Source organism: Gambusia affinis, linkage group LG14 (assembly GCF_019740435.1).
Source record: "Gambusia affinis linkage group LG14, SWU_Gaff_1.0, whole genome shotgun sequence".
Taxonomy (NCBI): Eukaryota; Metazoa; Chordata; class Actinopteri; order Cyprinodontiformes; family Poeciliidae; genus Gambusia; species Gambusia affinis.
In genome coordinates, this window is record NC_057881.1 from 24,238,671 (window position 1) to 24,349,011 (window position 110,341).

Below are 110,341 nucleotides of genomic sequence, written 5' to 3' on the forward strand. Positions count from 1 at the left end.
ATCTCCATCTCCTGCCTCATGCTTCCATCGCATTCCACTGAAAAACCTGGAGGACTGCCAACAGTCTTGCTGTGGCACTGTGTGAATGTGGCAAGTGCATTTTAGTCATGCGTGAGAAAGTGTGTATGTGCAGGTGCCAAATGAGTCTCGCTAGTGTGTTTAGTGATTCTGAAGGCGCGCTGGTTTCATTCTGCCGCTTCTTTGCAAAAGTAAATTTAATTGAAGGTTGAAATCACAGAGAAGAACGTGGGTGTGTGTGTGTGTGTGTGTGTGTGTGCGTGTATATGTGTGTGGCCTTGTTTTTGAGCCATAGCAAGGATCATTTTCCTAACACATATTAAACTGTAGGGACCAACTGCTCCTTGTGGGGATGCAAGCTTGCTGGGGAAATGCTGTTTAAGGGTTAGGATTAGAAATGAATTGAAGTCAATGGAAAGTCCCTACAAAAATAGAGAAACAAACGTGTATGTGTATTTGTATATACAGGTTGGAGAGGACGACTTTCTTCAGTTTTACCCACAATGGTGAAAACTTTATGAATGTGGGAACTGTTCCCTGGTTCTCACGTTTTGCAATTCTACTGCTCTACTAGTTAAACGGTTTAGAGTTTCATTGTGAATAAAGTTGTGGTTAAGGTTAAGGTTAAGAATAGACTAGTAATGTTTAGGGTTAGGGAAAATGTCTAGGCTAGGCAAAAATGCAGTTACTAAACTCAATTGAAGTCAATTCAACGTCCTCAGTTGGATAGACGTATCTGGATGTGGTGTGTGTGTGTGTGTGTGTGTCTGGACAAATGGATGAATGGGTGCCCAGGTTCTCTGCTTTATAGGGGTGTTGTTGTCAGTCTGGGTGTCAATAAGTGAGAGTAAATGTGTTGAAAAGAGAAAGAATACGAGGAATAGAAGCAGTGGAGGGTGTTGTCTTAAAAGCGACAACAGCACATAGCAGAAAAAGGCATTTTCAACCAGTTTATTAATCCTTTAAGGCAATGTTCCCTTTTCAGAAATGCAAATTGAATCAATCTGAGTCTGACTTTTAAGACTTTCAAGTGGGATTTAATTAGAAGCTGAGGCGCACAGTTTTAATGAGAGAGGGGGTGGAGAGAAGGAGAGGCAGAGAAGGAGAGAAAGGGGAAGAATGGAGGGAGGGATGGGAGAACGTGTTTTAATGCGATTCCTACAGGAAGGGGTGAAGGACACGCAGATCCAGCGCTGACGGGTTTTCTTCACAGAAGATGTTCTGTCGTTCCATCTGTCCATCTGTCCTTGGTGTCCTTCACCTTTGACTCAGCTGTTTATGCCCAGGGAAGGTTGGAGCTCAGAGTCTGCTTTGTGACTCTAAACAACACCCAGTCCACCGAAAGCATACACACACACAATCACACACCGCCAAGAGCCGTGGAATCATCACACTTCCACTTCCGGAATACTGATGCAATCTCCCCGTCTGAGTCCTTTGTCTTTCGGTGTTGCTGTTATTTGCTCTGATATTTTTCTCTCTTTTTTTCATTTTTCCTCCTCTCTCACTGAGATTTCTTACCCTCCCTATCATCTTCCCATCATTTTCCAGGCCTTAAGCTGACTGAGCCTCCCAAAGCCGTCAGGTCTGATTGTCTGATCCTGAAGCGTCGGGTCCACCGGCTCAAATGAAAAATCTGAATTCCCCTCAGCCTCCCGTTTGATTCTCTTTCATTCAGCTTTCCTCTGCCTCCCACTTTTTCTCTCTTCCCACCTCTGTTGTCACACTGTATCTCGCTTTCTCCAAACACAGTCACACATGCTCCTGTAGTGATATTTGTGGCCTTTCCTGCACCTGCCAATCTCACTCCATTCCTGGTTTTTAGGTTTTTAAACATGTCATGATGCACACTTGTGTGTTTGGTTCTCAGTTGGCTTCTTTCTCATTTTTGGTGGGTTTTTTTCCCCCTCGGTTTGTAAATCATTTAACAGTTTGGTTCCTCTGTGTTTTTATCTCTTTAAAAGTCACCTTCACTCAGGTCTCTGCTCAGTATTCTCTCTCAGTTCTGTTCTGCATTCCCTGGTTTCCATGCCACTAAGCAATCCTTCACCAGAGATACGTTGAGAGCCTCCAGAGCCACTTGGCTTCTTGGTTTTATCATCCAGTGGTGAATTCTTCTCTTGTCTCCTCGTCTGGGTCTCTTCAGGTCTGATTCTTAGTGTTTTTGATCATTAAATTCCACCGTGCTCCTCCTGATGTCAGTCCTGTGTGTAGGTTTATCTCAACCACACATTTTGACAATATGAAGTGTTAGCTGCAAATTTACCGGTAGCCTACGTGTTTTCTGCTCATTAGTTGTGTGGAAGACCTGATGTGCAGGTTTTGGTAAGACGTACGTCTGGGAGGTCTCAGGCTAATTCAAAAAGCAACTCTTCATTCGACCCAATTATTCCTTTCTGCTTCTGTCCAGTTATGGTTTTCCTCTCGCCCTCATAGAGTCATCAGGGCCAACAGGGAAACGCAAACATTTCTTTAATCACTGATACTCTCCAGGTCATTCATCACGGGCAAACGTCAACGATTGGGTAAAATTTTTACCAAAATCCTAACTCTTTAAAATTCAGATTCAGATCCTGTAAAGATAACCAGAGAAGCTGGATCTGGATTCTGTTACACCTCTAAGTATTCTCTTGGATCATCTAACAGTTAAGTTGCTAAAAACAAGGAGTTGACTCATATTTATTATCTATCAGCTGCAGTAGAGTTGTGGTGTTCAACTCTAATGATAAAAAAAAATACATTAGAGGGCCAAACAAATGGATATGGTACTTCATGGATGTCATGATGGGACCCAAATATGTATATTTGAACTTTAATTCAGAAATAATCATAAATGGTTAACTAAACTAATTTATATAGTGCTTATAGTCGTAGTTATACAGACCACTCAAAGTGCTTTCACTAAAGCCACTTTTGCTCTCCTACATAAAAAACTTCCTTGGTAAATTGGGGTTGAGTGCCTTGCCCAGGGGCAGGAGGAAGCTGGAATTAAACCTTCAACATTGTGATAGTAGGACGACAATCCGCTGAGAATAATCGGGGGACTTTTGCATGCTGGAGCAGAGAACTTAGATCATAGCATTCAAATGTTGAATTAAAAGCATGAACTAATTAATTTTAACCAAAATGTACTGAGTTTAGTTCTTGTGCATGATAAAACTGGAAACAGAACAAGAATCAAAAGCAGCACAGCAAGTTCAAATCCAAATGCTATTTATTTATGGAAGCAAGTTGGCTGAAAGTGTGGACTGTGAAGAAGTGGCCCTGTCAAAGTCCATTCTTAAATTCAAAAGCAGTGTTACCACAATCCATGTTTGGTGAGTTCTGTGGATTTTCCATTTCAAAATGAAATGACATAAAAAATAAAAAGACAATTTTTCTGTTTGGTTTTACAATTAAATTATAAAAACAACAACTCCAAAAAAAAAACACCAAAAGGTTACATTTAATTTTTTCTTCATTTGATAGATTATAACCATCAGAAAAAAATCTATCTATCTATCTATCTATCTATCTATCTATCTATCTATCTATCTATCTATCTATCTATCTATCTATCTATCTATCTATCTATCTATCTATCTATCTATCTATCTATCTATCTATCTATCTATCTATCTATCTATCTATCTATCTATCTATCTATCTATCTATCTATCTATCTATCTATCTATCTATCTATCTATCTATCTATCTATCTATCTATCTATCTATCTATCTATCTATCTATCTTTCTATCTGTCTGTCTGTCTGTCTGTCTGTCTGTCTAAATATCTATAGATATCTATCTGTAGATATATCTCTAGATAGATAGATATATCTATAGATCTATCTAGATCGATAGATATAAATTGTCCATAAGCTCTTGGAGTCTGAGGTCTAAGGACTACAGGAGGAACTAGATGAAGCTCTTCCCCTTTGGTTGAAGGTAAACCTCGGAGGTTCAGTCTTGGCTGGAGTTGAGTCATTGTTCTTGCCCTCACCATAGAGCTCAGAGTGGTTTCTGCCCCGCAGCTCAAAGGCATCAAAGACCATTCACTCACCAGGCAACGCACCCTGTTGTCATCTGCTGTCAGAATAAGTTGAATCCGTTCACACCTGAAAGCAAACAAGTTAAAAAGGATAGCTAATAATGACATGATTTGCCTCTAACACACTTGTTTTCTCTACTTCAACAGAAAACCGGCACATTAATTATTGTGGCCAATCAAAAATACTTTAACTCATATTGTTAAACAGAATAATTTGAATTACTTGGAATACTAAAGGAATTCCGTTCACTGTAAGGTCTGTCCACTCTCAGTGAGGTCTGTTGACTCCCTCTAAATAAAACAAACATGTCCATGATGAGACTTTGGCCGATTCTGAAGTATTCAGTGAGCTGCAGCCAGAGCTCAGGCTGTGAGTTCTGGTTCCACCTAGAGTTACCAAATGGTGCATTCACAACTGTAAACCTTCTCTTTTCTCTAAGCTGTACTATTGTGCATCTAAGTTGGTGTTTTGTTCACCCTTATGAATGTCTTTGTAACAGAGGTAATTGATGGGCCCTCAGGACACAAAAACCATCAGTGCTACATTTTCTATGTTTGAGTCATCAGTGGCCAGTTTTAAAGCCAGAGTGGTTGATGCTCTTGGACAGGACGAGTCTCTCCTCATAGACCGTCACCATAATCAATTGTAGACTTTGGAGGAACAAGAGGTAACTTCGCTGTATTTTTCAAAAGCTTAATGCTGCAAACTGATTTCACCTTAATGCTTCATGAAACAACATAGATTCTCTAGAACAAGATTTAATGGTTTCAGTCGACAAGGGGACACTGGACCATCTAGAGGCGGTTGTTCTTACAGCAAATGTAAAGTTTGAGCTATTGTTGACTTTATGGTGTTTTCTTTGTAACTTTGTGATTTTGTGTTTCAGATATAAAACACAAAACTGTCGTTCACAAAACAGTTAAAAGTTTTGCTGAAGCAGCTGCATCGCCTGATGAATACATTTTAACACATAAGCACAGTTTTGGAAATTTCAGAGATCATAATAATGTTGATGAAGGCAGCATGTCTTCCGAGTCTTTATGAAGGTCAGAGGTCAAGAAATACAGAATTCAGAAAGTTTGCAACTTTTGTCATAAGAGACGGTGAAGTTTCAGAAAGACCAGGAGTTTTTAAAGAGACAGAGGCCCAATTGCAAGGTGATATATTTCTTTTAAATACTATTTGATATATTCAGCCTTATTATAACAACTGAAGGTAACATATTTGCTATAAAATGACTCTCTGTGTCTGGAAAACACATAATATTGCTATCCTAATAGAAATGTAAACATGAAACTGTATGTTATTGATATTTTTAGAATTATATTTGGTTGTTACATGCACCAGAAACGTGATCTCATCAAAGAATTTAATCTAAAAAAAAAAAAAAAGCTTCAGAAGGCATTGCTCCAGGAACAAGATGTTTATTAGGTGGTTGGTGGGAATTTGTGCTTGGCTCAGGGGGTGGAGTGTAAGGTGTCAGTGTGGTGGATGAGCTGGTAATGTGTGAGCCACAGGGTGATGGAATGTGTGAGGTACAACCCATCCCCGTCATTAATAACCCAGACAGTTCCGGCAGCACCTCAGAGGCTCCCACACAGAACCCTTAGAGGAGCCACCAGGGGCCCCGAAACTGGACTGGGACCTGACCACATGCATGGCCACACGTTGGCCAAAATACTGATCAATCAGCCAATCAAGTTTACTTGTATCGCACAGTTCAGCAACAAATCAGTTCAAAGTGCTTTACATCATAAAAACATGATGTCACAAAACGTCATACAGTCACCAACCAGAGAACAGACAAGACATTTTGCTAAATCTCATCACCAAAAATCTTCAATACACATCAACTATGTTGGTCAATGTTCCATTTGTTATGTTCAAAAGCAGGTGGGACCTCAGCCTTCATTCAAAAGAACTCAGTGTTTCAACTGTTATGCAGTTTTCTGGAAGTTTGTTCCAGATTAGAGGAGCATGCTGTGTCTCTTCTGTATGTATATGAACTAGATATATACACACTGTAGATAACATATTTAATAGATGTGTCGGCATCAACAGCAACTAAATCAAATCTCTGGTTCAGGTTTTATTGTAAATCAAATGTTAAATCTTTTTTAAATGTTTTTTTTTGTTGTTTTTTTTCTTGTTGTTTCTCCTGCTCTGGTTCAGTCTGATGGGTCTGTGTGTTCTGGCTGATGGGCAGCCAGCCTGCCTCTGTCTGGGCCTTGGCCATGCTGAACATGTCATCTGGACAACAACATTTGCCCTCTTGGCCACCCGCAGCGTTTGGAAGCCCGAGTCTCGTTTGCATGCGCGGAGGTGGCTCGGTCTCGCCATCACCCAAGGTCACCTGAGACTGAAGGCGGTCCGAGCGGGGCCGCCGCGAGCCGCCAGAGGAGGTTCCACGGTATCGGACAAGCTGGCCCGCTTCTATTAGCATTCACAACCTCCTCGTGTATCGCTAAATTTTTCAGTAACCTCCAGCTGCTTGAAGTTGGAGCAAATCACCAGAGGTTTGCCATGTGCCAATCCCCCCTTCCAGACCCCAGCCCGCCCCACCCTCCGTCTCCTTCCCCTCTGGAGTGCCGTCTTATCCAGGCCTCTTCACTTATTCATGTGTTTATTTATTATTTCATCGGCCGCGTCTGAGCCGAAGAGAGGAGGCATCTAGTTGTGAGAACAGTCATTAATTCATTAAAGCCTCTCTGCCTCTTTTCCTCTCTCCCCTCCAATCCATCTCTCGCTTTATCTCCCCCTCTCCATCTGAGAGGATGCACAAACCACCGGCTTTCATTCCTCCGCTGCCCTCTCTCTCTCTCTCTCTCTCTCTCTGTCTCTCTCTCTCTCTCTCTCTTTCTCTCTGTCTCTCCCAACCTCCACACCCATCTCCTTCTGCCTCCCTTTTGTGTTTGCCATCAACCCATTTCTTCCACTGTTTTCATTCACCCTTCACCTTCTGATACGTGTGAAGAATTAGCAATGTTCAGACAATGACTCTGGAGAAGAAGGAGCTGTCGAACCACATTTTTAAAAAGTCAGGTTTTGGTCCAATTGTTGATCTGTGGGAGCGAGAAATCCTCCTTCCACTTTTCCCAGGGATTTATTTGTTTTTCTTTGCAATCTCTTACCTTTTCTTTCTAAACAAGGAATCTCACGTCTCGGATGCCTAAATCATGGAGGTTTGATCAGACCTGAATGTCCATAGAGAATTTGATTCAGTAAAAATTTTACAGTTTAGAGTTTTGACAAATGGAATATGTGAAAATATCTGATTGATAAAAAAGAAAGAGCTTTTTGTCTACCAGGTTTACAGGTTTTATTTTTGTTTTGGGTCAGGAGATGCGAGTTAGAAACTTACATATTGATGATTCGTGTAGTAAACTGTATTTACTGGTACATATATTTTCCATTGAAGTGTAGAAATAAAGTTTAAAAGTTTAATTAAAGTTTAATTACTCCATTAGTACAGTAAATATATATATTTAAAGGTGTGAAGTGATGTGGAATAACTATCCTCAGTCCATCTGTCCAGAACAAATGTGGATCAGATTTGTCTGTTGGGGAACAGAATGAACAGAACATGCAGCTGCAGCGGACAGACACTGGATGTGCTCACAACTAATCATTTAACTGGGATCATAGATTTATAGAAATAAAAGGTTTCATTACACACAGCGAGCCTAAGAAAGTTCAGACAGGACAAGTAAGAGTGTGAGAGTGTGTTTAAAACCTCTGTAACACCTGCAGCTGTAAACGGTGTTTGCTGAAAGTAAAACTTAAAATGTTAAAAGCAACATTAAGTCATTGGTGCATCACATCCCATCCAAACACTTCTGGACATTCATCAGCTGATTTCAATTCTCAGCTGTTTTATGACTTTAGTTGCGTTTCCGTGGACCTTATAATTATGAAATTTGACATCTTGAAAATAAATTTACCGTTTAAAAAAACCAACTCATTTATCAATTAAGTTTTGGTGCTAGGTTTTTTTGGGGGGGTGTATTAAAATTGTTTTGTTTTGCAAAACTGCAATGGAAACTTTTTTCCTATCACACAAGTCACATGATCAACAACCAGATGTTGCTGATGGTGCAAACCACGAAGAAGAAGAAGACAGGTTTGAGGCTGATGGTGCAGCATGTTATGAAGTGACATATTGTGTGAACAAACTTGTTTGCATGTGATTTTAATTACATTTCTTATTTAATGGAGACACTGAAATTGGGAAATTGTGTTTTTTTTGACATCAGTAAAAATATTGACAACATTTTGAGTACATTTGTAACAGAAACACACCTGGTGATGAGCACTGGGGCATTGAGTGCTGCTTTTTTATTTTCCATATGCAACAGATCATACACTTAGTTGCGAGTTGTGTTGTTTGAAGGTGATATTTGTTTCTGTTTAATATATTAAATGTGTTGCCACGGTTACAGACTAATACAAACAAAGTCCCTTTGACCAACAGTGCTGTTCAGGTCTGTGTGCTAATGTTTGAAAAATGATGAGTTTGAGTTGAAAGCTGGACGACGACACTCAGTAAAAACTGAATTAAAAGAGAAAGCTACACGAGCCACAGGAAAGACTCAGTCTGCTGGTTTTGCTCAGGCACAAACTTGATGTGCTGTTTAATAACCGAAATGGATGATATTTACTCTGAAGCCGTTTGTACAATTGGAATGAATTGACTTTATATTTCTGTACGTAGTCTCCTTTTTGCAAAGGGCCTCGAGGCGACATTTCTTGTGAATTGGAGTCACATAAATAAACTCCAGTGAAACTGAATTAAGTCCTCGGTCATCTTTGATCCCGATCTCAGCCCCGACTCCCTCGGGCCCTCGGGCATGAAGGGCCCCTGGTTCCCAGTCCTCCAGCCGCGATGCTGACAGACGGGATGGAAGGCTCCGGGCGCCACCGAGGACCAGACAAGTCCGTGATTTACGGGCAGTGCTGCCGGGGTTGCCAGGCGACGTCTCGCTGCGGTCCCCGGCCACTATAATCGCAGCTCCATGTTCGGCTCCAAGCAGTCTGCTCCATCTCAGATCAAGTCCTTCCCTCCCCTCCCCTGCCGACCTCAGCTGTGCGGCGCTCTCTCCTCCTCCAGCCGCTCACCACTGAGACATTGTACAGCGCGGATCGTAACAATAGAAGCTGCGTGATGACGGCTACTTGTTTGAGGTAAAGACATGTAGATGCACATGCAAGCACACAGAGAGAAGCATACATTCACTCTTCCATGTGCACAGACACCCAGACATGCATGGAAAAGACGAAACAAAGAGCTAGAGCAGCACAATGGCTCTGTGTTGTTGGCGCTTCGCTGCGGTGTGGATTTACTGGCTTCTATAGCTGCTGATCCGTCCCCCTTATAGAGGAAGAGCATTGTGCTGGATGTCTGGAGCAGCAGCTCCAGCTCTCTGTCTGAACCTCAGCACCTCCACCTCTCCTCTATAATCTGCGGAGAGCTCTGAGAGAGACATGGAGCCTCGCTGGCTGGCTCTGCTCATTCCTGAGTGCTGGCTGAGAGCGAGGTCATCTGTCCGGAGGAGCGAGTCTCCAGGGCAGCAGAGGCCGAGGGACGCAAAGGAGCTATTTGTGGAGCGAGACAGGATGAGGAGATCCGTCTGCCCGCTTCCTGTAGTATCCCCATTGATCTCTCACAATCACATCTGTCTATAGCATCTCACACAGTACATGTTATTTCTTTACATGTGAGGATTTGCAATTCCTTTTCAGCCTGACCTTCAAATGAATTCACTACAAAGTCGAGATATTTGAAATTCAACTCAAAAATACTTTATTGATCTCAAAGAGAAAGCAAAGGGGCAGCATTATGTGTCTTACATGGTGCCACTTTATAGCATTATCAAGTAACTATGCTAACATCAGTTGTTCTAAAAATTCTACATATGTCAAATATGTCTTAAAAAGAATTGGACTTTGTTATTTAATGCCTTGAAATTGAGGAAGTCATCAAAACATTATAACGTGATGTGATAGTCGATTTTACATGATTGAATGTTGTAACTTGTTTAGTTAAAGAGTTATTGTAGGTGGTGATAGATGTGGGCAGAATACATTATAGCAGTGTGTATTGCATCAAATTTGAAGAAGCCTCTGACTGAAGACACAGTTTTTTGGACTGACAGACAGACAGATCAGAGCTAGAACAGAATTAGCAGATGTGCTATTCTACCAATTGTATGCTAATTGCTTCTGGCTAGTCTGAAGGAGCTGAGTGGGGGGAGGGAGAGGTCGTGAGACAGAAGCTTGGAAACTGCAGCTCAGAGGAGGAGCTTCATCTCCTCCTCTGAGGAGGAGATGAAGCCATTTTGCACAGCTGGATGGTTGCCATGGAGATTAAAAGATTTCTCAAACATGCATGAAAGAATCACAACAAAACTCCAGGTATAATTTTGATGAGGGAATAACCTTATAGCATGATGTAAAGCTCAAAAGTATTGACTGTACATAATACTGCCCCTTTAAGAAAGCAAAGGTTTGACCCTGAATGAAACACCCGCCGGTAGCCGACAGGCACATTTACAGAAAGTTTTGGGGGTTGTTAGTAAAATGGAAGGCAAATGGAATAAGAAACTGTCATGAAAGAAACTGCAAAAGTAAAGAAAGAGCGACACCGAGCTGACTGGCCTTGTGTGTGTGAGGCTGTGAGAGAAAAGCTGAAGATCTCTTTACAGTTTTGATTGTCTTTGTCACCAGAGTCTGTTATTGAGTTTATAAGGACAGTAGTCATTAGACCCACATTTTTTTAAGTTCTGCTGAAACCCTCAACTTACCCCTTCGCCCAGTACCTCACCATCAATCATCTTTTATTTTTTGCTCACACATTGTTAAAGAGTTGGAAGCTCAAAGTGTAGAGGTAATGACTTACACATGTCCCTATTAAGAATCTGGCACACAGCAGGGAACTTTCCCACTTGTACATAATTGATATTAATCTCTGCTCTTTGGAGTCGCTCTGGAGAACAAATGAAGGAGACTTGTACACTGTGGCACACGGATTTCCTCATTGGAAACAAACCAATAGGAACATATGGACCGGTCAGACCTCTGATTTATGATAACAATGATTATTAAGAGTTTTATATGAGAGAAAGAGAATCTCAAACTTTATTCTGTATTTAACAGGGAGCCAGTGAAGGGAAGTCAAACTCCTTCCACCTCTTCTATAAAAGTCCAGTTCTACCACTGGATCTACCGTCATAACGCTGAATGAATTCATGTTGCTGATTCAGTATGTAACTGAACCACGTAACTGAATCACTTATTACTGGAGAAACAGAGGGAGTGCAGAAGTGCAACTCTTTAGTCGCTAAAGGTCTGGCTGTAGAAAGTTAAGAGAAGTTTCCTCTGACATGGGTGCGAGTTGATAACGACCAGATTTTTCTGTTTTTATTAGCTCACTGTTTCCGTCAGACTTAGAGGTTTTCATCATTCCATTCTGTTTCATGGTCTGGCCTTGAAGATAGATGCACTGCTGGGAGCCCCGCTGTTTCTCACCATGCTGATTGGACTCATGCAACGAAGCCATGGCTGCTCAGTGGCCCACTGGCATCCAAGAATTATGTCTCCAAACTCAAACACGCACATTAAACCACCCACACTTGCTTCTTTACCCCGCTGACAAGCAGAAAAGTATCCAAATGAGGGACAGGGAGGAAGCCATTCAAATCCGCGTGTTGGTGTGGATCTGAGGGAGCGTATGTCCGGGGTGGTTGTTAAATATAAAACGCGTGTTTGTGTGCAAGTCAACGAAGCAACGCTTAATTTATTTATTTTCAGATTTGACCATAAAATTTTTAGGGGAAGTTTGGAAATTTGATCAGTGATGTAACGAGAGGTAAACCAACCTAATTAGCCTAGCGACGTTTTCTGGCTGATGTAAATGTTAATTATGTATACTCTGTGTTGAACATGTGAGGGAGTACAACACTGATGTAAGTTTCATGAAATAAATATCTTTTTTTTTTTCTTTTTTTTTTTTTTAAAAGGGAAATAAATGAAGGAAGGAATTAGAGGAGGATTGAAAACATCTCTTTTATGGAATATGTTTTACTGCTGACAGAAGTACAGTACAGAAGCTAAACCACATAATGGTGCAAAGCTATATCTTGCCTTCCTTGATAATTAGTCTGCTTGATATTATTGTTTTTCTTTTTTAATTTTTATCTTAGACAATTTTTGCTCATTTGCAGCAACCTTTTCAACGGGCAGTATGTTGTTTTCCAGCCACATACTGTCAATTTATTGCACAATAAATTAATTATGTTACCTTCAGTTGTTATAAAAATGCTGTACATGTCAAATAAGACTTAAAAGAAAGCCGACTTCCTAATTTAATGCCTTCAAAATTGGGCCTCTGTCTCTTTAAAAACTCCTTGTTCTTTCTGAAACTCCACCTTCAGGAAGTCATGACAACATGGCTCCTCTATTTGTACCAGCATTGCTCAGAAAAGTAGCTCTTATAATGAGCTCAGCAGAGTTACAGTTCCATCAGGTGTTGCTAAATGCTCCTGGCTAGTCTGAAGGAGTTTCAGGGGAGAGCTGCTCTGTTAGAAGAAGAGGAGCTGCATCTTGAAGGCAGGCCTAGGTACACCCAGACGTTTGAACAGCTAGAATGGTTGCCATGGAGATTAAAGGATTTCTCAAATATGCACAAAAGAATCGAGGTAAACTCCAGGTTCATGTTTGTAGAGGGAATAACATTATAACATGATGGAAAATAAAAAAAACCTTGAGTTTACAGAACACTGGCCCTTTGAATAAACGCAACATTTTCTGCAAAAACTCAGAAGGATCAAGTCTCCCTGATTGGAACAACAGAATCCAGCGTGGCTTTGCTTCCCCTAAAGTCCACATTCATCTCCTCTGTGAAGATGAGCTGCCTGATTCCACAGAACGTCACAAACCTCTTTAAACACTGCTTCTTTCCTAGTTGTGTGCGGTGGCTTGTAAAGATATTTATTCTTCTTGAACTTGTCAACATTTTTTACATTCCACTGTAATAATTGGATTATTTTATTTCATTAGGTTTTATTGGCTCTTCTGTCCTTTATTGGAGAGAGGTCAGGCAGGACAGAGGGTAAGGGGAGAAGAGGAAGACATGCGCTAAAGGTCATCAGGGCTGGATTTGAAGCTGTGATGGTCACATCCAAAACCAAGGCCTCTATATGTGGGTTGTGCTTCACCGCGTTGCCACCACAGCACACATTAATGTTGGATTTTGTTTGGGTTTTAGACAGTAAACCAAACCAAAGTGGCACATGCTAATAAAGAAGGGTGTTTGCAAATCGAATAAAACAAAAAAACAACAAAAATGTAAAATTACGTCTTAACCTAAGTCTATCCCTAATAATGACTGACTTTTTAATTTTGTTAATTAAAGTGAAAGATTCACACTGGTTCTTTGTTCTAAGGAGCTTCACAGCTCCAATCTGTACATAAAGTATGCATTAGTTAGCAGCAGACTTTCCACCCACCACCCACTCCCACTGGCAGTTTTCATTTTGCCACCTTTTTGTCTATAAGTACCTTGGCTCACATCTCTGTGTGCTTCACCAAGGCTAGTGGCTGGAAGGCCAATCAGAGCTCACAACCCGGCTAATCTGCAGTTAACCTTTCAGCTCCTGGGAGATGCAGCTTCCACATCGTCTGCACATGACTGTTGCTGGATTTTGGGCCGCAGCCAGGATGCCCCCGTTTTGCACTCTGGTTCACCCGCCAAATGCTGGCTCTATTCTGAGTCACAAAGACATTTGCATGCCAGTCATGTTCCAAAGGGGGCCACTGGCACTTTAAGAGTGTGGGAAAGGGGGCATTCCTCCAGCGAAGCGGCTCGTTTTCACACATTCCTCAGAAGGGCACATTGAGCTCATTATCACAGCTAACTACAATAGCGCTTTGTGCAGGATGCAAAGTTTGGAAAGGTGCCAGATATCCTCGGGTGCACGCAGAGATGCACATGTGTGCATCTTTTTATGGTCCACTCTGTAAACGGAAACATAATGGACAAAATATATTATTATTATTATTATTATTATTATTATTATTATTATTATTATTATTATTATTATTATTATTATTATTATTATTATTATTATTATTATTATTATTGACCTTTGACCCAGGGCAGGTGATTGCACACAAAATAACTCTGATTAAAATAGCATCGCTGTTGGACAATGCATGAGGCTGGACAGTGACAGACTGCTGTGTTACCATAGATCCTTCCTCCTCTATACTCATCACTGCTCCCAACACTGATTACAGTAAATGTTTACATCCCAGCTAATATTTGCACAGTTTTTGTTTTTTTTTATTCTTGCAGTTGTCTCTTGCTGCTTTCTGTGCACAAATATACACATATTGTACATGATTTAAATGTAAATATCCCTACTCAGTTGATGATTTCTGGGGATCTAAATATGCAATTTTTTTTTTACAACTGTACAGTATGATTTCACCATCTTACTGTGCAGTTTCTTAGGTTGCATTCACACAGAGGAGGGTAGAGTACCCAAACATTACACTCACACTATTCTTACTCAAGTTAGAATAGCACTACCTGCAATTCGTTGCCGATGGCAACGGGTTTTACTCATGTAAAAGTGAAAAGTATCCATCCAAGAATTTACTCATGTAAGAGTAAAAACATATTTAGTGAAAAGTCAAGCACTGAGTATCTCATCAAAGGATCAATCATTTTAAAATTTTAAAATTACATCAGATGGAGCACAATTAAAGTTATGTGGAAATTTTGGTTATTTAAGGACCAAATGATGATAATTAATGCAAGTAACAAAAATATAACAAAATCAGGCAAAATAACATTTTAACAAGTCAGTTTTTTCATATTTATAAAACTTATGAAACTTCAACAAAAACTGAAGGTGTGTGTCTGTGTCTGGGGAATTTTTGGTTAAATCATTTTTGTTCTTCATTCAGTGGGTAGAAAATTCAGAAATACTGAATTATGAAATACTTCATAATAAAATTACTCAAATAAAGGTAAAAAGTGAAGCTTAATGAAAACACTTCTAAAAGTAATTTTTTTCTTCAAAATGTTACCCAAGTAACAGTAACTAAGTAAATGTAACTAGTTACTACCCAACTCTGAATTCACACCAGCCATGTTTAGTTGGGTTCATTTAGGGTGACGATGTTAAAATTCAGTATGCTGCATAAAAACAGGCATGTGGAACAACATGCTGGGCTGGTTTCTGTGTAGTGTGTGTGTTTATGTGTGTGTGGGTGCGTGTGTGTGTGGGCGTGTGTGTGGACATAAAGCCAGAACACACGACAATCTCACTATTGGAATCTTTAGCCAGAGTGTAAAAATACTTCTCTAACAGTCACTTCCGTGAAAAAATTAGGTGCCTGCCCACAGGAACTTGCTATTTCATGTGATTCATCCACTGGTCATCTTCCTCATCCAAGCCCAGTCCATACCCAGGCTCCTGATACTGCAGCCTCCCTCCCACAAGCAGCTCCGGGAGGCCAGTCCAGGACTTCCAAGTCTCGACAAACACATTCCTTTCCAGCCACCAGACTCTCCACCCTGTGGGCAGAAGGCTTCAACCCATCCTGGGTTCTTCCTTTCTAGTTCTGCTAACTCTACTGAATGAGGCTGAAAGGTGCAGCAGATCTGCCGTGACTCACACAAACAGCTGGTAGGGACACAAGGCATTCGTGTGGCAGACCAGCAGAGTATAACTGTGAAGTGGTTATAAGAAAAATGAATGAAAGTTCTGTAGTTGGAACTACAGGGTGTGTCTCTACCAGTTTGGTACAGAGAGAGAAATTATTCCTCATTCTTTATAAAACTGCTCAAGCTCAGTTGGGAATGGACGGAGATCATCTGTGAACCTTAGTTTTCAGGTTTTGTCACAAATTCTCAGTTTCATTTAGGTCTAGACTTTGACTGGACCACTCTGGAACTTTCCAAACATTGTATCTCTGGCAGGATATTTCTCCAAACTTCTCCTTCCAGTCATGTCTGTCCACAGCTTCCATCTGTCAGATACACCAGCTTCAAGACTCCATTTTTGGAGCTGAAATTGGATCTGGAATTTGTCTGTGAGTCTGGACCAATAACAAAAGACTTTATCATTCTTATTGATTCAATTTCAGTTTTACCCAGTGTGTACAGGAGCCGTCTCAAGTCAAAGAAATCTCCGGACCTGTTTCTGACTTGTTGGCTGATGTTCACATTGCAGAGAATAAAAAGCTGTTTTCCTGTCTTGTTTGATGTTGCGGTGCACATCGCTGGGTTTAACACTGAGAACCTTTGCCCACCATGATCTCACTGACAGCTGGCCTCTCTTCTTCCACATTCTCTGGCTCTGGATTTAATTTTAACATCTGTGCTGATCTAAGTGTTGAAGGGTAGGCTGATCTTTTTCACTCAATATGTTCTGACATTCTGGACTTCCCTGATGCCAAGGCAAGACAAACCACCCAATCAGCCTGGGTTGAATAAATCCACTTACTTGCTCTCTCAGTCGGGACTGCTGCTGCACAGAGAGAGCCTGAAAGAAGGACAAAGTTAGCGAAGCTTATCCACAGTGAAGGCTACTGAATCTGCTGTCTTATCCTACAGGAACTCCATTAACAGTCACAAACTTTGAGTTCTTTTTAATATTTTTAACTCTATTTATCTGAGAGACACTGTCTCTACACAGGCTTCCCATAAATGCTGCAACACCTTGTTGAAATGCTTTGCTGAGAAAGTCTCAGCTCTGAGTTGGTCTCTGTCTCGGCCTGCGTTGGAGCAGCCTGTACTCTCTGATTGCTCTGCGGTTTTTCCATCAGCTTGAGCTTTTGTCTTTTTCAGTTTTAAAGGAAACCATTTTTTTTATTTGAGACCTTCTAGTTCCCAGCGTGACATCCTCCCCTCACATCTTTTCAAAGAGATTCTTCACATCCCCAGCTTCAGCATTTTACACATTTTAAACACTTCCTTGTTATCTGGCTGCGTACCAACTGCATTCAAGCGTGCTGTGGTGCAGCCGATCATCAAAAAGACGAATCTTGATTTTAATGTTCCTTCTAACTACAGGCCTGTTTCCAAATGACCATTTCTGTCCAAGATTTTTGGAAAGGCCTGTTTTTAATCAGCAGCATTAAATGCTCATGGTGTTGGTGAAGAGTTTCACTCTGGTTTTAAATCTCGTCATAGCACAAAGACAGGACTTTCAAGAGTTTTTAATGATCTTTTCTGAACTGCTGGCTCCGGACGCTCGGTTGTTGTAGTTCTTTGCGACCTAACCGCTGCTTTTGATGCCGTCCATGAAGATTGGAGCTCACTGCTGGTCTCTAGGGCTCAGTCTTATCGTGCTTTAAAATTTCAACTGGCTGTCAGGACTTCTTCCTCTTCCTCCTCTTCCTCCTCCTCCTCACTGCACCTATTCATTGTGGAGAACCTTAAGGGTTGCATTTTGGGTCCTATTTTGTTTATTTCATTCTTCTGTTGGTTTATTTCCATTGCTTTGCAGTAAGGAGCAGTATTCAGCATTTTCCAGTCACACAGTACAATCAACTGTTACTTTCAGTTGTTAGAAAAATGCTGTGAACTTTTATTAAAAGAAATTTGACATTGCAGTTTGTCTCCTTGAAAAGGGTCCCTGTCTCTTTAAGACGTTCCTTCTCTTTCTAACTCTTTGCCTTCAGCACATCATCACAACAGTGTTCCTCCATGACGCTGTTTGCAACATTTCTTAGGGGTGTTGCACTGAATAGCAATTGTCATGACAAGCTCAGCAGAGACAGAGTGCCACCAGGTGCTAATGGATGCTACTGCTAGTCTGCAGGAGTGGGGGAGGGGACTGCAACTGCAAGGAGGAGCTTTGTGGAAAAAGATGGAGCTTTGTGGTTGCCATGGGAGATTCAAGGAGTCCTCAAACATGTATGAGAGAATCAAAGTTTTACTCCACAAATGCTTTAGATGAAAGAATATGGTTATAGTATGACTTGAAAAAAAGACAACGTTACATAATACCCACATTTAAGGACATCCTGTCTGCCGCATCTCTTCCCCCTACAGCAGCATAAAGACAAATAAACTGAAAAACAGTTAGCAATGCTAATGGAGCTACACACTAAGTAAAATGTCTCCTCTTCTGTTTAGTCTCATGTTTATTGACTGTTTGCAAAAACAATAAGACAAGTTGCACTGTTCATACAGCTGTACTGCTAAAAACACTGTGCAACGACAATAAATCTAATCCATCCTAATCTAGAAGGATAACACTATCCATAGGATTACTCTACAATGCTGCCTTTTTTCTTTTTTTTTATTTGTTTGCTCCTGTGAAAGGTAGCCATCAGCAACGAATTGCAGAAACTTCAGAGGAAAGTGAGACTGAAAGGAGATAAAGAGTGAACAGGCCTTTGAGTAACAGCTCATCTCTTATTTGGCATCACTTCAAGTGTAACCCTTTTACCACGTCTAGACGAGACAGCTTTCAAAAGCCAGGGTAGGATACTCATATTTTTTTTAACCAAAGTATATAAAAAAGATATTTTACTGGAACAGTAGATGACAGACATCTCTTTTAGTTTTCCGACCGCAAACACTTTGCTTTTCTTCGACGCTGCAGATGAGTTTGTCAGATGCCTCTGTCCACCTCGCTGTCTGCGTCTAACACCCGCTCCTTTCTCCTCTAGGCTGTTTGAAGCTGGAAAAGTGTCACACCATCTCACTGCGTTTGATAAATCCACGGGATGTTTCTCTTCCCGGGCCAGGATTTCAAGAGGAAGGGTGCTTTCTTTTTACTGCCTCGTTGTCACTGCGCTGAAATGCTTTCTGGAAAATGTACAGAAGCCGAAAGCTTCTTACCTGGCTCAGAGAAAAGGAGGAGAATGTTTTCTGTCTCCGGTAGGTTTGAAAAACTACAGCAGGTGACTCTGTTCAGGAAGGTCCAAATGTTCCAATGAAAACAGTCCAACACAAAACCAGGCAGGTTTTAACATTTAAGAACTTCACTTTGTGTTATTTTTGTGTTGTCTTTGACTAATATATCAACTGGTTTGATAGATAGAATGAATGAATAGATATAGATGAATGAATAGATAGATAGATGGGTAGATGAAGATAGATGAATGAATGAATGAATAGATAGATAGATAGATAGATAGATAGATAGATAGATATAGATAGATAGATAGATAGATAGATAGATAGATAGATAGATAGATAGATAGATAGATAGATAGATAGATAGATAGATAGATGGATAGATAGATAGATAGATAGATAGATAGATAGATAGATAGATAGATAGATAGATAGATAGATAGATAGATAGATAGATAGATAGATAGATAGATAGATAGATAGATAGATAGATAGATAGATAGATAGATAGATAGATAGATAGATAGATAGATAGATAGATAGATAGATAGATAGATAGATAGATAGATAGATAGATAGATAGATAGATAGATAGATAGATAGATAGATAGATAGATAGATAGATAGATAGATAGATAGATAGATAGATAGATAGATAGATAGATAGATAGATAGATAGATAGATAGATAGATAGATGATGGTTGGTATAAACGGCATAAGACATTTTATTCTGTAAAAACTATCATCCTTCTCTTGGTTTTAGATTTCCTGCTGCTTGTTTTTGTCCTTATTTTATCCTGGCCAACCTTTTTTTTGTGTGACATGTCCTACAACTGCTGTGTGACTGGCCAGGAATTTGAAGAGGAAACAGTGATTATACTAAATTAAGCTGCAGTGGGAGGTCTGTTGAGGACTTCCCAGAAGTCTAGGGTTGAGTTGAGTGTGAAGAATGAAATTCATTCTTGCCACCAAGGGTAAAAGAACAAGTTTTTCAGTATTTACAGAACAAGTTTACTGTTGACAGGAAGCGTAAGGAGGAAGAGGAGGAGCTGGAGAGGATCCTGCAGCTGTCTCTCACTGAGAAGTGATGCTGCAGGTCCACACTTAATTTATTCCGTTTTAATTTTTAAACCCAAGACATTAATTTATTATTGCAAGATATTTTATTTATTTTTCCACACTTAGGAGTAATCCAACATACTGTACAGTACGTATTTACTGGTCTTCAGTGTTCTTTATTTTTTTAAAGGTTTGGTAAAATGCAGGTCAGACTCATTAAAAACAGTTAAATCGCCTTCATGTCCTGTTTACAATAAAATCTACTCACCTTTCAGAAATCCATGAAGCTGTAAGGATATTAGAGGTCCATCATGACTTTTCTAAATATTTGACACAGTAGACCACCGCTTGATCTCTAACTGCAACTGATTTCGTGACATGACAAACATCAGAAAATTAGGCCAAACTGAGAAATGAGCTCAAAGATAGCAGCAAGTGAACGAAATCATCAGAGAAAGAAAAGAATCAGGCTGTTTTGAAGCTCAAGAAGAAAACGTGGAGGGACCTTTAGAACGTTGCTGAGAAAATAAACCAGTTTAACTACTCAACTTAAGCAACTGTGGTGAGAGAGTTCCTTCATAACAACGTGACAAACTGAGTCATACAAAAAACAAAAAACAGCTACTGCGAGTCATCGTTACATGAAACACTATAATCATATTTTGGTGAGGCCTGGCCCAAGTGTAGACAGGAAAATGGAGCACTGATGTAGTGAAAATACAATTCATGAAAATTGGATAAAATAAAAAGGATTGTATGGCAAACAACAGACAAAGCAGCGCAGTAGACTTCACAAGAGAAAGGTGGAGTCTGGTGAGCAGGTGAGGAAACCAACAGAAAACTGACTGGGAGGGTTGATGAGTGAAAATGTAAACCAGGTTTGACTAATCAGTGGAACTGACAGCAGTTATGGAAGAACTTCAGTCAGAAACTTAGGAAACTAAACAAGATTTAACGAAACTGAAGGAACACAAGAAATCCAAACCAAATACACAAAGATTAAATCACAAGAGCAAGAAACACAAAGACATGACCTCAGTACTGAACATGCTTAATGACAATAACACAAGAAAAATTTATCAAGATTCAAACCAAGTGAGAACCAAAACCCAAAGACACAGAGTTCATGGCAGACAAGTAAAATCCTGGGATTGGAAGAGGATGACTGTACATTACTACTGACATCAAACATCAAGAGGAAGTTCCACAGATTAAGAACATCAACAAATAATTCAGAGCTAACTAAATGACCATCACAACAAAATGTTCTTCCAGAGGCTTCTTTTCAACCAGAGTTGCCGTTTAGATAATGTATTTCTCCAAGCTACAGGGGTTCCTCTACAGCTCATCGTCTGGGATCCTCTAATGATGGGGTGTGACTTTGGCTTCAGAGGATTTTCTGAAATGGGTGCCATCTCTCTGCGGTGCTCCACAGAGGAACTGATGGTGGGAAGAGAGGGGGGACGTGTCCCCAGTCGGAACCGGCCATTGGCTGACAAAGGAGGATGAGAAAGAGAAGAAGAAGGAAAGTGGGAGGTGTAGTGAAGATGGTGACTGCATAGGAATGGCTCATTCTCTCTACTGCCCAGCAGCTCTGGCAAATCACCAACGTTATGGTGCTAATTGATTCTCTCTGTGCCATTAGTCTCTCAGACAAAGACGCGCCAATGAGGGGGTTGCTGTTGTTCAGGGGTTGGCACGGTGCCCAGCCCCACAGTATCACCATTTCAACACACAGATACATGCAGACTGCAGTCTTCTCACAGGTGCGCACACGTTTCATTGTTCATACGAATGCAAAGTGGAATTTGTAAAACATCAGCCATCAAGGTCTTTTGAGACTCGAACATTGCTCAGTTCAGACCATCCAAACGAGGATGACGTCGAGCACAAACACACTGAACGGAGAGCTCTGCTCAGACAAATCAGAGGAATACAAATGTTGGCTGATCAGGATTGATATTCTCTGTTTATACGTGACGTTATTCTGGCTGTGCTGTTTTACCGAGGCTGCGGTGTTCGCAGACACACACACTCACACCAACTCGCACACTTGAATATGAAAAGAGAATCCCCAGACAAAGAGCGGGGCATGTCTTTATCTCATTAAAGTTAACGAGAGGCTGCTGTGTTCAGCCTGCAGACCAGTGCTAATGTGATCCCGAGGCCTGCGATGTGGGCATCGGGCCTCAGAGCCATCACTAAGAACGCCACCGCCATCCGAACACTCATCACCAGACCGACGGCTGCTGCTGCAATCATCACAGCCATGATGCTAATTCAGCGGCCATTACAGAAGCGTTCCCCATCGGCTTGTCACCGATTCCTCCTTGCTGCCGACACGTGAATCCAAAATACTATACCATCACCATGGCAATTGTCTTTTGTCATCCTCTGTGCTGGTGTTTCCTGTCGCCATGGTCACTGTAACCATCGCTTTACCAAACAGAGAATGAGAGAGATGGGAGACGAGCAGGTGCAACCAAACAGACGCACACGCCCAAAATCGACTGAATGTCAATTAGCCAAATGACAGATAAGCTGTCGTCTACAATGGCTTCTCAAAGTAAGTTATGAGCCAATTAAAGAACATATAGCAGACAATCTGAGATCACTCAGATCAGCATGCCTGGAGGTGCTTCAAGCGGCTGCTTAGCTTCTCCTCATCTCTTGCTGAATTGAGCTCTCAGTGTCTGCAACAGGAGGGCTGCAGAGTGATGGCATCCTTCTGTCATTCCAGCAGAGTCAAAGCAGCCCTGGCTGACTTCATTCCTCCTGCTTCTCCAGACCCGCTAAGACTTGGTTGCTCATTTAGAGACTGTAATTAATTGGAGCCCATGCCGCAACCCCAACCCCCCCAGACCTCCCCACCCCCTTCTATTTTTGTTTGGCTGTTGACCGACGTGTGGTCCTCTCATGCACGCATCTTCAGGTCGACGTGGCTCCCTAATTAAGACTCCAGAGGATGGCTAATTGCTGCTCCATGCCTCTCGGCGGAGCAAGGGAGCCTTCTCCCGGTGCTGGCTGGAAAGAGCGCCTGCACACCGAATTAAAAGAGGGGGGCGGAGGGTGAGGGGGGGGGGGGCTTATAAAAGTTTGCGGTAAAACTATTAAACACCAAGCAACTTTTCCTTGTGAGGAGCTGCCACTTCATTTAATGGGCCTCATTAAAAGTATACATCACAGAGATCCAAACCACTTGTTTCAACTTCACACGACAATGGGATAATGGTTCCTCCTTCATGATGTCTAACACTGGACCTAAATGTAGAGCAGACCTATTCCTTCTGCAGAACATGAGGGATTGCAGTGTTCTTAAAGGGAAGGATCCATGTCATTTGTCTTTTTGACAAGGGGCAGAGAGGAAGGAACAGACTGACTGAGCAACACCGTGTTGTTTATGAGAGCAGGTAAACGGAAACGTCTTTAGCTGATCGAAAATAGATTCAACATCCAGCTGAAATATTGGTTTAGTGGCATTCATTAAAAGTTTGAATGAGATTTCCTTTCATCACACGAGATAAAGCACATATGTTGTTGTTTATTGGGTGACTCGATCTGAATTACGGTCATCCGGTTACTGTTAGCATCTATCAATAAGCCTGTAGGTACATCAGTTTATTATATTTACACAGGCTCCTCAATAAAGTAGAAAGTTAAAAGGCATTTGAAAATATCTATTGAGAGGTTCCCTCCCAGCAGCATGTTGGAGTCAATGTTCAGGCATCCATCTTGTCATGTTGTTCAGCATCCCACAGTCAAGTTTAATTCTATAGAATATTTTCAGCAACAGGGCAGATCAAAGTGATTTGTATCATAAAGACTTCAGGCTGTAATTAGTTATGAAACAAAAAATAAACATTGCATTTTGTCAAATGCCATCATCAAAATCATCAAGAATATTCATCATTACATATACATAAAATATATTAATCAGTGCTCCAAATTGTAACTCTAAGCAGCTGGATTTTCAGTCGAGATTTAAAGGAACTCAGTGTTTCAGCTGGTTTGCACTTTTATAGAAGTTCGTTCCAGATTTGTGGTGCCTAGAAGCTGAATGTTGCTTCTCCATGTTTGGTTCTGGTTCTGGTTCTGATGCAGAGCAGAACCAGAACCAGAACCAGAACCAGAACCAGAACCAGAACCAGAACCAGAACCAGAACCAGAACCAGAACCAGAACCAGAAAACCTTTAGTGTAGTGCAGATCTTTAGTGTATTTTAGTGCTAAGCTGTTCAGTGACTTACATAAATCTATAAGGTTTTACCATTTACCCAGAAAGATTATATTTTTTTATATTAATGTCTGTAATTTAAGGCATTTAAGGCTCTCAAATAAATTTGACACAACACATTATAGTATCATGTATGTTTAGTTACAGTCACATCACAGAACAAGGTAACAAAATGCATGTTTATCAGAATCAACATCTATCCACACTACATCTTTCACCTCTTCAAGATAGATGACAGAAATAATGGGTCTAGGAGGAAACCCCAGAAATCCTTCTCCCCAGTGACACACTCTGTATGCAGTTCTGGATGTGCTCTGGCTCATGCAACGTAAATGTTTAATGGAGGCACCCTGGGGGGGCGTCCTCATCAGGGCCCGTATTCACAAAACCCTAAGACTAAAAGTGTTTGTAGGAGAATTCTGGAATTCTTAAATTTCCTGTTTCCAGGTCTTAGTTTGTACCGCGTTGCTCTCCTCGTCAGCCATTAAAATGGCTGTTGCAGTATTATAAAAGTTTTGCCTGGTCATTAAAGACACACATGCATACATGTTATAGCAACACCAACTGAGCTGAAGCCTCCTCTGGAGTCTGTGGTATTTGTCTGGGTTTCCCACAGTCCAGCAACAGGTGCAGGTTGTAAACTGTCTGAGTTCTGGTGTGAATGCTTGTTTGTACGGGAAAATAGCTGACTTTAAAAAAAACAACAACAAAAAAAAAACAATAATGAAGCCTTTAAATTGTCTTCTAAAATCACCTTCATAAAATATGTGGAATAGAAAACATATGAGTATATAAAAGTATTACATTTGCAGATCAACGTCATACATACCTGAAATGAATTTTCTTTCACATCTCATTAACATCACTTTTTGTCTCATCCGGGTTAATGGCCAATTCTCTGAAAGACACTTTATGACATCACTTTTCCCACTGTTGCCCTCTGCCTTTCAAATGACCTCCACAGAGTGTGTTCATGCAGCCTCCAGAAAGATATTAGTTTGTCAGGAAGCTATAGTTTCTGCCGAGGAAACGCAGTAACTTAAGCGATATAATTAAGGCATGAGCACCACAAAGACTACAACCGCAGTAGCCACTTCTGTAGATACCCTTGAAACATTCCTTCACTTCAAACAAAACTTCTGCTTCTCAGTAGGAAAAAAAAAAACTGACTCTGAAAGAAGAAAGAGATGGTAAGAGGAAAAAAACAAAAACAAATCAGGAAGAAGTTGGAAATGAGTGCAATTCATGCATAACTTCAAACAGTCTATCTTCAAAGTTGCATAACATTAAAACCCAAGCCCACTCTGAGTTCTCAACATCAAATAGCAGGCAGCATCGAGGGGACACTGCAGAGCCTGCTGAGCCGTGGCCCCACTCAGAGGCGCAGCGTGCACCCACCCTCCTCTTCATCCTCCTGCTTTGTCGTCCTTTCCTCTCCTCCTCAGGGTATTTGTTGTGGCAGAGCAACAGAGCATTGTGGGTAAGAGGAGGACCAGGTGGTAACACACATAATGACCCAAGAGCAAGTCAACCGAACACTGAAGTTCTTTGAATCCTTTTCAAACTATGGGGATATATTTTTCAATATATATATGGAGAGCCTCTAAAGCAGACGGTATGGGAGGCATTTTTTTTTTTTTTTATCTTTATATGCACCTCATCTACATGCTCACCTAAAGTTCAGATGAGTTGAAGGTCACGGTATGCAAACGTTTCGCTGAAGATCAGCCTTGGCTGCAGGTGTGCAGAGCCGCTGAGCAGACCTGGAGTCTCACCTGCTGGGAGGAAATGAACAGAGAGAGAAACACACAGAGAGGGAGAGAAAAGGTGGAGTAGAAGGGGGAAGGCCCCCAAAGCACACAGATGCTAACAGTAGCTCCATTTCCATTACAAATGTGCTCAAATCTTTGTCTATATTCTGCTAGTGTGAAAAAAACAGGATTTCACAATTGTGATATTTCCATTCAATTAAAATCACACATGAATAAGCTAGTTCACGTCATCAGTCAATAAAAATCATGACAGTGACAGTTACATGTTATATATTCATAAATCAGCCATGGTATTAGAGGCCATCATGCATTAGCCAATCAGAGGAGTCGTCGGCATCTTTTTCACGTGCTGGAGCAACAAGCCCCGCCTACTTAGAAGCAGCGTGTTGGGTAAATTGTTGTTCGGTGATTTTACAGAAGAGTTATGGATTCAGCATGTTGGAATGACACATTTGAACTTTTTTTATGATCTGTGTTGCTGTGAGAGTTCTGAAACAATCATCCTGCTACCACTTCCTGTCGTCTTCTTCATCATTTCCACCAGAAGTATCATCCGGTTGTTGATCATGTGACTCGTGTGCCCAAAAAAAAGGATTTCAGTTGCAGTTTTGCGAAATACATCTATTTTGGTATGGCTTTAAAATAAAACCCAAGTGCAAAAACTTTACCTGAAAAACTTTAATCTTTTCTAAATTGCCTTGTTGCCTTTAAGTAAATTTCTTTTCATAATTTCAATTTGTGTAATTTTGTGGTTAATGGAAATGTGTCTCATGTGTCGGGATTGCTGCAAAGCCACTGCTATGAGCCTTAGATTGATTAGATAGAAATGACTGTATTACGACTTGTTTTGAAAGATAATCTAATCTGTAAATGTGAGTTTGATTTGCATTGATTTGACTCAACAGGATGTGACTTAGACTTGTTTGTATGGCAAAGTGGCTTGAAATGACATTGGTTGCAACTTGATGACATATAAATAATGTCTCCCTCCATTGGTGCATCATCTCCCACTTATGAGATGGGGTCAGGGTGGTAACAGGTCATTCCTTCCAGCTCATTCAGGAGAATCCCGAGGCATTCCCAGGCCAGGAGGGACGTAAAGCTCTGGGTCTGCAGCAGAGCGTCCTCACTGTGGGATGTGCCAAGAGTATCTCCAAAGGAGACTTCATCCTGGTAACATCTGATAAATTCTGAACACCAAGGATAAAAATCTTCAAAATCAACCCTGTAATTAACAGCAGGCCAGTGGAAAGAGTCCAGCACTGGAGCAACGTTCCTTCTTCCTGTTAGCGCTCACTGTAGCATTCTGACCTATAGCTACAGGAAATACAGGGGATCTGACTTCCTTGTGGGTTGGCATTTGTAAAGTTGGCTAAATATTTAGTTTACAACTAAATGTATACAAAAGTCTCCAAATTAGATTTTTATTTTGCTGAACTAAATATTTAATTTTCAAACTAAGCATTTATCTTATCACAAAATCTTTAAGTCCAGGCTAAATATTGAGCTGAAATGCAAATTGACTTGCCGATAAGTGAAAGAGGAATATCAAAATGAAAGCTGAGTTATGTTCACCTCCATATAACAAATATTTAGTTAAATATTTAGTTCCGAAACTAAACATTTATCTCATGAATTAAATAATATAATATGGTGAAAATATGACTTTGAAAAATGAACCCCAGCATTTCTTCTCTATGACAAACTAAATAAACCAAATGTTTGCTGTTAATTCTTCACTGTGTAACTTTACAAACGGCGCCTCAGCCTTTTGACAGGAAACAGGACTTTACCACAGGAAGCAATATTGGCACCTGAAATGATCTACGATACTCAGTGAGGTTTGTAAACTTGAGCCATAAAGTGTGGTTAATAAATGCAGGTAAATCAATCTAAAATATTGATCATGAAGTGGCATCAGTATCGGATACATACTGACATAATAAATCAATATTTTAATGTCAGATTCTGTCTGAGGGTTTTATTTTTGTATTGTAGGTTCTTAACTCTACCATAGAACATGTTGCTTTGATTTGCTCTTCAATGACTATTTTTGTTTGCACTTTTCAGAAAATAATGCGCACAAATTTGCTATATAATGTAATATGCTGCTAACATATTTTGCAGACACCTATAAATTTTTTTTAAATTATGTTCTATATTTTAACAAAGCAATTCAAAAGAAAAATTTAAAAAACACCTAAATGTCAGAAGTGTGATTATTTATTATACTTAGATAACAAATACTGGTATTAGAGATCCTGGCCCTTTATTCACTTTGTATTGTCTTAATACCAAAACCTGCAGCATGGCACACCTCTGATAATCCCAGGTATCTGATATTTTACCAACGGGGAGATTACTTTTTTATGCTGCTTTGTTTTAGTAAGATGAAATAATCTGTCTGAACTCAACATCTTTGGACAGTATCAGGAAACAGATCATTATCATCAGCTGCAAAGAGTCCTTCCACACAGAGCAGCAGTACAGAAGAGAAAAAAAATATGGCTACCTTTAACTTGGCTTTTCCCCTTCTTTGTCACTTTCAAACACTCGTGACAAATTCTGCAAATATCCTGATAAACACGCACAAAATCCCGCCCACGACATTAAACCGATAAAGCTCTTCAGAAGCACACCTTCCCACCCACATATGTTGACACATGTTCACGAACAACTGGTAATGTTCCATCAAAGCTTATGGCGGCCATTAAAAACGCAGAGACACGCGCTCGTAGTTAACACCCACACACTCTTGAATGGCGGCGTGCCTTTCCATCACCGGAATCGCTGCTGATAATCATGTACCTTACTCAATTACACTTGGCTAATTGTTGAGAAGCCACATCACCATAGCGAGGGACATGAAGGCGAGTCGCACAGCCTCTGTAGATCCGGCTGGTCCTCTGATATTCCTCTGATTAAACAGTTTTGCATAAAGTCATCAGGTGAAGGAAGGTATAGAAACCAGCGACAGAGACTGTTGATTCCGTCTTTTTTCATTCAAAGAGCCACACAAACACTTATCCAGCACCGACACATACTTTGCCTGAAGGATTTTAATTTGAGATGCAGACTCCAGTGTCACAGTGAATGATATTAAAAGTTGCATCATGAATAAATCAGGAGACACAGGACTCACTTCAACAATGTGACAGATAAGAGGAACAGCGCACAGGAGGAGATGGAGGGAAATGGAAGACAGAGGAAGAGGCTCAGGATGATGGAGGAAACGGCAATAAATAAAGACACTTGCATTCTAACAACACAGCCAGCAGGACTGGCTTTACCCAACAGGACTGGATTTGCTTTACTGCTAAACCTACAACGTTCCGTCATCTGTCATCCCATCACAAAAAAGAAATGTTTTCTGTGTTAAGAAATACTGGACATGTTCATAATTACACCTTCAGTTCATCGCAGTCACTCAGTCGGAACATTGACGAAAAAAATTGACAATTTGTCAATTTGTCATGTAGTTATGGAACAGCACAGGAAGGGATGTCAGAGCAGGAGAGTACTACCAGCAGGAATTTTTAGGAGGCTGTCAAGAAAGCAAATAAAGGGAAACACAGATGATTAAGTGATGTTTTGACTAAAGTGCAGCCAACATGGAAGACCTTGAAGGCTTCACTGCACACCGGCAGCGCTTCATGTCGCTGTTTGTTCTTAGCTTTACCTGCACCAGAAATCCACAGCTCAAAGCAAAAAGACCAAACCAGCATCTACGATCTGTTCACCACTGAAGCAAAACAATATGACTAGTGGATGAGTTTTTATTACAAACGTGCACAAAGCGTTGTCTATATTCTGCTAATACTGAAAAAACACAATTTCGCAAATGCAGCATCTCCATTAATCTCTGGCGAGCAGAAACATTAAATACATTCGACCAAATTGGACCAAACTGTGACTGGTTTAGAGGATCTCCATTCTTGATGGATTTTTCTGGTCTGCAGAGGTCAGGATCTCAAGGTCAAGGTATCTTTAATATTCTCAGGGCAGCATTAGAATTGCAGCCAGAAGAAGAAAAAAGCAATCACAGTATAAACATAAAATCATAACTACTGACAGACACACACAACACATGTGGGCACAGGATGAGTAGCCATTGTTACGGCTATGGCTACTGGGGATCCAGATAAACAAACAAACTGAGCAAGAAGTATGCAAAATGAATTCTTAAATCTGTTGTTTTTGCAGCTTTTTGAAACCACTCTGTCTTCTGAAGGTAAAAGAGAAAACTCTGTAAACAGGAGCCGCTTTGTTCCAACTAAAATTGCCCGAGCTTCCTTGATGGATTTGCTTTTGTGGCGAGTGTAGTCGTTGCTTAGGGGGGCATTGGCAAGTTAGTGGCAAAGACTGACTGACTTTTGTTTGGGTTGTTTGAGTATTAATAACCCATACCTGCAAGAAATAGAAAAAGAACAGATTCAGTAAAACAGACATTCTGATAAAACTACTGTCCATGTTAAAATGTCTTAATTCCCAATAGAATGGTGGACATTGGTGATCTTTCTTGCATGCACCGCCTGAATGATTGTTGTAAATTGTGACATCCAGATATTTATATTCTTCCATTTCAGCTGTTTAGTGTAAAGACGTCTCTGGGCATCACATGATGACTTGTCTGATGCAGTTAGGAAAATAATTTATGAGACACCATAAACATTTCTGCTGGGGATTGACTGAAAGTCCTGCAATCAAAGTGGAAGACACTGAGCTTAGTAGCTTTCTTTGGACATTCCAATAGTCTCAAGCAATAAACTGTGTTCCACCTGAGGCCTTGAAATAGGCCAATTAGCTGTGTCTCCTAAATGTGTTTCTGAACCTATCAAACCTACCAAAGCCATGACGCCGTCCTCTGGGCATTCTCTTTTTGTTTAAAGAAGCAGTAATCATTCTACCTGTGAATTTCTGATATGGAAAACATCAATAAATAAATCTGTGACACAATTCTTTCTGTCATCATTTTGGTGATTTTTCATTTTTCATTTTCCTTTATTTAACCAGGTAAACCCCGTTGAGATCTCGATCTCATTTTCAAGAGGGACCTGGGCAAAAAAAATTTGCAACACAAAACAACCTGGTTACAAAAAAAAACAAGTAATACACAGACACAAGTGTAAAACCATAAAAACAATTTAAAAACAATGACACTTCAGAGATGTCAACTGAGCTAAAACAGGAGAAGTTCGGTTTGATTATACCTGAATAATGTTTTATGACAGCAATCTTGACCACACTGCTGTAGGATGTATGACCCCAGAAGGAATGCTAGATTTTCCATAAGGGGTCTGAATGTCCACCCGTGTGACAGACCCACCAAGAAGGACTCATATGGGGTCAGAAGACAAATGTAGTGAACGAAAGCCATGATTAGAAGTGCAGGTGGGAGGCTGCGCACCGTGTGTGGCTCTTAGCAGCCAAGAGGAAGGTCCTCTGTGTCAACTGGTGTCTGATGTGTGCATACGTGGGCATGAATATGCATTTGTATATGTGCGTCTGCGTTGCAGTTACCTCAAAGGAGGAGCCGGTGGTGCTGTTGGCAGGTTAATCCAGCCCCGCGGCTAAGCATCAAACTTTCAGATCAGACGATCAATAATTCAGACTGCGGCTTGTCAAGATCTATCACAGACCACAGGCTGAGAGGCAGGCTGCGGCACGGCAACAGGCGCCAAGGTGATTTACAGCTTCATACAATTTGTGCACATACAAAGAAAATATCAGACTACCTTCATAACTGTTTTAAAAAACATTGCCCTGAACCCCAGATGGGGATATGAAACCATAAACAACCAGGAGACACAAAAATGCATAGAACTGTGGAAACAAGATGTGCCTCTGCCGCATTTCATGAAGATGACTTCAGTGAAAGTGTTTTAAAGAATCTGACGGGAAGTCTCAAACTCTTTTGTTTCCCTAAACCTCCAAATCTAAAGTAGTTCTTAGCAACAGACATACATAAGAACCACCGGCTAGTCCTTGAAGCGTTCACCATCATATTAATGTAGCCGTGGCGAAGCTTGAAATCCTCTGCAAATCACAGGAACATGGCAACAAACATGTCTGTTTAGTCTGCATTGTGGGGGAGTGAGCTGGTAGGGGGTTGGAGAAATTGAGGGATATTTCTGTGTGTGGGTGTATAATGGCTATCAGAGGTGACTTTCAGTGGGATCAACTCAAAACACACAAGCACACAAACAGCCCCCACCGCCAGCACCCCCACAGTCACAGACACAGTGCATTAACTCATAACTACAGCCAGTGATCGCGCAGCAACAGCCGAATAACTGATAACCTGAAAGCGCTGACACTCAATCTAAGTGAGACCTGGCAGGGAAGCCAACCTGGACTTCTGTGTGTGAACTGAAAGCTGCACAGTGACTGTGGCAATCTGCATAAGTAAACTAAAATGGTTGCACAACCAATCAGCTGTAGAAGTGTCCTGGCAGGTTCACTATGTGGAATGGACCACTTAATGCTTCTTCATGTTTGTGTAGCAGTGGAGGAGGATCTGCAGTGAAGGCCACTAAACCTTAAGTGTGACTGATTGGCTTTTAGCTGGAGTGGAGAGATGATGGAGGTTTCTGACATCTGTGCCAGGAACCTGTCCTGTAAATGTAAAACGTTTATGATGAGATTCACTTGTTTCAAAGCAAAATAAATAAATAAATAACACTGAGTCATTTTCACTTTCTAACCACCAGTTTAGAGAATTAATGTTAAATAATCCCACCAGTGAAAAACTTTCCCGGATGTTACCCTGTTATGGTGTAGATGTTCTTTTTTCAAAGCTATATTTTCACCATCTTATTCATACATTTATTTATGTTACTGCTCCAAATAACCGAAGTTAGCTTTACCAAACAAGTGAGAGTAGCTCAGTATAGCCACATAAAATAGATTTTCGTACACAAACACAAAACTACAATACAATGTTTTCTAAAAAGTACTTACCCGGTGAAAGTCATTGTTGGCCCCGCCCTCTAGCTCGCTTCCAGCCAGTAAATATCCCACAATGCAACTGTACGTCAAAAATTTACTGCTAATTCACAAGCTTAATAAACAATTAGCTTGTAAACTAACTATTTAACTCAGACTTAAACATTTAGTTTTGAACTACATACTAGATTGTAGCAGATGCTACAACTTTCCCCCAAGATCTTCATTTGCGCTGCTTCCTACAGGATGAAGGTTCTCAAGAAAAAGGGCAGATTTTTATTTCATACAGTAAGTCATTAAATTATTAGACAACAAAATGTACCATAAATTACTGAGATCAAGCTTCTCTGTTATCTATCTATCTATCTATCTATCTATCTATCTATCTATCTATCTATCTATCTATCTATCTATCTATCTATCTATCTATCTATCTATCTATCTATCTATCTATCTATCTATCTATCTATCTATCTATCTATCTATCTATCTATCTATCTATCTATCTATCTATCTATCTATCTATCTATCTATCTATCTATCTATCTATCTATCTATCTTGTGTCCAATGTTACCATCACCGTGGATATTTCTGTTAGTGGCTCCTCTTTGTTGACGTCCTCAAATTTTCTCGCAGTAACTCTTCCTCTTCCTGTTGAACTACATCACTAGTGACAATGATAGAGGATGTGATTCTTTATGAATGTGGGTTATTGGTATCCAGCTTGGTGTACTGTATGTTATGTTGCTGTAAGGTGTTTTCAACTCTTCTTCTTTGTGCCCTTTTTGAACTTTTGGTACATTGTACATACTGCATCTTATACATTAAACCCTTTTCAAATCTTTCCTTGTGTGTTGCTTCAGATCAGATCTGCTGCAGCTGATCTGAAGAAGCCTCTGACTGAAAAGGATGCCTTTGGATTGTCGGTCATGTTTTTATGATGTGAGCCATTTTTCTTTGCACTGTAAGCTGTGGAGGCTCCTGAACACAGCCAGGCTTTCCTGTCAGCATGTTCAACACTGACTGTGATGCTGCTGCCCCAGCAGACGGTGGCAGAAGACATTTCACTCTCCACTGCAGACTCATAGCAGATAAGCTTCATCTTACTGCAAACTCTGAGGGCGCAAGTTTTCTCCAGAAGGTGTGGTGTAGTGAGGTAGTGAGGTGTATGCACCACAGAAGTTTGACTTCAGCTGAATGTCCTCCCGTTTTCCTCCCTCCCATCATCCTCCTACTACTTCTTGTCATCTTCTTCTTGTTTTTACCAGTAGAAACATCCAGCTGTTGATCGCATGATGTAAAAAGGAGCAGTAAAATGCAGTTTTGCGAGATACATGTATTTTGATACGACTGGAAAAATGCCTCTTCCTACTGCTAAATCTTTTTCTCGAAAAGCACAAGTTTTTTTTTTTTTTATTGGTGTCTTTCCATTAAAAAAAAAATAAAATCACGTCTGTAATTTCAATTTGCACAATTTCTTGGTTAATGGAAACGCAGCTGGTGATGTCTCCGATCCAGTCCGCTGTTCGTGTGGAAATGGAGAACCTTACACACATTCACCAATGTGGAAGAGAACAATCACCTTTTCATTTTCAGAAGGAACACGACTTTCCCCTGTCCTGCCGAGATTAGAAAGGATCTTTCAGAGGATGTGTGTGGAGCCGTGCAGCGTCAGTGTGATGCTTAGTGTTAGGCTGAATGGCAGGTAGATTGCATCGATCAAAAAGGAATCATCCCCCCCAGGACCCCTCCCCTCTCCAACTCTCTTCTCTCAATTCTTTGCTGCCATCATGTCTGAGTGTTACCATCAAGCTCTGGCCAGCATGAAACAGAAGAGATGATGTTGGGCTGCGTGATAGACATCTCATTCCACTTTCCTATGCTGTTGAGTGCTGCAGTTTGAGGGGGATGGAGGTCAGAGACCTGGACACAGCTTCAGTGATTCAGACAACTGCTCAGCTCCACACACCCAGAGGCAGGAGCTTCACTCCTCTTTTCACCTTAATTAATTTCCTGATGGTTCGCTCTTCCCCTCTCCCTGCAGATCCAGTCGGTCTGCTCCTCTTTGTTCTGTGGATAGGGCTTAAAAAAATAAAAATCCTGGAATGAAATCATTACATATTGCTGCACGTTTAATAAAAACGGTCTGTGAAAAGTGCAAGCAGCACAACACATAAAACCTCCAGAAGCAATGACCTCACTGAGGCTCCTCTGTGTTCGAACTACAGGAGCAAATGTAAAATATCTGTGACCCTGCAGAATTAGAAATGAAAAAAAAAAACACAGAAAGACTCAACAGCAGAGAGTCAATTGATTTGCAAGATATTTCTATAAGTCGATATCAAAACCTAAAGTTCTCTAATCATTTTAATCAGATAAATGTGTGGATGAGCCAAACCTTTCTCCACGTCCATGCAGGATGGGAGGAGGAATTAGGAACGGAGAAAAGGGATGATATCTGGAAGGAGAATATTAACAAGTGTTCTGCCAATTCTAGACACTGTCTTGTTTAAAATCATTCACAGGCTTCGTTAGGTGAAGTTACATAAAAGTTTCCCTAACACATCCCCACCTTATGACAAATACCATACTGAAGAAGCCACACTTCTCCATTCTTATTCTTTGTGTAAAAAATTAACCCCATTTTGGTCTGGCATAATCAAAATTTTATCAAATATGCTTCATACAGAGTTGCAGCTGGACCCACTTCTGATTGTACTTGGAGTTTCTGTTCAGCTTTTTCAATTTAATGAATACCACCAACAATTAGTATCGTATGCCTTTATCATAGGAAAAAAGCGAGTGTTGATGTTCTGCAAAACATCAGAGGTTCCATCGGTTAAATTTTGCCTGGAGGAACTGGTGAGGCTCTCTCATCTGGAAAGAATAAATCAAAAAGAGGACAAATTTATATTGCTGATGTTTCAATTTTCATGTCTGATTCCTCAATAAAATTGTTTGACAACAAAACTTTCTCCAGATGAACAGAAACAAAAATGAAGTTTTTATCTTTGAACCCAAAGAGGAACGACAGAGTCAACACTCAGTTTTACAGATAGAAACTAGAGATCAGATGAATTCTGACCTGAACCTTCAGAGACACATAAAGACAGTTACAAAGCTGGCCTTCTATCACTTGAAGAACATTTCTAGAATTAATGTCCCATCAAGATCTAGAGAAACTCATCCATGATGTGTTTATCTTTGGTCGCATTGTTTACTGCAACGTCTTTACAGGTCTGTCTAAAAAATCAATCCTTCAGCTGCAGCTGATCCAGAACGCTGCAGGTCTGAGGTCTTCTGGTTCTGCTCTGCATCAGAACCAGAACCAAACATGGACAAGCAGCTTTCAGCTCCAACACACCACAAATCTGGAACAAACTTCTATAAAAGTAAAAAACAGACAAAACACCGAGTTCCTTTAAATCTAGACTATAAATTAAGTAAGTAAGTAAAGTTTATTTATAAAGTGCTTTTCATAGACATAAAATCACAAAGCGCTGTACAATAGAAAACCTTAAAAACCATACAAAACATAAAACCAACATAAGAAACACAATAAAATCAAGAGATGAAAGCCTGGGAGAATAAAAATGTTTTAAGTTGCTTTTTAAAAACTTCCACAGAGTCAGCAACACGGAGCTGAAAGGGCCAGCTGTTCCATAGCCTCGGGGCCACCGACTGAAAGGCCCGGTCCCCTTCAGGTTTAACAGTGTCCGTGGAACAACCAGGAGATTTAGAGTTTGAGAACGAAGAGCAAGAGCAGCAGAATATTTAGTAACAAGCTGACAAAGATAATCAGGAGCCTGGCCATGTAATGCTCTGAATGTCAGCACAAGAACTTTCAATTGGGAGCCAGTGAGTATAGAACAGGAGTGATCTGACAGAATTTCCTGGATTTGGAGAGAAGTCTGTCTGTATTGACTGCAAATGTGAAATTGAGGATTAATCCAGGCAGTTAAAAAGGGCGTTGCAGCAGACCAGACCAGATGACACGAAACAATGAATGATTTTCTCTAAGTCAACTCTGGAAACCATTTGTCTAATCTTAGAAATGTTTCTTAAATTAAAGAAACAGGAACGGCAAACAGCCTTAATGTGTTTGCCGTTCATGATGAATCAAAGTGATATCTAGATTTGTTACCTTTGATTTCACTAGCAGGCAGAAGGATGAATCTGGCTGATATCTTGATGAAAGTGACTGGGAGCAATAAGAAGAGTTTCTGTCTTGCTGCTGTTTAGAACCAGAATGTTGCTGGTTCTGCACACCAGTTTAGAGTTGCTATAGAACCATAATAACTGAAACATTGATGATATATTTGATATCAAACAATGGCATTTGATTAAAACATCATGTTTACTGGTTTTCTCAATTCTTGACTGCATGGTGTCTTTAATAACTTTGTATTTTTTGTGTTTTAATGATTTAAAACACTTTGAATTTTGCTGCTGAAATGTGCTATACTAATAGACTTGACTGATTTTAGTTTTGTTTTTTGTTTTTTCTTGCAGCTTTTCTGCACCACACTTGTTCTTTTGTGGTTTTCCCGTTGCCACAGACTTCTCTCCAACTCCGTTCAGCTCAAATGACAAAATCTAAAAACTCAAAGGAGGATGAAGGTGCGGCCCAAGGAGCGCTGAAAGATTTATTTGGATTGTCCTACAGGAAAATTAACTAATGGGTTGTGGTGGTGGGCAGAAATTATTTATAATATACTGTTCTTGCTGAGTTGTGACAGCCTCAGGCCGGCCCATAGATGCACGCCACCCAGATAGCCGGTCTAGCTCTGCTTCCTCCAGTGTGACAAACTCCATCTGTTACACTGCATTTGATTAGACCGCAAAACCCGACACTTTTTTTAGTTCCTACCAGCCGGATTACTGTTATTGATTAGTCAGGAGAATGAAGTCTCTCTTCTGTTTGCCAGTCGTCTGTCTATTGAGTTCGGTTGAGGCGGACTAACAAGCTGCCTCTCTCTACAGCCAGAACGTCGGTCCTGGCCCCGGAGTGCTTTGAGCACTTCCTGTGGCTCCACTTTAATCACTGACATCATAACGGGTTACTTTGGTGCTGAAGGGGTCTGGCCTGAGACCCTGGACTCCATGACCCGGGTCTGACCTCGCCTGGCGTCTGCCGGACTGTCAGCCTAAGATGACCTCGCCTCTCTGTCTCAGACGGTGGACAGTGGACTCATTCTTTGCCTTCATCCTTTAGCCTTGCAGCAGACCCGGGCCCTGGATGACCTTTAGGGCCCGGGGACGTGCTGTGGGTTGAGGCCCCGCCTGAAAAGGCTCCGACTCTGGAGCAGAAACAGGTTGTGCTAGAGAACAAGCTGCAGGACATGGTGACTTCTGAAGCACTCTGGGATCCCTCCAATCATTCCCACCTGCTCACATTAAACCTCAGTGGTTTCTAACAGTGTCTACAAATAAAGTAAGGAGTTGGGATGATTCAAAGAGTTCTGGCCACAGTGTTTGGGGAACTGGAATCTTATGGTCAAGTTTTTGGATTTACGGAAGAGGAGAGACTCCCTAGGTGAGGTGATGGATGCTGGTCTGGAATGAAGGCAGAGATATTGGCTCATCAGTGCTGAGAAAAGAGTCAGTGTGAAAAAGAATAAGAGGAAGAGAGATTTCTAACTGGTTGGTTTTCCATCTGCAGAGTGAAAGAGGCAGTAGGATGGAGACAAATGAAAGACGTCGCTGAATGGAGGGATTGGACCTGGATGAGGGCAAACAGAAACACGGATTCACGAATAATCAATTCATCCTGGTTAATTGATTCAGCCCTAAACTGATTAGAATAAATGATTGTTAAAGCAGATCAGCTACACACACATTTCCATACATTTTGTGTTCAGTGTATTTCCATCTGCTTCCAACTTCCACGTATTTCTGTAAAGTTAAAGGAAAAACCTCCTTCTGCACACGTTACAAAAGCATGGCTAAAGAAAAAGACTGCAGAGCCAGAACTCTGCTCTGAGGTCAGTTAAATAAGACATTTTTAGAAAACTAACATATGATGACCCCCGTGCTCTGCAAGCTTAGAGGTGTACCTTTAAAGACGGGGACAGCATAACACCTCAAGCACTCTGTTCTGTTTAGTCCTCAATGCCAAAACATCTTTTCAACACTGAAGAACGAAAAAAAAAAAGAAATAGCAATTATATATAGCAATAGCAAAAATAGCTCCCTCCTTTTAATCCAGTTTAATGCAGGCCTGGAAGAAATTATAGAAGCTCTACGTTTGAGTGTCAAGCTAAAGTTCAAACAGCAAAAGAAACACAATCTAGCAGATAGTTTTTGCAATCTGTTGCAGAGTCAATAAAAACCACAGGACATGTTTCAGGTTGAATCGTGTGGAAATGAACAAACATGAGATGCACTCACCTACAAACAACTAAAATTGATATAAGTTCCCATTTCGGCAAAATCTTTCTCTTGATCTTTCTCCTCATAGTGATGTGCAAATAAAATAAAGATCATCCACTGATTAGATTCCAATCACATCTGGAGGAAGAGTCAAAGGAAAGACCGATAGTTTCTGCGCAACGAGGCAGAAACGCATACAGTTAAAAAATAAAAAACGTAAGAACACATGGAAACTAGAAAATTCCTGAAGAAATTTAACTGGGGCCTGCCAAAGTGTGCCCGTCGGTTTGGACCCAGCGTTCTGATGCTAAGAATTTGCATCAATGCTAAAGAAAGCTGCAATGTAATCAATAGCATGTGGAGAATCACAAGAATGTTAAGTAAGCTGGACATGCAATATTCAGTATGATAAAGCAAGTGTATTAGCTAAAATGAGCAAATATGCTAATGTAAGCATGAATACTTTCAGTAGCATGTGGGGTATCATTAGAATGTTTACTGTCATTTACTTACTCCATTAAGTATACTAAACATGGCTAATAATTCTGAAAAATAGAAAATAGCTTATTTAAGCTAAAATGCTAATGCTAATGAACTGCCTTGCTGCGCAAGGCAGTTCCCTAACCTCGGATAAACAGATAATGCAGAATGATATCATTATGTCCAGAGGGGCATATTGAGGCTTTTATTTTGAAATTTGCAGTAAGCTTCATATTAAATGCCCACACTAATCCAATGTGTAAGAGTGCTTTGGATAAACCAATCACGTCAAGCAAAAATGAGCAATTACATTATGTAAAAATTCCCAAGGCTTTTATTTTGAAATTTTTAAGCTTCATTTGAAAGGGTCAAAGTCATCCCATGTGTAACAGTCATTGGATTAAATCAGTCATATAACGCTCAAAAAAGCAATGACCTGATGTAAAAATTTTCAAGGGCTTTTATTTTGAAATTTTCAGTAAGCTTCATTTCAAAGGGCCAAACTCATCCCATGTGTAACAGTGACAGGGTTAAATGAGTTATATACAGCCCATAGCAGCAAGTTGTTCTAAAGGCCAGCTCAGTCCTCCTCTGTTTTAACTGAACTAGTAGTTCGAACTACAGTGATGCGTATTTGTAGTCCTTAGCAGCTCTCCCTGCTCTGGGTTCCGCCCAGCTGGTGAGACATCCAACAATCTCTGTTTGAGCCAGCCAGTTTGACTAAAAAGCATTGAAAAACTGTTTCCGTTGGGAACCGTATACATATTGGAAAACCGTTTGAAGCATATGAGAGGCGGCTATTTGTCGCTCACATAGTCCCGCCATTCATATCTCTACCTCACTCACAGTATTAACAGCGATGAGATAAAAAAGTGTGTGCCAAGGTCTGAAATTTATCAGAAATACATGGAAGTGAATCAGTGAGATCCGTCTGCTACCCTGGCGCATGACTTTGCTCTGAAGCACCTGGAGAGAAAACTGTAAGCGCTAGATAATTTTTGAAAACATTTGACCGGAGCAGGCACGCAGATCAATGTCATGACCAAGTTTGATACCAATCATGCAATATTTGTGAGCGTGAGGGAGTTAAAAATGATTTGGGGTCAAAATGTCGCCTGACTCACTCTAGCGGAGCGGCTTTCACACTCTGATTTTCCAAAATCAAAACTTTGGGTCGCTTAGAAAGAAGTTGTGGACAAACCATAATACATATTGACGTGCTGTCTTCACTTTAAAAGAGATCACGGACGATCTACAAAATGAAGTTTGAATGGCGTTTCTACATAAAGTTATGATTTACACAGAAAATCCTCAAAAATAGGGTATTTTCAGGATTTACTGGTTGCCTCTTTACTAATGACGAGACTTGCACCTGGTGAGCTGTTAGTGAGTTTTGGGGTCGTTTTTTGCTTTTTACGTTGCCATGGTAACTCCAAATCCCACCAAAAGTAATAGCTCCAATGCCGGGTTCGAGCCGCACGTTTTGATACCACTTTTGTGGATGGGCTCGCAGCGGTACGAGCCGCATTAACGGTCACGGAAGAAAAATAAATAATTATAATACTTAAAGAGACATTCTATTGGGTGTAGAACAATAGGTGAGTGACTGACTTGCTTCGCAAGTCAGTCACTGCTCTCCTTATGCATTGCTATGGGCAGGCCCCAATAAAGACTTTTAGGACAAAAACTAAAAAAAAAAACCCAGTAAATAAAAAAGATGAGTAAAATAAATAAATGGGTAAAAATAATATTCATACGATGTCATTTGTTGGAACTAAACTGAAAAAGTAAAGGTCAACTCAATTATAAAAATGGAGGAAAATTTCTCCTTTCTGTAATTCATCCATCTTAAACAAACAAAATGATTTATTTAAGGGACCGTTTATATATTTCTGCTTTTATTATGTCAGTTTGGGTTCTATCTGTTGATTTTAAAGACATACAGCTGCTGACTGCGCCATCCTCCACTGCTCCTTACAGCTTTACATTCTACCTTCAGCTGAGTCCAGCATGTTCTCCTGATGAACTCCGCTTTTCTTCATTTGTCTTGTTTTCTCTGACTGTTGTCAGTAACGCTCTTATAAGACCCAGTGGTGAGAAAAGCAAGTGGGGTTTTTTTGTTGTTGTTTGTTTTTTCCTTCTTTTTTTTCCAATTTCGTTCTTTCCACACCGAAGTAACAAATCGACGGATGGATGAATTAGCATTCAGCATCAAATCTCACACAGAGTGTACTGAGCTCAAGCCGCATATTGTTGAGGGGATAATTGCTGCCTTGCGGAGGTTTGAAGTTGCTTGCTGACTGACTCAACGACATTGATACATACACATACATGAACGGCAATTACTATCAAACACATAAAGACACATAAAGAATGACTGACACTGATAATTAACACACATGCGGCACATGCACTCGGCTTTCTTGTGCTTCTGAAAGGAGCCGCAGTCAGAATAATCCATCTCCATCATGTCAACACAGAGCGCTGTCACACTCGCTAATTACTCTTTAAGATAATCGGCCTGTGTGGCTGGAGATGCAGCTCCCCGTCTTTGGCTCCCGTATTCTCGAGGAAGGAGAGTTTTAATCGGAGGCGAGATCAGAGCTACTGGGAGCAGGATGGGAGGCGGATGGAAATGAGAAGGAATTTGGGCATCTTAGCAAACTCTTAATTATGTTTTCTATCCTCTGCTGGTGGCGGGCGTAAATGGAGGTCCCCGGGGAGCCTCTGATCCACTTTCTGATCTGCACAATTCACAGCCGTGCTGCTGATCAAAAAGATGGAGCGGCCTAGATGCTTCAAACACATGGGACTTTTTTTTTTTTTTTTTTTTTCCCAACGTGGGACTCAGAGCTTGTCATTGAGCGGAAGTTTGAATTGTCAAAATTCACGCTTAAAAAGAAAAAAAAAAAAAAAAACAAGCTCTCTTTAAAGACGGTGGGGGGGAAAAAAAAGAAAAGAAAGAATTCACAGAGAGACTGCGGGTCTTCAAATGCTCCATGAATTGATAATGAGCATCCAAGCAACGTGCTGAAGGCGTTTGTCCCACATATGAGGCGGAATTCATGGGAGATGACCTCCACCCACATCCTTGCTGTTCTAATATGGCAGGCGAAGCTTTGATGTTTGTCACCAGTTGAATCCCCGGGGAGGTTCTGCTGTAATAAACCGCAGCAGCCAGCGCGCTGACACACACTCACCAGCAGGAAGTCAGCAGCTCTCTGAGCGGCCTGGACACAGACGGACACTGGCTGCGCTTCCACTGGTGTTGAAAAAAAAAACCACAACAATTGCGATGTTTCCATGAAATAAGAAGTTAATCACACATGGCTAAGTTTGTTCATGTAATAAGTCATTAAAAATTTTGAGAGCAGGTTGCTGTGATGGCTCAGGGGTTAAGCACAGCCCACATAAAGAGACCTCAGTCCTCGGCGCTGAGGTTGCAGGTTCCATTCCTGGTCTGGTGACAATTGCCGCATGTCTTCTCTCTAACTCATTACCCTACTTTCCTGTCAAATACAGGCCACTAGAGTAAAAAAAAATGAAACAAAATAATAAATCTCATTTAGATGAGATATATTCATTATTTATCAGTCAATCAGCGTCTAATTCATGCATTGGAGCAACAAGCCCCGCCTACTTGGAAGTGGCTCCATGCAGCTGCGTCTCTGGTGGAGCCGGCTGCACACGGAAAGAAATAAATCATCATCTTCCTACCAGTGCCGGTCGTCTTCCTCATCATTTCAGCCAATAGTAACATCCGGTTGTTGATCACGTGACTAGTGTGATGCGAATAAAGACTTTCAGTTACAGTTTTGTGAAATACATCTATTTCAAACCACTTCAACCCAGGGAGCAAACTTTTAATTAAAAAAAAAAATGCTTTTTTTAAAAAAATTGGCATGTTTCCATTGATCAAAATTATTTTAACAATTTTTAATGTGTGCAATTTTATGGCTAATGGAATCGCAGCTAGTGGATCAGGACACATGACTTCCCACCCATCTGTTGTCTTTAAATATCATGAAGCAACATAAACTTCTGAACTCTATTAGTTGAACTGATTTTATTTAGGGGAAAAGATAAAAGAGACTTAATTTAAAATCCTGACTACTATTTGAACATTTCTATTTCATCCATTCCTCTGCACCTGCTTGTTGTTACAAAGTCATGGGAAAGACGCTCTGGACAAACCGCCAGTCTATTGCAGAGTCACAAAGTTTTATTTTCAAACAAAATGTAAAACCATGTACAGCTATTATTAGAAATGAACACTAGACCATTACCAGACTATCATTTTTCAATTATAGGAGTTTGTTTCAGACCGAAAATATAACAGACAGATATGAAGATAATAAAAAATAAATAAAATGAGGATCTATTTTTTTTAAAAATTAATTCTGTTTTATTTGTATTTTAATATATTATGGGCTTAAACTTATCATTTTTCATCACACTTGCACACTATTTTGTGATAATCTGAAATAAAAGAAAACTCTCATAATATCCAGAAAAGGTTTCAGGATGTCACATGACAGAACTCTGACTTTAATTGTAAAGATTCTCTTGATTATTTTGTAATATACTAACCAATATTAAAGCCATGGTGGATTGGTAGAGTGTTGATATTATTATTATTATTTTATTTTTTTTTTGCCTGAATGTGTACATACTGCTGAGTAAGAGGCAGAGTCGTTCTTTTCGTTTCTCCCAGTAATTTCTGCAGTTCATGCAGACATAACACACGACACAAAGCTCACATATCAGCCGACATCACAAACCGCCACATCCTGTGAAATATGCGTCCGTCTCTGAACTAGCACAGGAACATGAGAGATTAGGGAGGAAAAGTGCATTAATATACCCTGGTTGTAAATATATACAAGGAGGGAGAGAGGCTGAGGGGGTGGAGGGTGTGCAGGTTTTTAAGTTGCTGTCACCCGCCTGTCACTGTGTCTGTCAGAACAAATCCATCAAGCCTCTGACATGCCAGGCTTCCCATTTGCATGAAGTACAGCAGCAGCCGTCCTTATTATGCATTCCGTCTCACACTAACTTACCTCTCCCTTGCAGATCAACTAACTAGCATATTTTAAAGAATGGAAAATGCTGGAGATGATGGAGAGCTGTTTCTGCCTCTTTTAGTGTGTGTGTGAGTGGGTGTGTGGGTGTGGATGGGCGTGTGCGTGTGTGTGTGTGTGTGTGGGCTTGTGTGTGTGTGTGCGTGTGCATGTGTGTGTCAGGATGGAGGGGTGGTGCCATGTGCTGTCATCCTCTAGTGGGCTATCTATGGAGGATTTTTCTTTACTGTCTCTGTAGGTTCACTCTCAGGAACAACGGTGGGGCACAATAGGACCCTAGAACCCTGTGAGTGTGTGTGGGCGGGCATGTTGTGTGTGTGTGTGTGTGTGTTGTCTTGTATCTGATGCAGTGTAAGGACCATTTTTCTGACATATCCTATCTTGCCAGGACTGACTGCTCCAGAAGAAGAATGGATGTTTTTGGGTCATGGGTTAGATTTAGAACTCAGTATGAACTGAGTTCAGGTCAGGTTTGGGGTAAAGGTCAGGGTTAGGCTATAGAAATGAATGAAAAATGAATTGAAGTCAATGCAAAGTCCATGTGAAGACAGAAACAGATCTACTATAGGTGTGTGTGTGGGGGGGTGGGGTGTGCATGTGTGTGTGTGTGCGTGGGTGGGTGTGCGTGCGTGTGTGTGTGTGTGTGTGTGGGTGTGTGTGTGTGTGTGTGTTCGTGTACGGTATGGCGGTGCAGATGCAGATGCAGTCATTCCCCCAGTGAGGAGGCCTCCACTGGGACAGGCACAGCTGTGACACAGTATCGGGTTGCTAACGAGGCTTATAACACAGGCGATGGACTGGAAACACACCAAACATCAGCATACACACCCACACACACACGCACACACACACATCTGAACATGCAAAAAGAAGTGAGAGTACACCAAAAAAAAATTGATATGAGTTGATATAGCCAACTATATCAATTCAGATTGATATAGTTCCATGTTTTCTTAAAGTCTTTTTTAAAGTAATTTTGGTGATTTGCATGATTATAATTCTTTTGTTTCAAATGTATTTTCTATCACTTTTACTGACATATATGGAGGAAATTGTTGGTATCCATTTGTTATGACCAAAAGCAACAGAACTGTGACAGAAATAACTTGAAACTGACAAAACTAATAATGAATAAATAAATGAAAAGACAGTATTTCTTTTGATTTCTGGTTCAACAGAATCATTTTAAAAGGAAACTGATCAAACAGCCCTGGTACTGCCAGACGTGACTTAATATTTTGTTGCTCAACCTTTTAGACAAACACTGCAATAAAAATAATTTCTGTAACTGTCAATGACATTTCTGCTCCTGTCCACAGGTATTTTTGGCCCAAACTTTGTGGGTAAGCTGCTCCAGTTGCCTCCAGATTCTCCTCTTCATTCCTGTCACTCTGTTCATTTCTGTCCATGTTTCCTTGCTTGTGAGTTTATTCATTTTTATTGAATATTCAAACTTTCCTTTCTCCAACTCCGCCTACATTTTGGGTTCAACCGCTACACTCACACGACATTTCCATCATAATTTTGAATCTTTTATTGAACATTAATAGGTTCAAATTTTGGATTAAATTTTATTTGTTTAGTTTTGCTTTTGGAAGGACATTAAGTTCTTGGGTTTGATGTATCAGAATATACTAAAATGATCTTATTATTTGTTCACTGGTGTACAGAAATACACAACTGATTTCACTCTGTCATATTTTAGAGTTTAACAGAGTCCCTTACTGTGATTCAAAAATTTAGCAGCAATATCATTTTGATTGCAGGTATTATAGATATGCTCATTTTATTGAGATGTGCAGATATTTTCTCTTGTCTTATCATATATTGTGTATTCTCTACCATACTTTTGTCACTCCAGCTTTTCAACCAGTCTGAGCTCAGACTGGAATTTTCCAGTTTTTCTTTTCTCTTGTCAAGTTCTTGTTGTAGGTTTGTTGCTGTGTTTGGGATCGTTGGGTTGTTGACAGACAGCCTCACTTTTCACTGCTGTTTACTTTGGTAAGCAGAGGTTACGTGATCAACTAAACGTAACCTCTGCAGCAACTCCAAGTAATCATCATGTTTCACTGTTAACTATGGACATTGTTTCAGAATTTGTGGATTCAGGTAAAACTTTGTTCAACTGCTGTTTTGTTTTCAGAGATAAAAGAAAGCCACATTTTTTTCTATTTGTACTGTCAAATGTTTACATTTCTGGTTGTGAGATGCAGAGGCAATTGTTTCTGATCATTTCACTGGTTTTAAAGTGGATTTTTACAGTTTATAGTTTTTCACTATAAAATGATGAACTCAAAGTTATTTAGAAACATTAAGGCCTCCTAGATTGACGGAGCAGTGAGAACACACGGTGCCAAAACTCCTGATTTATAGAAGAGGACATGCTGGAAGAGGGATCAGCTAATGATGGGCACAGAGAGCTGATGGAGAGAAAAATGAGCAAAAGTTTTCTTATTGTAGATGCAATAATATTATAGATGCATAAATAAATAAATAAATAAATAAATAAATAAATAAATAAATAAATAAATAAATAAAGATAACAGGTGGGTAAAGACATGTAGGTGTTTCCATGGTTACTAAAGGACTTGCAAAGCGCCAGACCGCAGAGTCCACTGAACAGCAGATGGTTCCGTTTCTTCATGAGGAATCAAAGATCCACCATCTACACTATAAGGAATAAGTCACCACTGTGAATTGTGTTGATTTAATCTACAAATGCAAATTTGTAGACTTTAAATAACAGAAACACAACACTGAGTTCAGATTAATGGAGTGTAACTTTCAGATGTAAGGCAAGCTGCTAGACGCCCTTTCTTTCCTTTACTAAAGTTTGGTGGGTTGAATTCTAACTTAACTCACCATTGTAACAATCTCTCCAAATACAGTTTTAATTTTAAAAAACAAAGAAACTGCTTTTTTAAATTCAAAGTTTTCCACATCAAAGAATAAAAAATGTAAAGTCTTGAAATGATTTAAATATTGCATCGAATGTACAGAGAAACTCACAGTCATTTTTAAAACCGTTACTAACGACAACGTCACCTAACCTCACTTGGAGGAATCCAACCTGGCCTGTGAACGGTGTCTGGGTGAATAACTGAGACACGAGAGGAATCTGTATTCATTTATGTTTTATTTGACGGTCACCAGATGAGCAGATACACAATTTTAGAAAAAAAACAAAAAACAAAACATATTTGCAAAAACAAACAAAAAAATAGAATACAATTTTGTAAATATAGATTATGTACAGGATGAAATGCAGTCAAACTGAAATGCATTCTGTGTCTGTCAACAAGAAGACAAAGCAGTGAGGGGTCTTTCTTTAGAACCAGCTTCACAAACAATAAATAGAAACTGTATATATAATGTATGCTGCACTCAGCCACGCATGGAAAACACCAGGGCCGGGAACTTCTCAACAATTTCCCCCTTAATCAGTTCTTGTACGTCACTTCTACACACACACGCACACCCACACGCACACACACACACACACACACACTCATGCCCTTGAGAAGCTTGACTTGATACACAGGTGTACACGGGCAGGAGAACAAATACAGCTGGTTTACAACAATGGCCAATTTTAACACATACTAAAAGAAGAAGTAGAAGAAAAGAAAAGTGTATGGAAATACCAGTCATTGTCCCTGATCAGGAGGGAGAAGTGGTTGCCTGGTCGAAGCTCACTGGAGCCGGTTGAGCAGCACTTGACATTTGGCCTGATTACAACAGGCAGTTTTATAGATAGAAAACCTCTTAAAGCTAAACAGATCTGGTCTAACGCTGTTCACTTTATCCTCCCTGTTCTGTGTCTCACTGTCGATCTATTGTTCCCTTCTCCCATGGTGTTGTTCTCTCTGTCCTCAGAAGGTCGGAAGCCCAAAAGCCCCCCCACCCCTTTGGCCCCTTCTCAAACTGCAAACATTGTAAATGAAATGCTGGAGAGCGCTCCAATCCACACGACATCGGACAGACAACTGCACAATCATTGAACGAGCACGAGAAAAGACAACAGCAACATAAAGACGTGGCCTGGATGGAGTGGGGATGATCGTACGGAAGACGGCTGAAAGACGTGAAGGACACTAGAAACAGACACTTTACCTTGTGGCCCGATGCGGCTTCTTAAAAAAATCACCTTCCTTGTGCTTGGCAGGGGGAAGAATTATGACTTTGGGCAAATGAGCGACTACATCCACTTCCATAAATCATCCATCTTGTTTGGCGGTTAATTACTCTTGTTTACCCTCCGAGTAACCTCAGGATTGGGTGGTGCGATATGAGGGAGTCTGGGTACAGGAGATAGCACAAAATAGTAATCGGCTGATGCTGCTCATCAGCGAGGAATTCTCTGGAGTAAAAACACATAGAGGGCTTTAACCTGGCTGTTACTGACTGAGTTGAGGGCAGCGTCCCAGCTGACTCATGGCCACTTGCTAAGCTGCTCTGGAGTGGGCCAGTGAATGTACCAAGCTGAGGAAAGCCAGCACTGGACAATCATGTAGTTCCTCAGGATTTACAGCAAGCTCTGATCATTGCTTATTACATTGTACGAAAGCTACATAAATCTGTAAAATGGAGAGAAAGAGGCACAAAGGGAATATTTGCATTTCTCTTCTCATATCATCTCCTCTCCATAACGGCCTCCCCACCACTACCACCACCTCTTTTAACACCTTCCCCCATTTCCAATCCCTATCCCTATTTAGTGTTGAGTGACTTTTATCATCGCTTTCACCAAAACACATTAAGCCCGTGTGTCCGGAGCTGAAAAGGGAGGGGAGGAGGTTGAAAAAACAGAGGAGCACATTAGATTAGCAATCATGATGCATCAATCTGGCATTACTTTGGAGATTAAAGAAAGGACGTTGCATTTCAATGGAGAGGCGCTGATGGTTGTGTGATGGATGATTGTCCTCCACTCTGGAACAGAGCAGGAACCACCACTGTTCACCAGGGAGAGGACAAATCCCCCTTTCTCTCTGTTTCACCTCCCTTCCCTTGTGCCTCAGTCTTTCAAAAAAATATCAGCCTTATTCTTAAACCTGGCAGCCACAAAGCTCCACCCCCTGCCCTTTACTTTCCAATCTATGAGCACCTGGGCACTGAGGAAATGTATGCAGCTGTTTGATCATGTTCTTATGTCAGGAACAACAAATTCTTTGTAGGTGGAGATAATACTAAGTGGATTGCATACATTAAAAATGAACATACAACATGACTTTGTCTGGTGTTAGAGTTACTGCATCTGTATGAAAAGATGGCTGTAAAGTGCTTGAGAGCCAAGGACAAACAGGATGATTAGGAGGAGAAGAGAGAGAAAAAAACTGTAGGGCATAAACTGGGAAAGGGTCAGATTTTACCACTGGGCTCATTGGAAGCAAGTTCTACATGGAGACAGAATGCTTCATAAACAGGGAGGAAGAGGGAGGAAAAAAAATAGTGTGAGAGTCCCCAGGAAATAAAATGACAATATGCCTGAAAAAAAACAACAAAAAAACAGAATCACAGCTAATCAGTCCAAGGGCACAGCTGACCCAGAGCCCTGCCCAGCGGGTGACTTTTATGGTCTATTCAAACGCCTCAGCTCCGAGTTCACCCAGGCACCCAACTCTGGTGGCTATGAGCTGGTGGAGGACAAGAAAAAGCCCCTAAAGTCATGCCCATCCCCATGCCCACCCCTTGAGAAAGAGAACCATCAAAGTTGAAGTCCACATTATCTGTGTCCATAAAATCACTAAGCAGGATCGGGTCCACATTACAGTCTAGGCTGTTGGGGGCATTTTCCATTTCCAATTGGGCAGCCATTCTGTTGTGCGAGCTGTGCAGTTGTCCCTGATATGCCGAATTCCCTGGTTGGTGATTGTGGTTGTTGTGATAATAGGCTTGCCAGGATTCAGCCATGGCCTGATGGTGAGCTCTGGGGTAGGTCTGGTGTCGGGGGTGAGGGGCAGAAGCAAGACGACAGGGGTCCTGAGGAACATCCAGGATGCCTGCAGGGTTTGGGGGCAGAGAAGGAGATGTTGGGAGGTGGGGGCGTGGTCCATAGTGGTTAGAGTTCTTAAGACTGTAGGGCTGCAGGACGTCAGTGCTCACCCGAGGAGACAGAGCCTGATGGTGAGGCCCACTATGCATTGGGTTATGAGGGTTTGGGGGTGTGTGGTTGTGCAGGTGACTTTGACTAGAATGAGGGTTGTGGTCGTGGTTGGAATTCACTTTGCTTCTGTGACCATGCTCATGACTCTGACCATACTCATGGGCAATGTGGGGCTTGTGACTGTGGCTGTAGTCAAGGCTGGCTTGGTGTTTATGACCCTGATTGTGGTTTTGATGGTGAGCTGTGTTCTGGTCATGGACTGAGCCGTGGCCGTTACGTAGACTGGGGTTGTGAGCATGCTCTTGGCTGTTGCTATGGTTTTGATTGTGACTGGGATTCTGATTGCGGTTGTGCTGGCTGTGAACACTAGTCCCCTGTGTCAACAGTGCATGCGTTTCACGTCCCTGACCCAGCACAGTGTCTTTGTTGCAGTAAGGACCTCCCGTAAGAAGACTTTGCAAAGCATTGTTCTCTGAATAGCTCCTTATTGGGTGCTGGAAGTTAACTGGCTTGTTCTCCTGAATAGTCTCCATTGGAGTGTGGTGCCGTAACATACACATGGAAGACTGCCCATAAATTGGTCCACAATAGGATCCTTCAGGTTTTGGCCCAGGCACAAAGGGATAACCATTGCACTTGATTTGCTGTTGCTGGGAGTAGCTTCTCTCATCTAGACTAATAGCTCCAGTCAGGTCAGTCAGCTGAGGCAGTTCCACATTGGGGCAGTGGCTCCCAGTGCCCAACGCTGGTGAGCGGGTGCTTGTTGGACTAGGGTATATCCGAGGGGAAGCTGAGCAAGATAGTCCACCCTCCTCAGGTTCATCAGCTTCCTCTTCTGCAAGGATTGGGGAGAGGCAGCCACTCAGCGTAGAGGCAGAAGATGAGGTGCGGGAATGCAGGTCTGTCCAAGTGTCATACTCTTCACCACTGATCATGACGCCCCCTTTCCCCGCTGGACTGCCATGCTCTGGGGAGCTCTGTATTATTGGACCAGCTCCCTGAACTTGTCCCCGTCCCAGGCCTATAGCCCCTGCTCTTTTTCGACTCGTGCGACCTTTTGTCTTCAAGTGGCGTGTCCCGTTGTCTATGGACGATGCTCGTCGCCTGGGTCCCTTACCCATTTTCCCTCCTTCTGGGTTTAGCATCCACCACGAGCTCTTTCCCGTCCCTTCATTTTGCACTCGGATGAAACGACTGTGCAGTGATAGGTTGTGTCTGATTGAATTCTGCAACGACAGAAAAAAATGGACAGACAGTGAGACCAAGGAAATAAGGGACAGAAGGTGAGATAAATAGGATTGCCTAAGGAAATATTTATAGCTAAATAATCAGTTCTTGAGACCACAGTCATTTCAATTATGGCTGAGCTATCACGCCTTCGTGGCAAGTGAGACAAAAGATGGATAAAGAAAAACTAGGAGATAGTGGGGAGAGCCGAGAGGGCAGCGAGTGTGAAGGACCAATCGATACCTCCCTTGACCAACCTCTCCTCTCTACACACGCTCACTGAGTCATAATATGGACATGGGTGTAGCCTCCACATCAAACTATCACCAAGGTTACAGAAATGAATCACATGAGGCAACCCAATCACAGACAGCCCATATCGATTGCAAGGCTTCCAAATATGAAAACCTCAGATTCAGCCAGAGCTGAGGAGGGAGGGATGAAGAGAGGGGGTGTGATTTGGCACGAGAGATTGCGGACGAGCATCAGAATGAAAGGAAGAAACAGAAACACAGAGGGTCAGAAGAAGAAAGATAGGAGGCAAACAGGGTAAGTGACATGCTCATTTAACCTCCTTTTTAAATTCACGGCACAATTACCACGACCTTAGGCAACTACAGTGGACTGCATTTTGATAATGAAGTCTCTCTGTGAGGCAGAATGGAGGGGGGCGGCTGTGGATGATGGGAGGCTGAAGAATAGGCCTCTTTAGAACCATGTTTAAGAGTCTGAATGATGGCTGTAAAGCTAATCCCTAGCTCTGCAGCAGCATTTGAAGGCAATGCCAACCTGGAGCGAGTTGATGAGATCTAAGCTTGCCTAAAGGAGAGCTTACTAGGCTTACACATTATCTGTGTTGGCCAAGTTAGTTTAAATGCTGCTTGTTCATCCAGATTTTTCCCTCTTGTGTCATTATTCACACTCTCTCCAGTTTCTACCCCTACACCTCCATTGCCTTTCCTCTCTTTGCTTTCCCAACTCTTTTTGCTTTTCTTTTCTCCTTTGGGATGTTTTGGCAAGAGCAAACTTTTTAAGCCCAGCCCTAATGTGAAATCACACACCTTTTTCTTTTTCCTCTCTGGAGATATCTATCTATTCTGCCTTGTTTATTACCTGCACATAACTCACAATCTCTGTCTGCAGATATCTTGAGCTATTCTCTATCTTCATTCACTCTCTGCCTCCTGTCCAATTTTCCTCCTCTCAGGCCCATTCATCTCCCTCTCGGTGTCCCAGCCTCTTTTGATCACAACATTGCTCATTCTCTCCCTCTCTTGCCAGATCCGCGCTCTCAGAAACCTCCCTGCAGCCTCAAACAGAGCAAATATGAAAAACAAACATCAGGAGATGCAAATCTGTGTTTAACGGGAGAAAGACCTTCTAATGGTCCCAAGAACCTTGTTAGAATGTTAGAAATGACAAACTCTTTGAAACACCAGGGGATTTGAATAAAAATCCAGTGGACTCTGCTCGTCGATGGGACACTTGAACAAAAAGTAACTCAAAACCTGACCAAGAGATCAAGAGAGAAAGCTTGGCCAGCCTGGTGAAATGTTAGAGCAGTTAGTTAGAAGAAGAAGGCTAAGTGGCTTCCTACTGGGATAGTTCAAAGCACTGCCAACAAGAAAACCATCAAACCACATGACTGCAATGAGGACAGGCAGCTTAAAGAGAGAATTCACTTTGTTTTCGTTGAATCTTATAGAAAGCACAGCATAGAGAACAGCATGTAATTGGTTTGTCGGTGAGAGTTTACAGAAAGAATCCAGCTCTAAGTGGGTTTCGTATCACTGCTGTCCTGCCTACTCCAATTTTCATTCATGTAGAAAAGCAGCCATCCCCGTAGCGTGACTTCTAACAGGTAATTTCATCCCATCCTCCACTCAAATCACACAGCTCTGACTAGACGTGGAAATTGGATTTTGAGATTCGCATTTATGTTTTCCCCCTTGAATCCCCCCCCCACACACACACACACATACACTCTTTAAAATATTGTGTGCACAAAACTGCACATGGTCCATTCAAAAACACACTCAGTCTCCATCGTGGCTGAACTGAACGGCGTCGTAGTGCGAAAGAGGCCGCCGGTGAAGGCGACCCGCATCAGGTGATCTGAGAGTGGAGCCCTGACAGGCGACGGCTCTGGCTGTGGGTGTAGTCATGGCAACAGAGTAAACCAAAGCAGGGAGAAGAGTGAGGAAGAGGGGAGGTGATGTTGCGGAGGGAATAAACAGGGGGAGGAGGAGGCAGCTGATGCTGTTTGATGCTGCAGGCAACTCCAAACAGCCTTTTATCTGAGTCTGTCAGATTCCTGCTTCCAATCCACCAGGGAGGCTCAATCACCAGCAGTCCCAACGCCTCACTACCTGTACCAAGCTGTGATTAGCTGCTGTGTGTGTGTGGGGGTGTATGTGTGTGTGTAAGGAGAAACCACTACAGTAGACTGCTCCTCAGTGTGCTCACTGTTACATGGCAGCTTATTCTCTTCTTTAGACATATTTAAAGTGAGGTTTTTTCAATCATTCAGATTAATCATAAAGCTTTGGTTCTCTTGTGATTGTCAGAACCAGAGAACAACAAAGAGCCCATAATTCAGTAAACTGGACAAATGTACAAAATATCGATATTCATGTAGGGAAACTGATCGAGATGAATCGGTTTAACACGTCAAATGAAACAAATCATAAGGATGAAGGTGAATAAGGAGCATTTCAAACTAAGTTAAACCTTTCAGAATGGAGTTGACAAAAACAAGTTGAGGTAACTAATAAACTATTTAGTTTATTAGTTTATTAAACTAATAAACTCTTCAGTAACTAATAAAGTTTCATGTTTGTAACAAAGCTTCCAGATGCCAGTTTATTAAATACTCTAAATGTTAATTATTGGATTTGTGTCACAGCTTGTCTTGTCTTGTCATGTTTGTTTTTGTTAGATATGAAAAGTTTTTTGCCAGTTTTTTTAAAATCACTTTTCTGACATTATTAAATGTAAAGTGTTTAATAACTCTGCGACAGACTGGCGACCTGTCCAGGGTGAACCCCGCCTCTCGCCCGGAACGTTAGCTGGGGATAAGCACCAGCAACCCTCCCGACCCCATTATGGACGAAGGGTGAATAGAAAATGGATGGATGGATGGAAGTTTAATATCTAAACTTTAATGCTAACCATGACATAACACAGAATGAATCAATCAGAAAAAAATAATTAGAGTGGTGTCGGATATGAGCGGTTGGAGGATTTTTCTTTTGTCATTTCTCTTGCTACCATTTGACTCATGGGTTGTTTACCCAGAATGCCCTGCGGCTTAGTCCACTTCCTGCTGTTGGAGGGCTCTTTGGATCGCTTGCCGTTCATATATGACTTCAAACTGCGCCACAGTTCACTTTTTGGTCCACATAAGAATTCAATTAGGAATTTCCACCTTCCCAAATGAGCCGGACCTTCTATGACCCAGATGTCCAACTCCAGTCCTGGAGGGCCACTGTCCTGCAACTTTTAGAACTTTTAGCAGGACTCTGCTAATGACTCAATAAGGAGGCAAGTAAGCCATTTGATTCCAGTGTTTTGTACCTGTGGCACATCTAAACACTGCAGGACAGCGGCCCTTGAGGACTGGAGTTTGAGACCCCTCTTCTGGGGAAATCAAACAGAGTTTGATTAAAGCGGACTGAATGGGACTGGTGGCCATGAACCCGTTATCTGCCACCAGGAGGTTAGATACTGTATCTAATCTGTCATGTTATATTAGAGGTTTGTTCCCCAAACATAAGAACTAAGATAAATGAAAACAGAGTGTGACACAAAGACTTTACAAATTCATACAAATGAAATCCATCCATCCATTTTCTGAACACCCTTCGTCCCTAACGGGGTCGGGAGGGTCGCTGTGCCTATCCCCAGCTGCGTCCCAGGCAAGAGGCGGGGTACACCCCGGACAGGTCGCCAGTCTGCCGCAGGGCTACAAATGAAATAACATATGAAATTATAGCACTGTCATAGTTTTCTGTTTCCACAATTCATGAATATATGTGACTACAGCAAAAAGCTCTCTGATATGCCATTGTGTGAAAGTCCATGAATCTGGACTAGTTAAGGTCAGAAAACAGAGGTCATCTTGGTAACCGACCTGGAGCCTGGACAGAGCTAACGTCTCCATCATTATGAACCCACTGTTTATTCAAATAAAACTACATCAACAGTCCTTTATCTGATATTAATCTGAGAAAAGTTACATTTTCTGTCCTCGTCCATCAAAGGCACTTGGGTTCTCCGTGTTCAGGATCACATTACGCATCAGCTCAGTGGGTGTTGTTGTGCTAAAGAAGTTTTATAATAATAATGAGGTAGTGAATCCGGGTCTCTTTGACTGTTGCCTGTTTCTATGGAGATCCACTGGATGCTCACAGCTTCAGACTTCACACATACTGTCCCACCAAGCAGTTGTACGAACACTGCATTCATCTGATGTAGAGTGTCTTACAAGTTTATGTAGGCTTGGCTTTATATTATTGTGCATGACACTCCGATCAATCAGTCAATCAATCAATTAGATGTTGTCAAGGAAGTATTAAGGATATTAATTGGTTTATGAGATTAGATGAATTATTGTTTGTGTACGTTTACTTTGGCTTCCAGCTACAAGTGAACCAAACTTAAATTTGTTTCTCTTTGATCACCTGCTGGTCTGTGGAAGGAGTTGAAATAATGTGTACTTGTTCTCTGTTATATTTCATGTGGGAATTGTAATAATTATTTGTTTTAAAAATAAACAAATCTGTCTTTAACTGCTGACACTTGGCCATCTACAGGTCCTCAGGGCCCTCCGACCTGCAGGTCTTGGATGTTTTCCCTCTGCAGCACCACTGATTCAGATGATTGCGTTTCCTCCATAGCTTGCCTCCAGTTTCTGCAGGATCCTGGAAGTGGCCCATTCCTTTCAGACCGGTGAACAGGAGCAGGGAGTCATCAAAAACATGCACAGCATCAGCCCCTGAGGGCCAGTGACTTACTGGACTCCTCTGATGACAGCTGATTTATTTATTTTTTATCTAAAGAAACTATTTATGTCTTACAAATTTGCATGTGGAATAAAAATAAATAAATACAAAAAAAATCTGAGTGTACTGTATAATTAGTGACTTAGCTTTCCTATACAAAATCACAGCAGACAATCCATCACCTGTTCACTTGTGGTCCGTTATAAAGCAGCGTACGTACGTTCAGGTGGTTGAGCTGGACTCAGACTCTGAGTTGACATTCTGTTGACCACATCATGCATCTGAGACTGTGGCTGGATGCCACCTCTACAGCGGTCAGACTCCTTCAGTGGGCAGCTGAATGCCCACATCCTCCATTTCAAACAAGCACTCACAGGCTAATTTTCTAGATTATTATTATTTTCAGCCCCTTGTCCCTTTTTATTCTGGGTAACCCAGCTAACGTTAATTATATCTATTGCAAATTATCTAGCTCGTGTCGCATAGCAACAAGGATGATGTAAGCAATACAGCCCTTTTCCTCTTGCAAGTAATTCTCTCAATGGAGGTTCGTGTGTGAGTGGAAGAGACATCAGTGGACAGAAGAGTACTTCAACATTCCTGCATGTTTGTGGATGGGCGACTGTTCCAGGACAGATGGGTAAGGCTGATGATGTATTAACCACAGATAACTTTCCAAGTAGACACCTGACTCATTTTTACGAAGCACAAACATTGAAGAACACGACCTAGAGCGGGAACTCCAAAGAGGAGTACAAGAGGTTCCTGTTACACCCGTGTGTTCTCCAGGTGGGTCACCATCCTGTGGGCTCGCAGCAGGAATCTGGGTTCTGTTCTCAAGCTATCCCATATATCTGTAGCCTGCAAGCACAAATGGTTCTCTAGACGTTCCACTGTGGTTCTTAATAATTTGTTTAAAAAAAATGTGCAGAACCTACACATTCTTTAACGTGGTTAAAATATAGATATAGCAAATGCAGATTTTTGGGGGGGATGGTATCCTGGCTTAAATTTTTCACAACATGATACATGACTCTTTACAGTTCTATGTTTAAGTAAAATGAACTATGTTCTTTTGTTCTATGTACTACTGACAATATGTCTCTAAAATTCCAAGCCAACATTTAGTGTTTATGTGCAGAAAATGAGAAATGGTCACAAAATGAAAAAGATGCAGCCCATTCAGACCTCAAATAATGCACAGGAAACAAGTTCATATTCATTTAGAAACAGCAATACTAATGTCTGAACTCAGGAAGAGTTCAGAAATCAATATGTGGCTGAATTACTGTTTGTTTTAAAAATGACCTTAAATATTCTGTTGTACAGTGCATTGCAGCTATTTATTTTTAAAAAATGTGATCATATTCAGTCAGGTGTATTTGTCTTGCAGCAGTGTTCTGTGTCTTGTGATCAGAACATGTGGTGAAAGCTCTTCATGTAAAACAAAGTGCTGTATAAGTTGACATTAGTCAAAGCACTGATATCACACATGCAAACAAATACCAGCATATGTATTTCACACACACATACACACACATCAACACCACCCTCCCACCCCACCCCCCAAACTGGCAATCATACTTAATCCCCCTCCAGCCTGAGTAATCCCCGACAATCCAAGGCTAATCCTGGTTAATGCTGGGCACTCCTCAGCTGGGTTTCACCCTGAAACCACGGCGACAGGGTGGGGATTGGTCGGATCATGGCGTCCGAGGGTGGGCGTGTTGGCTGATGGACGTAATTGGTCGGTCAGTTATCGGGAGTCAAGAAAAACAAGCAGAGGCTTTGACCATCTTCAAGCTTCATCCGGATTGACCCCGAGCTATTCGACACACACCCTGGTCTCTCTGTTGTCACGGCGCTGGTGACAAAACATGTTTTTCACCCAACCCGTTGTTGTCCCATTCACACTAACACAAGACTGTGTTGAGATCTCGAGGCAACAGAGACAGGAGGGCACTGCAGAACATATTCCTACTGATTTACAAATGAATATAAAAATTCTAAGTAGATAAAACGTGAAGAGGTTCAAGTTTCAGCCTGTCTTTTATTACCAGGAGCTCCTGAGAAGTCATTAGACTTTATTCAATCAGCTGTGCCTTCCGAAGCTCCTGGTTCAATTTCTCTTAGTGGGTATTGATCCTGATTTCAAATGCAGAACTGAAGGCACCTTCATCCAGCTGCTGCTTAATCTGTCGCTACGGAGACGGAGTGCTTCACCAGACAGGCTGCGGTACGCCACCACTGTTACAGCCCTGCTTTGAACTTCAGTAGCTGCGTTTCCATTACGAATGTGCTCAAAAGTCTTTAACAATGTTCTGCGAATGTCGAAAAAATGCAATTTTGCAGTCGCTGTGTTTCCATTAAATAAGAGACACAATTAAAATCACACGAGAATGACTTTGTTCAGGCGAAAAACGTGCCTACTACTTCTTCTCTTCTTCTTTGTGGTTTGCACAAATGGCATCATCCGGGTTGTTGATCATGTGACTCGTGTGATGCAGAAAAAAGTGTTTCCATTGCAGTTTTGCAAAATAAACCAGTTTCAATACGGTCAGAATCCCAGGAGCACCTCATCCTAGCGCTAAAAGTTTTTATTGAAGTTTACTGAGTGATTTAGGCTTTGTGCGTTTCCTGGCCTTTTCCTGCGAACCACAGACATTATAGTGGATTATTAGTTGTTGGGTTTTTTATTTGTTTTTAATAATAGACATAATTTTATGAGAATTCCACACCAAACTGTGTTAAAATGAGAAAAACTGAGCATCTTGTGAAATTACAGCTGGTATTGGTTTTACATATAATGAAAAAATGTTCCTCTCTTAACACGTCAACATGAAGTTATTATCAGCTGCAGGACTTTAAAATGATCGTTTGAGCAAATGTACATCTGGAAGCAAGAACTACAGACTTATTGAGCCAGTCACGTCTGATGTTAATAACTGTCTAAGCTCTTTTTTTTCTCATTAAATAAACTTTATTTTCATAGTTTTATGACTTTCTTCTGGACAACATTGCATCATTTTTCTGCCAATAGCCTAAAAGTTTAAAATACCAAGAAGACAGTAAAACAGAAAGTAGAACTTAAAACTAATAGGACAAACTTATCTTTAATTTAAAACATCTTTAAAACATCCACAGAACCTGATGTTGGTTGTTCCACATCCTCTTTTCATTTATTGTGCTTTCTACTTCATATTTTAAGGATCCCTCTCTACTCTCTAACTCATCCCACAACACGTTCAAATTTTTATTTTTATTTTTGTTTTGAACTTCCATGCAGCTCCTGATTAGATGTGGCTCAGCACAATCCGGCTGCGTGTTGTCAGGATCGCTCCGCTCTGCCTTGTCGAGAAGTAGCGGGACGAGGCGAAGCCCTTTTCTTCCTCTTGCTCAACCATTATTTATTAATCCATTTCACACAGCCAGGAGTCATTATGCACGGTCCTGTCAATGGATATCTCTCTATGCCGCGCATTTATTTGATAATAAGCAGGAGTGGGGAAGAAGATAAAAGCGCTGACTGCGTTCATTGTGGAGCGCTTTCTGCAGGCGGGGAGACTTAAATGAGAGCATCCAGCCTCTGTGTGGGAATGGCTCTCGTCTGCAAAGCCTGTCTGGAGGCAATCGATGGAAATTAGTCAACGTTAAAGATTCACTTCCTGTGACTGATGTCACGGCTAGTGCTTGTCTCTTTGAAGAGAAAGGAAGAAGTGGGAGGCTGAGGGATTAATGGGGTTGAGGAAGGTGTGAGCATGGGGAGTTTGGGTGGGGGCTGTAAGCTGGGAAAAAGGATTTCATTCTTATGGTGGATTGCAGGGAAATAATAACCTAAAACATCCAGAGGAATACAAGTGTAGCTCGGAACTTCAGAGGGACGCAGTAACTTAGCTTTGTATGAGGACAGAGCACCAAGTCAGTGTGAAGAAACGTGCTGCAGCTGCTGTCCACTCACAGACATTACTCACTGTTCACTGGGCAGAGCAATAACGAACCTCACAAATCACAATATTCAAATTCAAATACTATACAAATATAAATCTGAAAAGTGTGGTGTGCCTGTGTATTTAGACCAGCGGTAGGCAACTCCTGGTCCTGGAGGGCCGGTCTCCTGCAACTGATAGATGCATCTCTACTTCAACACACCTGAGTCAAATAATGAGGTCATCAGCAGGACTCTGAAGACCCTGACTGCACTTGGGAGGTGATTCAGCTGTTGGATTCAGGTGTGTTGGACCAGGGAGACTCTAAGAGTTGCAGAACACTGACCATCCAAGACCAGGATTGCCCACCCCTGATTTAGACCGTCCGAATTGCGGGGTTGTAGTAGTTCTGGGTTTTCCATTGTAGTTTAGTTTTTTTCTGATGTCTCCCTGTCTGTTCATAAAACAGACTCTAATATAAAATGTTCTTTCACAGACAGCGCAGCAGAAACCTTTAACCTCGCCTCTATGCTGTAACCTTCTAGATAACTTGGTAGATAAATTCCATCCTAAGTTTCAAGTGAAGGTAACAAGTCTTGAGTAGAGATATGAGCAAATAGACCTTCGAGAAACCTCTGTTATGGAGACGTAGTTGGACGAAAATGGCCTGAAACTCAACTTCACGTTTAATATGAAATCGACAAAGAAAAACTCTGTAGCTATTACTCAACACTAAAACAAGCAAGGGAAGCATTCATTGTGGAAATCATAAACAGAAACATTAACGATGCTCAAGTTTTATTTGCAACAGCTGACAGGATCACAAACCGTCCAGTGACTGTAGCTCCTGGACTGCAATGTAACGACGCCTGCAATGAATTTGCCAACTTCTTTGCAGAGAAAAATTCAAAATATTAGAGCATTTATCTGCATATCCACACTAAATCCAATATCAATGCTACACTATAAAGCTATAAAAGCTTTAGAAGAGATTATAAATCAATTAAGCTGAAGTTCCTGCTGTCTGGATGTTATGTCCACAACTTTCCATAAAGTACTGCCTGTCATTGCATCTGATCTGATTGAAATAATAAACTCATCGCTCTCATCAGGTTTTCTCCCAGGTTTTAAAAACAGCAGTAACCAAATCACTGATAAAAAACAAAAATCTGGTTCTGCCCTGCATCAGAACCAGAACCAAACACAGAGAAGCAGCATTCAGTTATGCACCACAAGTCTGGAATAAATTTCTATAACACTGAAAAACAGCCGAAACACTGATCTCCTTTAGATTAAGGCTAAAAACCCACCTGGTTAGAGTTGCTTTTGAACCATAATAAATGAAACATTGACCAACATATTTAACCTCTTACACCCTAAGCGAGCCAAGGTCACATGGCAGCTGGACCCACCGGTGGGTCCGTCGGGTTCTAGAGGTTAACATGTATTAATGATCTTGGTGATGGCACTTGGCACTAATAAAATGTGAAAACATTGAATGGTGTGAATATTTTGGTGAAGCTTGATAAAAAAAAAGGTCCTTTAGAACCAAGCATTTCCCCTTGAACTTGCCAGTCTGGTAGAGCTTAGATCTCTGCACTGTGTTTATGGTACAAGCAGAACTTTCTCTGGTTCACCTGCAGGAGCTGTGACAACCGGATCAGAGCCGGAACCTCCAGCAGCCTCCTAAAAACGGCAGCAGTTACCTTCTCCTCAAAGAACAGCCGAGGGACTACAGCCAGCCCCGAGGCGACAGAAGGCCTTTCATTCCCCCGAACTCCCTGTGGAGCCGTGGACCGGGCGGGGTTGAGGGGCTGCAGGCTGGGAAACAAGCTAGTCAGGGAGCGAAAAGACAAGTGAGGAGAGGAAGAAAGAAAAGCTCTGTCTGGGGTTAACCTGAGAAAAGGTAGCTGAGAAAAGAGCCTGAGGGACGAGGGATAGATGGCAAGTCCAATTCCCAGCGAAGACGTCTCTAATTGGAGCTGCGAGCCGGCTGAGGCTGGCTCCCCCGCCCGCGTGCAGGGCGAGCCGGACCCGGAGAGCCAAAGAGCCGGAGAGCCCGGGGCAGGAGGAGAGGGCAAATAAAAATAGAGCGGGGAGATTAATGAGCATCTGAGAGAGGGACAGGAGATTGGAAAATCCTCACTGCGTGTCCAGAGGCTCCAGCTGGTTCTGGAGGCCCGATGGACCCACGGCGGACACACACAAAACTTCTGTCATCTGCATGAAGGACGCCACAAAATGAAAGAACTCTGGAGGCTCTGATCAGAGTTTAACAAGGTTTATATTTTTAAATAAAAGCCATCATCTTCATTTGTAGTGTGATCTAAATATGATTAATGCAACTTCAAATATTATACAGATTTAAAAAAATTTGATCTGTTTTAGTTATGGTAAACTGAGGCCAAAATATAAAATGTGATATAAGCGTGTCACTGGATGCTAGCAATGTTCCAGAATAGACACATCTGTTCAGTGAGCTCTGCATTTGGAGGTTTCTTGGTATTACATTATGACACAATCATTTATTTTTGGCTCTGCTGAACTTTTACATATATTCATTTTTCATCACTCTCTCCCATTCTGTTCTTAAAATGGACCAGCCTTTCATTTTGATGTGATAAACATGTAATATTAGAAAAGTTTTAGACCAGACAGTTTTGCTTGGTTTAACCCTACACTAGGCCAGAGCGATGGCTATGAACAGACTTATCACTCGCGTAACATATTTCTTAACTAGCTTGTGCTTGCAGACATTAGTTGATCCAAGAACAAGAAAAGTGTAAAGTTCTTCAGCCTGCAGTTCAAATACTAAAAGTTTTTATCAATCTATCTAAGAGTCCAGGCATCATATCTAACTGTGATTACTAATTTAAGAGAGAGAATATGGACATACACAGTGAGCTAGCCTGGTAAAAACCAGCTGGGAAACAATTACTTCCTGGAGGCGTGGCCTCAGTTGGAGATTTCAATTTTACCCAGTCGCTAACGTTTGACCATGATGTATGTAATGCTCAAGTTTGATGCTAAGGAGCTTCCCAGAAATTGATCTGTAAACAACCATCTGTAAACGAGGTTAACGTAAAGTCAATATTTAGAAGGGTGGCTAACACACTGAATTCCTCCGTTCACTTCCTCCGCTGACATCACTGAAACTACAAGCAGACTATAATTCTAAAACAGAGCATTAAATCAACATCATCGTTCACAACTTATCTTTCTGTTTGTTCATTGGCCCATGTTGAAAGTCTAAAGAAATCCTCTCTGATGGGAGAAAACCCAGACGGAGCATTGAGGGGAGATGAGAATCGAATGAAACTGTGTAGGATGGTGATGGCCAGTGATTTCTTTAGATGAAAATACCTTCACTCATGTGTCTAAACGGATCATAGACATCTAGGGTGAATTTGGAAGATATCTTATTCAGAAGGGAAATTTAGAATCAGTTTTAGAGTTTATTAGAGATTGAATAAAAGAACAAGATGAGTGACAGCATCCAGTCTCCAACATGCAACTTTTTCACTTTCTTGACTAAAATATCAAACATGTCAAGAAACATGTTTGATAGTCCAGGTCTTTTTCACACTATTAGTTTTGTTGTGGTATTATTACTATACTTCAAATGAAACTCATTTAATCAGCTTAGGTGACTTTCTGTCAGCCTTTCTGTATGCAGTTCAGCTTGAAAATTATGATTTCTGTTCTACAGTCGACATTTTTCATATGGCAACAAACTTCTATGTATTTCCCCACATGGATATTATTACTGCAACACAAATACAAAGATGATTTTATTAGATTAGAATGCTCGATTGTCTATAAGCTGTCTCAGAGTTTCATTTTTCTTCTTTCAGACATTTTTTCATCGCTTAAACTTGTTTTGATTTTTGATCTAAGATCAGAGAAGACTGAACAGTCTTGCTTGGTAGAAATATAGACTAAACGAGATTATTTTGTCTCCATCCCCTGACTGATACTTCTCAATAATCTTTTCTCTGACTTTGTTGGAGTGTTCTGTAGTCTTTATGCTGTAATGGTAGCAAGGAATACTGAGTACATTTCTTTGTCAAGAAGATTTATTGATTTGTAAAAGCAATAAAAAGGGTAAAACATTCAAGTAAGTGAACATTTTTATAAGTGCAGCATGTCACCTTATTAACTGACATCATCATACATTCTGATAACCTGAGTGTAAAGGTCACAGCTGATGAGGTTGGCTCTGCACCCTGATCACCATGGCGATCTCCTGTTGCTCTTTGAATCTCATCATCCTCCTGCTCCCTGCTGCTCCACCAAACTGGATCACCACCCCACCACATTTATTACTACCCAGAGAGAAACAAACCTGATTTCACTACCAAAGTTATACATACACTTCATCTAGAATCTAGATACAAGTCAATAATAATTAGTTCATAGATATGATTTCATTGTATACATTTAGACAAAGGCAAACATTTCTTTAAGCTTAGAACTAAAGTCAAAAATTCTTAAGGTTCCCAAAAAAAGTCTGTAAATAAGAAAATGTCAGAAAACTGAAACATAGAGACGTTCAATATGTTATACAATGAATACTTTATTCTATTAGTATTTGATTTCTTCCTTTTTCTCTTGGTAGTATTATCAATGTTTTTTTTTTTTTTATTTATGCTCTGGATCTCATCAGAGACGAAGTCCCGTTTGGTGCCCCAATAAAACGGCAGTTTAACACCAGATCTCATGATTTCTGAGCAAAACTGTTCCAGAGGAGGAACAGAGGTTAACCCAGATAAAAATATATTTATATACAGTGAACCCTCGCTATAACGCGGTTCAACTTTCACAGCCTCGCTGCTTCACGGAGTATTTTGTGCAGTTTTTTTCACAGTGCATTGTGTTCTGCATCCTGATTGGCTAAACAGTCTCTGTGCTTTTTCTCTTCCTGTGTGCCAATAAGGTTGTGGTATTTAAATATATGTAATACAGCTTGGCAAATTTTGGCAAATATTTTTGCCCAGAAGAAAAAAGAGCGACAACAACTATGTTCTTCTCTCGAAAAACACACCTGCACCACAGGCTTCAGAAGAAAAAGACACTAGAGAGCAGAGTGAGGCCACAGTGTTACAGTCAGAGGAACAGTGAAATACTCAAGTCACGATTTGTCACAATTTGTCCTACTGTACTTTGTATTGATGACTAAAATTAGTATTTTACTGTAATTATTTGTAAGAAAGCGTTCTATTTGCTAAAAAAAAACAAAAAAACTTAGGCCTGAAAACAGTTTTTGTTCTTTGGGTTCAATGTAGAGTATTTAATTATGCTGGATAATATTTGTAAAAAATAAAGATAACTACTTCATGGATTTCGCCTCCCGGGTTCTTTTTGGAACCTAACCCCCGCGAAAAACGAGGGTTCACTGTATGTACAACATGTCGTCACAACAATATCAGTTCCCCTCAACCACAAGCCCTACCAGCTCAACCTTTCCTTTTAATTTAGTGATCAATAAAATAAGCATTAAATTACTTATTTTATTTTTATTTTTTTACTTTTTTATATAAAATATCTGAAAGTTCACTAAATACTTTGTCAGTTATTGTAACTGAAGGTCACTTTTCTACAAGTTCAACAAAACCATTATTGTTTCAAATTCACACAAATTGTCTTTGTAAATAGTGACTTCAATACTGACTAAATGAATCCTAAGTAGAATTGTGTGTCTCTTTGTTGTTGTTTTTACATGAACCTGATCATTAATTCATGTATCTCTTCTTAATCCATAATTACTTCACTTCATAACAATCTGCATTGTGGATTACGATGTAGATGTACATTTCTACCAGTAATGTAAGAAGATCCCAGTCCTCCAGTTCTTGCTAGCTGTAGCTTGCTCACTTTCTTCTTGTAACCATAACAGATATCCAGGCTCTAATGACTTCAAGACGTTTTTTAGGTTTTTTTTTCTGACATAGAAACATGCTTATAGGGCTGATCAATAAATCAATACACCAATCCTGGAGGATGCATGGGAGTTCGCCCAACCGGTCTACATGTGTTTTATGGACTTAGAGAAGGAGTTCGACCGTGTCCCTCGGGGAGCCCTGTGGGGGATTCTCCGGGAGTATGGGGTACCGGGCTCCTATTATTAACCAATAATTATTGATATCAACTAATATTAAACTCTTATATCATAATGTGTTTTTCAGAAATATCACCAAGATCTCAGATATGTGTGAATATGAAAAAAAATGACATTTCAGTCCAGATACTAAAGCCTTCAGTTTACAGTAAAGTTAACTTGTGCTGTGTGTTGAAAGACTAACGGTGGGAGTTCTCCATCTTGTTGCATGGAGAACAAGATGGTCTCAGTCAGAGTGGTGTAAGAGCAGAACCTGAAGAGGTCCAGGTTGGCTGGACCTCAGTGGTTTCTGTGTCTCAGCTGCAGGACAGATGCAGTATCTGTAAAGCAAAATGAACCTGACGTATTCTACCTTCCATGTTATTACTCAGATTTCATGCCATGATGCAACGTTTCCAACAAAACCTCACGAGTGCTAAAAAGCCACTTAATTATAGTAACAGGAGTAAATGGGTCCATTTGCCTCCACCTTGGACTGATAAAGAGAGCTGCCTCCTCAGCTGTGGTTTCTTTCCCCCACCCAGGGCCCTCCGGGGGTTTTCACACACCAGGTGTGGCATCGTGACACCTCTGGGAGCCAAACGAGAAGCCGATAAACAGGCCTGATCACACCTGCTATCAGGTCTCAAGAGAGCCCCTCCTACCTCAGCAGTCAGCTGTCGCATTCGCCGCGTTCACCGGGGGCCCGCCGGGGGCCAACCGGAGGCCCACGCTCACCGGGGTCCGCACTGCAACACCAACAACTGGGATCCACAGTGAAAACCCAATCACTGCTGGAAGCAAGGTCACCCAAATGGCTCTCTGGATAAGTTTTTATTTGATTTTATTTATTTATTTATTTCAAGTTTTGTCAAACTTTATGCAGACTGCTGAAAGTTAGTGACCTTTTTATATTTTTATGTGCCAACGATACATTTGTTATCTTTTATTTTAATGCAATAGTTTTGCAATATGTTTTTGGGGTTTTTAACCCAATTTTCTGTGTTATATTTATTCTAAATGTCAAGTTTAAGTATTGTATTTTTTTTTTATTTACTAATTATTATATATGAAATAATGTAACAAAAAATACACCTTTTTCTGTTATTTGTGTCCAAGAAATTTATTTGTATAATATGCAAAGAAAAAACAAAACTAATTGAATAAAACCAATGCTTTTTTGATACTCCCAGATTCAAAAGATACATTCAATATGCCAAAATAATTATGTGTTTTGTGTTAAAAGAATTGAAGTTCATATTCATGAAAGCAGTTTAGAAAATGGATTGATACATTATTTGAAAAGCTTTTCAGACTTTAAAAAAAGAGAACTTGTTTCATGTTTGACGGTTTAAATTCAGGGAGGTTTAGGAAACTGGGAGAATAGAGTAAAAACCAGATTTTCATACAAAATATGTAAACATCTTGTTTGTTTTTCTGTTGTTTTTCCAAACAGAGCACTGCAGCTCTTCCCTGTGGAAACGGTGGACAACATAGCATGTACCTCAGTTTCAGAATCCAGTTTTTGTCAGCAATAAGTGGTCCTGGATAGGCACTTTATTGTGACCATAGTTATTCCAGACTTTTCACTGAATATTCATAATTAAATTAAGGTACTGTTGAATATTCATTGCTTGGGCACCTTTGCTCCTTAGCTGCTTCATGAAGACAGTATGAAAGTAGCTCAAGATCTAATGCTCTCATGGTAAACGTCACGCTGAGAGTCTGATTAAATATATTTGTTGCATTTCTTTCCTTATGGAAAAGTATGTAAATTAACCTGTTTTGTTTGTGAAAAGTAACAGTTGTGGAGCACTAAATATGTCGCTTACAGTTCAGCACTTCCAAATGTTTCATTTTTTGAATAGGATAGACTGGAATAAAACAGAATTATCCTTTATTGTCCCCCAGTTTGGAAACATGGTATTATATGTCTTTAGGGATATTGGCACCAACAGACGTTCAGGTTGTGTTAATTAGCATCACATCTGTTCATGGTGATCATAATGAGATTCACAGAATGAGCATCTATACTCTGAGAGGCCAAAGACAGGAAGTCCCCTAAATGACAGGAGCAGTTTGGGGAAACACTGGCCTCCCAATTAATAAGAACTACTTAGTGCTACCAACTAGTTTGCATCACTGCACAAAATGTTACTGAAAAAAAATCTTACACTTTTGCGTATTTTGCTACATTACACACCGGAGACTAAAGAAAGAGATTCACCCTCCAAAAGAACAATTCTGCTAGTGTGCTAGCTGATCTTAGCACTGCACTCTTCTGGACAGAGAACTCAAAGGTTGTTCCTGGAATCTGCTGGAGCCACTCACCTAGTTTCAGGGGTTACTACTGGCACTACTTCAGCCTCCCACATACTTCATGGGAAGGGCTGAAATCAGCTCTCATTGGCGTGGATTCATTGACAGGTGTTTCATGCCATTGTATGACAGGTGTGTGTGAAAACGAACGGTCCGCAACCATCTGACTGCGAATCGACTGTTCTGCTTCAGATGAAGCATGTGTGAGCCTTAAGCCACTGACTCTAATCCGCCTCTTTATTTCCTTTTTCAGTTCTTGGGAACTACTGCATTATTTTCTGCTTTGTCCATCTCCACTATGTCTGTTCAGTTACCCTTCGTCAGTTTGTAAGTCTGGATCTGGAAGTCCCACAAGATCTTTACCCCATCATCTCCAACACTGTCACCTCTAGCCTCTACCTGGCACAGATCTTCCTGTACACTCTTCCCACCACCTGGTGGCGTTCCATGTCCACTTCACCCATCAGCATCTTATGGGTGTTGTGTGCCAAGCTGTTTCTGGGGCATCTGTGCACAGCTTGCATCTCGGATCCTCTCTAGTATGGTAGACTATGGTCTCTACTGATCATGTGTCAAGTGGCTCATGATGGCCTGTGCTGCCATCACGAGTGCCTTCGTACTGTCCTGCAGTCCAGCCCACTCTGGTCAATGACATTATTTCTTGACATCAGTCAAGTCTTCCATCTGTCAGCTGTAGGTGTATGACATGGAATGAGCATCACTTTGCATTCAACCATTATTTACACAGAAGTAGACCATCATCATCAACATCCTCATCAACAAATAAGGCAAAAAAAAATTTTATTGATGTGAAACAAAATCTAACTATGGCTGCTGTGCCACTGAATGCCTCGACTCTCTTCTCATCAGCAGTTTCAAAGTGTGTGGAGTGTTTGTCCTGATGCAGGTATTCGGCTCCTCCGCTTTAAAATGAACTGAAACATCAAACGTGTCTGTAATTTACCTGAAACCATGCGTTTTAAAGTACACATGTGCTTTTGTGATGTATCCCTGTGTGGAGAAAGGATTGAGATGTTCTGGTTCTGGTTAGTTTTATTCCAGAACACTGTCACATATTAACTTGAAACCCAATGAAAAACATTCAGGTCAAGAACATGTCTGTGCACTCGGCTTAGCAAAAGTTTGGAGTCTGATATAAAAGTTGACTTCACCACACATTGACAGTGTGCTTAGCCATCACACATCTCCAGCTTCCCCGGCATGGCATGCTGGGACGGCTCATTACTACAATGCCAAGCAACTAGTTGCTAAGGAGACCTGAGGGAGAGGGAGGGTTGTAGTTGCCATGGCAGCAACTCTGCATCCTTCCAACTGTCTTTCCCCATGAGACTTGACCATCGTAGACGGAGGGAATGCGAGACAGGGAGGAGAAGAGGGGGCAGCGTAGAAGGAGAAAGGCTACAGGGTGTTACGGTGGTGAGGATGCTGAGGGAGGGGCACCTGTAAAGATGCTGCCGAGGTAGCCAGCTAGCGGGAAAACCACAGACACTCACAATACTGCAAAAGGAGAATTGATGGGGCGAAACAGAGAAGAGTGGGACCTTGAGAAATAACCCCCATCTTTCCTGTAAATCTGTCTATGTGCATGCAGCAGGTTTCCTACAGCTAACAATAAAAGCTGCTGGGCAAACTGTATCACATCCAACCGACACCCAAACCCTGAGAGACTAACTCATGTCCCATTCTAAACAACCACGCATGGCCAAAAGTTAACTGCCTCCTCCCCAGGTCTGACTAAACACTCGAACGCCCTTTGGAGGACTGACCCGGAAGCCCATCCATCATACGAAGAAATCTGCTTTGTGAAAGTTAGCAGTAATGAACAGAGAGAGAGAGGGAGGGAGCGCATCGGTGAGGGATGAACACAGAGAGATTAAACTGATTGGGACGCAAAGAAGAAGGGCGAGGAAGAGGTCAAACAAAGCGAGAGAGGGAAGAAGGAGTCCTCAGTCTAAAATTTAAATGAGCCTTATTGGTTTTCAAGGACGTGGAGTTGTTTCCATGCTGCTTTTCTGTCTGTGTCACCGGCCCCGCCCCCAGCTTGTCTCCCTTCCATGACTCTTTTCTTTTTTCTGTTTCCCTTTTTCTGCCGATGAATCTATGAACCTTACTAAATTATTCTTTTCATTAACTCAGAGCTGTCCAAGATCAGAGCTACACCAACTCTCACTGTTCACAGCCCTTTATCCAGACTGGACTTCATTCACTAGGCTGTGTGAATGAACATTGACTGATATCATTGTTTTTGGACAAAGCTTCAAACTCAGGGTGCTTACAGCTGAACCCTCAGATGACATCCACTGATCATAAATCACTACATGGTCCTGCAGTCAGTGTTTGCTTCTCTGTCCTGTCAAGCTTCTCCATGTCCTTTTCCTGAAAGATTCTCCATTATTGAGGATCCAATTTTTTATTTATTTATTCATTTTTATCTAACTAGCAGTTGACAAAAAAAAAAAAAAAAAAAAAAAAACGGAACAAGAAATAATTCAAGAAGGTTTTGGTTGTAGGCCTGCCATTGGTTTCAAAACAATCACTTCAACTCATCAAATTCTAAACATTTATCATTTTAAAATGTTGCTCTGGTGTTTCAAAATGTCTTAATGGTCAACACACATCGATTGAAGAAGACCTAGTCTCTGTGATGGGCTGGTGACCTGTCCAAGGTGTATCCCACCTGTCACCCAATGACTGCTGGAGATAGACAACAGGTCCCTCCTTCACACTGCAAGGAGAAACAGACGATGGATGGATGGATGGACGGACAGATGGATGGCATTGGTATCCAGTAATCTGTTTTGGCTTCACTTCAGCAAGCTGCGTCCGCATAATGACGTACACACAGTGCTGTGCCACCGCACAGGTCTCCAAACGTACATTCTCTTTAACATTACCTTTAACAAGTTTGTTATTGTATCAAATAAAATACTACTAACACATATATGTATTAATACTTTGGCCCAGTGATTGGGGTAAGGCTTGGCATTAAGCGGGTGTTTGAAGGACTGAAAGAGCAGAACCCACATCTTCTCTGATTTGGTCTCTCTGGTTTTTTAATCACTCTATTTATCTCTCACTCTCTTTCTGAATGAGTCTCTCACTCGCCCAGTGTTCCCCTCACACAGAGTGAGTTTCTCTCACTCTCTGTCGTTTTGTCAGTGTAAGAGAATGTGGTATCTGTCTCTTTGTCACAGATGCAGGAACTCATCACCCTTGTGTAATTCTCTTCTTTTTCTTCCCTTTGCTCTCTCTCTCACACACACACACACATCCTCACGCACACACACACACACACACACCCTCTCTCACACAGAGAGAGAGGTTTATTGACTTATTCATGCATGGGTTTGTTTTGGGGGCAGAACTCCTGTCTGCCAGTCTGACAGACACCCTGTGAACCCTTGAGACCCCCCCCACCCATCTTTGTCTGCACACGCTCACACACATCACCCATCCTCCACCTTCTGACCTCCTGAGTCCCTCCTAGCCTCGGCATGGCACACAGGATCCTCTTTGAGCAGCAGGAGTAGAACCAGAGTTCTCCCTTCATCTTCTCCTTTGTTGCTCCTCTTTTCCTTCTCCTTCTCTTTCCCTCCTGCTCTTTCTGACTCCAATAGAAAGATGGGGAAGGTATGCCCACATTTTCCAGAACAAAGACAGCCCAATTAAGTCAGTCTGAGTTAGGGTCTGTGTGACAGAGAGGGATCGGAAGCAGGGAAGCTGAGGAGAAAAAGCAGTGGCAGAGGAGCAAACTGAGGAGAGGGGAAGAGAACGGCATCGCAACAAACAGGGAGGAGAGAGGGTGAGAAAGAAGAGGAGGAGGAGGGGGAAAACAGAAGAGCGCGAGTCACTTTGTAGCGGAAGCGAGTTGACTTCGTTTTTAGCTCCTCAATGGGGGACTATGAAATATTAATAACTGCTCCAGCCATATACTTCAGAGGCCTATGGTAAAACTTAAAGTCTAATGAGACGCCGCTCATGAATTGCAAATTGGAATGTTGGAACGTGTGTGTCTGTGTGTGTGTGTGTTTTTCCCCTGTTGTGTTTGAATACATGCATGTTTGCATGTGCATGAATGTGTGTGTGTGTGTGCGTGTGCCGGTGTGAGCGTGAGTGAATGTGGGAGCGGGTCAGGCTGATAATGAAGAGGTGGAGTAAAGCAGAGCTTTTCTCAATGAAAGACTTCATTCGAAGTTTCTCCACTGCTCTGAACGTTCCAACATCCTGTTTTATCGTTATTGTCAATCAACTGAAAAAGGAAAGAAACCAAAGATTTCTTTCTGCAATATTCCTCCTGAGAGGTCTGACACCAGATTCATCACGATGGAAACAAAACAATATTTAGTTAGGAGAAAAAAAGTCTGCATTCGGGCTGTTCCTGCTGTAGCACCTCTGGGCAATGGATACAAATTGGCACAAAATTTTAATGATGTTTACTTAAATTGCACCGAAAATCTTCACGGCTTTTAAGGAAGATTCTGTATTTATTTTTCACAAAAATACGTTTTAAATGAACTTCTCTTTCATTGGTCACTATTAGATATTTGTAAAAAATATTTGTGATATTCTTTCTTCCAAGAATTTGGCATGCTAAGGTGAGTAACCCTCATCTCTGCAGGATGAGCATGCACACTGCATGTGCACAAGATTAAGAAAGGTTCATATATATTCATACTGTCAATATGTGTGAACTGTCAGGGAGATAGTCCACAGTCTGACAGACACAGAGAAATCTGCAGTATCGTCCGAGTTTTTAATCTTTACTAAATTTTATACCGAGATCAGATAATTACTGTGGTGTAACCTTTAAGACGTTAAATGTAAGTAAATTAATAATAATAAATTCACCAGATCAGTCATAATTATTCTGGCGTGGCTTAGCTGTTAAATATTCAACAGTTTACTAGCAGCTGGAGTGAGTCAATGCTGCTGCTTTACAATTAAAAAAAAAAAAAGCTCACAGTCATTGGTGTATATTATCAAGAATAAAATATAATGCAAAAATAAGAAATAAGCAGAGGCTCATCCACAGTAATTAAAAGTGTCGATAAAAGCCGACTCCCCAGAGTCTTTGATTCATCTGGACCTCGGTCCTGCTGGTCTCTAGCCCAGCACCTGACCACATCTCCCGGTTTAAGCTGCCAGAGCCGGCAGGGCCTTCCTGGACCTTGTGTAACCCGCCTGATTGAGCGTAATGGCTGGGGGGCCCAGGGGGATGCCCTGCATCACAATGTTGCTTACTGACCTCATTTCCCACCGAACTCCACCAACACACAGTAATCTAAAAGATTACTATTATTATTATTATTATTATTATTATTATTATTATTACAGAACCCCTTTATGATACAATACTAGGTGATGCATGCAATGTGCTGTACACAGGTATACAGTGGATTGATTGCAGTGTTGATTTGTCTACAGAAGCATGTTACCCTGAACTACTTTTGATCACATTTCCATATGCATGCTTGTTTATTATTAGTAAGGGCCAATTAGCAATTAGGAGAAGGCTCAGCAGGAGAATACTCAGTAAGTGCTTGAGTGTGCACTAATGAAAGAGCCGAAAGTTGTTATTTTATAGAGAAAGTAGGCTATGTCTTCAAGCTGCAGTCTGAAGGTGATACTGAGCATATGAAGTGGCAGCCGTTTGCCCATGGGCACTATGGAAGGGCTTTCTGCCACATCCTAGGTATTCGATGTGTGCCTAAATAGATTTGATGATGGTGGAAATTTCTTCGAGAAACGGCAGTGGGGCAGGAAAACCTTCCAACAACGAATCAGTGCTGAGATGTAGAAGGCACTGCAGCAATGGAGGAAAACTGAGTTTGCAGCATGAAGTTTATATTTTAATTAAGAAAAATGTTTTCATGATCAATATTCATTTTACTCGGCGTACCTAAACTTCAGTAAGCATCAGTGATATATGAAGGATCTGCCATGCACCACATCTGTCTACAAGCCTTTCAGTTCCTGAACAGTGAATCCAAAATGGAATTACTAGAAAATGAACAGCAAATGTTTTTCAAAGAGAGTCTTTATACAACTGCTGTTAAATTGGAAATGTGAATTTACTCATCTTAATAGGAATTAGTGTAGAAAAACTCATTTGATTGTTAATATGATGATTCTGACATAAAAGTTGTTTTACACTAGTAAGGTTAAAGTTCCTCCAAGAGGATTGAAGTACCTTATGGTAAACAGTGTACATAAAGCTGCTCACTGTTCAGCATTTTACTCATATGCCATGAAACAATTGTGTTCGTTTTCCGCATACTCAGAGTAAAAATGTGCTGGACTGATGTAAACTTCCCAGCTTTATTTTTGGCACCAGTCACCAGCAGTTCTCCTTCTGAACCTTAGGGGGCGCAGCTGAGAAAATAACACCGGGATGAACGGAGAAGACGACAAAGTTCAAGGCTTTTGAATTTAGCCAGCACTACAATATTATCATATTTCTAAAACAATGGCCCAAGTAATTTTTTGACAAAAGATTATTTAGACATTTAAAAAAACGTGGGCCATTATTTTAGAAAGATGACGATATGCAACACATTTTACCGGTACTAAAAACACCGTTTATGATTTGAGAAATTGAAGAATTAAAAACCTCAACTTTAGCAAAACAGGAACAAAGAAAAACAAGCAGGTAAAACTGAACACATAAAAAATCTGCTTCAAGTCAGAGGAAACCTAAACCTAAAACCCAAATGAACCCTTCCCACCAGATCCAGTTAAACTTTATCTCAGCCACTAAGAGTATTTATGGACTGGAACCAAATTGCTAACTCTTGGTTAGCTTGGCTTCTGATGGAAATCTTATGACTCCATAAACTGAGAGCCAGAGGAAATTTCCCCTCTTGTACGTACATGTGAACTCAATGAACACTAAGTCAGTGGGGCTTACTGATTCTACATACATACGTGTGTAAACACTTCATGTTTAATATTCTTCATATTTAAAATCCGTCAGTCAATATGATCATTCAGATATTCCTCTTTGTACTGTTTACAGTGATATAAAAAATATTGAGTCAAGTCATAAATGTCATCAGCATGTTTTTCATCCCATAAAACTTTAACAGAGCTCATTAAGAAGAACCAGAATATTTACAGGCCTAATGGACATTTTCTCTAAAAGTAAGCTAATAAAAAAGCATTTTTTGCGACGCTGTGGAACTTTGACAGAAATGCGCCTCTTTCCACTCACCACTAATTCAAACGCTGTCATTTGCATAACAATGCATGGACGGTGAGTCAGCTGCCAAACAGTCACGCTATGCGACGGAAGGAGGGGCTCTCTGTACATGTGTGGTCTGTTTGTGTGTTTGTCATCTGCTCTGTATATTTATGTCTGCTGACATGTGACTGAACAAATGGGTGTGATTAGTTAACGTAGAGCTAGCTCACCGCGAGCGCTTATGCAAGCTGGCGCGCGCGCTGCATGTGTGTCACACATGCATAGTAAGTACGCAGCACCGTGATGGAGGAGAGTTCATTACGTTCTCTCTGTATATGTGTGCTTATGGAAGGCTGGGTGGGGAGGAAGGGGGGCGCGATTTCCACTTGAGTGGGGCTGTCAGTGGGTATCAGTCAGCCAAGCAACGGCAGGCGGAGCAGATCATTAGTAGAGACGAAGAGGGGAAGGAGAGGGAACGGAAGGGGAGAAAGCGGAGGGAAAAGTCTTGGTGTCGCGTCTTTCATATCCATCTCCGGAGAGTTACACGAGCAAACCTACGCGCCGTTCAGTCACGCAACCGCTCTGCCATGGTGTCCTCCTTCCGGCCTCCCATCAGCTTCAGTATGGCAGCCCCCAACGGACATCACATCTGTCAGTAGACGCCGCGATGTGGCTGCTTTTCACGTTGTTTCAAACTGTTTTCTTAATCCTAATCTTTTTGTGTGTGCGTGTGTATATTTTATTTAGGTCTCAACTGAGGCACCCTATGCCATTTTGAATAATCCTAATTTAGCTAAGCCATCTGTAGAAAGTTAGATGTCCATTCAGGCCCGATTGAAGTTTTCCCACTTTCACTGCGTTTCTACTGCAACTACGAGAAATAAATCACTGGAAGGCCAACTCAGACCTCAGATCCTAAAGTTAGGAAGGAATATTTTAGCCTAGTAGCTACATACACTACTAAAGTAATATTTTCTAAAACTGTCATGTTGTCATGGTTTGTCATGAGGCAGACAGTATAAACAGATCTCCTCCACCTGCTCCCTGAGCTATTATTGATGTCTGAAGAAATGAACCGCCCCCAACCAAAAACGACCAATCAGAGCCAGAAGGAGGGCCTTAGCGCTGTCAGCCAACCTCATGCAGTCGCTACTAAATGTGCTAATGATAGAGAAACAATTTAGTGTTGCAATAAAACCATCCATCTGCCATCTTGCCGGCCATGGTAGCTAGTCTGAGAATTGACAACAGTGTATACTAGCTAGCAGAGCAGAGAACAAGCAGGGTTTTAAAGGGGTGATTGACAGCATTAAGACCCTCCTCCTGGCTCTGATTGGTTATTAGTTGGCACTGGAAAAAGCAGAGAATCTTGGTTTTTTCACAGATTATCTATCTCATATAACATACTGTAAACACACAGTTTTAACAAATAGCTAAAAGAAAAAAAACAGCATTATTTTATAAATATTATCTATTGTTGCCTTAAGAGTTTGCTTTGTTATGACATGAGGTCAGTTAGTGGTACCAAGGTTGCAGCTTCAAAACCAACAGGATTTCCTACCAAACGTCCAAAGAGGTTTGAACAAGAAACAGGACTGGCTTAATCTGGTTAACGCTACACCTTGTCCACCTGCTGCTGCAGACTAGTATGCTGAAATGAGGTTGTCTGCCGTTGAAAAACACAGATTTTCATGACGTGTAAACTAGAGTTCTCCTAGTAAAGGTCTTTTGTTGAATCCTCTCATTAAAACTGACTGTGAGGCCTTCTCCGTCTTTTATGGTCCTCAGAGCAGCTGCTGATGTTTTAAAGGCTAATTTAAAACCGAACGTTTCAACCTACGTGGTTTTTATGTCCGCTACAGTGCGTCTGCTTTATATTAGTCACATTTTATTTCCTTTATCTGTTCGTCATATGCTACTCAAATTTGTTTGAGTAGCATACAAACAAACTTGAGTGCTGTTACATCTTTTATTTGAGCTCAGTGTTATTATTTCATAAAAGGTTGTGTGTCATTCCAACCTCTGGAATCCATAACTCTTCTGTAAAATCACCAACAATAGTTCACCCAAAACGTTGCATATGTAGCCGTTCCCAAGTAGGCGGGGCTTGTTGCTCCAACGCCTGAATAAAACGCCGACATCTCCTCTGATTGGCTGATGGATGATGAGCGATAGCATCATGATGAATTATTGATACATCTGATGTAACAGTTTACATGGTTTTAATGACTTATTACGTGAAGAAGTTTATTCACATGTGAGTTTAATTTAACTTCTTATCCAATGGAAACACCACAATTGTGAAATTGTATTTTTTTTTTTCCAACATTAGCAAAATATTGAGAAAGATTTGTGCACATTTGTGATGGAAACACAGCAAGTGACTGAGGTTAAAGCAGTTTCACGTCGTTTCTCACCTATCTACACACATTCATGGATTAAAATGTTGTCATCTGAAAGTCCCTAGACTCATGGAGCTCATTTAGGATCAACAAAGACAAACGTGTTGACACGCGGTGGGCTTTCAGAGCCACTGAGCTGAACTTTATCTCAGCCCAAACACTGACATTTAGCTTCCTGCTACAAGATGAGGTTAGCATTTTTCTACACTGAAGTCACATTGTTAAACAACTTTGTTTTGGTTTGTTTTGTTTGAAGAGATGGGAATTTGAAAAATTTGGAAGAGTGTCAAATTTGGTGTGGTGACAGTAAAATGTCTAGCTATGTTGCATGAATAGAATGCTAATATCCTGAGATGAAGACAGAATAACAGGCAGGGAACACATGCCCTAAACCCTGCGTCTTTTATTCACATGTTGATGATTAAAAAAGTAGCACTATGTTCTCTCTTACTCAGAAAATAACAACACGCCACAAAGTGACACCTCTGGTATACATGTGGAGGGCTATAAAAGTTGTTTGACAATTAGTCTAAACATGTTTGACTATGCTAATTAGGTGAAACGGAACATTGAGTTATCCTCAGGACATATTACTGAAATTATCTAGCAGCGCAGACAAATAAAACGTCACTTTGGGCATGTTCGCACGCTGACATTGCTGTCTCATATATCTGAAAGGGACACCATGGAGTATTGCTATTCTTCTCTGCCCCGTCTGAAAAAAGGCTCTTTGGAAATCCTCAGCTCTCCTCCAGAACTTCACTGCTTTTCATTTTGCTCCTCCATCACTGGCCATGAGAGGCCATAGCTCATCTTTTAGTGCCGCGTCTTTCAGTGACCACCTCCCGCTCAACAACACCGTTAAACAGGCAGATTAATGCAGCTATTAAAAGCTCACATTGACTGGGGTGCCCAGTATATATATATATATATATATATATATGAGTGTCAGCATCATAGATTTGATGAAGTCAGACTTTCAGGGAGCTAATAAATCAGTTATGGAGACGGTCTACTTCACAAAGTGGAGGATGATGAAGGAGGAAGATGATACTGGAAGCCAGTATACATCTGACTGATTTAACATTTAGCCACTAGAGTCTCAACTGTCACTGATTTTATAAAATATGCCTTAAATACTATTTGGTATACATGTCTTCTGTTATGATCAAGCAACAGTTTGCATGTGCTAAAAAACATACAGTACAACATGTTTCCATATTTGCATTTTAGCAGTTAAACATTTAATCAAATACTGCATATATAATGTACTGTGTTTGCTACTTGACAAAAGAACAATTAATAATAATTATACTGTATCCCACTAAACCTGGAAAAAAAAAACTACACTCCAGGTTTGGGCACTTTACATACGAGAAGCCTGTTGAAAAGGTTTGACATTTTAAAAGACAGTTATCCCTGATACTGACCAAAATGTATGCAAACCTTTAAATTCAAGGAAAGTAAAAAAAAAAATAAAAAAAAAATGTGCTCGCTAAGTTTTCTGGCATTTAAGAAATAGAAATAATTTTAGTAAATCTAACTAAGCGAAAACAAGGAACGTTTGATCAGATTTAACTGACAAGGGGAAAGAAAATATGTATGTCCTTTTATTCTTTGTATGCAATAATCTGGTTTCAACTGTATAACGATGCTAAATTAGCATTTGGCTAATCAGCAGCTAAAGTCCTTTCTGGCATCTGAACAGTTTTCTTAAGGTAATAAAACTATTTATTTTTCTTTTTTGGTGATCTGTCAGAAAAAATCTGTCTTATCTTTTCTACATTGCTGTTAAATTAAGTTTTGCACAATTTTATTGTTTATATCAGAGGCAAACATGGGAGAGATTGTCACAGATGTGGACAAACACTGCACCAGCTTGTCTGAATGAACAGGTCTGCCTTGAATCTTTTTACATTTTTATGGTACAGCTGTCATGAGGGATGGAATATAATTAACCAAGCCATACATATATAATAATGACCAAACAAATATACCATAGGCTGCATGCTAAAATAGGGCACTGCGGCGACGGCTGAAGTATCATCCAGATAAAATATCTATTTTCTCTCCCTGAACCAGAGCTACAATATTCAAAAGTATATCTAAATCAAATAAATTCCACAAGGCCAAGTCTCTTTTGGAATTGAGTGCAAATCCTGCAGGAGAGCAGGCTTTTTAATCTGCAGCCTTCAGATTAAAATTTCTTTAGTTGATTTTTGAAGCCAGTGGAGCCATGGCACTGAGACAGAGGATGAAAGGACAGAGTTCACATCGCCCTGGATTGGCCTGGTGGTGGGGCGAGGGTGGAGGTGGGTTATGGGGGAGCCTGGGGTTCATACGAGGTCGTCGTCAGTGCAGCGTCCAAGTCACGTGATCACAATGCTAAACGTCATGCCCTCAATCCTGACCTATTTTCATCAAACTGACACAGAATTCCAGAGTCTGTCTTACACTGCTGCCATCACACACACACACACACACACACATTTTATCTGATCTTTACATACCATAATATAAATCTCTTTAGCTATGATCTAAAGCATTAAGTGATGTTTGATTAATCGTCCCTAAAATGACAAGGTTGTAATTCATTCCTACTCAACATGAAAGGCTTTTATAGTAATTTGTATAAATATGTGGTGGTCTGATGAATATTCATTGGAGAGAATACTCTTTAGTGACAATATACCCTCTGGGCTCGGCTTGACATTGTTAAGAGACGTCCTCACAGTGTAGCCGGTGTTTTAACAGACGTTTGACAAAGGAAGCAGGCAAATAACTCTGGTTAAAACAGTAAATGATCCCACTCGTCACACGCTAATGGTTTCTACTTTCAAGTGGCTTTTATCAGCCACAGTTAAAGTGCAGAAGCAGCCTTCTTTAATGAAAATGGATTCAACTGTCAGCAAGTGAATGTGACTCGACTGATGCTGAGCATCACCTCTGCATGACTGAGTCACACCGAGAACAAAACACACTCCACGGCTCCACCGCACTTCACCGGAAGCCCAACGCGCCGTCGCATGTTTGCGGGACGTTCGTGTTCGCATACACAGCTCAGGTCACCTGGTAACAGCCCTCCTTCATCACGCCACAACGCACACAGGTAACAACATGGTCACACAGAGCTACACTTTACTGCAGACAGCCTCCACCGTGGAAAACAACTTTGCAATTTCCATCCAAGCGTTTTTAATGTGATATTAATATCTGTATCGGCCCCAATATTGAAAATTATTCTAGATTGGGTGTCGGTGGCAATGTGTCCAATCCATAAGAGTAGATCTATTCAATGTAATTTTATTATTTGTGCTTTGAGGAACATCATGCTTTCTTATTTATTCTGCATCATATTTAGAATTCTTAAATGGACTTTCTGAACCATTTGAAAGAATCTCTGTTTCTGTTTACCTTTACATGTCAACCTATTGTTTTAGGTTGACGACTTTCTTTATTATTATTTTACATTGGCTGTTTGACTCCTTATTTCACTCACTGAACAAATGTTCAAGTTAATGTTTTTACATGTTTGACCAAACTGGTGCATTTAAGTGTGCTGAACTGGTTATCAAATCAATTCAGTACATTTATGTTTGTGTTTACAAAAGAAACATTTAAAGTTAATCAAATTGTTTTTCTGTATCGGATCGATATCGGCTGATCCTAAGTCTAGGATATCGGTATCAGAAATTATAAAAGGGAATCAGTGCATCTCAAGTATTTAGCCACTTGACAATTTTTCACATAATTGTCGCTCCTCATACTATTCATGTTGAAAAACCACAGTGGAAACGAATTAGTTGAAGCAAAATATCAAAATTGCTTTCTCCATTAAACACAGCAGCAAACTTCTGACCAACCACATGAGAGAATCACAATAGTTCAGCCCGGGCCTGGTGTTGAGAAGGGCAGGTGGACGAGATTTCAATGCTTTGGTGTCGGAGAGCATTAAAGGTGACTAATTGTACTGCAACAAGGTCCCTATTAATGCAGCCTAGTCAAAGTCCACACCTAAATCCAAATCTGTGTTGGGACTTAAAAACTCACAGATGTTCTCTATCCACTCTGACCGAGGTCGAGCTGTTTTACAAGCAAAAATGGACAAAATATTCCATCTGTAGATGTTCAAAGCTGGTAGAGACATGAACTAAAACACCTGGACATGAAATCCATTGAACAATTCTCCTTCAGTTATGAGCTGCGATGTGATGACGTATCTTATAAAATGCTAATAAAATGAACCAGAGTTTGTGGGTGGAACATGACAAACGTCTTCAAATCTCCGGTCACATTTCAGCTCCTCTCTGGTTTCTCCTCATTTGGGCCTCAAAGGCCCCGATCCCAGACGGCCAGCGCCACTCTGCAGCAGCATTAATCACCAGGCAGCTGTCGTCTGAGTGATTACCCACAATCAATCTTAGTTTGCTGAATCCTGTGAAAGGAGGAAACCCTCATAAAGATCTAATTAAAAATGTAAGTGACTCATAATCGGAGCACATGCCTGACCTCTGAGTCAATGCTCTCTGAAAGCTCCGAGATCATCTCCAAACGTCCGTTTACGTGAACCTGGCCGGACCAGAGGCAGAGGGCCCGCTGTGGGGCCGGCGGGGCCAAAGCGGAGCAGTGTGTGATCTTTCTGCTGAACGTTCACAGCAGACTGGAGAAGGAGAGACTCAGAGCATCTGAGAGGCACATCCTGCCTGTAATTAAGGTGGAATCAGAGGGAGATCTGCGCTGCCTTAATAATGAGCCTCAACTGAATTATTAACCAGAGCCATGCCCGGTGGACTCTGACTCCCATCAGGCCTCAACTACACAACACACGCATATGCACAGCACATTTTCAGATCTGTGCAAGACATCCGTTAGCATGAGCGCGTTCTCCAAACTTAATCCTGTCTGCACCGACAGTCAGGACTACACTCTCAGTCCAAATGCTCCTCACAAGACACTGTAAAGTCTCACAAAGCCCAAAATAAACACACCACAAGAGCACGATGATTTATTCAAACCGTGGTGTTTCATAATGAGCACAATATGTGGAAAGTTATGGGGGGGGAGTGAATACGTTATGAAGCAGCTCAGTTGTCGACAGCATGATTGCGTTCCAGAGGGATCAGGCTGGGTTTTGATGCCACCTTGCGCTGATGGAGGGGGAACGTGAGGATGAGTGACTGCAGAGGAACTCCCCCTGTGCTGCTTCACTTTTCAGCTGTCAGTCTCAAACCGGGGAATCAAACAAATATTTGGCGTGCAGTCTTTCTGTGGACTCGGTTTTCTTCAAATCAGACGTTGAAGAAGTGTGAAAACACTGTGATTTCCCAAAACCGTTGAAAGCCACCGCTGTGTCACTAAGAGGGTGGCAGTAACTACTGGCAGGTGGCAGCAATGGCAGCTATTTATCAGCATTACCTTCATAGAATGTAACTTTCCCTTTAAGCTTGAGGAGAAGAGTTTCTAAAGCGAATAAATAAAAATAAATACATTTAAAAAATCTGACAATATGATTGGGATTGTTACTTTTGCTACTTTGTCTACTGTTTCTTCCATGACCGCGTCAATAAATATCAGTGAGTTTGACTAACATTAAAAGCAGATACTCTGATATAGATCAGATTTTTTTAAAGAAAGAGGCGTCCTGAAGAAGCCTGTTTGAAATGGGAATGGTTTTCAAGAACAGGTAGTCACAAACAGTTACATGAAAAATGAGTAATAAATAGTTTTATCATAATCTTTGTCATTATCGCTATACTACCACAGAATATAAAGTATAAAATTCTATGTCCGTATCATCCCAGTCCCTCTGGAATGAATCAAATCTGGTTGGCAAGAAAAACTAAAATCAGTTCTAATTTATTCACCAAGCTCCTGCATTAAACTCAAATAAATAAATTAAATGTGGCCTTAGTGCTTTCATCTTGATGGGTTTGGGCCTCATGGTCGGAAGTCTAAATGTTGGGTTTCATGTTGAGGTGAGCTCCAGCGTACTGAAGCCCTGGTGCCTGGCTCAAAGGCTTCTTGTTTACGGATCATCATGTGCCGGTCCAGTCATGCTTCACTGAGACTGAGGAAACAGGCATTGTATTTTTAGTTTGGGTCTTTTGACTTGAGCCAAACACCAGAATATTTTTTAACCCTCCCCCCCATTCTGTTAGACAACACAGAAAGAACGCGATCTGGGCCGACATTTTACAAGACGCAACGAGGCATGATTCCCGAGTTCCGACTGCTCCGTGTCTGGATTTAGTTTTCTCTCTGGAATTTCCGTCTGTGGAGTGTTTCTCAGCGCTTTGTTCCAGCTGATTTATTCCAGCTGATTGAAGTGTGAGGTCTGATGGTGAGAATATTATGTTCTCTTCCAACCGCGGATGACTCACTTCATGCCACGAACATCCCGCCTCCATTGACGGTCCGTCCCTTGTTTACATCCTGGGCTGCAGCTATGTCAGATCAGAAACTTCTCTGTCATCTAACCGGGCAACCAGTTCTCTCTTTGAGCCGTTTCCCATTTCATTTTCAGGACTGATCGGATGGGTTTTAGTCAAGTCTCGCGTTTAACAACTAACCCTGCTCGCCTTCCAAATTCCTTTCCTTGTCTCCACCTACAATAAAGCCAGCGCCAAGCCCGCCAACTCAAGAGCTGCCTCCCCTTCTGCTGCCTCTTTGTGATAATAACAATAACTGTGTAGCAGTTCAGAGGGCTCTGTGTTGACGCGCTGCCAGGCCGGCTGGCACAGGGAACCCTCCAAGCTTGTTCCACCATCTCCAACCAATTCCCCTCTGTCTGGGCTGGCGCTGGAGCATCACAGGCGCTATCAATGTGCTCAGCAGCAGGGGCCACAGCCACCACTCACACACCCGCTCTTAGTTTTTGTCTCGCCACCTCTCTCTCTCTCTCTCTCTCTCTTTCTCTTCCTCTCCCACTCAATTTTGAATCCAATTGGGAAAAAAGAAAGGTTTAGTTGGCAGAACAAATAATACCTTTTTTCCATGGTATTGCGTTGTCTCTTTTTTTTTTCTTCCTGCTTATCTCTGTCTCCCTCAGTATTCGATGCATCTCGTTTTCCTTCTCTGCTTCCAGCATTCTCAGTGTAACAAGGTGATGACTCTTTACATGCAGGACATGGAGAAGCACTGGGAGAAGTTTGGCACCTTTTTCCAAGTATAGATTTCAATTTTTCAAGGGTTGCAACTAAATGTGTTTTTAGTAATTGGGTCATTCTGACGATTAGCCAATTAATCAGATAAAAGATTAATTTTATCCACATTTTATCCACTGACACATTCTGCAGATTTTTCATCTAACCACTTGAGGTTTTTTGTACAATATTAGGAATACATAAAACAATGCAAGTAAACAAATTAATTAATTTCTTTTTTGAATAATAAAATAAAACATTTTGTTACATAGATTGCAATAACAGCATTCCTTTAGTGTAGCAAAGGATGCATCTAAAGAAATCAATCCAATCACACAACCAGATCCAATAGATCAAACATTGCAATCAAGTTCAGCTCAGTAGTTACATGCACTGAGTCACTGACTTGCTCTGCGATTCGTTGTATTTAACATCGAGTCACTCATGCTCAGTTTTCCACACTTTGTGGAAAACTGAGCATGAGTATTGGTATTTAAGAGAATACTTAAATACCAATTTAAGTATTCTCTCCTTAAATTGGTAAAAAAAATAAATAAATAAAAATAAAAAAGATGACTGCTGATATAAATTTTTCTCACGCTTTTAGTAGTTTTGTATTTTGTTTTTAGCATAGAAATATTTTTGCTCCACATCATCCAGCTCATAAGACAAGACAAGACAAACTTTGATTTAGTGTGAGAAGCAGCTCCACGGTGTCCATCCAGGTCTGCTCTGATTGGCTCAAACACAAAGCGTAAGCATGTTTCTGTGACAATATTTGATCATGCGTGTGTGTGTGTGTGTGTGTGTGCGTGTGTGTGCGTGTGTGTGTGTGTGTGTGCATGAGTGAATGCGTTTGTTTGTAATACCTTGTGGGGACCTGACACATACTATGTTGTGGGGACCCACTGTTCCTTGTGGGGACTGAATCTGGTCCTCACTAGAGGAAACGCTGTTTTTGGGTCAGGGTCAGATTTAGGACCAAGGTGTGAATTGAGTTTTGGGTTAGGGTGTGGATAAGGGTAAAATTTAGGCTGTAGAAATGAATGGAAGTCAATGGAAAGTCCCCACAAAGATAGCCATGTAATCATATGTGTGTGTGTGTGTGTGGGGGGGAGTGCACGTGGGTGGGGGTGTGTATGTCAGCATGCTTACAGCTGCCATACACCCACAGTGTACCTTCATCAGGCTGCATTATGGAGCCTTCAGGTGCAGTCAGAGCTCCTACCTGCTGCACAGCCTGCAGACAGGCCACAGCACCACTCAGCCAGCCACACACACAGCCACATAAAATGAACGAAATAGAGAGAGAGAAAGTGTGTGTGTGTGTGTGTGTGTAAGAGAGAGAGTTCTTACCACCTGCCCCCGCCACCACCATCATGACTGTGACCACCTACAGGAGTGAACTCACTTCATCTGACCAAACAAAGCCTCCCACCTCAGCTACAACAACAAACACTTGACTGCAATTACTGAGACCCACTCAGAGAATCCATACATAGTCAGGACCAAACTCACTCCGCTCCAGCGCACAGTCCAGCTCCGTTCATATTTTGACGATTTGTGGCTCTGCTTAAAGCTCAGGTGTCAAAGTCCAGTCCTCCAGTCGCTGTCCCGCAGTTTTTAGATGTGCCACAGGTACAAAACATGAAATGGCTTAATGACCTCCTCCTTGTGTAGATCATAATGACCTAATTATTCTATTCAGGTGTGGTGCAGCAGAGACACATCTAAAAGTTGCAGGGCAGTGGCCCTTGAGGACTGGAGTTTGACACCCCTGGCTTAAAGGAATCAATCAACTGTCACTGATAACAAGAAGTGTGCTAATGTGTGAATCCAAAGCTGCAGACTGATGCCTCAACAGAAAGTGGACACCTGGAGACAGAGAGCAGAACCAGATTATTTGAACTATGACCTCTACCAACGGCTGGGTCAAAGGCCAAATTAATCTGATTGCATTTATCCATCCATCCATCCATCCATCCATCCATCCATCCATCCATCCATCATAACCCAGTGTTCCAGTCCAAACTGTGTGTGTTCCTTAAATCTTTTGTATTCTTTTGTTTTTGCAGCTGTTATTGTTGTTAAAGTCTGTCATATAGGAGTGTTTTTGTGTTATGTTGTTTTGTCCCAAGACAAGTCGCTGACACACACACCAATCAGCTTCCTCTCCTGAACAGCCAATCAGAATGTCCCCAGCCCCACACAGTTAAACTCCTGCTTTAAATCCATTGTTTAGGATAGAGATTATTTTCAACTAACTGTTGTTCAACTGAACGTCCAAAACAGCCAATAGTCAACGTGTTTTCAGACTAAAATGGAAATCTAGTTCATCCAGTGAAATTTGAGTCTCTCATGGTATCTATCTTCTTCAAGTGGAAGAGTCCGGAAACCTCTGAAAGGAACCATCCAGCTCCAATACTTGAACCTCTTCAGCCACATTCTTTCAGCATGCAGGTCCTAACCAGCCTCCTCCATCTGAACTCATTACCTTATAGGTCAACCTGTGGAAGCTCAGTCCAGCTGCTTGTGTCCTTGATCTCAGTGGATGGATGGATCTGACCATAAATGAGAGTTGAAATAAGATAAATATTTGTTTTCACCACAAAGCACCAAAGCAGTGCCTGCTTTCCTGCAGATGAAATCCCAATCTGTCTCTCCATCCCCTGCACCATCAGGGTTCATCATTTGGTAGCTGACCTCTGACCCAGAAGGAGCAACCCAGCTTTGTTCTAGGTGAGAACCATTACCATGGAATCATTTTTCTCTTTAAGTCACAACTCATGAGTGAAGGTGAGTCAACTGAGAGTTTCATCATTCAGCCCAGCTTCTCCATCACTACAGTTGAATGTAGTGATGCTGTTCTTACTGCAGATAAAGTCCTAAATCTGTCCATCTTCTTCTTCATTCCACCTACGCCAGACCAGGACAACTTGATGTAGAGACTGATTCCAAATCTCAGAGTATCTCTCAGTTGAACATCAACACAAAGCAAAGACATGTCCAATGCCAATAAAGACTTTTTTTAACTTCTAGAAGGCAGCAGTGGGCATTTACTGAAAAAAAGTCTAACTTTTCCAAGTTTACTTTTACTTTTCCTACTTACTTTCCTCCTTCACCAACCAGACTTCCCAGTTCTTATAGCCCATGTTATATCAGGACACTGAGTAATACTCATAGCCTTGCTTTGAAGTGCAAAAAGCCCAGAGAGAGAACTTTGGAAAACAAAAATAAAGATGAGAATGAAGGGAAGCTGCCGTTTGTGCCTTGAAAACAAAACTGCTAATCCCAACACCGAATGGCGGGTAAATCTAAGCAGATTAGAGCAACCAATCAATTAGATTAACCTCATATTAATTTGAATGTGAGAGATAATCCGAGGTTACATCTGTTTACTATAACAACCGGCGTCATCATCTCTTGTTATTGTGCTTTCAAACCACTTGGCTTGTGCCATGCTTTTCCAACAGCCTGTGCGTAATTTGAAGGGCGCAACGGATGGACAAAAGGGTCTGGTGGAGACTAGTGGTGGGAGGGGAGGGGGGGCCTGAGCATTAAACCCTAAACTGGTGTGCAGCTTAAGGTTGAGCAGCCCGAGGCACTCGCTGTCCCTGGCGTGACCCGACAGCAGGCCGGATAGATGCGCCACCGCGAGTCTCTCCAGCAGCGAAAGAAAGTATGAGAATCTGTCTCCTTGCGGTGCCTCCTACATGCACGGGATGCGAACTCTCAACACACGCACCCAGTGAACCCTGAAACGGGCGAGCTCACGCCCATTTCCACACACCGTGTCATGTGGAGAGACAGCGAGACACGCTACAGACATAAATCACGGGAGCCAAGGGTCAATTATGTGGCTCTAAAATATGCACACGCAGGATCACTAAATATAGTCAGCATCCCCCTGTGGTGTCAGGAGGATTGTTTTCATGTGGCCTACCTTCCATCCAGCCGAGCTGTTGCTGTCGCCTTTATCCTTAAAATAAGGAACAAAGCGAACCATCCAGTCGTAGATCTGGGACAGAGTGAGCCTCTTCTCCGGTGCGCTCTCGATGGCGCGGGTGATGAGGTCCGCATACGACAGGTTCCCCCACGCGTTCCTGCGTGACGACTTGGCTTTGCGCAGCTGGCCGGCCACGTCGAGGGCAGCCCCGGACATGCAAGCGGGAGCGGCCACGACCGGAGCCGGGGCGCCGGCCGGGTGCTTAATCTCCGCCGGCGCGCCGCCTTTCCTGTCGGCCCGGCACGCTGGGACGTCGTAGCGCTCCGCTTTGACGGTCGCCAGAGCCAGACACGCGCGGCTCGCCTCCTCTGCCCCGGGGAAGCCCTCGGGACACGGCGGGAGCGGCCAGGTGCATGACCGCGACCGAGCATGCGGCTCGAAGTCCGAATCGATATCAACCTGATGCGCGTCCATGCCGCTGGTCTCCATCATCATCAGCATGATGATACCCTCCGCCCGACCCGGCAAGGTCACTTTAACGCGAGGCTTGTCAGCTTTTGCGCCTTCTTTTGAGGATCAGAGTGTCCAAAAGCGCTCCCTGGAGAGGGCAGATTATGGTGTGTCACACACAGAGAGGATGAAGCGTGGAAAGCAGCCGGCCGCGGTGTGGGATGTTCTCAGTCCCCTCAGTGCAACAATGTGGCATCACATCAGGACAGATAGAGGTGTATCCGGCGCATCAAGAGCAAAATCCGCCTCTGTTCCATCCCAGCTGCGCTGACCAGGACCAGGCGGCGGTCAGACATCCGCGCGGAGCAACTGTTGATCTCCTGATCAAACTCTCCCAGATGAACTGACTCTCTCCGAGATTCTGGCCCTGCCTTCCCGCAGGTTGCCTGGCTTCAGCTGACACTCACTATTACTCTCTCAGAAACAGAAGCGTGCTCTCATGAATCATTTATGTTGAGCCGAGGATTTTCCAGACGAGGGAAAGAAAAAAAGAATAGAAAAAAAAACAAGAAAAACCCAGAGAGCTCCTCGTGGATTTGATTTGGAGCATCCTCTGTCTCCGCATCACTCGGCGTGCGGAGAGACTTCTACCTTTGTCTGCAGCTTTCCCTGCACATGTCACATGGGGAGCGTCTCTCTGCCTGCTGCTCCGCTTTATACCGCACGCCTGTGCGTCTCTGAAGGCTTCAAGCCACTTAACTGTAGCGTGGAATAAAGTGGAATAAGTGCTGTTTCCATATAATTGGACGCCGCCTGGATCAAGTCACTCCCTCCAGAACAGGTTTCCAGGCTGGGAGGAGGGACCGGCTCTTTGTGCATGCTTCCATGTGTGTGTGGGTGTGTGCGTGTGCGTGCGTGTGTTGTGTGTGTGGTGGAGCTGATATTCCCAGTCCCATTTCCAAAGACAGTCAGGTTGTCATCTTTTCATTCTCTCTTTCTGTCCCAACGTGACAATTAATCTGTTTGAATTCAGTTTTTTTTCTCATTAAAGATAAACCAGACTAAAATTTCCAGTTTTGTTTTGTTTTGGTTATTAGTTAACTTGTTTTAGTTTTGCTTATTAATAGTGATTTAGAGGATGAGCTTATTTTGGTTTTATCTATATCCTTCTTAGTTTATCAAATGTATCATGGCACATTACTGAATGTGCCATTCATTGATAGGACACGTTGAACTTATTTTCTGTATTTTTGTTTATTCTAGGAAACCACACACTCACACAGACACACTGAAACACACATTTATGGCCATCCATGTTCAGTTGGACCAAGATCTGTAATACAGTTTGGAATACAAAACAGTTAAAAGGATCCTGCCTCGTGTCTTCATTATTCCATCTGCCGCACCTCATCCTAACATCTGGTCCTGAGCTGAATCCTGGCCTAAGTGGTGTTCTGGCCGACACTCCAGGTTGAGAGCGGTGATAAACACGAACAGTGTCTTACAATCCTTCAACCCTACAGCAAACTCATCTACAGTTAGAGTCTTGTCTTTTTTGTAAAGGTTATGTGCAGCAATTTAAACTTATTTTTGTAAGACCATGTTATGGCAAAAATAAAGGTTAAAAACAAATTACAACTCTGCAACTTTTTGAAAGGGGTGCCATAAAATTAGTGAGTTTAGGCCGCAGCAATCACAGAAACAACATTGCCGTGTCGTGGAGGGACTGGTAGGTGAATGAATTTAAAGCCAAATTTCCTCCACTGACATTCGAAGCTAAGGAAGGATGTAGCTTTTTTTAAAAATATTCCAAACATGGCTACACCATTGAAGACTTACAGACATTAAATTGCCCAATCAGATCATCACACAGTTTAGCCCAGTTGTTTGACAGAAATTGGGTCACTTTTGTGCAAGAAAACCTAAATCATGAACCCTCCTCCATCATGCTTAACAGAGAGCAGTGAACCGTAGCACTGTGGCTTTTGGACAAATATCCTCACTTAGGATCCTGACAAGCTATTAGCATTTTCATTTCCAACATGTACAATACTAACTGGCGTCTCTACTCAAGTTTTACAGAAATGCACTGCATTGTTTAATCAGGTGTGTATTGACTAGAATCCATCTGGATGATTGGACTGGATTGCTTTTTTTTTTAAAAGTGCCTTAAGATGACGTGTTGTGAGTTGCAGCAACATAAATGAACTAAACCGTCTCAGTTCAGAGCTGTTTTATATACAATAATAAGAAGTTAATTGTTAACACAAAGAAGTCCCTGTTCTTTAGGCCAGATTCATACAAGTTAGGTATCAGAGTCGGTCACATCTTCACACACTTCATGACCTGTTGGTTCACTATGACATTATGTTAACCTGAAAGCTGTGTTTTTAGTGACAATCGGTTAATCAATGAGTTTGATCAGTAGTGCCTGGCAGCTAATTAGCCCCATTATTCCCATTGGTTCAGTTTGGTCTTCAGCATTTTTGACGTCTTAGCCGACACAGAGGGATGTTTTGTCAATCTTTGTCAGATTGCAGACTTTTCAGGGGCTGAAGGTTTTTATTCCAGTCTTAAAAGGAGCTCGCAGTTTGATCCTGATTTGATGTTTATTGGATGAGACTGATTCTTCTGTTCTCCAAATACAAATCATCAAACCATGTGATTTAATATGGTCAGGTCAAAGAAGTAAGCTCCCTCCGCTGTCTTTGTCACACCCCATTGCCTTTGGTGGCTCTGAGTCCACAAAGCAGGCTCCATCAATGGCTGCTCTGTGTTGTATCGCTCTCCGGAAAGCCCCAACGCAAGATAGAGCGCTCTCTGACAGCCGGTTGTCAGTGACAACCATAACCTCAAATGCACCTAAATGGAATGCTTTCACAAGGACTAAATGGGTCTATCAACAAGAAGAGGAGAGAGGTGTGTGTGTGCGTGTGTGTGTCTGTGGGAGGGAGAGACAGATCAGAAGAAAAGAGACAGAGATGCTGTAAATGGGAACAAACAGAGGGAAAATTCAAAACACATGGCCCTGCGGTTTTTCACAGAAGAGTTTTATGTGCTGCAGAGGAGTTGTAAGAGGAATGTGGTGTGACTCCTACAATATGGAATGAAAACAGAGATGCTGTGCCAGCAGGGTGGATATTGGGTGTTCAGCTGCGGCTTACAGCAAAGCCCTCGTCATCACGAGTAGGTGATGCACAGCCGCAGCGCAAACACGACCGACGTGAGTCACACACACACACACGAACACGCAAACAAGGCCGGACGCAAACCAGGGACTTATGGAGAGGAGTAAACACGAGAGTGGAAGTGTGGGGAATACCGTGTCCCCTTGAGCAGGAATGTGTCCTTTTCTTCCCAAATTATTGAGGTTTTCACTCCATGAACTCTTTCATATTTTCTCATGATACGTCTACAAACATCTGCAAGAGGTTTTATTGAGATTTTGTGTGACAGGCCTACAAAGAGTGGCGCTTCAAAAAAACAGAAGAAAAATGGAAAAAAAATATATATTTTTTTATTAGAAAGAAACGTGTGTACTCACTCTGATACCCCTAAATCAGAGGTCTGCAACCTTTACAAACCAGAGCCGTTTCGCCCTCAGTCCAGCCGAATAAAACTTGTTCAGAGCTGAAAATGTTACTCTTTTCTGAAAAGACAACTTTTTTTAAATTAATATGTTTAATAGAAGATTAGTTTGGTCATGTTTAAAAAAAGTAAGTGCTGCTAAAAGAGACTCAACAAAGTACCATTCCAGGAAAACAGTTAATCCACTGTCGTCAGCAGCCATGCTAATTAGCTGAAAGCAAGGGGTAAGGACTAACCAGCAAGTAAACAAGTGTGATTGACGGCGCTATGACCTTCCTCCTGGCTCTTTCTGGCAAAAGCATTGTTTATAAACTTTACACACTTACAATTTCAAGACAATAGAAATCCATTTCCACTCAGAAAGCCATCCACTGGAAGTAAAACACTGACTGCTCATACACTCCTCACAAAACCACAAAAACTCCCAAATGTTCACAGAGCTAGCAGGTTCTGAAAAGATTTGCGTGGGTTTGTCGGAGTAACATGACCTACTTTGCCGTTTAGGAACAGAGACTTGTTGTGACACAAACCGCGGCGTCTTGTTTTGACATCGTTTCCACACAGCGTGACACGGCAACTTGTTATAGGGCACAACTCCTTCTGCAGCCGAGTTAGGCAAGCTTCTCCCACCTGCAGCTTTCACCTTCCAGGTGATGCCTCGCTGGGTCAGGGCAGGAAAATGAAGTAAGTGGAGCTTCAGGCTTCAATAAATAAAGTTGTCCTTAAATTTTCAAAATAGAATCTCAAATGAATCACTTATAATAAAGTAGAACAGCTAAATATGTACTCTTTTTTTGCCTCATTGCACTGACTTCAGTTTGTAAGATCACCAACAGTGGCTCAATCATATTGCTGAATATTCCAAGACGGAATGTGAGCACTAATTGCCTCTTCTCCACAGGTTCTCCCTTCCTTCGTTTTCATGGCTTTTCCACTGAGCCAGTCAGTCAACCTGCAGAATTATTGATGTGTTTACCAGAGGAATGGGTTCCCCACTCTCTACCTGGGGAAACCCTGAGGCTTTCAATTGTTGAGTAAGACGGTTCTGCTGCCAGAGCCGGCTCCGAGCGGAACGCTGGGATGTGCTCATAATGAGGCGAAGCTGCACCCACACTTTGGCTCACCTGTGTCACTCGATTCAATCAAAAACCCGAGAATCGGCCTTCTCCTGGTGTTTCCACGCTGCCCTGAAAAAATGAGGCTGAACATGAGAAGACCTTTAAAGTGCTGCAACCAGGAGGCACATGAAGCTGAACCTCCTGGTTTTCTGCATGATCCCTGCCAATTACCCCAGTTACTGTAAATACTGTAAATATTCTGCCATGAACATGAAGCAACCTTTAGTCAGGCTCATCAAAAATAAACCAATCAGAGGAACTTTCATCCCGCAAAGATGGAGATGGACCAGCAGCAGTAGCTGTATCCAATAGAAATGAACTACATAGATAGTCTGCTAATGTGGAAAAAGCACAATTTTGCCATTGCAGTGGTTCTGTTTTTCATCACGGATGAATAAATTTGGTCATGTGATAATTGCACCACTACGTAAAATTTCCCTGTCGTCCAAGAATCCTCCAGTCATCAGACTGAACCCAACAGAGACGTTTTGGGATGTGGAGGAGCAGGAGATTCTCATCATGGGTGTTCATCACAACGGTGTTGTTGTCATCTCAAAATGATCTAAAGTCTCAGCTGTACATCTCCGAAACATTGTGGAATCTTTGCCAGGATGAATTAACTCAGAGGAGGTTCCAGGTGGAACAAACTGGTAGATGACTTGAATTTTTTATGGGTTGGAATCTATATGGTGTGTACATTATACTCAGTCCCCTTTGTATTCAGTCTCCCAAAAATTGCATTGCTCTAAAAACAATCACCTTAGTTGTAAACGAAACCCGCCTGTCTGTAATTGAATGTGAGTCTAACTCAGGGGTGGGCAATCCTGGTCCTGGAGGGTCAGTGTCCTGCAACTCTTAGACACCTGAATCCAACAGCTGAAACACCTCCTAAGAGCAGTCAGGTTCTCCAGAGTCCTGCTAATGACCTCATTATTTGACTCCGGAGTGTTGAAGTAGAGATACATCTAAAGGTTGCAGGGGACCGGCCCTCCAGGCCTGGAGTTGCCCACCCCTGGTCTAACTGCTCATCATGAGGACCAAGGAACACAGCAGACCGATCAGGAGAAATTCATCATCTGAACATAGAGAAAGAATAAACCATCTGCAGGCCTACCGAGCCATGGGTGTCCAGCTAAACCAGCAAGGAGAGCATTAATCAGAGAAGCAGACAAAAGCCTCAAAGGTACTGAAGGCGTTGCAGAGATCCAGTTCAGGTGGACAAGTCTCTGGACAGGACTGCTCTTAAATCTCCCACATACTCGGGGATGCTGTGTGTATCAAGACTACACATACAGTCTGCCTAGCGCTACTTTTCTCCACCAGGTCAGCCACCACACACCTGTTAGTGCGGAACAGAGTGGCAGTCTGACTCATGGGTTACGTTTGACTGTCAACCTTAGCAGCTCTGTCTCATCCAAAACAGTTTGATGAGAACACTGCTCCCCCTGCCTAGTTTCCAGTTCGACATTGAATATGTGCAAACCTCTGCGAAGTGAAGGACGCCTGAGTATGAGGGGGCACTTTTAAAAAAACGGGTCATTATGAAAGAAGAACAGTCATTGTTGGTAAAAATCAGAAAAGGTCCAGTGTAAAGTTTGCAGTGAGCCACACAGGAGACACAGAAACACGTGAAAGACGGCGCTCTGGTCAGATCAGATTACATTTGAACTGAACAACACTACGTCCCATCACCTGGACACAACATCCACACAAGGAGACAAGGACTGGAAGGATCATGCTATGGGAACGCCTTCGTACTGCAGCAACATGGAAGCTGATCAAGGTGATTAGAAGACGTTTGAGTGGAATGCTTACAGTGACTAGGCTTCAGTTTTTACTTTGTAAATGTTTGGCTTTTTACTAACTTAAACAATGAGTGTATCTACTTGCAGGAGAGACTCTGTACTTTGGATGAGGCTATAAACTAGTACTGGAAAGTCACTTATCAAATACAAACTTTGTTTCATGAGAAACTTGATTTTTTCCATTCATTGTCCCTTTGGCCCTGCCAAGTATTTCCAACCAACTCACTTACATAAAAAATGAAATTTTTTCATGTAACACGCAGACATTGAGTTCTGCACACACAGAACTCAATGTCTGGCTGTGGAAGCTCTGGAAACAATCGGTCAGGCATATCAACCCCATACCGTGCTCATGGTCACCGTAGGAACTCATTCTCCTGGGCGCTCCCAGCATCAGTCAGACACAAAACTACCTAAATATTCTGGGAAGATTCATTTATCTCAGGAAGACAAAAGGTTTGGATTTTGTTCACATTCTGGCAGTGTGTGTTAAGGCTCTCTGATACTGCAGCACACACACACAGACATTTTTAATTCCTTTAATAAGTATAAACCACACCATTGTGTTGTTCCTGCCTTGCAGGCTTTAGATGAATACAAATACAGTTTCAGTAATATTTAAAGATTTCCCCTCCAGCGATGTTCAGTGGTGAAAGGGTTCATCCAGACGCAGTGACAGATTTCTCTCCGCCACACCTGACATAAAGAGGTTTAGCTAGCACTACCTGACACCTACTGTTAATCCTATTTCAAGCTCCACTCTCAACCATGAAATCCACTCACAAGAGGGAAAATACACAGTGATGCAGTGCAGAGGTGGTACACAGATAATCTTTCCCCTGACACTTTTCTTCGCTGCCTTCAAAGCAACAAAAGCTCTGACAATTAAAACAAGGGTGCGACTCCTCTCTGGAAAAGAGCCGTACATGGAGAGGTACGACTTTTCGTGAGAGATTACGTTAGGAGTCTCTCCTAAAAGAAAGGGAGGAACTGCATGGCACAGTTTCAGCAGGAGGTTCCAGACATATGGCAGACATTGGCTGTAACTAATGGGACGTTTCTTGCCAGCACTTGATTTGACCCAGTCCTTTAAAACTTCCTGATGGTGGTTGCAGAGAGTTGATCCAACAAACTCTTCCAGGCCTTGTGGTCTGCTGACCCGGCTCTGATCCCACAGCTCAGGCTGGAGGGAAGCGTCTCAGTCATGCAGAGAGTTCAACGAGACAAACACAACCGACCGCCTGGAATTCAGTACAGGTCTGAATCTGTGGCCAGAGGATGAAGCTGAAATGATCCACCTATTTGTTTTTTTGTTTGTTTTTTTTTTACCCCAAACATGATAGCAGTATAAAATAACAGACATGAACAAGGAATGCAAGAGACACATATATTTGTAATACAATAATCTTAACATGCTTGATAAGGAGTAACGTAGGTACAAGTAAGAAAAAAAAAACCGTATGAACTTCAACCTCCATAAACCCAAGCCATGTTTTCAGGTGGTGATTAAATTATGATTAAATAAATAAAAAAAAGTAAAAAATGAAAAATCTTGACAGGTTAATTCATTTTCCTTTTTATGTTTTTTCTCTTTTTTGCTATGGACTCACCAAACACACTCATTCATCCACACACACTCATATGCAACAGCCTCATTTTATATAAACACCTTTGTGTTATCTCACCCATATTTCTATACCTTTTGAAAATGACCTCCTTATAATTCCTTTTGAATTGTATTAAATTTTGACTTTGTTTTAACTCCTCATTTAACTTGTTCCATAAGTTTACACCATAAATCAAAATATTTAAAAAAAAGCTCTTTCTTGTGTGTATGCTACGAATCCAATAAAAGAGAAATTCTGGAAACACGATGCCGGGTTTGGGTCACCATCTGTAGAGTTATGCGGTAATAAAACTTAACAGTAATATTTTTGGTTTATTTAGACTGTCATAAAAATATAGACATTCATTTTCCAAAGTTATTTTTTCACCATGTTATTGATACATTTATAAATGTTAGAGTTCCAACCTAAATATTTAGTTAGAAAGTCAATATTTAGTTGGCTTTCTAACTGAATATTTAGTTAGCTTTCTAACTAAAACTAAATCTCAGTTTAGTTACACCATTTTCTTTCTAACTAGAGAAAACATTCAGTTTGCTCTATCAGGTCCTCTAGACTTGATAAAACATTACACAGGAGGAATGGACCAGAACTCCAGCAAAGTATTATGAGGAGCCCAAGTCAAATCGTTCACAGGTAATGCTACTAAATATTGAGGAAATGCATGGACGCTTGTGATTTTGAAGAATTGAATAAATATGTCTCTCATTATTGTGACCTTTAGCTAAAAGAAATAAATGTAGTAATCCTTACTGAGACAGTTTGGTCTGATTTAACTTCAGAGAGTGAGAAAAAAAAGGTGTATGTCTTTTATTAAGTATATGTACGCTTCTGGTTTCAACTGTATATCTGAAATAAGTGTGCTGTATGCAGTTTGAATAAATACTATCAACAAGTGGTGGCTTCACGTTAACTCATTAGGAGAGCTCTTAAATCTCGAACATTTTTAGAAGCTAACTGCAGACAGAGAAGCCATCTTGGCAAATTGCACAAGTAAAGATAGAAATGCAGGAATCAGGCACGACGTTTATGAGAGCCCTTCTATAATGACCATATATTCCCCTAAAAACATGTCAGACATAAAGAGAAAAACAATAACCAAACTGTATCATCTTAGCTCTTGTGGACGCCGAGAACATGAGGATATTTTTGGGCACAAAGGTCCAAATCTGAACACCGGCCTTCTCTCTATCTCAGCTACAAAGTATGACAAGTGAACGAAGACAAACTTGGACCGGTGTGGACACGACATGGCGAAGGCGCTGCCAGCTGACAGGAGGCTGCTCACCGGAGCCAGCTGTGACAGAAGACGGCAGGGTGGGTGTCACCAGGTACCCCTCCCCTGTCTCCGCCGCGTCTCGGATAGTCTCGCCTGGCTGATCAGGGACGACAGGGACGCTGCTCCCAACCTTCAGTCAGCTGTCACGCGAGGTCACGGCGAAAGACGGCGCGTGCGAGTCACACATGATGCCGTACAGGCCCAGACACACGCCGAGGCACACCGAGTTTGGCATTCACAGCAGCTCACCGGTTCGGTTCCAGCTCCGGGAAGGCGAAGAGAACAGGCGTGGGCCGACAGGAAACGATGTGGTGCTGAATTTAATTTCAGAGTTGCCTCTATTATGTCGGTGCTCACGGGTTAACGGGTTAACGCCGCGGAGAGAAACTGGGAGAATAAAAACACAACAACTTGGATTAGAAGGGGGTGGGGGGGACGATGGAGTTCAGAGGGTCGTATATCATTAAGCAATTGAGAAAGTTAATTAGGCAGCTCTGATAATTATTGCCATGGCAACCTGAGCGCACTCATGCAGATTTGATTAACGAGGTGCCATTTAATAGTACTGGCTACACAGCAGGGTCTGGAAAGAGCTCGACAGACCCCTAAAGGTAGAACACGTGTAATGTTTCCTTCATTACACGTGCATGAATACACACACGCACAAACACACACACACACACGCCCACACACACACACACACACACACACACACACACACACACACACACACACACACACACACAGCATGAATGGAAAAGATCCCAGCCTCTATAGTTGACTTGTAACTAGAGGAATCAGTTAAAAAGCAGCTGAACTCTCTATGCATTGTAGAAATAAAAGTATTTCCAAACAGATAAGCTGCTTGGTTTCACTGCACACAGACTCGTAGTGACATATTCCTACAGTTAAAAACAGATTAACACAAATTGAAAGAAAGGATGTGGTGTGCGTGCGCGCGTTGAGGGAGTCATGGAAGGACAGTTTATGGATTCCAGTTCACATGTTGCCCCCTGGTGGATAAACAACATTACTTGCAACACATTCAATTCCTCTGCACTTTTCAGTTTGAGATGCAGCCTTATCAGGCACTCATTGTGCTGCAGGACAGCTTCACATACAACACCCATCATGGCCATGGTACAAAACGGGTCCATGGCTCTGTCTCCTCCAGACTGGACAACTGCAGCACACTTCTCATAGCAGTAGCTATGAGAAGTGCTCTTGCTATGAGAGCACTTGCAGAGGCTCCAAAACTGTGCAGCTCGGATCCTGATCAGAGTGAGCAAAGGTGACCACATCACTTCCATCCTCCACTCTCTCCACTGGCTTCCCATTTCCACCAGGACTGAATTCAAGATTTCCCGCCTCAATGCATCTACAGAAATGTCCCTAATCATCTCAAAGAACAGCTTAACCCACAAAGCGCAACTCAATCACTCACCCCCTCAAGCCTTCTCCAAACTGAGGACCGTGGGGGATGGGGTCTTCTCCGCTGTCGCTCCACAGCTATGGAATCCCCTACCTGACACTCTGAGGGAACCACAACCCACTGACTGTTTTTAAAAAAGGCCTTAAGACATTTCTTTTTACCAAAATGTTTGGTACATTTTCTTAGATATTGGTTTTAATCTCTTTTTATATATTTATTCATTTACTTAATCATTTTTATCCATTATAATTGTTTATTTTGTTCCTGTTTCCTGCCCTGTGATATCTAAAGATATAAAGGAAATTATAAATAAAATCTATTATTAATTCTGGACCTTTAATGATAGATTTGAATTGTATTTTTTCCCAGGTTGTAATGATGATTTATTAATCTCAGAAACATGATTTTGGTGAACCAGTTTAAACGTACCATGGGACGGACACACACACACACACACACACACACACACACACACAAATATACGCAAACATTCCCACTAATATTTGGTTATAAATCTGGAAGAAAAACTCCTATCAGTTTTATTTGCATCACCAGATTCTGACATAATTCTGTCTGAACTCAGTTTATTTAAACGAGCAAGAATAAAAACCTTCAGCAAAGTTTTGGTTTAGGGAAAATCATTACAGCCTGGTATTCAGTGTAAGTTTGTTTTCACACCTGACAGCCTAGTAGACTTCGGTCAGTTGGGAACCAACATTTGTTCCATTTTCAGCTGCCACGGTTCACTTTCACACTGCACTGGGTCAATGTTCTTAAATGACCCCTCCGGTGCAAATAAAGTTATTTGAATTGAAACAGAACAAATCCTTCACCATCTCTCTATGTATGATTTTGAGCATTTTGAAGAATCTTTAAAAGCCCAAAGTTGACATGATCAATATAAATAGCCATGTTGGGTGTATGTAAACATTTGAACACACCGAATGGCAGGCGGAGGAAAATCTAGCAGTGAAATGCTGCAGATGAGCTGAGATCTTTCAAACAGTGGAGCTGTCACAAACCAGGACAGGAAGTAGATCTTCACAGGACAGTTTCATCAACATGGGGGAGAAAAAAGAAAAGAAAAAAAACCACATTTAGCATGTGCCATCAAAATCAGTTTGCTTAGAAATAAAGTAAAGTTTATTAATTAACACTCTTAAGGGCTTTTCGTGGCATAGACAGCAGCATTGTCAGCATTCAGACTAGAGTTGAAACATAAAAGGAAGGTAAACTCAGCAGGAGATTTCTCCAGGGACCGACTAAACCGCCTCCTCGTCGTTTCACACACAGCCAACAGAGAGCTATAGATTATACTTTAATATACAAATATCAAGCACAGATGAATCCCAATAACAGTCATATCCATTTTGGTCTTGTCACTCTGTGTTTCTTGGATATTTGATGACGGCGCCGGCTGTGAGAGAAGAACGGGTTTAAAAATAGAAAATAGTAAAAGGAGACATTGATTCCACTGACACAATTCTCTTTGTAAGTTCTTTTGAAGTCAGTCTTCACCTGCAGTTCACAGCCCTGTCATTGTCTATTACAGGTAGAGTCACTGTTCCGCTCCACAGTCGAGACTATTTCCTCCAATTTTAATCAGACATTTTCACAAAGGAGCAAAAATAGTTCCAACAAAGAAAAAGATGGTCAAGACACAAAGGGGTGGCTCAGATAAAGACTCGTGGTTAAATGAGGCAGAAAGAAAATATTAAAGCAGGTAGATCCTGATTGCTTCTTTATTAAGTTGCTCAATCAACAAAATTGACATTTCAAAATAAGACACATTTGTGGCCAAACGAGTTGGAGGATATGTTGATCCTGACAGCTCTCACAAGGTGCTCTCAGTTTGATTTGATGTATACATACATAATACAAGAAGAAGAAAAAAAAAACACTTCAATCTAGAAGTAATTCACAAGAAAAATGATTGCAATTCAGTTTAACAAAATAAATAAATCAAGCTTGGTCCCACATGTGGTCCAGGACTAGTTTTTATGTTTTGTTTTGTTTTTTTCCAGAGGCAGCTGAAGTTATGCTGCCTTGAAATGATGCTCGTCAATGGTGGAAAAGATGTGACCTTCACTTGCAAGGAAAGCCAAGGAGGATCTGAACGAGAAACGAGATGATCAGCATCAGCTCAGGTAAAACCCCCAGTTAGAACATATAGTTCTGGATTTAGCAGATTTCAGTGATAAGACCTAAGAATTGTAATAAGAGTAACAGTCTGCACGGCTGTTCTAAAAAGGAAAAAACACTCGTGATTTCATAACCACATCGGATTTAAACATCCCAAGAAATCATGCTAAAATGCCCTGACTTTACAGTCATTGTTGAGGTCCCCGTCTCTGCTTGGCCTGCGTCTCTCACAAGAGAGGAAGTCTAATCTAACTTGCTCTAATTTGCTCCAGAAAGTGACTGGAAAATCAGAGATGGTGTTACCAAGGATTTGTTGCAGGTAAAATTTGCCTGCAGTCACATGAAAGACTTTTCCCACTCAAGTAAACAAAAAAAAAATCATGGCAATGTCTTGTCATTTACATGCTGGCAGAGTAAAAATTCTCTCCACATCAAACTCTGCTATGGTGTCCAGGTTTTTCCAAACTATCCATTTATTTAAGGCAAGATTCAATCATTTCCTACAATTTTTGTCATTTGGAACATTGAATGTCTAAATGGCCATTAATGTCAGGTTACAGTAATGATGACGATAGAAAAACAATGTTTTAGACAAAAGGGGTCGGGAGTGTAGATGCAGTTACCTAATATCTCGTATGCTAATGTTGTCCAGGTTTCTTGTCAGGTCGTGGAAACTGATGCCATCATTATGGACAGAGAACACTTGGATTTGATGCAACACCTGAGAGAGAGAGAGAGAGAGAAAGAGCTGACAAACCTGAATGATAGTTTTACTTTTTCAGTGTATAATATGGTCACCGATGCCCAGAATCAATGCAGTGATGTGCAACTCGCTGGATCATTAGCCAAAACAACAAAGCGTGGCCGATTTAATGTCTTGCTCAGCTAAATGCACAAAATACCACCTGCGTGGAAACACCGGCAGCTCAGTTACCAGACACCAAGTCAGTCATCGTTTTCTGTAAACCAATTGGTCAAACTTGCAGCGAACCAGAGTTCACTATTGTGGTCTACTTCAGATTTTAGTTACTCATTCACACCTCCACAAATGAATCAGACTTTCTAAGCAAATGGGCTAGAGTTCGATTAAGTGAACTAAATAGGGCTGCTGTGAATGCACCCATGACCTTATATTTTCAAACAGCATAATAAAAGTACATTGGACCTGCCTCGGTATGCCAACTACTCAATGTAAAAAAAAAAAAAATACAAAAAAACCCCCTAAATGTCAAAGTGTAAGCACACACAGTACAACATAAACAGAAACTAATCAGGATGAACTTGCTCTTTGCAGTCTCTGACCTGGCCCTGGACTGTAGACAAACCATTTGGTAAAACGCCTTGAGGACGCGTCCCACTGCTCCAGTCAGGTTTTGGCACCACAGTTAGGTTCATGTTCACGTCAAAGACCTAGTGGAAACACAGAGATTACAGGTATTGGCCTGGTTCAAATGAAACCATGATGGCTGCCATCAGCAGTAGACATCTGAGTGTCAGTTTCACCAAACAAAGAACTTCCTAAAGGGGTTTGTGATGCAAGCTTGTATGGCTTGTATGTTCAGTCTAAATTTTATGAAATGGTTTTTAACAGTCTTTTTTTTTTTTTATCTAGGTAGGAAACAAGCATGTTAGGACACATTATCAAAGTAACCTTTGGTTGCATTGCCAAGAGCAACCGTATCTCCAACCATCTCCAGGTGCTTAAAATCAAACACCTGGAAAATCAATGTGCACAGAGCAACAACAGACAAAAGCATTAAATTGCACATTTTCAGACTTCCTGCAGTAGCTAGCTGTGCTGCAGTGCAGTCCTACCCGGTTCACATTCAGGACATGGAGAGCTGGTCATAGGCTGGCATTTTTATTTCCATCCTCTTTAAACCTTAAGACATACAATGTTATTTTGCTCCTGGAATTAAATTGCCAAGTCCTCCACCAAGGGGCAGCCATCATAGCTCCTTATTTCCCCAGCTGCTGTACAAAACCACATGATTACAATTTTTCTAACATCTAAGCTAACGTATGTTTGAATCACTTTGGGGGGAGTCTGTAATTTCACATTTCTTTAATTATGCAATTTAGGTTCCCATTTGCCAAAGTTGATGTTCCCAATGAAGCAGAAATGCACAAGAGTATACCTTTCTGAAAACCTGCATATGAGCTTGTACCACCTCCAACATGTGGGAGCTGATCTCATTCAGGTCCTTTACACGTCGGACATTCATTGCCAGTAGCGACCTCTGTCCCTGTTGAATCAGGAGAAGAAATGCCAGTGTGGTATTTTTTTTTTCCAGTGCTTACAGCCGGTTTCTCTAGAATGTTTGCTTACATTGTAGCTGCGCAGGCTTCCAATCACCTTCACATACATTCCTGGAGAAGCTACAGTCATCAGTGCAGAATCCTGTAAAGATTGGAGTTTAGATCCAATCTTATCGCCATGCCCATCTTACTTCTCCCCAAATGTTCTTTAACACCACTGACCTCCATGTTAACCCACAGCTTCACATTCAGAGGTGGACCGGTCATGTCATCCACGGCATACTGGACGTTGGTCACAAACGGAGCGAATCCTCTGATGATCCCAACAATAGAAACCTGAGATAGAAGGTAGCACTTGGCTTAGGCCAAGTATACTGCTTAGCCTAAGAATTATTGGAAATGTACCAAGGCTGTGATGAAAAGCGACAAAGAATTGTAAAAATATTTCTTAAGATGTCAAGATGCTGTTGAGAACAAATGAAAATCTTATCATTAAAATTTGCCCTTGTGATTTCTAATAGCACATAGAGTCTTATATTCAATATCTCAGGAACATGTCTAAGATTAGAGCCTTCATGTTTGGAGTGACCCAGAAGGAAAGGGATGAATGCCAAATGTGGTCATGGATAGTCAGACCGCCATAAAAATGCACCAGTAAAAATCACTGCTTGAATACTTAACATACATAAGTGATGGTTAAACAACACCAAATATGGAAAGCTGTCTGTAACCTATAAAAGACACTGGGACCATACTGTTTTGAGGGAAACTCTTTAATTAGCGTTGCTTTCCCTCAGATTATGTGTGCTGGTCTGTAATACAAATCTTATTCATTTATGGGTGTTTTCACAGCTGATAGTCTGGTATACTCGGTTAAATTGAGGAGTAAAATTGCAGCATTTGCTAGATTTTCAGCTGGTGTAGTTTGCTTTCACACTGCATCTACAACTAGAACCACTGAAGGGGGTGACACAAAAAACTCTGAAGAAGACACAGAGAGTAAAATTCCTGCTTCTCAAAATGTGGACTAAAACATGGAGTTGTTGTGGATTCTGTCATTTCCTCCATCACTTTTATCCTATGCTATCTGCTTACCCACACAAGCTGCAGCTTACATAACGATGTTTGTGTATGACTGCCACCAGTCATATGTAATATGTAGTCTGATCAGTTTCATTAGTCTGAAACTGATCAGACCATCCTTTGGGAGCAGAGGGTACAAATCGCAGAAAATAAAAAGCTAAATTGGCGCTACAGTCTTTGCCTCACTTGGTTCCATCCATTAGGTGAGCTCAGTGTGGCCCAGTGTGGCCCAGTGCTGGACGGTGAATGCAACTCTGCATCTGCTCCATTTGGATGACATGTATGGCTTGTAACATTTGATCATGTTTTGGCATTTAAGCCTGTTTTTATATATAACCAAATCTCATTATTTCTCAAGGTAATTTACACTGAGGGGTTCTGGTCGGGTCCTGAAACTGGTTAACGGACCTGATGGAGCACAGAGACAAAATGAATGAACTCCAACTGAGTGGAATCTTATTTTTTGTGGCTGTATGATTTCTCTTTGGCAAAACACCGTGAGCCATTTCTCCCGCCAGCGTTAGACAGTCCGTTTGTTTTGGTTGCATTTACCCAGAATGCCCTGCGCTCTAGTCCGGCTCCTGGAAGCTGTTGGGGGCCCGTCTGCTGTCCGCTTGGCATTCGCATAATCATTCGTACCGCACGCAAGTTCACTCCAACTGAACCGAGACCATTTGTAGGCGGAAGTAATCTGCTGAATTTCCACAGAAACTTTTTAAACTATGTTGAATAATTTATTGAACTGACTATACTGTTTGATCACCAGTCCAGCAATTAGAACGTATGCATGATGGAATTGAAAAACCTTTTTCGTAAAGTGCCTCTAGACAACATTTGGTGTGAATTGGCACTATATAAATAAAACTGAACTGAGCTTCAAAGTGAAGAACTATTAAAAAAGAGGTGAACATTTACAAGTAGATGTTCACTTCCTCTGTAATGGACTGCAGAAACTACCCACAGTGTACGTTTGCAAAGAGGGATTTTAACAGGTGGCTAAATCCTGTGGCTAGTAACTCTCTGAAGTTCACTGTTCAACAGCTTCTCTCTCAAACCTGACCTCTGAAAATAACCGGCTCACCTGTCTGAGCTCATAGTCACAGATAGTGAAGCAGTCGTTGGAGAGTTGAGGAGCAGTCAGCAGCTGAGAGACGGTGCAGGGGAAAATCTCAAGGTGTGCTTTCTGTGGCAGAGACAGTGAGGGAGCAGATTATGAACCCAACAAATAATCTGCTGCTCTTGGCTATTAAAACTCTTTTCACTTAAGCCAACAGAAGTGCACCTTTGATGATGTAGCTTTGTGGCTCAAGGTTTCACCACTGGACTGACTGCAGCCTGTGTCAGAGCGGCGAGAGTTTCAACTCATGTGAAGGACATTCAACAGACAATTTCATAAACGTGCCACTCACCTTGATTCCACATGTTAGAGGTCAAACAAAGTCATTAAGCTGATCTGAACTGGCAGCAGCATGCTTTCATCAGCAAAGGTTCAACACCAAACAGAAGAGCTCTCTGGGTTTCTTCAGCAGCTGAGCTGAGTTACACCAATCACCTGTGAGTCAGTACAGCTTTAAAGAGCCAGTCAGATTCACTAGCCATTCCTTATATATTCAGAATTCAGATTATGAACTCGTTTTTAGTCATTAATTATCAGTGGATTTTAAACTATTTAATCTCTTCAAAATGCCATAGAAGGTAGTGATCAGAACTGAGGACAGTTGACAGATTTGGCTGGATCTGGGACAGGATAATCACATAACCCCCATCCAGACCAGTCAGTCTGTAGCCACTAGAAAATTCATTTAAATTTACCATTTAAAGACATGATTGATGCTGCATTGTGTCTCCTTCCCTCTTCTCCCTAATTCTTCTCTGCCTCCCTCCCCCCTCCAACTTACTCCATACTTTTGATTACTTTAATATAATAAAATAAAAGTTTTATTATATTAAATAAATGAGTACTTATTACAATATATATATATATATATATATATATATATATATATATATATATATATATATATATATATATATATATATATATATATATATTACTTATTCACTCACTGTATTGCTTAATAAAGTAATTAAATTGACAATTTTAATTAAAACTGGAATCAAATCTAGGAAACTGAGTCCAATCTAGGCTAATTTTGTTCTCTTATCGAAGAACACCAATTATAAATGTATTAATTTTAACATGTCATTGTACTTAACCACACAGAAACGGTACATAATGAAACTAGCCTCTAACCCATACTGTATACATTTTGCTTATCTATTGCTGTAGGAACCTTATTGCACACTGGGAAACAAAATGCTGCTCATGGCTGAACTGAACGTTTCTGGGGTTCCTTTAAGAAGCCGGACCTTAATGACACCACCAGTAGACTCTTTCTGAATTATCCATTAAAGCGCTGAGAAAAAATTTTCCCATATAAAAAATGTTCAGTCTTGTGTGTGACATACAAACTGTAAGAATTAAAAATAAACAGGTTTTTTCATACAGCAGTCATCACATTAGGGGACGTTCCAGACTTGTTTTTAAAGTTAGACCATCAGACTTCCAAGTACAAACTGAACACATTTGCTCAATCCAGCAGAAAATTTATTATTATTATTATTATTATTATTATTATTATTATTATTATTATTATTATTATTATTATTATTATTATTATTATTATTATTATTATTATTATTATTATTATTATTAGTTCCCTAAACAAACAGTTAAAGGAGAGGCCGTTATGCTTTAAAATGATTAGAACCAGTGTCACAGAACGTCAACTTTTAAGGAGCAGGACAGTGTAGAGCGGCCACCAGGGGGCATAAGTGATCCACAGGAAGACCAGATGCTCCTGTTACTGTGTGATCAGTCTGGATGTTCTGAAGGGAGGTTCTAGGTTCTTCACCGGTCGGCATTTGGACCCAAGACGTGAAATTCAAAGTACACAACCCAACAGATCACACGAATAACTAAGTTGGGACAATACTGCGAACTATAACCTTTTTTATTTTACTGCGAACTATAACCTTTTTTATTTTATAAAATATGCCCTGGTTATGTTCCACAATTCATCCAAAGGAATCAGAGAATACAAACAACGGCAGGTTTTCACCACTTAGGAAGAAAACTGCTGTTGGTAAAACTTTCTATTATGATGCCTCTGACACCTGGAATACAACTTCAAGTAATATACAGGAACTCCCACTTTATTTAGAAAACGTCAAAATCAGACTCCTGGAAAGCCAAAAATATCAAATTGACCATATTTAAATATTTACCATTAGATTATATGGCCCATTATACACATTT

General features: G+C 41.3%; 2 protein-coding genes across 3 annotated transcripts; both read right to left on the bottom strand.

Moving 5' to 3' along the window:
- Positions 1-48,018: 48,018 nt before the first annotated feature.
- foxo6b (forkhead box O6 b) lies at positions 48,019-91,987 on the bottom strand. Its single transcript, XM_044138829.1, has 2 exons — positions 90,239-91,987; positions 48,019-52,204 (listed from the first exon to the last, which is right to left on the bottom strand). Exons 1-2 carry the CDS (start codon positions 90,740-90,742, stop codon positions 50,477-50,479), a joined length of 2,232 nt encoding a protein of 743 aa, XP_043994764.1. The 5' UTR covers positions 90,743-91,987; the 3' UTR covers positions 48,019-50,476.
- Positions 91,988-103,539: 11,552 nt separating this feature from the next.
- Positions 103,540-108,599, bottom strand: LOC122843355 (replication protein A 32 kDa subunit-like). 2 transcript variants are annotated; one of them, XM_044138031.1, is made up of 9 exons: positions 108,432-108,599; positions 108,305-108,357; positions 108,104-108,205; positions 106,162-106,275; positions 106,010-106,081; positions 105,819-105,926; positions 104,983-105,090; positions 104,304-104,401; positions 103,540-103,650 (listed from the first exon to the last, which is right to left on the bottom strand). In XM_044138031.1, the coding sequence occupies exons 1-9, from the start codon at positions 108,442-108,444 to the stop codon at positions 103,575-103,577; spliced, it is 744 nt and encodes a 247-aa protein (XP_043993966.1). In that variant the 5' UTR covers positions 108,445-108,599; the 3' UTR covers positions 103,540-103,574. The 2 variants fall into 2 exon arrangements, with proteins under 2 accessions (XP_043993966.1, XP_043993968.1); XM_044138033.1 differs by having other exon boundaries at positions 104,966-105,090; positions 108,432-108,597.
- Between the last annotated feature and the right edge of the window lie 1,742 nt (positions 108,600-110,341).

Coding starts and splice junctions, on each gene's coding strand:
- LOC122843355 (XM_044138031.1), bottom strand. Junction 106,276..108,103: donor GTGACTATGAGCTCAGACAG/GTGAGCCGGTTA, acceptor CTTCTATCTCAG/GTTTCTATTGTTGGGATCAT. Junction 105,091..105,818: donor ATATGCAGGTTTTCAGAAAG/GTATACTCTTGT, acceptor TGTTTCCACTAG/GTCTTTGACGTGAACATGAA.
- foxo6b (XM_044138829.1), bottom strand. CDS start 90,742: ATGCTGATGATGATGGAGACCAGCGGCATGGACGCGCATCAGGTTGAT. Junction 52,205..90,238: donor ACAGCTCGGCTGGATGGAAG/GTAGGCCACATG, acceptor CTGTCGTTGCAG/AATTCAATCAGACACAACCT.